Genomic DNA, 126,795 nt, shown 5'->3' on the forward strand with positions numbered 1-126,795 from the left:
TTTGCATAATACCCCTTTCCTCTACACACCACAAAGCAATTTTAAAAACATTTTTAAAAGCAGGAAAACAAAGTAGTAAAACAAAAATCATATAAATTGTATTTGTCCACAGAATGACATGTCATTTTCATTGATCATCGTAAAAACGAAACCCTGACAAGAAAAGCAGAATTGCGTGACTCCCTTGCGGGAGTCCTGCTCCATGTGAGAGAGCGTTCGGCCTGGACTACAGCTTTATGTCAGTATGAAGGAGTGTGAAGGAGCCCTAAAGGCATTCCAAAATGTGTCATGCAAAAATACAACTAGTCTCACCTAAAACAAGCCCTCATACGGCTATATCAACAGTAAAATTTCACAAAAAATATGGCTTTTAAAAGCGGAGAAGAAAAAAAAAAAATCACTGTAGCATTAAGTACTAAAGTAGGCTGCATCGTCTTTAAGGTATACAAAGAAAGAAACACAGAAAGTTGGATTATACACTTTATTACATACAATATTTTTTGAACAAGAACAAATTTGGTCAGGGAGTCCTGGAAACCTTTACCATAGTTGCAACAATGTTGCAGTTTCCTACCAAACATTTAAAAAAAAGTTGAGCATAGAAAACAGATTTTAAAGGGACACAATTATTTGAATCTCACAGTGTAAGGGTCCATTCACACGTCCGTAGAATGGGTCTGGATACGTTCCACAACCCGGACCCATTTATTCTCTATTGGGCCAGAAGAGATGCGTACAGCACACAGTGTGCTGTCCGCATCCGCATTTCCGGAGCGCGTCCCCGATCTTCCGGTCCACGGCTCCCGAAAAAAATATAACAGTTCTATGGGGGTGCCGGCCCGGGTGTATTGCGGATCCACAATACACCATGGACGTGTGAATGGACGCTAAATGTGTATGCAGGAAAATTGGTGGCAAAATTCTCACTGGCACTTCCAGCTATAAGTGTATGGCTTGCTAGTAATGTCTCTTTCATCACTAGGTCTCTCCTGCTCTCTCTGCAGGTGACACAGTCCCCATCACGCCATTATTTGTCATATACTTAGAATCACAGAATATTGTATCCTGAGAGAAAGCACATTATACATTAAAGGGACTCTGTAACTGGAATCATCTATTCACTGCGATGGGACTGTATGTGCATAAGTGTCTGACTGTAGACTCAAAGACCTCTAAGCAAAGCTGCCCCTTCATTCTAAGCACGTGTGGAGGTTATAGGGCACAGATGCCCAGCAATGAATATGCACACATCTGATTCTTCCACTTAAAGACTCATAGTAGCAAAATATAATAGAATGTTTGTCTCATTAAAAGACACATTTATAAGAGTTGGCTTGGACAGTTTTCTTTTGCTGTAAATGGGTTTATAGAAACAGTGCATGCACTTTAAAATACGTGGTTAAAATTTTCTGGATTTTTGGAGGCAGAATCTGGTCTCTGTAGGTCATACCACCGTGCCATGCTTTCAGATATTATTTAGAAAGATGTTTGGCTAGGAAAGCTGTCTGTACTCATTATGCTGGACAAACCCATATGATTTTGGCAACACCCGATGACCATGCGTATGGGAGCCTCCTTAACCCCCCCCCCAACTTCCCCTTCCCATCACAACGGCATAAGTTGGGCATTTAGAATTTCAACGGGTGCCTCATCCTATTGTTTTTGGTGAGATAAGTGCTCTATAACCTGTGCCCATTCAGGACACATGCATGCTCAGTTCAGGCAAGCTTGAATGTGTTCTGAAAGGGGACATGTTGTAAAGTCTTATCTCCGTAAGAACCAAAAGGATCAGGCAGTTGAAATCCAAGATGCGCAACATCTGGAGGAGTCAGGAGAAATAGAGATTGGCTGAATAAGTGTTCGGCTGACAGCTATGTGTATGATCAGCATAAGACCAGTCATTTATTGAAGGCTTGGTAGTAAAGTCTGACTTCTGCAACAGGGCAAATACACTGTGAAATTGGCAAACAGGACAAACTGCTTCACATTGTTGCTGAATAACTGGCAGCAAAAAGACCAATTTTATAAAATTGTTGTATGTAGATTAGCTCTCTTTCCAAAACAAAAAAAAGAAAAGAAAGTTATGCCTCTGATGGAAAGGTAAGTCAATGTTCAACCTTGTAAATTGGCCTAACATAATTTAGGATTATAGCCAAACCAGTAGCTTATCTTCAGATGATCTGCAGCTGTTTTGGGGCGATTGCCATCCACCAGTGCAGAGCACAAAGAATTGACTTAGCTGGGTGACAGGAGTTTGTTGGGTAGTAGGCACTCTTATGCTCTTCTGGCAGAATATTATCATTCTGTCAAAAAAATGTAGAAAGCTGGGCCTCTGAAGCCACCAGTTTGAAGGTTTTTGTGGAGGACTTCCTCAGAAAGACAGATAGAAATAATCATATTGTAACCAGTTTTGATCATAGATATTGTCCCCAGGGTCTCTCATTTATATAAGCGGCCATATGGTTTGGTCCCGTTTCCAAACTTCACAACCATCTTGACAAAGAGCAAGACTGCCCGAAACGTCAGTGCTATTTTCTTGGGTGATGTTAGAACTTTAATACAATTTGGCACAAATATTTTATATCACCTGAACTATGTATTGTACCATTTCTTGAAGACACCAAGGGAACGTGCACCTCCACACAATTTCTATCTTACTAATGAAGGTGCTGCATGTAGTCAAGTAATGATCAAGAAATATTTTTTTCCTTTTCATTGTCTGCTCATTCACCCGTATTTACATGCAGCAATCATCTCCTCTGTATGGGAACTATGTTAGGGACCTTTAAGGCTACTTTCACACTAGCGTTGTTTGAATCCGGCGTTCAATTCCGACACCGGAACTGCCCGCCGGATCCGGAAAAACGTGTGAAAACGGATTACATTTGAATCCTGATCAGGATTTTGATCACAATAAAAAAATGCATTGGAAAAAACGGATCCGCCATTTATGGACTTTAACTTTTTTTTCACATTTTTCGGGTTTAACATGCAAAAGCCGGATCCGGTTTGACGGAACACACGGCGCCGGATCCGGCGTTAATGCAAGTCAATGGGAAAAAGGCCGGATCCGGCGTTCAGTCAAAGTGTTCAGGATTTTTGGCCGGAGGTAAAAATACAGCATGCTACGGTTTTCTGAAAAGCCTGATCAGTCAAAAAGACTGAAGTGAAGACATCCTGATGCATCCTGAACGGATTACTCTCCATTCAGAATGCATTAGGATAAAACTGATCAGTTCTTTTCCGGATTTGAGCCCCTAGGACGGAACTCAGCGCCGGAAAAGAAAAACGCTAGTGTGAAAGTACCCTAAGGAGTGCTGACACCAATTTTTTTTTGTGAAAGAAATCGACTTAATCAGCATTTCTTTTTATTTTTTTTAGGTGTTTTTGTAGATATATAGATAAGAATGTACCCTTTGCCCCATGTAATGTCACTTTCTCTGTAGATAAGCATAGGAAAAATACATTGGTACAAAAACACCATTAAAAAGCATTACGCGCTGGCAAAAACAGTAGATAACTATGGGATAAAAGTGGCAAGCAATGAGGGGAAAAAATGCCCCACTCCAAAAACACCTCAAGGGTGAAACAATGTCACCACAAAAAAAAGTTCATTTGTCCTGTATTTTATATTTCCCCATGATTTCCATGCAACATCTGGAGATAGTACTTTTTTTTTACTAAACATCAGCCAAAAAACACGCCAAAAAATGGTCATTCATTGGGTGGTCACATTTTTTCATGCAGCAACTGAAACCATTGTTTGTCAGCAGCAAATTCACTTGTGTAAATAGGGATGTACAGCTTTAAATGATTCTGTATGTCAGGGATCAGCAACCTTCCGCACTCCAGCTGCTGCATGCAAACACGCTCAGCTGTTCTTCTAACTCCCATGGAAGTGAATGGAGCATTCTGAGAGTTGTAGCTGGAATGCCGAGGGTTGCTGATCCCTGCTAGATGGGGACGAACATTAGCAGTAGCGATCATTCATGCCCATACAGAGGGAATGATTGCTTAGTTCTACTGCAGCTAAACAATTGGCAATAAATAGGAACGAACGGCTCGTTCCCGATCATAGTCCTGTGCATTGGCCCATGTAAATGAACCCTTATGGCCCTTTTATATACAGGATGGCGAATTATTGAGAACGAACATCTGTACGAACCCATGTTTCTTATAACCGTCCAGTGGAAAGGTGCTGCAAGACACCCGACAAATGAGCGGCACACTGACCTGTGTAAACATGGAAATGCTGCTCACAAGCAATCTGTATGGAGATGAATGATCGCAGTAGTGATCGTTAAAACCCATAGAGGGAATGATTGGTACAGCTAAATGCAGTTCTACTGCAGCAGCACTGATTTGAAGGGTGTTTATGAGGAGTTCTAAGTAATGACCTATGGTCTAAAGCAGGGTCTAAAATTCTTGAGATGAGGGATTGAGATTGGGATTATATATATATATATATATATATATATATATATATATATATATATATATTCTGGTAGTAATGGCAATATATAAAGCACAATTCGCCCTAAATAAATAAAGTAAAATGAAGTCCCCTCTGAGTCAAGCACTTGGTTATATCAGTTTCTAAAAAAGCATGGTGGCAGGTAATAAAGCAGGCCCCATGCCAAGAGTACAAAAAGAGAAGTCTACTTCAAAAGATCAGCCTCTGCCTTAATGTCACCTCTTAGGGTATATTCATTTGTTACAGAGATTTCTGTAACTGCTCAAGTCACCTTATCAGGGCTTGAAGAAACTCATGTGCTTACAGCCAAAACAACTTCATTTAAATGAAGGGAATTCATTTTCAGTTGCAGAAATAAATCTGCTGTATATGAAGATACCCTTTAAGGACACCTAAACCTTTGCTAAAACCATAAAGGTCCAGCAGTGCTGCTCAGAGCGCTCTGCACCTTTGGGTTTCATCAGTTCTGCTCAGCTTTTCTAGCATGCGGAATACAGATCCCTAATACATATCCATACAAAGCTGAGCAGAGGGAATGAAACTGAAGGTTCAGAGCACTCTAAGAAGCACCTCTGCACCTTCCTGATTTTAGCAAAGGCTTAGGTCTCCTTTAAAATTTAATTCAAGGGGGAAAACAGCTTTTGGCTGGACTTGCATCTGTTCTGAAAAAGCCTCTGGTCATTGACTAGACCGCAGCTACACCCCTGAGCTGGCCAGTACAATGGAGCAATGGTGTCACTTGGGAGTCATCATGGGAAATGCTAAGACACACAAACGACAGAGGACTGAGCTGTGCAATTTTTCATTCAAGATCCTAAGAAATTGGGCCACCATTTTGCTCAACCAGCTTTCTTAAAAAAAAAAAAAAAACTTATAAAAATATCTAAGCAGAATATTTTACAATCTGATACAAGTGGAGAAATTACTTCTATTAATATTTTTTTAGGTGGGGGGAGTGCTAAACACGCTCCAGAGAATTATCAGAATATCTACAGTCTTGTGAAAAAATTAGGACACCCTTTGAAAGCATGTGGTTTTTTGTAACATTTTTAATAAATGGTTATTTCATCTCCGTTTCAACAATACAGAGAGATTAAAGTAATCCGACTAAACAAAGAAAACTGAAGAAAAGTCTTTTCAAGATCTTCTGTAAATGTCATTCTACAAAAATGCCTATTCTAACTGAGGAAAAAGATAGGACACCCTTGCCCCTAATAGCGAGTGTTACCTCCTTTGGCTGAAATAACTGCAGTGAGACGGTTCTTGTAGCCATCTACCACATCGGTCTGAGGAAATTTTACCCCACTCCTCAATGCAGAACTTTTTCAGCTGTGAGATGTTTGAGGGGTTTCTTGCACGTACAGCCCTTTTCAAGTCACCCCACAGCATCTCAATGGGATTCAAATCTGGACTTTGACTTGGCCATTCCAGGACTCTCCATTTCTTCTTTTTCAGCCAATCTTTGGTTGATTTACTAGTATGTTTTGGGTCATTGTCATGTTGCATGGTCCAGTTCCGCTTCAGCTTTAATTTTCTAACTGATGGTCTCACATGTTCTTCAAGCACCTTCTGATACACAGTAGAATTCATCGTGGATTCTATGATGGTGAGCTGACCAGGTCCTGCTGCAGCAAAGCAGCCCCAAACCATGACACTTCCACCTCCATGCTTCACAGTTGGTATGAGGTTCTTTTCTTGGAATGCTGTGTTTGGTTTACGCCAAACATGTCCTCTGCTGTTGTGTCCAAATAATTCAATTTTGGACTCATCTGTCCAAAGAACATTATTCCAGAAGTCCTGGTCTTTGTCAACTTTATCGCTGGCAAATGTCAGTCTGGCCTCGATGTTTCTCTTGGAAAGCAAAGGTTTCCTCCTTGCACACCTCCCATGCAAGTTAAACTTGTACAGTCTCTTTCTGATTGTAGAGGCATGTACTTCTACATCAACAGTAGCCAGAGCCTGCTGTAGTTCTCGAGATGACACTTTAGGGTTTTTGGATACCTCTTTTAGCATCTTGCGGTCTGCTCTTGGGGTGAACTTGCTGGGGCGACCAGTCCTGGGCATGTTGGCAGTTGTTTTGAAAGCCCTCCACTTGTAGACTATCTTCCGGACAGTGGAATGGCTGATTTCAAAATCTTTTGAGATCTTTTTAAATCCCTTCCCAGACTCATAGGCTGCTACAATCTTTTTTCTGAAGTCCTCTGACAGCTCTTTTGCTCTCACCATGGTGCTCACTCTCACTTCAACAGTCAGGAGCACACCAAACTAAATGTCTGAGGTTTAAATAGGGCAAGCCTCATTCAACATGCAGAGTAACGATCTACTAATTATGTGCACCTGGTGTGATATACCTGTGTGAGATCTGAGCCAATTTAAGAGGGAATACATGTGAGGGTGTCCTATCTTTTTCCTCAGTTAGAATAGGCATTTTTGTAGAATGACATTTACAGAAGATCTTGAAAAGACTTTTCTTCAGTTTTCTTTGTTTAGTTGGATTACTTTAATCTCTCTGTATTGTTGAAACGGAGATGAAATAACCATTTATTAAAAATGTTACAAAAAACCACATGCTTTCAAAGGGTGTCCTAATTTTTTCACATGACTGTACTTACGCTCAATATAACTTTTGAGAGGTAAAAAAGTAAAACTGCTGAAAACAAGACATATAGAAATATATCTTACAGTTGATCGTTTCAGTCATCATCCTTTTATTTGTATAGTGCTAACACATTCCTTAGACCTGGACAGAGAATTAACTTACATCAGTCCCTGCCACAGTAGAGCTTGCAATCTAATTTTCTCTAGGAAAAGCACAAAAGAAACACAAAAACAATGAAACACATTGGGAACAATTAAATGGGACATCCCACTGTATGTATTCATTTATTACTGTGATACTGACTTATCGTGGTTATTTTCCACACCTTCATCACATTCTGTCCGAGTCCAAAATTTACCAGCAAAATCACGCACTGTGGATAGAGTCATTTTTGTGCATTTAACCAACGTATTATTCTACTTTGAACCAGTGACATCACCGTGCTCCTGCGTAGTCACTAAGTCTCGATGCCCCATTCTGGCTCCGTGGCTTTCATCTGTCTTCCAGTGTCCACCTGACAATATCTGCATGGACAGGGGCACATATTCCACTGCAGCCAATTAATAGCCTCAGTAGTAACGTATCCTCAAGTGATACATCGCTACTGGGTCATTGGCTGCAGCGGCACATGTGACCCCATCCGTGTAGAAGTTGACAGGTTGGGACTGGAAGTCCAGTGAAGACAGCCCAGGTGTCAATGAGCCAGACTGGAGCAGCAGCGAGCAGGTAAGTCTAGATCTCTCTACCTGTCCCATTGAAAGGGGGAGAAATATGTGCAAAAAGATACAGGAGAAACAGGAGTGCTATTTTACCACCAGTTGCCTAGAAGCGAATGACCAATATCTCTTTAAAGGAAGAAATATAATAACCAAACGTGGGCAGCTTTTTCATTTCTGAATACCAATATGTGGACATTTCTATACTTCTGGAGTAAATCCTGTTTAAATCTGCACTTCAGTCTTTTCTTGTATTTCTCCACAAATCGATTTTTCTTCATCATTATCTCCTAAAGCATCATTAAGGTTAGAAACACATACAAAATAGCTTCAGATAATGTTCTTTTTCCAGCATCTCTTTATAGAGCTTGCCTTATCACATCCTGGTCTGATTTTTCATGCTAGTCAATGATAATGACAATATACAATGCATTCAGATAGTCTTGAGACCCTTTCACTTTCTTCACATTTTGTTTTTTTTTGCAGCCTTCTGCTAAAAATAAAACAAAAATTTACATTTTCCCCCATCATTCTGCACTCAGTACCCAGTCATGAGAAAGTGAGAACAAAGTGTTTGAAATCTTTGATAATTTATTGAAAAGGAAAAACTAAAATACTGCATTGACCCATTATTCAGTACTTCGTTGAAACACCTTTGGCAGTGATTACAGCCTCCAGTCTTCTTGGGTATGATGCTACAAGGTTTGCACACCTGGATTTGTGGATTTTCTGCCATTCTTCTCTGCAGATCCTCTAAACCTCTGTCAGGTTGTATGGGGACCGTTGGTAAACAGACATTTTTAGGTCTCTCCAGAGATATTTCATTGGGTTCAAGTCAAGACTCTGGCTGTGCCACTCAAGGACATTCACAGACATGTCCCTAAGTCACTCCTGTGTTGTCTTGCTGTGAGCTTAGGGTTGTCAACCTTTGACCCAGTCTGAGGTCCAGAGCACACTAGATCAGGTTTTCATTAAGAATATCTCTGTACTTTGCTCCATTCAGCTTTTACTCAACCCTGACCTGTGTCCCTGTCCCAGCCGCTGAGAAACACCCTCATTGCATGATGCTGCCACCACCATGCTTCACTATAGAGATGGTATTGGGTAGGTGATTAGCAGAGCTTGGTTTCCAACAGACATGATGCTTAGAACTGAGACCAAAAAGTTTAATCTTTGTTTCACCAGGCCAGAGATTCTTGTTTCTCACAGTCTGACTCCTTTTGGTGCTTTTTTCACTGAAGAGAGGCTTCTTTCTGGCCACTCTGTCATAAAGCACAGATTGGAGGAGTGCTGCAGTAATGGTTGACCTTCTGAAACTTTATCCCATCTGCACACAGGATCGTTGGAGCTCAGCCAGAATGGCCAATTACTTCTTAGGCTACTTTCACACTTGCGGCAGAGTGATCCGGCAAGCAGTTCCGTCTGCATGCAAACGGACCGCATTTGTAGACGGATCCGTCTTACAAATGCATTGCAAGAACAGATCCGTCTCTCCGGATGTCATCCGGAGAAAAGGATCCTTATATATTTATTTTTTTAAATTTTTACTGGTCTGCACATGCGCAGACCGGAAGGACGGATCCGGCATTGCGGTATTTTTAATGCTGGATACGGCACTAATACATTTCAATGATCAACTGATCCGGAATTTAGCATGCTGCGGTATTTCCTCCGTCCAATGACTGAACTGAAGACATCCTGATGCATCCTGAATGGATTTCTCTCCATTCAGAATGCATGGGGATGAAACTGATCAGTTCTTTTCCGGTATTGAGCCCCTAGGACGGAATTCTATGCCGGAAAAGAAAAACGCTAGTGTGAAAGTACCCTTAGTCAGCTTTCTCTCCAATTATTTAGTGTGCTGGGGTGGCCAGCTCTAGGAAGAGTCCTGGTTGTTACAAACTTTTTTCATTTAAGAATTATAAAGGCCACTGTGCTCTTGAGAACTTTCAGTGCAGCATACATTTTTTTGTACCCTTCTCCAGACACGTGTCTCCCCACAATCCTGTCTCCGAGTTCTACAGGTAAGTCTGTCTTGCTCATGGCTTGGCTTTTGCTCTGATATGCATTGTAAGGTACCTTATGAGACCTTATATAGATAGGGGTGTGTCTTTCCGTATCATGTCCAATCACGGTGTAAAAACATCTCAATGATCCAGAGAAATGGGAGGTCCCCAGAATTTCAAGTGTCATAGGAAAGAGACTGGATACTTATTTATATGCAAAATTTTAGTTTTTCCTTTTTAAAAAAAATTGCAAAAATGCCGTTTCGACTTTCTCATTATGGGTTATTGAGTGCAGATTGCTGGGAAAAAATATATATATTTTTTGTTTTTAGCACAAGATCTCAACATATCAAAATGTGAAAAAAGTGAAAGGGTCTGAAGATTTTCTGAATAAATTGTAAATGATAACAATGTTTGCCCATTTATCACACTTTGTGAGACTAACAATACCACCATGCTTGATGATTATTCTCTTTCATATTGAAGCCGATATTGGGGGCAACTGTTCTGATATATCACACAGCAAAACGAAACCATTTGCCCAGTGATAATAATGTGAGAACAGAGAGACGTAATTATTGACCAGCATGGTCAATCTGGTATGAAGATGACTTGGCCAGGAAGTGTAGGTCCAGCTTAAAGAGCATATATTGTCAGGAAAATGTTTTCCCATTGTTTAAATCAGGTTTTTATGTTCATGACCTTTAAAAAAAAAAACAACAACATTCCTAATACATTGACCTTTTCACACTGACCAGTTAGCCTCACGAAAGGCAGATAATTCCTGTTTACAGATATCACTTTTTGCATTCATCTCATTATCATAGGGCAGGATGACAGTGAAAGGGAAATCTGGCCATACACATTAGATAAATGTCAGCTACACTCACTAATTTTGGTGGGGTCGGTCACCCATCCAATATGCACAAAGGCCTTCTGACTTTCGACCCATGGCAGATGTCGAAGGGAGATAAGGACCTTGCATGAGTAAGGTGGCATGGAAAGGTTCAGAGAGCTCACCATTCAGCTTGAAAACTAACTAAAGTGCATGGCCGGGTTATAACATGGGATCACACCACTAACAATAGGGGATGAACACAGCTCACCTGCTTCCCCTTCCTGCAGGTCACAGAGCATGCCCACAACACAGGCAGGTTCTTACGTTTAGGTGACTGCTATACAAAAGATTTTTGAACTGCTCTTTATAGTTCACAGCATCAGCTCAGGTAAGATGGTTACACACATTACAATCAGAAAATAAAGATTACATTAGAAAAAAAATATCTTTCAGTATGTTTTAAATTACAATACAAATATAGGTGATATGTTCCCTCTATCATGTGGATCATTATTAAATATGTTGGCTTAAAAATATGACCACCATTAGACTTGAAGTTTCTGTTCTAATCCTTTGCCATAATAAACTGCTTACAAAGGAGCCCTTGGTCCACGGTGGTGTGGAATTACAGTATTTACTCTTACTGGTTGGATTATGTTGCTGCCTATTTTTGCATCAGACTGTAGGTTTTGTCTGTGAGGCTGACCATAGTATACCTAACTTTTAGAGACTGGGCTAGGCTAGCATAATGGATGTCACAGGCAATAACCCAGTTCACTGATGGCTTCTGGCAAGGGTCTACATTTGAAACCCATTGCCTACATGGAAGCAGGGAGAGGGATACTTGGCAACCATATATTTAGTGACTGGGCGTTTAATGGCTCAGGGTACGTTGACATGTGCAGCAGCGGATCCGGCAGGCTGTTCTAGCGGTGATTTATTTGCTGTCCAGCATAAATGCCAGGTTTCGGCCAGACAAAAACCACTGCATGCAACAGTTTTTGTCCGGCCGATAGCCGGCATTTAGGCCAATGCTGGACATGTGAACATAGTCTCAGTCTACCCCTGCCATAATGTATTTTATTCTTAGGCAAAAATCTGCTGACAGGTGTTCTTTATTAAACTGGCTGACCTGTTGCATGTACGCTTGGCAGCTGAAGGCATCTGTGTTGGTTCCATGTTCATATGTGCCCACAGTCACTTTTTCTGATCTAGAAATATATATATATATATATATGCATTTTTTCCTTTGTTTTCCATCGGTTTCCATGAAGCAAACTTAACACAGGCACATAGCAAATATTCTACAAATACTCCTGAAAAGGTAAAGAACCTGTATTAATAGAATCTACATTATGTTCCTTACATATGCCCCTTTATGTAGAACTGTTTATTTGAAATATATCCCCACAGGGGACCTAGAAATCTCGGTTTGAAGAATATTCTGAAACTCCATAAAAAGCAAAAAAAAAAAAAGCTCAAGCACCTATAAAATTTCTAGAGAAACGATACGGTTATTGTTGCTATATATACACACACACACACACACACACTAGTGTTAAAATGAATAGAAAAAAGAAAATTCTATTGAAACAGTATATTTTATAGCACATAGTACTAAAGAGTATTTGTAATGTTCTTAAATGCATACAGACATATCCTAGAGACAAACAGGACAGGACAGTACAAATTCTGGAGTTTCACCTCCTTTAAAAAGACTACCACTAAAAACGATGAACCTCAGCAACCTGACATTGTGTTGCTGCTGACATCCTATGCTGTAAGGTTTAGGAAAATCTGCCGACATTGCTGGACACCGCTATAAAATGCTGTTTGTTATCAAGCAGTAGTAACACAGAGTCTGCTGATCAGTAAACCCTCTCCCGATCAGCCATACTCATAGCAGGGAGATAACTTTTGTTTTCTATTGTAAAAGAAGGAAAAAACTGCATGCCCTCATGTTGGAAAACCTCCTTGTGTGTAAGGGCCCTTTAACATGGGTTTCATCAGAATGTGCTTTCCTGATCATTGCCCATTGTAAAACGGGCAACCATCAGCCAATAAACGAGTAAATGCTCATTTGGTGGCTGACAAATTCTGGCTGGTGGGCAGGACATCTCCCCTTGTACACAGGGAATCTTCTCCTGACAATGTAAAGTACAGTATATGAGGCAAGAACAATTGCAAAAATGATTATTCGTCTCCATACAGCTTCCATTGGCCAGTGTAAAGACTATTTAAACGAGCGCCGATCCACCTGCGATATCGACAATCCGTGCCCGTTATAGGTTGTTAAGGATCCTAATTTTGAGGTGATGAATGGCTGACCACACAATTGAATACTTGGCCCAAACATCACAGAGCTGTTGGTTAGGGATCCCCTGCCTAAGGTAACTTAGAGGTTTGGTTATTTTAGAAAATGTACTATAAAAAAAATAAGTTTATGTGGTTCATTTCTATTCCCAAATTCTTAATTACAATACAGTGTAACTAACAGTGATGACCACTTTACTACAGTAAGTGCACATGTGTACTTACACTCCACGTAAAACAAGACACAGTTTAACATTCACCTTATATGGCTTAGAGAAACACACTATAGACAGTACACCATCGGCATCAGGTTATAATAATGTTATAACATGTCATTTAAGGAGCCTTTTAGAGGCTGCATCCCACATAGCAGGCTTTAAAATACATTCACCATCATAGCAAAAATCAGCAGGTTTGAATAGTCCCATTGGCTTTAATAGGACCTAGGACATATCCTAAACAGGCAACGCTCTTAGAAAATGTATAGCTACAAGCAGCTGCTTAAGGTGCCCATACACCTTCAATAGCGGTCGGCTGAGCGAGTTGACCCCCATACATAAATATGCTTGTATGTGGGGCGAGAGGATAAAGCCACTGATCAATATCTCTAGTGGTGGCTCATCTGCCGGGAGAACAAAAGCATCAGACATTTAAATTCAATGCACCCATTCCTTCACTCCCCCAACATCATCTGTTGGAGGACAGTCAAGAGCTTCCTATACACATTAGATCGTTGGCAGGTTTGACAAAAATGGAGTCCATCCAACATTAGTTTAACGTGTATGGGGCTAGCTTTAGGCTTGCAATCATTTTTCATCTACCCTTCCAACCAAAGATTCACAGTTATATCCTTAGCGGTATAACTTAAGTTATTAAACCTAACAAATGAAAGCTGACAAGTCCAAGTTATAAAACACGCACATCCAAAATATAATGTATGTGGAGCGGGTCATTATCTGGTGCCTGCAATGTTCTTACCATGGTAGACACCCTATAATTGAGGGTCCTTTCCCGTGTTCTTTCCACTGATGTTAACGGAACAATAATACTGGAAGGACGACAATACTCCTCGGTGCTGCTACTTGCAGTTCATCATATGACAAAGAGCTGCACAGGCCACCATACCGGACCATCAGAGGCTGTGAGGAACTTGGCTGACTAAGGACAATGCCCCATACAAAAAAAGCTAATACCCTGTAGTTTAGACAAGTCGTCTATTTCACCGAAGCGTTTGGGAACAACTCTTCTTTAAGTGGTTAACTTCCTTGCTAAGAGGGATAGCCCCTTTAAAACAGTGGCATGGGACACAAAAATACATTTGACTGCCGTCAAAGTTTGGCTAAAACACTGATAAATGTGAGAAATGTAACAGATACATTATAGTAAATAAAAAGTACATGAAATAAATACGGCATTTATACCACGTTTGATAACATAACCTAGATTGTCTTTAGCTATGTACATAAAGTGAATATTAAGGTCTACATTTCCCTTTTTAAGATATGTCTTCCAATTCTATATATTTTTAAAATATTTTTAAACTGATAAAAGGCGTCAAACTAGTTTAAAGACGGACGCTTAGTCTGAACTATTTTTTGCTTCAGCGCCTTCATTTCATCCTCCTCTTCCTCATTTTCACTCTCACACACATGAACCACCACACTAGGAGTCGACTCTGTGCCTGCATGCAGTTCATACTTCTCCCCTGAAAAAAAAGAAGTTAAATCGGTGATAGGTAGAGAAGCACAAATAGAGGTATAAAAGTATCACTAGAATTTCGACAAAGGGGACAATACTACAAGATACCTAACCTATAACAAACTTTTACAAAACAATAGGTTACAGGTAAAAGATATAGGGGGGGGGGGGAATTTATCAAAACCGATGAAAAGGAAAACTGGCTTAGCTGCCCACAGCTACCAATCAGATTCCACCCTTCATTTTTCAGAGCTCCTTTGGAAAGGTGTAATCTGATTGGTTGCTAAGGACAGCTAAGCCAGTTTTCCTTTGCACCAGTTTTGATAGATCTCCCACACAGTGAAAAATATGGGAACAATGAAACACACATATCTAATGTTGAACATCGTTACTTTTCCTGATCTAACTCGGTCCAACATTCTGTGCTGATTAATTCCTTAATTAATTCCTCTCTTAATAGCCGTCAGAGCATTATTTTTCTGAAACAGAGCTCCAAATCCCCCGCATATCCATAAAGTTGAATGATAAAATTCTGACTATTTATGTCCACCACTAGAGGGAGCTCACACTTCTTTGGTGGCCATCACTAAAAGTCGCAACCAGTGATTGCAGCACATAGATTTACTAGGATGTGTGCGATGAAATATACATACAAATTTAAAAACTATCATTAACCTTCCTGATCCGGATTTCAGATCTGCACTATAACAGCACCACATATAAGTGTACTGCCCCATAAATAAGATTTAAAGGGAACCTGTCACCATGAAAACGCAGCAAAATCTGCAGGCTGCATGTTGTAGAGCAGGAGGAGCTGAGCAGACTGATCTACATGGTTGATAATCAGAACATTTCCTATAAAACTATATAAGTCCACCTTCTGGATATCAAAGCTCAAAATGAGAAGAAAATTCAATGAATAAATTAAAGTTTTGATGTATCATTTCCCATAAACTATAGTTAAATCTGCTCAGCTCTTCCTGCTCTATAACATGCTGCCCGCAGGTTTTGCTACATTTTCATGGGAACAAATCTGTTCCTTTAAAATCCAAAAAGAACATTTTTACATACGTCTGAAACTATTATGCAATGATATGTTATTTGCTATGTTATAATTGTTTTATTCCCATAGGTAAATATTCAGCTAGCTCTACTGGAGATGATGAACTTACCAGGCCCAAGCTTTGAAACCGCACATAGCAAATCATAGTTGAGCGTTGGTGTTGGGTCCCCGCTTTGTTTCCATCCTACAGGAGGAGATGCTGGTGGTGAAATCAGGAACTGTTTCGTTGGCTGAGGAGGTAACAGGAAGGATTTCTCTCCTTCTTCATTAGATACCTGGGCCTAGGGAATAAACAAAAGGGCAATCAATAGCATAGCAAAGCACTGGGCCACCCTAAAGTTGTAAAAAAAATCTAGAGTGTAGAGTAAGGGCTCATTCAGACGGCCGTATGCTATCCGCAAAAATGCGGATCCGTTTTTTTGCGGATTAGATGCTGACCCATTCACTTCTATAGGGGGCCCTTTTCTATTCCACGGTCCTGCAAAACAAATGAAACATGTCCTATACTTGTCCGTGAAAATCAGGACATGGCCCCATTGAAGTCTATGGGTCCGCAAAAGAACGGATAGCATTCAGTATTTTTGCAGACAGCATACGGCCGTCTGAATGAGCCCCAAATGTAATGGCGAAAGGTAGAGCTGTGCGAGAAAATTACCAGGAAATTTTTGTTGGAAAACTTCACATTGCTTTCTGTGAGGATTACCCTATTCACATGCAGTATCAATAACCTTCATATGGGAAGCAATGTATTACCTATGCAGGAGCAAATAGGGGCTCCAAATACTTTGGTGACATATTGTCATCTATGCTTTTAGCACCTATCTCCCAATATTATATTCACTTTGAATTTATCTCATTTAGCATGTTTTTTTTTCAAACCATCCCTTGTAACTTAATGTTACCATTTACACTTGTTTAAGGCTAGCCACTTACATTTCTTTGGTCAATCGCTATCTCTCATGACCCCTTCATAGACATGCAGGCTCTGCTGACCATGCATGTATCCTAAAAGGGAATAGTGGAGAAAGCCAAGCTCTTAAGATACATCTATCAGTGGCTTATCTCCCCAAGAACAAAAGTATTGCGCAGTTATAATTAAACACGCTAAATACTTCTCTCTCCCAACATTACCTGTCACAGGGGAGTCAGGAGGCCCCCACACAGATCTGATGGAAGGCCAGCCCTGCCAAATTTGAAGGGTTCAGCCCCAAATTATCTAATGTATGGCTCAATTAAAGCTAATCAAAATAGACAATGATCATTCATTGGATGAACTTTAACAACTAATTTTAGAGGACCAATGGCAGACCATTATCAACTGAAATCAGTGAAGTTTGAAATTTTGGGCAAACAGTTGGATGAAAGGGCTTTTGGGATGAAATATGTTTCCACAAAGATCATTTGTCCTTTGCCTATATGTGGAGCATGGTTTTCTGCTGCAAGTGGCTGCTGATACATGGGCCTGAACCCTAATCAATACCTTAACAAATAATAATAAAGGGGTTATCAGGGGTTAAAGGGAACCTGTCACCGGGATTTTGGGTATAGAGCTGAGGACATGGGTTGCTAGATGGCCGCTAGCACATCCGCAATACCCAGTCCCCATAGCTCTGTGTGCTTTTATTGTGTAAAAAAAAAAACGATTTGATACATATGCAAATTAACCTGAGATGAGTCCTGTATGTGAGATGAGTCAGGGACAGGACTCATCTCAGGTTAATTTGCATATCTATCAAATAGTTTTTTTTTTACACAATAAAAGCTCTATACACAAAATCCCGGTGACAGGTTCCCTTTAGGACTAAACTTCGCTCCATGGCTTCCTCTGCAGGTCTTGGGTCTCTGAGAATCAACATCCTGTTGACATGCATCATGTGACAGCTGCAGCCAATCTGGCCACAGAGGTGACCTGTCTCCCATGCGGAAAGTGACCCAGTGACGTACTGCATGAGTGACACGTCACGAATAAGGCCAATGATTGGCTGCAATGGTCATGTGACGAGCATCAACATGTTTTAATTCCTAGAGACCGGGGACTTCGAAGGTGTCCATGGAACGAGGCAGTCAGAATCCAGTGGCGGGGACCAGGTATCAAGTATAAACTCCACCATGGGGTAACCCCTTTAAAGGTATTTACATTTTTATATTACTCTATGTAGGAAAAAAGACAGTGTTCTGGAGCACTCACGTGTGAACCTGCATCATGCCAACAAGAAAAGACCTGAGAAAAAATTGGCACCACTCTTTAAACTGGGAAAAGTCATCACAGTAAGAAGTATTGTCTACAAAAGGAATAACCATTTTTCCATGACTGTATGCTATGAAGAATGTGTTCCACCATGCTATGGATGCATAGACTGGACCAGCAAAACATATTACTACTTGTGCAGTAGACTCTGCTGCCATTTAAAGGGAACCTGTCACCGGGATTTTGGGTATAGAGCTGAGGACATGGGTTGCTAGATGGCCGCTAGCACATTCGCAATACCCAGTCCCCATAGCTCTGTGTGCTTTTATTGTGTAAAAAAAAACAACAACCACGATTTGATACATATGCAAATCAACCTAATATGTGTCCTGTACGCAGAGCCGGCCTTAGGTGTCCAGGCGCCCTGTGCGAGCTAACCTTGTGGCGCCCCCCCCCCCCCCAAAAAAAAAAAAAAAAAAAACACTGCTTGTTGCTGGCATCATGGCATAGGCTGGCTGACTATCCAACCAAGTAGTTACCAGCCCACACACCCCAAAGGCCGGTGTAGTGTAATGCGCACTCTGCTGTGAAATTTCCCTAACCCATCGTTGTGCGCAGTGCGCCCCCCCCAATATAATAAACATTGGTGGCACAGTGCGCCCCCCCCAACACCCCAGTATAATAAACATTGGTGGCGCAGTGCGCCCCCCCAACACCCCAGTATAATAAACATTGGTGGCGCAGTGCGTCCTCCCCCAACACCCCAGTATAATAAACATTGGTGGCGCAGTGCGCCCCCCCCCCCAACACCCCAGTATAATAAACATTGGTGGCGCAGTGCGCCCCCCAACACCCCAGTATAATAAACATTGGTGGCGCAGTGCGCCCCCCCAACACCCCAGTATAATAAACATTGGTGCCGCAGTGCGCCCCCCCAACACCCCAGTATAATGAACATTGGCGCAGTGCGCCCCCCTCAATATAATAAACATTGGTGGCGCAGTGGGCAGTGCCAATGAGGGTTAAAAAATAAAAAAATAATTAACTCACCTCCTCCAATAGATCGTCTTCTGTTCTTTCTTTATGACCTGTCAAAGGACCTGTGGTGACATCACTGTGCTCATCACATGATACATCACCATGGTAATGGGTCATGTGATGAGCTCAGTGACCACAGGTCCTGAAGAAAGACCGGCAGCTACGCAATCAACTGGAGGAGGTGAGTTAATTTTTTTAAATTATTTTTTAACCCTCATTGGCACTTCCCACTGAGCCACCAACGTTTCTTATACTAGGGGGGGCGCACTGAGCCACCAATTATGTTTCTTATACTGGGGGGGGGCGCACTGAGCCACCAACGTTTCTTATAATAGGGGGGGCGCACTGAGCCACCAACGTTTCTTATACTAGGGGGGGCGCACTGAGCCACCAATTATGTTTCTTATACTGGGGTGTTTGGGGGGGGGGGCGCGCACTGTGCCACCAACGTTTCTTATACAAATACAGGAGGCGGGTGCTGGAATCAAATAGCCGGCACCCGACCTCTGTGACAGGGAGCTGCGATCAGCGGCAGTTAACCCTTCAGGTACCGCACCTGAAGGGTTAACTCAACTGCAGCGGATCGCAGCTCCCTGTCACAGAGGTCGGGTGCCGGCTATTTGATTCCAGCACCCGCCTCCTGTATTTGTATTACAGGTCAGTATTCTTCATTGGTGGCGCAGTGGCCACAGCCCCTCCCCTCCCCCTCCAGTCTCTTTTCTTATTGGCAGCGGCGGGGGCAGCAGGCAGGTCAGACAGGGGAGGGGGAGATGGAGGGGGCGCCCCGAGGGAGAACACAAGTACAGCCTCGCCTGCCGCAGATTACATTGCGAGCTGTCGGCCGCCCAGCGCCCCTGTTACTATGGCGCCCTGTGCGGCCGCACAGCCCGCACACCCCAAAGGCCGGCCCTGCCTGTACGTGAGAAGAGTCCAGCGTCAAGGAGCCCAGCACCGCCCCGCATCCTCAGAATCTCCTCTTTACTCCCCAATGTCAGAAAGCCAGAGCGCGGTAATCTCTCGATGAGCGATCTAGCGCATGCGCAGTTCCTTCCCTGAGGCTGATGCCAGCACAGGGAAGGAACACTATGATGACATTGCGCATGCGCTAGCTCGTGCATCGTGAGATTACGGCGCTCTGGCTTTCTAACGTCGGGGAGCAAGGAGGAGATTCTGAGGATTCGGGGCGGTGCTGGGCTCCTTCACGCTGGACTCATCTCACGTACAGGACACATCTCAGTTTCATTTGCATTTGTATCAAATCGTTTTTTTACACAATAAAAGCACACAGAGCTATGGGGACTGGGTATTGTGGATGTGCTAGCGGCCATCTAGCAACCCATGTCCTCCGCTCTATACATCAAATCCCAGTGACAGCTTCCCTTTAAAGATTCCCTATCATTTGGACCTCATGAACCTAGCTGTACTGGTACAAGTTCATAGTTATAGGAACACCTGCATGAACCTTTTATCATTATTAAATTTCAACAATAACAGAGGCTACTGGCAGGCTGAGGCTTGGAAGTGGTTTTGCTTTTCTTGAAATCCCAAGAAACTTCTTTTATTTAGTATTAAGTTGCACCATCCTTCAGTTTGCTGATGTCTTACATTGCCAAGAGCTTTCTAATCATGCTTGTTCTAGAGCATAGTCTCTCTGCAGTCATTAACACTCATGAATATTTCATAGTTTTCCTAATGATAGTTCATTAACATGTGTTTTTCTTAACATGGAAAAAATATATAAGTTTTGTTTTTGTGCTGATTTCCCTTAATTATGATTAAAATACAACAACATTTCATGCATGGAGCATTAGAAAGATGCAATAAAAACAGTACATTCAGGTCCCTTTATTTCTCCATATTTTATTGGGTTTCAGCCTTGTTCTAAAATTGATAACATTCATTTACTTCTCATCAACCTAAACACAATACCACATACCTACTGTAAATTCAGAGTTGTCAAATTTAGCCGAATTTACTGGAAAAAAAACCCTGAAATATGACCTATATATACACAATGCATTTGGAAAGTCTTCAGACCCTTTCACTTTTTTACATTTTGTTGTGTTGCGGCCTTGTGCAAAATAAAGTAAAGAAAAAAAATCAAGCTTCCCCCCATTAACCTCGCTTGATGAGAAAGTGAAAGCAGAATTATTTTTTTTTCCTAATTTATTAAAAAAAGAAAACTAACATTTCCCATTGACATAAGTAGGGATGAGCGAAACAACTTCGGATAAAATATCCGAAGTCGATTCGCATAATACTTTGTTTGAATACTGTACGGAGCGGTACCTTGGAACCAAACCTGAGTTCGGGAAATGTTTTTTTACAGTAGAAAATCGCAAGGTAATAACTTCGGCTCATAGGAGCCAATACATTCTAATACTGTTAGGAGCGCTCGCCCCGTACAGTATTCAAATGAAGTATTATGCGAATCGACTTCGGATGTTTCATCCGAAGTCGTTTCACTCATCCCTAGACATAAGTATTCAGACCCTTTGTTATGACACTTTAAATTTCTCTCTGGGGGCCACCCATTTCTCTTGATCATCATTGAGATGATTATATAATGTCTCACAGCTGACAATGCAGCAAAAACCAAGCCACGAGGAGGAAAGAACTGCCTGTAGAGCTCAGAGATAAGATTGTGTGGATGTACAGATCTAAAGAAGGGTATACAAAATTTCTGCTGCACTGAAAGTTCCCAAGAGCACAGTGGCTTCCATAATTCTTAAATGGAAGACGTTTAGAACAACCTCTTCCTAGAGCCGGCTGCTCACCAAACTAAGTAATCTGGGGAGAATGGGCTTGGTAAAAGAAGTGACCAAGAACCAATGGTCACTCTAGCTGAGCTCCAAAGATCCTTTGTGCAGATGGTAGAAACTTGCAGAAGGTCAACCATCACTGCAGCACTCCACCAATCTGAGCTTTATGGCAAAGAGGCCAGAAATAAACATAAAGATTGAACTTTTTGGCTTCAATTCTAAGTGTCATGTCTGGAGGAAACTAGGCACTGCTCATCACCTGCCCAATACCATCCCTACAGTGAAGTATGGTGGTGGCAACATCATGCTTTGGGGGTGTTTTTCAGCAGCTGGGATAGGGACACTGGTCAAGGTTGAAAGAAACCTGAGAGAGCAAAGTACAGAGATATTCTTAATAAAAACCTGATCCAGAGTGCTCTGGAACTCAGAATGGGCCAAAAGTTCACCTTCCAACACGACAGTTCTGTGGACAATTCTGTAATTGTCCTTGATTGGCCAGCCTGAGCCCCAACTTGGCCATGGTTGTGTGCATGAGCCCTAATGGTGGCACCAAATGGCTATGTGAACATGGCTGCCTTGGTGTTTTATGGGTACATATAGTACTAGGGCATATGTATATTGTATGATCAATATTGATGTTTCTGCCACAAAAATGACTACGCCAATGAAAGTACATTAAGTGCCACCATGTGTGTACTACAGCTATTACTACTACTGCTGGTAACTAGGAATTTCCTACCAACAAAATGGACACGCTCACTATGTAGATAAAAAGCATGTAGGTCCCTCCTCCTAAACTTCCTGGCTTAAAGGGAACCTGTCACCGGGATTTTGTGTATAGAGCTGAGGACATGGGCTGCTAGATGGCCGCTAGCACATCTGCAATCCCCATAGCTCTGTGTGCTTTTATTGTGTAAAAAAAACTGATTTGATACATATGCAAATTAACCTGAGATGAGTCCTGTACGTGAGAGGAGTCAGGGATCACAGCAGCATGTCCGGTGTGTCTGTTTATTGGAAGCCAAGAGGGCACACACAAAAGAGTATGACGTTTCGCAGTAGCCTTTATCCAGTATACAATTACTATACATGGGCCAACATATATACACCAAGGTGATCACTCCTATAACATCTCAGAGCCAATCAGCTGGAGGTTCAAACAAATCAGAGCATGTGTGACAATTAAAAGCGGCCTGAACTCCAATCAGGCTGTGAGTAATAATAAAGCCATATATACCTGATTCCACATTAGATAAGACCCGATTCCGTCCACCATACTTACACCTCAAGTCGGCGTCTCAATAAGCTTCTTGCGCATGTCTGTGACGTCACCATGTAGTAGTGTGGGCGTGCTGCCGTCCGAAGTCACAGGGATGCAACCGCACCCACTCCAGCAGCCACACCTAACGCAGCCAATGAGCGTTCGCATCCAGGACACAAGGTCACGTGCGTCACGCGTCACCCGCTCACGTGACCGTCACATGACAGGCGCAAGGTCCTACATCATCCACAAGAAAAACAAAACATAAAGGATATTATATATATACACCTCATGCATCTAGCCACGGATGTCCAGATGGGGACATAAAATATGTCTCACACACACCTGGTCACATCCATGAAAAAGCCAGATGAATTGCCAAAAAGACATCAGAAACAAGTATCCTGTACATCAATACATAACTGGTGGTGACTGATATATAATCAGATTATAGACATTGACTTAGAGGACAGAGAAGGAAAAAAACAGATGGGAAAATGAGAACCAGTATGTGTAGATGGAGTCAGTGACTTGAATATAAAACTGTACCCTGAGCGGGACAGATAATAAAGTGCAAAAAGGTGCAAAAATATACCTAGAAATACAGTATAAAAACATATATATACTGAATCGGACAGGAATGCATGAAAATATTCTTCCTATCTATGCTATTTACATTAAATTCAATGTTGAGTCCCTGGGGTTGTAAGGACTGCAATGTAAAGATCCATTTGAGCTCTTTCTTTCTTAACATACGTTCCCTGTCACCCCCTCTCCTGGGAATCTGAACCGAGTCGATGACCCAGAATCTCAATTGACTGACAGAGTGTCCACAATCATTGAAGTGTTTAGCCACTGGCTTGTCCAACATTTTTTTTTTTAAACTTTTTTCCCCTTGCAGTTTCTTGATGTCAGGGTATACATTGAGGGAGGAGAGTTAAAAACAGACCTGTACAAAAAGCCTACGGATAGGAACAACCTTTTAAGACATGACAGTAGTCACCCGCGCCGCATGCTTGACTCCTTGCTTTGGAGCCAGATGCTGCGTGTGAGGCGAGTGGTATCGGAGACATATTTTATGTCCCCATCTGGACATCCGTGGCTAGATGCATGAGGTATAGATATAATATCCTTTATGTCCTCTTTTCTTTGAGGATAATACAGGACCTTGCGCCTGTCATGTGAGGGTATAACACCCTGAAATGAACTGCATCTTAAAAATAAAAAAATCTATAATAATGATAAAAATGCCTCAGTATGTTCTCCTTAGTAAGCCTCATAGTAAAAAAGTAGTAGAGAACAGGAATACAGTGCTTACTGGTACTTTTCATATAATTTATATTTTTCCTATATGTACTAGAACCCAAACTTCCTCTAAAATAAAAGGCAATCATGCATTATACTGTACCTGGGCAAAATACAATTTCAGCTTCTTTCCATTAAAGTCAGACTCATGCAGTTCAATTCTTGCTCGAGCTGCTGCTTCTGGGTTACTAAAATTAATTCTCACTCTCCTGAAGCTTTTAAACAACTGGAAAGAAACCTGGTCATCATATATTGTAAAAAGAGCTTTGAATCTTTCCTGCAAGAAGGTGAAGAAAATCGGCACAAGTTAGCACGTTCAATAAAAAAAAAAATACACAGTATAAACATATATATTGACGAAAAGAATAACCCACCAAGAAGGAGTTGTTGGAATGGAATGAAGCTTTCTCTGTGTGAATGTACTGATGATATATGGAAGAGATTACAATATTAGAGCCAAAGGGTACGTTTATTGGGGAAAACTGTACAACTGAATGGAGGGTCTAGTAGCAGGGCGTGCTGCCTCTTGCCCGGATACAAGATGAGATACAGTTGGGCATGGAGACATACAGGTTCCAGATCCTATGGCACATTTACCCACAATTGTTGCAGCTGGACCCGTCTTGCATACTTTTAACAAGCTGGTCACATTGGCATGACTGGCAATAAATATGGTGACCGGGTGCCAAGAAAGTGTTGCAATCTGGCAGAAAACACCCCTGGGAAACCCTTCCTGCTGAAAAATGCCAGTTGGAAGCCCTGCCATGAGAAGAGGCAACACATGTGGCCGCAGCATGTCCTGCACGTATCGCTGAGCTATTAGTGTGCCTCATATAACTACTAGGGGTGACCGGCTGTCATATTGTTTTACATAGGACTGAAGTGTTCATCATCAGGCCTCCATACCCAAACTAGACTGTTGTATGATCCCACACAACCTGAATCTATTACTAAAGACACTATGGCTCCAGTCCTTAGCAGTCCAGGTTTCTAGTTCACAACACCACTGCAAACAAATGTGATGTTGGCTCACTGTCAATGGCAGGAAACTTCACAAGCGCCATGACCCCAAATGTTCTTGGACAATGTAGGAGCGGCTTGTGCTTGTTAGCAGATCAGACGATCCTCTCTACTAGTGGTTTGTCTGCCCCCGGAGCCTGTTCACCGTGTGTGTGCGCATGACCTCATGTAACCACTGCTCCCAACAGCCAGGTATGAACAGTCTAGATGGCTGCCAATTCATCGAAATGACCATCCTGCTCCTCTCAGTCCATTAATGTTTGTCACCTGGGAAAAATGTCTTCAAGTGCAACGTAGAGGCATGTCTAGCAGGTAGGGTTTTCCAAGACTTTTATAGCGATGACTTATCCCCTACATAGGTAATCAGTATCTGATCAGTGTGGGTCTGACACCCTGGACCCCCACCAATCAGCTGTTTTAGAAGGCACCAGCACTCGCATTAGCACCATGGCCTTCTCTCTGCTCACCAAGCACAGTGACTTACATTGTATGGCGGCTGTGCCTAATATCACAGCTCAGTTCCATTCACTTCTATGGGGCTGAGCAGCACCTAGGCCATGTGACAGATGAACGTAACGTCACATATCCTTGGCTAAGCTGCGAGAAGGCCATGGCACTACTGCAAGGAGCTGATCAGCTGGGATCCTGGGTGGCGGACCCCCACCGATCAGATACTGATGACCTAACCAGAGGATAGCTCATCAGTATACAGGGAGTGCAGAATTATTAGGCAAGTTGTATTTTTGAGGATTAATTTTATTATTGAACAACAACCATGTTCTCAATGAACCCAAAAAACTCATTAATATCAAAGCTGAATATTTTTGGAAGTAGTTTTTAGTTTTAGCTATTTTAGGGGGATATCTGTGTGTGCGCAGGTGACTATTACTGTGCATAATTATTAGGCAACTTAACAAAAAACAAATATATATCCATTTCAATTATTTATTTTTACCAGTGAAACCAATATAACATCTCAACATTCACAAATATACATTTCTGACATTCAAAAACAAAACAAAAACAAATCAGTGACCAATATAGCCACCTTTCTTTGCAAGGACACTCAAAAGCCTGCCATCCATGGATTCTGTCAGTGTTTTGATCTGTTCACCATCAACATTGCGTGCAGCAGCAACCACAGCCTCCCAGACACTGTTCAGAGAGGTATACTGTTTTCCCTCCTTGTAAATCTCACATTTGATGATGGACCACAGGTTCTCAATGGGGTTCAGATCAGGTGAACAAGGAGGCCATGTCATTAGATTTTCTTCTTTTATACCCTTTCTTGCCAGCCACGCTGTGGAGTACTTGGACGCGTGTGATGGAGCATTGTCCTGCATGAAAATCATGTTTTTCTTGAAGGATGCAGACTTCTTCCTGTACCACTGCTTGAAGAAGGTGTCTTCCAGAAACTGGCAGTAGGACTGGGAGTTGAGCTTCACTCCATCCTCAACCCGAAAAGGCCCCACAAGCTCATCTTTGATGATACCAGCCCAAACCAGTACTCCACCTCCACCTTGATGGCGTCTGAGTCGGACTGGAGCTCTCTGCCCTTTACCAATCCAGCCACGGGCCCATCCATCTGGCCCATCAAGACTCACTCTCATTTCATCAGTCCATAAAACCTTAGAAAAATCAGTCTTGAGATATTTCTTGGCCCAGTCTTGACGTTTCAGCTTGTGTGTCTTGTTCAGTGGTGGTCGTCTTTCAGCCTTTCTTACCTTGGCCATGTCTCTGAGTATTGCACACCTTGTGCTTTTGGGCACTCCAGTGATGTTGCAGCTCTGAAATATGGCCAAACTGGTGGCAAGTGGCATCTTGGCAGCTGCACGCTTGACTTTTCTCAGTTCATGGGCAGTTATTTTGCGCCTTGGTTTTTCCACACGCTTCTTGCGACCCTGTTGACTATTTTGAATGAAACGCTTGATTGTTCGATGATCACGCTTCAGAAGCTTTGCAATTTTAAGAGTGCTGCATCCCTCTGCAAGATATCTCACTATTTTTGACTTTTCTAAACCTGTCAAGTCCTTCTTTTGACCCATTTTGCCAAAGGAAAGGAAGTTGCCTAATAATTATGCACACCTAATATAGGGTGTTGATGTCATTAGACCACACCCCTTCTCATTACAGAGATGCACATCACCTAATATGCTTAATTGGTAGTAGGCTTTCGAGCCTATACAGCTTGGAGTAAGACAAATGCAAAGAGGATGATGTGGTCAAAATACTCATTTGCCTAATAATTCTGCACGCAGTGTAGAAATCTCAGAAAACCCCTTTATGGACCAGACAAATATTTCATTTTTTCATCTTGGCATTCCAGACTATAAACCCTATATTATAGGGTACCTAAACCTTTACGCAAAGCAAGGAAGGTGCAGCGACGCTTCTCAGAGTGCTCTGCACCTACCTCTCACATCGCCGCTGCTCTGCTTTAGCAGCATACGGAGTACGGATCCATAGAAAGTATAAATGGTCTGTACTCTGCATGCAGCAAAAGCAGAACAGATCTGATACAAACTGAAAGTTTAGATTGCTCTAAGAACTGTTGCTGCACCAACCGTGCTTTGGGTAAAGCTTTAGGTACCCTTTCATTTTTGCATCAACAGGAATCAATAAGTCTTTATTTTTTATGTTGGGTATTTTGTACTTCTTATTTTTAGGGTATACTTTCATTAGTATTTACATTTTATTAATGTGATTTTGGAGGTACAAGCCCAAAAATCCTCCATTTTTTTTCACCCTGTTCATTTGTTAGGGTATATATTTAAAAGGGAGTCTGTCAGCAGTTTTGATTATGCTAAACTGCAGACAGCACTTGGTAGGGAAGAGCAGTACAAACATCCCTTATGTGGACATTTTATTATCAGGGTAGTCCGAGTATGAACTTATATTCTTCCAGATTCTGCAAGTGCCCAGGAGGCAGTACTTCACTGTGAAGTGCTCCCTCACCCCTCAGCTATGAGTAACAGCTGTAGCGTCCAACAAGGAGACCAACTACAGCCATCACTCAGAGCACTAAGATGGCAACATCCCTTAAACTGGTCTTCAAACAGAGAGGAGAATAACTCCATAGGCATACATACCTTCTGATCCTCTAACTCAAAGACGGATTCATGTACATTACACGCAAACAGAGATGTTGGAAGGTCACTAAAATCCATCAATTCTTCAAGGTCATCGTCATTTTCACCAAAGATCATCTCTTCCTCCTCCTCCTCCTCTTCTTGGTCACTACTGTATATATCCGCGCTTTCATTCCAGGACTTCATGGTGTCTCTCAACATTGTTTAACTTAAAAACCTCACGGACTCCTGGTCAAGAAAACCTGTAGAAAACTTACAGTTAATGAATACTGGGGAATAGGGGGAAACAATTTAAGTTTTAGCCATACCTTCTCCCTTCATTCACATTGTCTTGAACATGATGGACATGTGTCTATTATCAGCTATACTATGTACATATAACACACTTAAAAGGGTCACTCAAGGCAAAAACTAAAACATCCGCCTTTGGCCATATATGCTTCCAAAGTTTCATCCACCTGAATGGTGTCATTACAGAGATCCCATGCTGTCCCCTACTAGGCCGCACCTGAAGCCTGTGCTGACCTGTGCCACCTCAGAGTCAGTATAAGAAGATAGTATTACATAATGCTACGATGATAACTATCCCTTGCAGGATACTAACAGGACACCAGGGATGATGGGGCTTGTATAATTGCCTCTGTCAGGGTCCATGACACACCAGTTTCACCACTGCCCGCTAACAGGAGAGGTAAAGAATATATGGCTGACTCAGTTAGTCTCCTGGAGAAAGGAAAGTCATGGAGACAGTAGCCACCTGGCGATACAATGTGAAAATAGGAACAAAGGGGGGAATTCATCAAGCCCTCTCTACCCGAGACATGGCACCATGATTTTTGAACAATATTTTGTGTAAAAAAATTGCAATTCTATGCATACGAAATGTCATTCTTGAGAAATCCACCAAAAGCCAATGTAAAAGTAAAGACCACATATTATAATGTTCTCGACTATACATTAGAAATATTACATGTAGCAGTACAATCAATAGGTCTGCAGAAATACCAGCGCCCATATAAAAGTACCATTCTACGCCCCTATATCAGCATTGCCCAAATCCTAGAGTCCCATGTCTTCTGATACAGAAGATCTACCCAAGTCCTAGGGTGTTTGGGACCGCTCAATCTTGACATAATATTCTGGCGGAGTATCCCATCTATCCTTATGAAAAATCAGACGTATGCTTTAGACGAGTAGCATGAAAACCCATTCCGTAAGCGTGGAAATTCAGAGCTTGCACAAGTGTCTGGCCAGTTTCCAAGGTAACAGGAATGCATGGCACAAGCCCCGCACTGGCAAACCCGTAAACAGGGTCACATCGACAGCTCTCTGAGCAAAACATGCCCCAGTATACCTCCATTCGATCACTTGTCACCTGCATCTGATCCCACAGGGGCCGTGTGCCCGATCTGAGGAATGCTGCTACGTCTGAAGAGATTTCTCATTCTGATACCAAGAAGCCACATAACTTTCTCACAGAGCGAGGGCAGCACTGAAAGATAGCATCTATTCCATATCACATGCACGCCTCTGTAGTGGGCTGCAAGCTTACAGTCGGCTTATATGCTTCGTTTGTGGGAAATCATGTCAGCGGTTTATGACAAAACCATCTGAAGGCCCCAATCCCCATACCAGAGCCATCGTGTGGTCAAAAGTGGAACTGCAAGTGATCATCAATTCTCAGAAACTTTCTCATCCATCAGATGCTTTTCTATACACATGATTCTGTTACCGGATTATCATAGTAATATAGGTATAGTAGTATAGCAGTATTAACATTTAAAGGGGTTTCCCCATTGTACAAAGGGATGGTATATTAGCGGATTTACAGCTGCAGTTTTTGCTGCATATCAGATCCCCACCAATCATAAAGTGATGGCATAAACTATTGATATGCCACCAGTTTCCTTAAATGGAATGAACAGGTTTTTTTTATCATCAAAGATTGTTGTTTGCCTAGTCAGTATTTAATACGAAGGGACCTGGAAAGCTATTTAAACTCTGACCTTAGAAAAGAACTAAATCAGGTATTTTTGGGGGCTACGTAAGGGTATATTCGCACCTGTGGCATGCCCGATCCGACAAAAATGCAGGCTGTTGGCCAGACAAAAATCGTTGCATGCAATGTTTGTTTTTCGACACATCTTGAGATATTTGTGTCCCATAAACTCAAAATCTACAGGTTGGCCCACAAAAAAGGTAGCCTGCCTCCAATATCTCCAAATCAAACTGCCTAATAGTAAATCTCTCTTAGTTGCCCATAGCAACCAGATCTGATTGGTTGCTATGGACAACTAAGGCAGATTTACTAAGCTCTGTACACTTTTGTTTTTTTTAAAAAAGGATAGGGGATAAGTCTAATTGGCAGGGGTCTAATGCAGGTCACCAAAAAGGGGGCCCACCGCCCACACCCTCCTGGGCAGACCTGCAAATGAGATCATACTTAGCCGGTCACTGGCCTCAGCTGCATGGCTATCAATATCTACTTTGACATCACTTCTGCCCATCGTGCCCCCCTTGCGCCATGTCAAATGGTCATGTGACACAAGGGAGGCAGGTTACTTCTGCAGCCAGTGATGGGCAGCAGCAGCAGCATCAAAGCGGATGACGACAGCGGGAGACCCAAGAGAGGCAGCCAGGGAGCGAAGGAGCTGGGACCCAGAGGCAGAGAGCAGGCAAGTGTGCTTCCATTTGCTGGTCTGCTCAGGAAGGATGGGGGTGCCAAAACCCCTTTAAGGAGTAGGAAAATCCTTTGAAAACTAGCGTGCAGCTTTGATTTCCATCCCTAGAGGACAAGTATAGCCTGGTGATTTCAAGGGGCACCACATAACCCTTTCCTGGCATCAGTGCCGGAGAATGAACGCTTGCTGCAAGACGCCACCACAGATTACCACGTACACTGGGGTCTCAGGTCACCCCTTTTTCTGGGACCTTGAGAGCGCATTTTTGGGGAGATTAAAGGACCTCTGTAACACAGGCCAATATGTAGGTGCACTTGGGTCCCTCCAGGGCAAGCCTTGGGATTGGGGTAAAAGAGGTGGTCCTCATCAGAACTCGGATCCCAACTCTGTCACACAATGCACATCATTTGCTTCTCAGATTCACTGAAACCTCCTGAAAGTTGGAAGCAGATGCAACATGATGGATTAGAAATCATCTGCCAGGAGAAGTCCATGCAGCCCCTGCCTCCTAATATCAGGAAGGAAGTACACAGCAGCCGGGAACTAATAATCCCTACCCCAGTAAACAGATCATGGAGAGCCACCTATACACCAGAGCCATCAGGAGGGAGAACCGGTGACATGATCCCCTGTACTGCCCCCTCCCCTCGTACTAAGTGGTACAGTCCGCAGCCGTGTGCGCCATCACTCAGCAGTGACCTTGTCCCCCGCCCAGGAGCACACTTACCTGATAACCCGACACCTGCGGCCCCGCCCCTCATCCCCGGCTGCGTCCTCTGCTATTTCCTAGTAGGCTAAAGGACCTCTGATGACATCATGCCCACGTGACCAGACTTCACTGGGCGGAGCCATGCCAGGCATCGTGTTGTTTTCCCTAGCTTCTTGACAGCTGGAAGCAGGAGGTGAGCCGCTGCACTGGGATGTGATGCTCTGCAGGGACTGTGGTTGCACTGGGATACAATGCTCTGCAGGGACTGTGGTTGCACTGTGATCCAATGCTCTAGGTGCACTGGGATGCAATGCTCTGCAGGGATTCTGGTTGCACTGTGATACAATGCTCTGCAGGGATTCTGGTTGCACTGTGATACAATGCTCTGGGATGCAATGCTCTGCACAGAGCTTGTATCTTTGGCTGCACTGGGATGCAATGCTCTTCAGAGACTGGGGATTCGGCGCACTGGGATGCAATGCTCTGCCCAGAGATTGGAACTTTGGCTGCACTGGGATGCAAGGGACTTGGGACTACTGAGATGCAATGCTCTGCAAGGGACTCGGGACTCTGGGTGCACTGGGATGCAACGCTCTGCAAGGGAATCTGGCAGTTAATACTCTGCAGAGACTGGAGACTTTGCAGAGAGATGCAATGCTCTGCAGGGAAGGGGGACTGTAGGTGCATTGGGGTGAAGTGCTCTGCCAGGACTGGGACTCTGGGATACAATGCTCTGCTAGGACTTTGCTTCCACTGAAAAGCTATGGGTTCAGACCTGAGCGTATTTGATATGCGCGTTTAACGTGCGTTTTTGTCGCGCGTTTTTATGTGCGTTTTTGCAATAGTAGACGCGCGTTTGTGTGATTGACTGCAGTGTCCTATGCAGTGCTTTAAGTGGGCCAAAAGAGGTGCCGGTACTCTATTAGGCGCCGGTGCTCCCCCCCCCCTGCACATCAGACCCCCCCATCACACACATATATATTAGTTCCTCTATGTACCAGTACAGTACCCCCCCCCCCCCACCACCGCACATTCGTTCCTCTCTGTACCAGTACCCCCCTGCACATCAGACCCCCCCCCCCACTCATCACACACACACACATTAATTCCTCTCTGTACCAGTACCCCCCTGCCAGGGGGGTACTGGTACAGAGAGGAATTAATGTGTGTGTGTGTGTGATGAGGGGGGGGTCTGATGTGCAGGGGGGTACTGGTTCAGAGAGGAACGAATGTGCGGGGGGGGGGGGGGGGGGGGGGACGGGTACATAGAGGAACTAATATATATGTGTGTGATGGGGGGTCTGATGTGCAGAGGGGTACTGGTACAGAGAGGCACTAATGTGTGGTGGTGGTGGGGGGGGGGTCCTGGTACATAGAGGAACTAATATATATGTGTGTGATGGGGGGGTCTGATGTGCAGGGGCCCCCTACACATCAGACCCACCCATCAGACACATATATATTAGTTCCTCTATGTACCAGTACCCCCCCCCCCACCACCGCACATTCGTTCCTCTCTGTACCAGTACCCCCCTGCACATCAGACCCCCCCCCCCCCCCCCCCCCATCACACACATTAATTCCTCTCTGTACCAGTACCCCCCTGCCAGGGGGGGGGGGGGTACTGGTACAGAGAGGAACTAATGTGTGTGGGGGGAGGGGGGGTGCCTGTCACTCACCAGTACTCTTCAGAAGTTGGATTCCAAAGCAAAGTCGATGTTCTTTGCTGCACCGTCCGACTCCTGACTCCAAGGAGGACCAGTCACTGGTCGCCGCACTGATCGCTCCTCAGTCACAGGCGCGCGGGAAGGAGTTGACGTCACCTAACGTGAGGTCAACTCCCTGCCTGCGCCAGCCTGAGCCGTACTCTGCAACGACCCGCCCCCCTCCACTAGCTGCCCAGCCAACGACATTAGGGAGGAGATACTGCCAGCTCTCCGCTGCGCTCCGGCAGGGCCGGCCTTAGGTGTCCAGGCGCCCTGTGCGAGCTAACCTTGTGGCTGACTATCCAACCAAGTAGTTACCAGCCCGCACACCCCAAAGGCCGGTGTAATGTTATACTTCCCTACTTCGTGAGATTTCCCTACCTTCGTCACTTCCGGTCGCACCGGACATGACGTGAGGAGGTGTGCAGCGCCGCGCAGGCGCACAATGACAGGTTAGGGAAGTTTCACAGCAGAGTGCGCATGCGCCAGGAGTCTCGCCGGCGGTTAGGGTAGGGAAAAACTATGGGCCAGTGCGCAGGCGCAGTGATCGGATGGATGTTCTCAGCTGGACACCGGCCGACACTGCGCATGCACCGGGAGCCTCACCAGCGGTTAGGGAAGGGAAAAATTATGTACGGGTCAGTGCTTTTTCCCTACCCTAACCGCTGGTGAGGCTCCCAGCGCATGCGCAGTGTCGGCCGGTGTCCTGCTGAGAACATCCATCCGATCACCGCACCTGTGCACTGGCCCATAATTTTTCCCTACCCTAACCGCCGGCGAGGCTCCCAGCGCATGCGCACTCTGCTGTGAAATTTCCCTAACCCGTCATTGTGCGCAGTGCGCCCCCCCAATATAATAAACATTGGTGGCGCAGTGCGCCCCTCCCAACACTCCAGTATAATAAACATTGGTGGCGCAGTGCGCCCCCCCAACACCCCAGTATAATAAACATTGGTGGCGCAGTGCGCCCCCCCAACACCCCAGTATAATAAACATTGGTGGCGCAGTGCGCCCCCCCAACACTCCAGTATAATAAACATTGGTGGCGCAGTGCGCCCCTCCCAACACTCCAGTATAATAAACATTGGTGGCGCAGTGCGCCCCCCCAACACCCCAGTATAATAAACATTGGTGGCGCAGTGCGCCCCCCCCAATATAATAAACATTGGCGCAGTGCGCCCCCCCAATATAATAAACATTGGTGGCGCAGTGCGCCCCCCGAACACCCCAGTATAATAAACATTGGTGGCGCAGTGCGCCCCCCCAACACCCCAGTATAATAAACATTGGTGGCGCAGTGCGCCCCCCCATCACCCCAGTATAATAAACATTGGTGGCGCAGTGCGCCCCCCCCCAATATAATAAACATTGGCGCAGTGCGCCCCCCCCCAATATAATAAACATTGGTGGCGCAGTGCGCCCCCCGAACACCCCAGTATAATAAACATTGGTGGCGCAGTGCGCCCCCCCATCACCCCAGTATAATAAACATTGGTGGCGCAGTGCGCCCCCCCAACACCCCAGTATAATAAACATTGGTGGCGCAGTGCGCCCCCCCATCACCCCAGTATAATAAACATTGGTGGCGCAGTGCGCCCCCCCTCAATATAATAAACATTGGTGGCGCAGTGGGCCCCCCCTCAATATAATAAACATTGGTGGCGCAGTGCGCCCCCCCCTCAATATAATAATCATTGGTGGCGCAGTGGGCCCCCCCTCAATATAATAATCATTGGTGGCGCAGTGGGCAGTGCCAATGAGGGTTAAAAAATAAAAATAATAATTAACTCACCTCCTCCAATTGATCGTCTTCTGTTCTTTCTTCATGACCTGTCAAAGGACCTGTGGTGACATCACTGTTAGCATCACATGATCCATCACCATGGTAATGGGTCATGTGATGAGCTCAGTGACGTCACCACAGGTCTTGAAGAAAACAGGAGAACGGCAGCTACGCGATCATCTGGAGGAGGTGAGTTAAAATTTTTTTATTATTTTTTAACCCTCACTGGCACTTCCCACTGAGCCACCAATGTTTCTTATACTGGGGTGTTTGGGGGGGAAAGCGCACTGCCTACCAACGTTTCTTATACTGGGGTGTTGGGGGGGGGGGGGGCCCACTGTGCCACAAACGTTTCTTATACTGAGGGGGGGGTGGGGGCGCACTGCCTACCAACGTTTCTTATACTGGGGTGTTGGGGCGCACTGTGCCACAAACGTTTCTTATACAAAAACAGGAGGCGGGTGCTGGAATCAAATAGCCGGCACCCGACCTCTGTGACAGGGAGCTGCGATCAGCTACAATTAACCCCTCCAGTACCGCACCTGAAGGGTTAACTCAACTGCAGCTGATCGCAGCTCCCTGTCACAGAGGTCGGGTGCCGGCTATTTGATTCCAGCACCCGCCTCCTGTTTTTGTATTCAGGTCAGTTATCTTCATTGGTGGCGCAGTGGCCACAGCCCCTCCCCTCCTCCTCCCGTCTCTCTTCTTATTGGCAGCGGCGGGGGCAGCAGGCAGGTCAGACAGGGGAGGAGGAACGAATCAGGTCAGACAGGGGAGGGCTAGATGGAGGGGGCGCCCCGAGGGAGAACACAAGTTCAGCCTCGCCTGCCGCATATTACATTGCGAGCTGTCGGCCGCCCAGCGCCCCTGTTACTATGGCGCCCTGTGCGGCCGCACAGCCCGCACACCCCAAAGGCCGGCCCTGCGCTCCGGTACCGGAAACCCACGTACTGGGCGCACGGAGAGGTGCTGGTACTCTCCAGGGCAATTTTTGGAAGTGGCGGTACTGAGTACCGCCGCGTTCCGGCCCACTTCAAGCACTGGTCCTATGGCCACAAACGCGCGTCAAAACGCCCCAAAGAAGCTCAAGAACTTGTTTGAGCGTAGGGCGTTTTTCAGCGCGTTCAAACGCGCTGTAAAACGCTCAAGTGAGAACCAGGGCCATAGGGAAGCATTGGTTTTCATGTGTTGAGCGTTTTAGGCTCAGTTCACACCTGAGCGTTTTACAGCGCGTTCCTACGCGCTGTAAAACGCTCAACAAGGAGAAACCAATGCTTCCCTATGGGAATGGTTCTCACCTGGGCGTTTTACAGCGCGTACGATCGCGCTGTAAAACGCCCGACGCTCACACAAGTACAGGAGCGTTTTTTTGGGCGCTTGTCGCGCGTTCCCGTACATAGACTTTCGGGAACGCGCGACACTGTGTGCACACTTGTCTCTGTATGCGCGCTTGTAAACGCCCGTAACAATCGCGCATACAGAGCGCTCCTTTCACAACGCTCAGGTGTGAACTGAGCCTTAGGCTCAGTTCAGACCTGAGCGTTCTGAAAGGAGCGCTCTGTATGCGCGATTGTACGGGCGTTTACAATCGCGCATACAGAGACAAGCGTACACACAGTGTCGCGCGTTCCCGAAAGTCTATGTACGGGAACGCGCGACAAGCGCCCAAAAAAACGCTCCTGTACTTGTTTGAGCGTCGGGCGTTTTACAGCGCGATCGTACGCGCTGTAAAACGCCCAGGTGAGAACCATTCCCATAGGGAAGCATTGGTTTCTCCTTGTTGAGCGTTTTACAGCGCGTAGGAACGCGCTGTAAAACGCTCAGGTCTGAACTGAGCCTTAAGGAAAGACAAACCTGCCCAGAAACTAGATGACAACCTCGCGCCATTGTGCAGCTGACCAACCATGGCCAATGGTGAGCACCTTCAGACTCTTTCACTTTTTTCACTTTTTGTTATGTTGCAGCCTTGTGCTAAAATAAAAAATGTTTCCCCCATCGACCTGCACTCATTATGAGAAAGTGAAAGCAAAATTTTTGACATTTTGAAAATTTACAAAAATGCTAAAAAAAACTTCACATGGACATAAATATTTAGACCCTTGAAAAGGGAACCTGTCACCGGGATTTTGGGTATAGAGCTGAGGACATGGGTTGCTAGATGACTAGTGTTGAGCGAACTTCTGTTTTAAGTTCGGCGTCTAAAGTTCGGCTTCCGGTTAGCGGAGAATCCCGATATGGATTCCGAATTCCGTTGTGGTCCGTGGTAGCGGAATCAATAATTGGCCATTATTGATTCCGCTACCACGGACCACAACGGAATTCGGAATCCATATCGGGATTCTCCGCTAACCGGAAGCCGAACTTTAGACGCCGAACTTAAAACAGAAGTTCGCTCAACACTATAGATGACCGCTAGCACATCCGCAATATCCAGTCCCCATAGCTCTGTGTGCTTTTATTGTGTAAAAAAAAACTATTTGATACATATGCAAATTAACATAAAAGAGTCATATCTTACTTGTGTGACCAGAGAAGAATATTTTCAAGCTCTGACTCATCTCGGGTTCATTTGCATATGTATCAAATCGGTTTTTATACACAATAAAAGCACACAGAGCTATGGGGACTGGGTATTGCGGATGTGCTAGCGGCCATCTAGCAACCTATGTCCTCAGCTCTATACCCAAAATCCTAGTGACAGGTTCCCTTTCACTCCAGGGACTTCCCATTTCTCTTGCTAATCCTTGAGATGTCTCCACACCTTGATTGTTTCTACACAGCCTGGTCTCGGGTCTTACAATACATCAGAGCAAAAACCAAGCCATGAATAGGAAAGAAATGCCTGTAGAGCTCAGATACAGGATTATGTGGAGGCACAGATCTGCACTTAAAGTTCCCAAGTGTAATCAGGGGAGAAGGGCCTTGGTAAGAGAGGTTGACCAAGAAAGGTCTCCAAAGATCCTGTGTGCAGATTAGAGACATTTTCAGAAGGTCAACCATCACTGCAGCACTCCACCAATCGAGGCTTTATGGCACAGAGGCCAAAAAGAAGACTCTATTGAGTAAAAGACACATGAAAGCCCACCTGGAGTTTGCAAAAAAATCACTTAATGGACTCTTAGGACTCATACACACGACCGTTGCCGTTTTTGCGATCCGCAAATTACGGATCCGCAAAACATGGAAACCGGCCCTGTGTGTTCCACATTTTGCAGAATGGAATGTGCTGCCCTGTATAGAACTGTCCCATCCTTCTCCGTAATATGGACAAGAATAGGACACGTTTAATTTTTTTGTGGAGCCGTGGAACTGACATATGGATGCGGACAGCACACGAATGGGCTGTCCGCACTTTTTGTAGCCCCATTGTAGTGAATAGGTCAACATCCGACCTGCAAAAAATGCGGACAAAAAACACATTGTGTGCATGAGCCCTTATTCTGTGCGAAACAAGATTCTCTGGTCTGATGAAGCCATAATTGAACTTTTTGGCCTCAAGTCTTAGGCCTCTTTCACACGGGCGTTGCTGAAAAATGCGCGGGTGCGTTGCGGGAACACCCGCGATTTTTCCGTGCGAGTGCAATACATTGTAATGCGTTTTGCACTCGCGTGAGAAAAATCGTGCGTGTTTGGTACCCAAACCCGAACTTCTTCACAGAAGTTCGGGCTTGGGATCGGTGTTCTGTGGATTGTATTATTTTCCCTTATAACATGGTTATAAGGGAAAATAATAGCATTCTGAATACAGAATGAAAAGTAAAATAGCACTGGAGGGGTTAAAAAAAATAAAAAATAATTTAACTCACCTTAATCCACTTGATAGCGCAGCCGGCATCTGGCTAAAGGACCTTCGATGACGTCACTCCGGTCATCACATGGTACGTCACATGATCTTTTACCATGGTGAATCACCATGGTAAAAGATCATGTGACGTACCATGTGATGACCGGAGTGACGTCATCCCAGGTCCTTAAACTATAGTTAATGCTCTCCACAGGTCCTATACAGTAAAAGAGTCAGACGGAGATGCCGGGCATCGCGAGCAAGTGGATTAAGGTGAGTTAAATGATTTTTTTTTTTTTTAACCCCTCCAGCCCTGTTTTATTTAGCATTCTGTATTCAGAATGCTATTATTTTCCCTTATAACCATGTTATAAGGGAAAATAATAAGGTTTGGGTCTCCATCCCGATCGTCTCCTAGCAACCGTGCGTGAAAATCGCACCGCATCCGCACTTGCTTGCGGATGCTTGCGATTTTCACGCAACCCCATTCATTTCTATGGGGCCTGCGTTACGTGAAAAACGCACAAAGAGGAGCATGCTGCGATTTTCACGCAACGCAAAAGTGATGCGTGAAAATCACCGCTCGTGTGCACAGCCCCATAGAAATGAATGGGTCGGTATTCAGTGCGGGTGCAATGCGTTCACCTCCCGCATCGCATCCGCGCGGAATACTCGCTCGTGTGAAAGGGGCCTAAGTGTCCTGTCTCCCTAATACCATCCCTACAGTGAAGCATAGTGGTGGCAGCTAGGGGCGTAGCTAAAGGCTCATGGGCCCTGGTGCAAGAGTTCAGCTTGGGCCCCCTCCCCCTTCACTCAGCGCTGGTGCACCTAGCTTTTCTGCTGCCCGAGGCAAAAATTGGTCATCAGTAGTAAAAAGAGGACAACCCCTTTAACAGTAGGACTGGAGGGAAGGGGTTAGGCCGAATGCACACGGCCGTGGTATCCCGGCCTGGCATCCTGCTGACAGCAGGAGTGCACAGCGTCATTGGTTGCTATGACGCCGTGCACTTCATGCCGCCGCTGCACTACAGTAATGCATTTGTATAGATCAACGAGTGTATTACTGTAGTGCAGTGGCGGCATGAAGCGCACGGCGTCATAGCAACCAATGACGCCGTGTGCTCCTGCTGTCAGCAGGATGCCAGGCTGGGATACCACGGACCGCTCACGTCCGTGTTCCACGGCCGTGTGCATTCGGCCTAACCCCTTCCCTCCAGTCCTACTGTTAAAGGGGTTGTCCTCTTTTTACTACTGATGACCTATCCTCAGGATAGGTCATCAATATCAGATCGGCAGGGTCCCCCAGCACCCCCGCCGATCAGCTGTTTGAAGAGAGGGCAGCGCTCGTATGAGAGCTGCTTTCTCTGCTCTGTTTATCTGCTCGCTGTAGCATTTGCAGTGATGAGCAGGTAAACCGAGCAGAGAAGGCAGCGCTCGTACGAAAATAAAAAAAAAGCAGACAACCCCTTTAAAGACATACTTGGAAAACATTACATACAGCGCCACATACCTCTTACATCCAGTGACTTCTCTTCTCTGATGTAGATATTCTCTTTTCTCTTCTTCTCCTCTTAGACCAGACCACCATGGTGACTTCTTTCAGCCGCGCCTCGGCTCTGCAGAGTTTAACAAACAGACATCTTACTTTCCTACTTTTCCATCATCCTCCTCACCTCCTCAACACCCCATCCTGCCACCCCCAATACTGTGTCCGTTGTGCCCCCAATGTTATCCTGCAGAAATAGTCCCCCTGAAAATACTGGTACCACACAGAGAGTCAGTACAAAAAATACCCCTTTCAGATCAGACCCCCATATAAAACCCTAAATGAGACCCTAAAACGATGTGCTGCCCGGATACGGAATTGCGGATCCGCACTTCTGGGTCCGCAATTCCGTTCCCGAAAAACATAGAACATGTCCTATTCTTGTCCGCAATTGCAGACAAGATTAGGCATTTTCTATTAGGTGCCGGTAATGTGCGGTCCGCAAAATGCAGAACACACATTGCCGGTGTCCGTGTTTTGCGGACGTGTGAATGGACCGTAACTCTTTACAGCCACCATTGCTTCCAAACCACTGTATTTCCCCTGACTGTATTTATCTGCCACCCTATCCAATGCAGTGATCTGGTGTTGCATTGCTTTTTATGCCTTCACCTCCCCTTCGCATTGGTTACCATGGTAACCAGACGCTTGGCTGGCTCAGGAGCTCTTGTTCTTTTGCCTGCCCAGCACTATGACTACTCTGCCAGGCTCAGCTGTGCATGGGGAGGGGGGTCAGTGACAGAATTGGGACACACCACATAAGAAATGCTTTCAGTTCACACAGACGAGCACCAGAGATGGGAGACGCTATCCACACAGACACACACAGGGGTAAGACACCAGTAATGCGGGCTCTTTGATATCCTAGGGCAGTGATGGCCAACCTTTTAGAGACCGAGTGCCCAAACTGCAACCCAAAACCACTTATTTATTGCAAAGTGCCAACATGGCAATTTAACCTGAATACTACAGTCCAATATAGTATATCTTCCATGTATTTTATTATTTATCTATAATAGCCTGCCTGCATTCAGTGCGCTGCCTGTGTCAGTCATAGTGCGCCCTGTGCTGATGAATGGCAGGAAAAGTCTAAGGCTGGGTTCACACCTGAGCGTTTTACAGCGCGTTCCTACACGCTGTAAAACGCTCAACCGGCAAAAACCAATGTTTCCCTATGGGCATGGTTCTCACCTGAGCGTTTTACAGTGCGTACGAACGTGCTGTAAAACGCCCTACGCCCCAAGAAGTACAGGAGCTTCTTTGAGGCGTATTGTGGCAGTTTTTCATTGGATTTATCACACAAACGCGCGTTTCCAAAATACAAAAACGCCCCAAAATACGCCTCAAAAACGCCTGATAAAAACGCCTGTAAAAAGCGCTTATCGAATACGCTCAGGTGTGAACCCAGCCTAAGGCATATTGGTATACCATCGATTTTTTCCAGGGTGCGGGTGCCATGGGTTCGCCACCACTGTCCTAGGGGGAAGTGCCACCACCTGACAAGCTGCTGTTTTAGACTGACACAATAGGATAAATGTAACGCCCTAGAGGTGCATTACCACCTTTTACACCTACCTACTATCTCCCACGGTTGATTCTGTGTCATCATGTGTATTTATTCTAGGTCCTGCAAAATGTGTACCTATATTTCTATGCAAATGTTATGTTGATATGTAATGTGCCTGGTTCACCAGCAGATGGCGGCAGTATTGGCAGAGCTAGTTTCCCTGGAATGGGACCTTCTTTCCATTCTAGCCCTCTCTAGAGAGGGAGGAGTTTTAGTTAGTAGTCAGTCTAGCTGTAAGGGAAAGGGTGTGCAGTAGGCCCTCGTCCCTCCTGGACGGGCCTTGCCAAGGCCAGTAGAGCACCTTCAGCTCTGCTGGAATAAGAGAGAAAAGTAAAGAACTTCAGAAGCCAGGAGGAAAGGTTCCCTGGAGAAAGATCAGAGATAAAGAGAAACATAGAGATCAAAATAAAGACAGAGTCAGACTACCAAGCCAAGTTCAGCAGAAAGGAAAAGTTTATATTTAATCTGACAGCACAGCAGAGCTAGAGAAAGTGACAGATGTAGCAATGTCGAATGTGTTTGCCTGCCAAAACTTAAGCTAAAGCCTGCTGGTAACCAAGATAAAGTTTGGAAGATTGTTCCTGTGATGCAAGTTTATTCAAGTAAAGCTGTTTCCAACGTTAATGCAAGTTAGGACTCCATTTCTTTCATAATTCCTTCATCAACTATTCACCTTAGTTTGCACTGCTTCGGACGACTACGCCTGGGGTTCCAGGATATCCAGGTTAGGAGCACCGTGACAAGTGCGCAGCCACAACACCTAAAGGAACATTGTAGGCAACCCTTACACCACTCTGGCATTCCTACACCTGGGTACCACCAATACCATCTACTTAGGGGGACTAAGTCCGTCGTTGCTGAAATGCAACTGACGTCACAACAAACTTTTAAAACTTTTAAACATCTTAAAGGGACCCCCTGGCTGACATCTTACCCGTGGTTGCTGCCTAAAGAAAAACTGGCCTAGTTGCCCATAACAACCAATCAGATTCCACCTTTCATTTTTCAGCGCTCCTTTGGAAAATGAAAGGTGGAATCTGATTGGTTGCTATGGGCAACTAATCCAGTTTTCCTTTACACCAGTTTGATAAATCTCCTCCAATGAGTTTGTCATTTAAAAAAGAAGCTGGCACATGGTGAGGGGTAGAAAGTTTCAGATGGGTGGAGGGTTGCGAAACTCATTCTTTGCCGCAGTGCAAGCAAAGTCTAGCTGTTGCGAATGCAGACCTGGACATGACCGGTATATAAAGATTGTGAATGCAGCTTTGGATACGACTAGGAATCGGGGCACTATTTACCTCAGCAGGCTCTGCAGTTTATCTCCTGGACCCAGGCCAATATATTATGTATGGTGTGAAGAGTAGCAGATCAGGGTGACATCCTATAGTAAGAGATGATGGGGAACTGCTCCCTACTCATCAGTGACTTCCATAAGCTCTCCTTTATCCAGGCAAACAAGGAATGAATTGTCTTCTGGACATGAAGAGTCATCATTATATCAGGATCACGGCAGCGTTAGGAGTCTCCAATTGTAGCTCTGTTCTTGCCCGAGAAAATACCTGAGCTCTGACTGCCCTATTAAAGTCAAAGGAGTCTATGAGAGTCAGTCTGGATTAGCTATTAACAACAGCCATGATGCTGGTGTGAGCAGAGCTCTTCTAGTATAATTATGTTTCATTGTGTCACCATTTTTAAAAAAATCTCTGCTTCCTGACAGCTTTCTAAAAACATTAAAGGGGTTCTACAGTTTGTTTTAACTGATAATCTATCCTCTGGATAGATCATCAGCATCTGACCGGCGGGGGTCCGACACCCGGGACCCCCGCCGATCAGCTGTTTGAGAAGGTAGCAGCGCTGCGGCCTTCTCACTGTTTACCGCAGGCCCAGTGACGTCACGACTAGTATCAACTGGCGGGGCGGCGCTAAGCTCCATTTAAGTGAACAGAGCTTAGCTCCGCCCAGGCCAGTTGATACTAGTCGTGACATCACTGGGCCTACTGTAAACAGTGAGAAGGCCGCGGCGCTGCCTTCTCAAACAGCTGATTGGCGGGGGTCCCGGGTGTCGGACCCCTGCCGGTCAGATGCTGATGATCTATCCAGAGGATAGATCATCAGTTAAAACAAACTGCATAACCCCTTTAATTGGTTTGTGTTTTGAGGCTTGTAATCCATCCTGACCTAGTCCTGCACAAACAGCTGATAGGCTTGTTATAATAACCTCTCAACACAAAATAATGTACATGTACGTCATTTGCGTTAAGGGTAATTAGGAAGCGAGCTCACTCCATATGCTATAGGTGGTTTCTGTATAATGCAGACACCCGTCTGCAATAAGTGGGATTGGAGATAAATCTGATCCCGGTAGATGCCATGGTCAATAGCTACCATAGCATTTGAGCGCTTAGAAAGAGGGAGGGGTTTTCCATTTTCCTCAGAGTGGAGCTCCGGTTTTTGCTATGACAGCCTGGGGCCTTTTGAAGTCTCTCAGCTAAGCTGCCTACAAAGCGGTTGATGTGGCACAGCCTGACAATCTGTAAAAATCCCATAGACCACAATAGTATTCTGTTGCAGACTATGTACAAGCAATTACAAGATTGCAAGTTCAAGGGGACAAAAAAGTACAGTAAAATGAAATTAAAAAGTAAAAAAAAAACACAAATATAAAAAATTGAAATCACCCTTCTTTCCCAATTTTACCTATAAAAATATAAACAATTAGGAAAAATAAACAAATATAGTATCACCACTTCCAAAAATGTCAGAACTAGAGATGAGCGAATTGACTGATGCTTCAAGCAGCAATGCAAACACAGAGGCTCTGCTGCTGCTGTCCAGATGCACACTCAGCATCTGCACTGCTCAGACAGCAGAGCGCCTGCGCTTGCACCGCCACTTGGAGCAACGGTGCAGGTGTGAGATTAACAGGGCCAGGTGAGATGTCTGGCCTACTCAATCTAGGCAGAAGGAGTCTCTTGCACAGCGGGGCCAGTCGAATTTAATTTGTATGAATCCATCCATTCATCTATAGTCAGAACAATTAAAATATATTTCCTGCACGGTGAATGCCATAACAGAAAAAATAAAAAATAAATGTGATATATCCCAAAATGGTACCAATGAAAACTATAGTTCGCCATGCAAATTTAATAAAGTTTCGGGTGTCAGAATATGGCGAATTATATTTACAAGATGTTGGAAACCTTGGGTAATTGGAGCAGACACTTTCTTAAAAATGATGATCACAGAGGCAGTAAGGGTCCATTCACACGTCCGTGAATGGGTGTGGACCATTCCGGAGCCGCGGAACTTCCGGTCCGCGGCTCCGGAAAAAAATAGAACATGTCCTATTTTTGTCCGCAATTGTGGACAAGAATAGGCATTTCTATGGAGGGTGCCTGCCGGGTGTATTGCGGTTCCGCAATACACTACGGACGTGTGAATGGACCCTAAGCAGCGTATGGGTAACAATTTATCCTCTGACTAGGAATGAATATATGGTGTAGAGTGCCCCCTCATTGGAGGGTTCTGTGTACTTGAATTTCACTTCTGGTCACACATATAACAGCAAAACCAGGACAGGAATAAAAATAAAAAAAACCCTATTGGATCTAGCGTCTCCTGGTGACACACCTGGTGTTATTACATAATTGTCATTGCATCTATTGAATGAATAGGATTTTAGGAACCCAAATAATTTTTGGGGACATGTGGCCATTTCTGAACCCCACAGCGGCACCAACCGTGTCCCCATTGATTTCAATAGAGTTAAGCACCGCTGTAATAAGAACTGCAAATACAATCTTATGGGAGGAATCTTTGTAGGTAGAACCGTTCTCAGTGTGGATAGGGGGGGGATCAAGTACAGAAACTTTACCAACAATGTGAGGGTTACCCCAAATTTGAGTTCTTCCCATTATCAGGAGGCAGTGATTTTAGAGTTCCCAATATTTCTTGTGTTGAAAGCGTTGTCCATCTTTGAAACACTTTTGGGCAGCTCGGCTCCCCTCCCTGCTCTACTTGTGGAAGGAAGTATACTTACCAGCTCCCCGTTGCTCGATTCTGGCTCCCGTGTTCCATCACTGTGGTCCGGTCCTTACTTATCAGCTTGCGGAATGCATGGGAGTCACTTATGCACCCAATGATTGGCCGCAGCAGTGACATGACCTATTGATGTGCCACTCGTAGGACGTCATTGGCTGCAGCATCACACGTGACCCCCATCCATTCCAGAATTTGACAAGTGTGGACCAGGGTGCAGTGGACCAAAGGAACTGGAATTGAGTGGTGGGGAGTAGGTAAGTTTGCTTCCCTCCACACGTCTGGTGGGGAGTGTCCAAAATTGTTTCAAAGCTGGACAACCCCCTTTAAGAGAAACCTCTATCCCCATGAAAAACAGGTTTTCCAAACATAAATCTATTAGACAAGGCAATTTACTTTTACCAATCCCCTATCATTCAACCTTCTATCAATGCAGTCATACTATATCACAACTGCGTTTTCAGATTATAGACCACGTAGCCCAGCCACGTAGAGGGAAAGGGGGGGGGGGGGGGGGGGGGGGGGGGGGGACAGGAATAAACTGTTGATGAAGCGGGAGGTCTTCTGGAAACAGACTCCAGACATTGGAGCCATGGGGCCTGAATCATGAATACGAGTTAAATAGTTTTTTTTAAATGATTTTATGTAATTAATTTAATGGCTTTACAATGAACTGATAAATATATTTCTCCACAGAAATCTTGAAATAGAAGTACAGGTACATACACATTTTTGCTTTATCAATCCGACTATGGACATTTGGTGACCATTATAGGCTTTATGTGAATTGTTTACACGTTTTCATGACACTGTGATGTCATCAAAGGGTGCCAGGCAGGCTGTTTCAATGGGGTGTTTGCACACGTTTGAAGAAGGCTCAGGTTAGAGCCGAAACACGTGACATGTACATTATAATGTGGCAATAAACCAAGAAGAATTGCAATTCTAAAGTGAGTGCCAGTCTTTCTTTCTTCTGTTATATGGGGACGCCTTCTCTAGATGTGAGCACCTTATGAGCATTACCGGAGTGCCGACTAATTTACTTACAAGCAGTAACTCAAAGACAAGCACATAAACCCCAGACCACAGCCATTTCCTGTAGAGGGTTATGCCCCAACCCCCCGATTTATATTCAACCGTGGGGAGGGAACAATGTATAAGAGCAAAAGCAGCGATTTTGGTGCCGCGTGAAAAGATGCAATCACCTGTTAAATGAACAGATGGCGGCATATTTGCTGACACGCATTCAGGTTTTTTTCATGCAGGAGTGAATTCAAAGAAAAGGAGAACTCATATCTGGCCTTAATACTTTCTCTCCTTTTATGCTCCACTTCTGTTTTTGTCTTTAAAAAGTGCATCAAACAACCTGAAGTATGGGAGTACCCTTAAGGGCTCTTTCACATGGGCGGATGCCGTGCGTGGAATCCGCTGCGTGAAAGACAGCCAAGCCCCGCTCCGGACAGCAGAGACACGGAGCAGTAACATGATTGATAATACTCAGTGCCTCTCTGTGATCTTTTTATTACAAAATCACAGTGACAACTTTATCTCACTATAATTTTGTAGTAAAAAGATCACAGAGAGGAACGGAGCATTATCAGTCATGTTACTGCTCCGTGTCTCTGCTGTCCAGGGCGGAGCTTGGCTGTCTTTCACGCAGCGGATTCCACGCACGGCATCCGCTCGTGTGAAAGAGCCCTTAGGGTACGGCCCACGTATAGGTTTTTAGATGCAGTTTTTAAAGCCAAAGCTGTTATGTAACGTAAAATTTGGCTAAAATTGTGACCTCTATCTCTAGAGGGGATTATGAATCACGGAGTTAGGCTACTTTCACACTAGCGTTTTTACTGGATCCGGCAGGGTTCAGCAAAAACGCTTCCGGTACTGATAATACAACCATCTGCATCCGTTATGAACGGATCCGGGTGTATTTTCTTTAACATAGCCAAGACAGATCTGTCATGAACTCTATTGCAAGTCAATGGGAGACGGATCCGTGTTCTATTGTGGCAAAGAAAATTGATCTGTTTTGCTCCGCATCCCAGGACGGAAAGCAAACATGTGTATGGGAACGCAACTAAACGGAACGGAATGCATTTTGTTCTGTTTAGTTCAGTTTTTTCCCCATTGACAATTATTAGGGACAAAACTGAAGCGTTTTTTCCCCTCGAAATTGAGCCCTTATGACGGATCTCAATACCGGAAAATATTAACGCTAGTGTGAAAGTAGTCTTAAGCAGACTGCAAGGGAGGAAGAATTCTGTAATAATAAGATCTTCTCTCACATAAGATCTTTGGTCACTGAGACCACTCACATGTTCTCAGCCACCAACTGGTACCAGAGTCTTGAGCTAAAAAAATCCAGACGGAGAAAATGAGATATGATGAGCCCCCCCAATAGTGACAAGTATCAGCAGCTACTCTTTGTCGATACTAGACTCATTCATTCTGGGGTTTTATTCCTCTTTGTCCCCAATATCAGTCACATAATATAAAATATCCAATTAGAGAAAAGCGTCAAGAATTCCAGGGCCAAAGTACAAAGGTTTATGACACTTGTGACCCTCATAATAAACCTCTACAAAGTGGTGTCCTGCCCCAATCTGATCTTCCTATAGGGCCCTCCTATAACATCAGTGTAATCACCCCAGAAAATCTCGCTGTGTCTCTAATAATTATAATCCTATTGTATCATATCCGAAGTTGAACCGAAGGAGACGGGAAAAGTCAAGTTGGTGGAATGTCTTGTGACATCTATGAATTCAGGAAGAGGTAAAGCAACGTCTGTCTCTAGCAATCTTCCTGTATCTGGGGTAGCAGAAAGATGTCCGATAACTGGGCATCCCTAATCCACGTCCCCTCTGTAGTGCATGGACAAAAAAATATGTTGCTTGTCTTGCGCCTCCTAGTGGCAGGTCTCTCTATAGCTGGGTGGATATTGGCCGCACTTCATATTCCTCTGCCTGTAAAAGTTGGTTGTCTCTGATGTGTCATTCATAGTGTTTCTATGTAATCACCCCCTTCAAGCTCTCTGCTTACATAATCATTAACTCCTCTTTTTTCTTTTTCTCCTTATTTTTTTTCACTATTTGAAGCATAATATAGAACATCTCAGACATAAATCTAGAAATAATGGCACAGATTTACTAATGTTGCTGCCCCAGAATTCTGGTGAGGGATGCACCAAAATGTGACGCAAGTTTGATTCTATTTGTTGTATTCTTTTTGACACAGGCAGTTTTCACACTTCAGTGTTTGGTCAGTGGTTTCCTTATATTTAATATCTATAAAACATACATAAGGAGTATACCAAACTATTGAAATATATAAGTATTTTTCGGACTATAAGACCCGTGGCAGTGCGTCTTATAGTCCGAATGCTAATGACCGCTTCCATTATGGATGTGGTCATTAGCATGTGGGAGGCACGGCAAGCTGAGGGCAGCGCTGGCTGTACTCACCTTCTCTGTTCTGACCAAGAAGAGATGGAGTTGTGTGTCCTGGATCTGCGGCTCTGTCTAAAGCAAGGTAAGTTTATTTTTATTTTTTTGTAATGTCTGAGTCCAATCTGAGGCTGATGGGGGGCTGGGGGGTGCAATCTGAGGCTGATGGGGGGCTGGGGGGTGCAATCTGAGGCTGAGTGGGGCTGGGAGTGCGATATGAGGCTGATGGGGCTGGGGGGGGTGTCCAATCTGGGTCTTAGTGGGTGCAATCTGAGGCTCATAGTCTGATTGGGGGTTTGATCTGATGCTGATGGGGGCTGATCTGAGGCTGATGGGTGCTGATCTGGGGCTGGGGGGTTCGATCTGAGGCTGATTCGGTCTGATCTAAGGCTGATTAGGGGTCTGATATGAGCCTGATTGGGGTCTGATCTGAGGCTGTGGGGAATGATCTGAGGCTGAGTAGGGCTGGGGGGGTCCAATCAGAGGCCATTGGGGGTCTGATCTGAGGATAATGGAGACTGGGGGGATATGATCTGCGGCTGGGGGTGCGATCTGAGGGTGACAGTCTGATTGGGGGTCTGATCTGATGCTTATCTGTGGCTGATTGGGGCTGTGTGGTACGATCTGAGTCTGATTGTGGCTGGGGGAGTCCGATCTGAGGCTGATTGGGGGGCTGACCTGAGGCTGAGTGGGGCTGCGATCTTAAGCTGATTGTCTGATTGGGGGTCTGATCTGAGGCTGATTGGCGGTTGGTGGGTACAATCTGAGGCTGATTGGGGCTGGGGGGTCTAATCTGAGGCTGATTGGGTCTGAGTCTGATGGGACGCTGTTCTGACGTTAATGGAGGCTGGGGGGTCTGATTTGTGGCTGATGAAGGCTGGGGGATCTGATCTGAGGCTGATAGAGCTTGAGAGTCAGATTTTGGGGGCTGATGAAAAATGGGGGTTGAGCTGAGGTCTGATGAATAACGGGGATCTGATTTGGAGGTCTGCTCTGAGGTCTGATGAAAAATATTTTCTTATTTTTCTCCTCCATATCCTAGATGTGTCTTATAATCATAAAAAATTTGGTATATTTTCCAAAAACGCCACTAGTGACTGTGTAGACTCTGTACCTGTATGGTAGATAGCTGTGACCGTGCCAAGAAGAGAAGTGTCCATTTTTAGCATGGTTGCAGCTATAACACGCCTGTTGCATGTTACAGGCTTAGTAGACAGTATTACACATGATAGACATGACAGACTTAGATACAGAGACTAATCAGATAGTATTACACATTATAGGCCTAGATACACAACACAGCCAACAGTATCAAATACAAGAAGATTTGGTGCAGGAGCAATAGACTGTATCGCACATGATAGACTTAGATACACAGGCAGGCAGTGTCATGAAAGATAGAATTAGATACACAGCTCAGCGGGCAGTATCACACATGGCTATGTTACAGGCTCAGCATACTGTACTGCAAATGATAGAATTAGATAAAGATGTTTTTTCATGTGCTTGCTGATTCAAGATGTTTAGTGCACTCTGGAGACAAGGCTAAAGTTGGTTTCTTATTCAGCCAGTTATCCTCGAATAAGAAACTGAATGGGAAACCAACCTAAACCTTGTACTCTGGAGACGGTAAGGGAAGTGCCTGTGTACTATCAGTGATGTCATCCAGCAGTGCAAGTAAGAAAGATAATAGCAAGATTCATGTTTGGATGTACTAACATGGCCAGAAGTGGTGTAGGGGGCATGACTACTGCAGACTGAACAGTGTGACAGCCGGGGCCAGCCCTGTGACACATTACACTGCAGACCAGGCTGGGTGTGGTTAGAAAAAAGGCAGGACACTGGTGAAAACAGGAAGTGCTCGATGTAAACAGTCCAAAGATGCTCTGATGCCCAGACAGGGTGAAGAAAGCAAAGACATGAAAAGCAGTTGTTGGGGGCATAAATATGCATTGTTAGGGGTGTTAAGAGCAGTGATGGTCTGTTCACAGTGTTCGCCAACGAACACATGCGGGCTGCCATCTTTAGTAAGGTAGACTCACCCGTCCGGCGATGCACAGGTAAGCCCTTACCTGTGCCTGTGTCGGGAGCCGGTCTGAAATCAAATGCAGTCACCGGGAGCAGGCAGTTCCGAGAACAGCCCTATGAAGGCCCCCGGCGGCTGTTCTCGGAACTGCCTGCTCCCGGTGACTGCATTTGATTTCAGACCGGCTCCCGACACAGGCACAGGTAAGGGCTTATCTGTGCATCGCCGGATGGGTGAGTCTACCTTACTAAAGATGGCAGCCCGCATGTGTTCACTGGCGAACACTGCGAACTGACCATCACTGGTTAAGAGCACATAAATAGAACTTTGATTTTGGGACCAGAGAATCTCTTTACGTTTCTGACACATTTACCAACAGAGTTTTTTTGTGAACAAAACTGGCGTTGTTTATACAGTCCTGATCAAAAGTTTAAGACCACTTGAAAAATGGCAAAAAATCATATTTAGCATGGCTGTATCTTAACAAGGTTCCAAGTAGAGCGTCAACATGCAACAAGAAGAAATGGGAGTGAGCCAAAACATTTTTTGAGCATTTAATTTAATGAAAACAACGAATAAACTGAAACAGGCTGTTTTTCAGCTGATCAAAAGTTTAGGACGACACCTCCAAAAAAAAACTAAACCCCCCCAAAACAGAAATCTAACTTCCAAACATGAACTCAGTAATGAGTAGCTCCGCCGTTATTGTTTATCACTTCCAAAATTCGTTTCGGCATGCTTGATGCAAGCGTTTCCATGAGGTGAGTGGGAACATTTCTCCAAGTGGTGAAGACGGCCGCACGAAGGCCATCTACTGTCTGGAACTGTTGTCCATTTTTGTAAACTTCCCTTGCCATCCATGCCCAAAGGTTCTCAATTGGATTTAGATCAGGGGAACACGCAGGATGGGCCAAAAGAGTGATGTTATTCTCCTGGAAGAAGTCCCTAGTCCTGCGGGCATTGTGTACTGTAGCGTTGTCCTGTTGAAAAACCCAGTCACACAGACGAGGGCCCTCAGTCATGAGGAATGCTCTCTGCAACATCTGGACATAGCCAGCCGGCCGTTTGACGCCCCTGCACTTCCTGAAGCTCCATTGTTCCACTGAAGAAAAAAGCACCCCAGACCATTATGGCGCCCCCTCCACTGTGGCGCGTAGAAAACATCTCAGGTGGGATCTGCTTGTCATGGCAGTAACGTTGGAAACCATCAGGACCATCAAGGTAAAAAAAATTCTCATCAGAGAATAAAACTTTCTTCCACCTTTGAATGTCCCATGTTTGGTGCTCTCTTGCAAAGTCCAAACGAGCAGTTCTGTGGCGTTCAAGGAGACGAGGTCTTTGAAGACGTTTTTTGTTTTTGAAGCCCTTCAGTCTCAGATGCCGTCTGATGGTTATGGGGCTGCAGTCAGCATGGACAGCCAATTGGATCCTCCGTCTCAGTGCTGATGAAATTTTTTTGGGTCTTCCACTTGACTTTTTTGTTCCATAACCCTCAGGATCATTTAAGAAATTCCAAATGACTGTCTTACTGCGTCCCACCTCAGCAGCGATGGCGCGCTGTGAGAGACCCTGCTTATGCAGTTCAACAACCCGACCACGTTCAAAAAGGGAGAGTTTTTTTGCCTTTGCCATCACAACGTGTGACTACCTGACAGAAAATGACAATGAATCCACATCTTTGCACAGATTTGGCCTTTTAAAGGCATGTGGTCCTAAAATTTTGATCAGCTAAAAAACAGCCTGTTTCAGTTTAATAGTTTTTTTCAATTAATTGAATGCTCAAAAAATGTTTTGTCTCACTCTCATTTCTTCTTGTTGCATGTTGAAGCTCTACTTGGAACCTTGTTAAGATCCAACAATGTAAAATATGATTTTTTTGCCATTTTTCAAGTGGTCTTAAACTTTTGATCAGGACTGTACCAACTTGATTTGGGTGTAAAAGGGACCCTGATACTATAATTGATTGTTTTAAATGTGTTTTTGTTCTTTGTATCCATTTGTCAGGAGAGTTGTTTTCCTCAACCAAATTTATTTTCATAATGTTATGTAAAAGTAAAAAAAAAAAATTTACTTACAGTTTTCAATAACAAACAAAAAATTAAAGGTGTTGCCTGAGTTGATTAATGATCTTTAATTCTACCACACCCTTTGGCTGTAGCTACTTGGCCACAGATCTCTGTGTGTCAGTGCAGCCACTGAACTGAATGGTATCACAGAACAACTCCCAAGTAAATGCACCCATGACTCCAGGATCGGCAGAATTTCATTTTTGATGGGTGTTGTGGGCAAGATCACTGTGTTGCCCCAGCTTTTTCAGCCCTGTATCTCTGGTCCACCTCCTACTGATTGTATGTACAGGTTTATGGCGCTTGACAACTGGCATCAGGAGCACATTCGACAACTCTGCACATGGGATACAACACCAACATCAGATCTTATTAAAGGGGTTGTCCACTTTTAACTATTGATTACCTTTCCTCAAGATAGGTCATGAATATTAGACCGGTGGGGGTCTGACTCCTGGCACCCCATGATCAGCTGTTTAACCACCTCAGCTCCTCTAACTTAAACCCCCTTAATGACCAGACCACTTTTTACAATTCTGCACTACACTACTTTCACGGTTTATTGCTCGGTCATACAACTTACCACCCAAATGAATTTTACCTCCTTTTCTTCTCACTAATAGAGCTTTCATTTGGTGGTATTTCATTGCTGCTAACATTTTTACTTTTTTTTGTTATTAATCGAAATTGACCAAAATTTTTGCAAAAAAATGAAATTTTTCACTTTCTGTTGTAAAATTTTTCAAATAAAACTACATTTCTATATAAATTTTTCTCTAAATTTATTGTTCTACATGTCTTTGATAAAAAAAAAATGCAATAAGTGTATATTTATTGGTTTGGGTAAAAGTTATAGCGTTTACAAACTGTGGTGCAAAATAATTAATTTACGCACTTTGACTTTCTGAGCACCTGTCATGTGTTCTGAGGTTCTACAATGCCCAGACAGTAGAAACACCCCACAAATGACCCCATTTCGGAAAGTAGACACCCTAAGGTATTCGCTGATGGGCATAGTGAGTTCATGGAAGTTTTTATTTTTTGTCACAAGTTAGCGGAAAAAGATTTATTATTATTATTTTTATTTTTTTCTTACAAAGTCTCATATTCCACTAACTTGTGACAAAAAATTAAATTTTACATGAACTCGCCATGCCCCTCATGAAATACCTTGGGGTCTTTTCTTTCCAAAATGCGGTCACTTGTGGGGTATTTATACTGCCCTGCCATTTTAGGGGACCTAAAGCGTGAGAAGTAGTTTGGAATCCAAATGCGTAAAAAATGCCCTGTGAAAACGTAAAAGATACTCATTGGAATTTGGGCCCCTTTGCGCACCTAGGCTGCAAAAAAGTGTCACACATGTGGTATCGCCGTACTCAGGAGAAGTAGGGCAATGTGTTTTGGGGTGTATTTTTACATATACCCATGCTGGGTGAGATAAATATCTCTGTAAAAGACAACTTTTCCCATTTTTTTTTATACAAAGTTGTCATTTTACAGAGATATTTCTCTCACCCAGCATGGGTATATGTAAAAATACACCCCAAAACACATTGCCCTACTTCTCCTGAGTACGGCGATACCACATGTGTGACACTTTTTTGCAGCCTAGGTGTGCAAAGGGGCCCAAATTCCAATGAGTACCTTTTAGGAGGGCATTTTTAGACATTTGGATTCCAGACTTCTTCTCACGCTTTAGGGCCCCTAAAATGCCAGGGCAGTATAAATACCCCACATGTGACCCCATTTTGGAAAGAAGACACCCCAAAGTATTCTGTGAGGGGCATGGCGAGTTCATAGAAGATTTTTTTTTTTTTGGCACAAGTTAGCCGACATTTTTTTTTTTTTCTCACAAAGTCTCCCTTTCCACTAACTTGGGACAAAAAGTTCAATCTTTCATGGACTCAATATGCCCCTCAGTGAATACCTTGGGGTGTCTTCTTTCCAAAATGGGGTCATTTTTAGGGTGTTTGTACTGCCCTGGCATTTGAGGGTCTCCACAATCATTACATTTCTGTCACTGCAGTGGGGCGGACTGAAAGCAAGTATGCGCACAAGATCAGGCCTGATCGGGCGAACACTGCGTTTTTTGTAGAGCCTAAGGTGACCCTAATGTACTGATATAGATCTGATTGCGATCAGTCTTGATCACATACAGATACTATATAGTACTAGTGCTGATTAGCGACAGCGATGACGCTAATCAGCGACTAATCAGTGACTGCGGTGCGCGCTAACTACCTAACAAGTGGCTAACTAACTGGCGGTAATAAGGGACCCTTAGGCCCCATTCACACGTCCGCAATTCTGTTCCACATTTTGCGGAACGGAATTGCGGACCCATTCATTTCTATGGGGACAGACGTTGTCCCGCTCGGATCCGGAATTGCGGATCTGCACTTCCGGGTCCGCACTTCCGTTCCGTAAAAATATAGAATATGTCCTATTCTTGTCCGCAATTGCGGACAAGAAAAGGCATTTTGTATATAGATCTGGCAATGTGCGGATCCGCAAAATGCGGAAAGCACATTGCCGGTGTCCGTGTTTTGCGGATCCGCATAATACATACGGATGTCTGAATGGAGCCTTATAGGGGGGTGATCAGGGAGTCTATATGGGGTGATCAGGGGTTAATAAGTGACGGGGGGGGTGTAGTGTAGTGTGGTGCTACTTACAGAGCTGCCTGTGTCCTCTGGTGGTCGATCCAAGCAAAAGGGACCACCAGAGGACCAGGTAGCAGGTATATCAGACGCTGTTAACAAAACAGCGTCTGATATACCTTTCTGGGGTTAAAAAAAAAAATCGCATCTACAGCCTGCCAGCGAATGATCGCCGCTGGCAGGCTGTAGATCAGCTTGTTTACTATGCGGTCCTGTGAACGCGCGTTCACAGGAAGTCTCGCAAGATGACGCGCTGATGCGTCAAGGAGGAATAAACCGGCCGCCCTCAGGACGCATCTCTGCGTTAGGCGGTCGGGAGCTGGTTAAAGAGAAAGCAGCCCTGCTGTCTCTGCTCTGTTTATCTGCTTGCCACAGCAATTGCAGTGGTGAGCAGGTGTAATTACAAGTATGGCGTCCCCACTTACTTCTATGGGACAGCTGTGTCTGTTCAAGTGAATACTACAGAGCCTTCCCATAGAAGTGAATGGGGACGCCATACTACACCAATTCACCGCTGCTATTGCTGTAGCGAGCAGGTAAACAGAGCAGAGAAGGCAGTGTTGCTTTCTCTTCAAACAGCTGATCGGCAGGGGTGCCGGGAGTCAGACCTCTGGCGATCTGATATTGATGACCTATCCTGAGGATAGTTCATCAATAGTAAAAAGCAGACATCTCCTTTAAATCTGTCTAAAACAAACATGTGGTTAAAAAGTTAGACTATGCAAAACAAGGCAAGCATCTGGGCCATTGTAGTCACCCATATGCCCTTTACCAGTGTGAATGACTCCTTCATAATTCGGGCTTCCCTGAGATGAGATTTGTGTCAAAAGTAGAACTATATTCTCTGTATTATAACTAGAAAAAGCTGAAAGCAATAAGAAAGACTATTTTGTGGCTTTTCAAAGCCAGAATTCTGGAGGATAGGGTTTGATCAATTCTCCCCCATTGAATTAAAGGGAGTCTGTCAGCAGGAAATTCAATGATAAACCAGGCCCACTGTCTTGTAGAACTAACGCAGCTTAATGTAATGATACCTGTCACTTCACAATCCTTTGCTTCATTTTGGTGAAAAATAACTTTTACTCTGCATGCAAAGTATTCCGTGCCCCCTAGCTCCTACTGGTTCCTCTGCCAGCCCCTACTTGAATGGCAGGGCTAGGTTCCTGAATAGTCAGGATTTTTAGACAAACAGAGCTCTGATCCCTATAAGAATTCAGGAGCTGTATAGATGAAATGAAATTATAGTTGTATCTTCTGTGTTTTCTCTGTCATGAGCACCAGGCACTTGAGTAGTAGAAAATGCAAAATTGCAAAATTTGCAGCATCTGTCAGTGTGAAAAAGAAGCGTTAGATACTACTGTTATCTTCTGTTATAAAAAAAAACACCCATTTTGGGCAAAATACAAAATTTGCGGCGTTTGCTGCATCTGTCATTGTTAAATACAAGCTTGAAATACAGCAATAATTTTCTGGGTTTTAAAAAAGCACCCTTTTTGGCAATACCCTCCATCTGGGGCCTATGCAGCATTAGTCAGTGTGAAATTTAAGCTTAAAATACTGCAATAATTTTCTGGATTTTAAAAAACACCCTTTTTGGTCAAAATACTAAATTTTACAACTCTTGCTGCATCTGTCAGTGTGAAATACAAGCGTTAGATACTACTGATATATTCTGTTAATCAAAAAACACCCATTTTGGGTGTTTCACCCAGAGAGAAATGTCAGTGACTCCACACAGAGCACTGAACGATAAGTCTGATGAAGACAACACCATTATTTACCTTATTTCTGAAGAAAACGTTAGTCTAGAGACCACAGGCCGAACTCTTAGGGCCCAGTGTAACAACATATAGTTACAATCAGCTGAACATTTGTGAACTTGCAGATAGGGATGAGTGAATCGACTTCAGATGCTTCATCCGCAGTCGATTCGCATAAAACTTTGTTGTAATACTGTACGGAGCAGGAGCTCCGTACAGTATTAGAATGTATTGGCTCAGATGAGCCGAAGTTATTACTTCGCGAGGTCTCGTAACTTTGTGAATTATTACTGTAAAAAACCTTGATACCAAACTCTGGTTCGGTTCCAAAGTACCACTTCGAACCGAACCCAAGTCCGGTATCAAGGTTTTTTTACAGTAATAATTAATTCACTCGTGAGACTTCGCAAAGTAATAAATCCGGCTCATCGGAGCCAATACATTCTCTACAAAATACATACAATTTGCTTTAATAACCTGGAGCACATAAATCACTAAAGTACTCCAAAGTGTAGAGTAAATAATGATAGGGCAAGATAAATAATTGCTCAGCATAAAAATTAATGTGGTGTAACCAGGCACAAGTTACATAAAAGAACAGGGCTAAATTACAAATAGTGAAGGGAGGGCAAGAGGAAAGAAAGATAGTTAATAAAAACTGTAAAGAAGAGATGAACGCAAAAAGAGCCCCAGAATGTACCAAACTTGGACTACTTAAGGCCCTATTACACGCACAGATTATTGTTAAGATGATAGCTAATGAACCGTTAACGATGATGGTAGTTTAATACTGCCGCCTATTACCCGATAAACAAGGGTAATCGAGATCTTTTAACATGTTAAAAAAATCCTGGTTTGCCACTTGTAATAGGCGCTCTGCTGCTGGCAAACAATGAGACAGTATAGGGACGAGTGATACATTAGCGATCTCTCGACCCTATACTGAGGAGCAGATCACTGCATGTAGTAGCAGCAGTCTCCTCCTCTAGCGAGCAGGCGATTAACGAAACACTTCCCTTCTGACAATCGTCTGCTCTATCTGCCCGTGTAATCGGGCCTTTACTTTCAATATGAACAATGAGTGAAATAAAAATAATGGCAGTAAGAGATGAATTACTGAATGAAACAACTGAAATGTAGTTGTTCATTGAGACCCTGAGGGGACACTGTTTTCAACCTAAAGATCCGTTGAGCCTCGTGCTGAAGGATAACTCGATCCCACTTACCAAGCGCTGTGAAGGGTGGACAATTTTAATACCCATAACCCTAATACAGCGTGCCCTCCCTTCACTTTGGCGCTATAGTTTTTTAGTTTTGTTCATGTTATGTTTTAATATATGCCCTTATTTTTGGATATTTTTGAGGTGCAGTGTGTTTTGTATTTGGGGAGTGTTTATACATTTTGGACTGATGGAGTCATGCACTACCTGTGATACAACTGGATTAGCTTAAGGACTCATGCACAACATATTTTTTTATTCTGTGTCCATTCCGGTTTTTTTTTGCGGTCCTTATGCAGAGCCATTCACTTTAATGGGGCTGCAAAAAAAAATATGGAAATGACTCCGTGTGCATTCCGTGTCTGTATGACCGCATGCCTGTTCTGCAAAAAAAAAAATAGAACGTCCCAAAATACAGAATGCACGCGGCCAGAATCCGTGTTTTCTGGATCGGCAATTTTGGGACCACAAAACATCCATGGTCGTGTGCATGAGCCCTTACTGTGTTTTGGGTGCAACCTATGTAAATTTGCAAGCATATGGCAGATTTCTCTGAAATATGGCGACTACATATACCTATAGTTTGTCCTCAGCTTAGTTCACAATGCTGCAAGTAAACTGTGCTCCAGCACAAGGCGACTTCTCCTCTGGGGATTGCGAGTTTGGCTCTTCTGTTTTTGGTGTTGTCCACTTATTTTATTCCAGGGGCCATAACTTTTTTACTTTTCTGTTCACATTGCCATATGGCGGCTGTTTTTTTTTGTATTTTTAATGGCATCATTTAATTCACTATATCTTTTATTGAAAAACGGGGGGAAAAAAATGTGAGGTAAAAGAAAAAACCCTCAAATTTAGCATTGTTTTTACATTGTTCACTCTTTGCTAAAAATGACGTGACTATTCTGCTGTTAGTATGTTGACAGCGATTCCAACTTTGTATAGTTTTTGTTTCAGTACTTTACAGACAGTTTGCTAGTGCAGGCTTGGTCCCTACACAAGGCCCCAGGCTGCCATAACAATCGATCAGATGACCATGATTTTGCTGTGAAGGACAATTGAACGACAGAGGAGCTCCCCCCTCTGTTTAACTACCCAGATGTCACAGTTGCTATTGGCTGTAGCATTTGATTTAATGACTCTCTCCAGTCCCAGTTATTGTGGGTATTAGCTATATTACACAGCTTCTTGTGCACCAACGACATGCAATTATGTTGTGGTGTACATAGGAGTTAAAGGGGTTGTCTGGCCTAGGAGAAAACTTAAAGAGGACCATTCACCGATTATGACATTGTGAACTAAGTATACATACATGGAGAGCGGCGCCCCGGGATTCTCACTGCACTTACTATTATCCCTGGGCACTGCTCCGCTCTCCTGCTATGTCCTCCGGTCACAAAGTTATGGTAGGCGGAGATTTCAGTCACTAAGTTATGGTAGGCGGAGTCTGCCCTTGTTCTGCTGTAGCGCTGGACAATCGCAGCGCAGAGCTCACAGCCTGGGAGAAACAGCAGGAGATGAGCGCTGCGCTTCCATGTGTCCCCTCCCTGTTCCTCTGATAGGCTGCCAGCACTAGGCCGGCAGCCTATCAGAGACCGGTGCAGGCGGTGCGATGACGTCATCGCGCCGCCTGAGCCAGCGAGGGACACAGGCCGGAAGAGGCCTGCATCGCATCCTGGAGGAGGTAAGTAAGTATAAGTTTATTATATGTAAAAATGTCAATACTGGCACATAAGGGGGGCTGCTGGGCTGGCACAGACATGAGGGGGGCTACTGGCACATGATAGGGGGGCTACTGGCACATGATAGGGGGGCACTCAGGCTACTGGCACATGATGGTGGGGGGATCTTATTACTGGCACATGATTGGGGGGCATCTATGGGGGCACATCTTACTGGCACATGATATGGGGGCACATCTTACTGGTACATGATTGGGGGGCATCTATGGGGGCACTTATTACTGGCACATGATATGGGGGCACATCTTACTGGTACATGATTGGGGGGCATCTATTGGGGCACTTATTACTGGCACATTATTGGGTGGCACTATAGGGACATCTACAGAGGCTAAAAATAAGGGGTATTTTATATGGGGGCTCTGTATAGGGGCATTTTATACTGGGAGGGAAGGAAGGGGCCAGCGAGGGACACAGGCCAGAAGAGGCCTGCATCGCATCCGGGAGGAGGTAAGTAAGTATAAGTTTATTATATGTAAAAATGACAATACTGGCACATAAGGGGGCTGCTGGGCTGGCACAGACATAAGGGGGGCTGCTGGCACATGATAGGGGGGCATCTATGGGGGCACATCTTACTGGCACATGATATGGGGGCATCTATTGGGGCACTTATTACTGGCACATTATTGGGTGGCACTATAGGGACATCTACAGAGGCTAAAAAGAAGGGGTATTTTATATGGGGGCTCTGTATAGGGGCATTTTATACTGGGAGGGAAGGAAGGGGCCAGGCCAGGCTGCGCTGCCCATGTGTGGACTAGGGCGGCGGCGGCACTGGCAGCCTGGCTGTCACTGGCAATTTTACTTGCATCCCTGTTCTCTAAAGGGGCGGTTTTAGGGGGCGGTCCTGGGGGGGGGTGGGGGGGGGGCAGGGGAGGGGGGGGGGGGTGAGTTCCACCACCTTTTCTCTGAGAAAAAAAGCCCTGGGTACATGTGCTTGAAAGGTACATCTCCAGCAGTGCCATTCCTTTTAAGCACATGTGATTGCTGAAGGCAATGACGAGGACCAACCAACTTCCGGTTCAGCAGAGACCCAAAGCTGCTGGGAAAGGAGCCGTGGCGCAGGAATAGCGGCAGTATGTTATTTGGGTACAAGTTACTAGAACAGGTGGGAGTTATGTCCCATGACAAATGTGCTGCTGGTATACATGTAGGCCATTTTGAAGGAACTACCTCTTGCTCATTAGTACCAGATGTGAAGAGGGGGTTAAGACCAGAACTGTTTAGGCTTTCATGATGCACTAAGCATTGGGGTACAGAGAGCTTTTTCATCACATATATTTTTTTTGTTTTTGGGAGGTGGGATGAGAAAAAAACTGAAATGTTATTGCTTTTTGTGTTAAAATATTGTAAAACTAGAAAACAAAAATGCTTGATTTGAATAAAGATTCATAATAACATGCAGCAGGACTCTTCACCAAATTACGCCGCGTACCAGACCTTGAGACCACACGGGACGCCGATGTGAGTCCAAACGGCGAAGTAAGGACGATTGCCTATTTCTACCCTGCACAAGAAGAGGGGTAATGTACTCTGCCCCACGGGGCTGCGTGTTTATCTATACATCAAAACCACATTGCGCATAGAAATGCAGCGCGGTCCAATTCACAGACCAACACTGTATCACACCCACCTGAGTGTCATTGCTGGACTCTGACTATCCATCTGGGACCAAGCCCATGTTCCGATCAGGAGCTAATGTCCGCACCCACACTTGCGGATACCATTGGTATTTTTTTTAATGGTTTGTTCATATGTCTATGTTTTTTTTAACTATTAGGTGTCACTATATGCATGCATAGTTTTATGTCAGTTTTACAATAAATGTGGTTATCCATAGCTCACATCAGTGTTCCCAGATAATTGAGTGCCCTCCAGTCGTATACACAATTATGTAACTTCACCTCCTCCCTTAGGCCTCTTTCACACTAGCGTGATGGATTGGCTCCGGATGCGTTCAGTGAAACTCGCACCATTTTGCAAACAAGTTCCGTCAGTTTTGTCTGCAATTGCGTTCAGTTTTTTCCATGCGGATTCAATGAGTTTTTCACGCGTGATATAAAAACAGAAGGTTTACAAACAACATCTCTTAGCAACCATCAGTGAAAAACGCATTGCATCCGCACTTGCTTGTGGATGCAATGCGTTTTTCACTGAAGCCCCATTCACTTCTATGGGGCCAGGGCTGCGTGAAAAACGCAGAATATAGAACATGCTGCGTTTTTCATGCAACGCAGAACTCTATGTCAAACCCCTATCAAACCTCAGATCAAACTTCCATGCCAGAACCCTATGAGAACTACATGTCAGACCCCCATCAGACCTCAGATCAGACTTCCATGCCAGACCCCATCAGGCCTCAGATTAGACCTCCGGCGCTGTCACCTGACTGCACGCAGTGTTGGGTCCTAGTGCGTGCACTGCATCCTGACACTGTACCTGGTCAGGACCAGCAGTGCAGCACGGCCCCAGAGAAGAAGACAAGGTAGGGCGAGTACCGGCACCGCTCATAGCGTTTCGCCCACTTCCAGCGCCTAATAGATACTAGTGAGAGCTTTCATAATGGAAACGCTCACTAGTATTCACTTTAAAAGACGCACTGCCATTTTTCCCCCATTTTCGGTCTAAAAATACAGTAATTATTTTTGTATAGAAATAATAACCTTCAGAACCTAAAACACATCTTTTACAGCATAAAATGTTCTTTAATATTACTTTCACTTAACACTTTTTAATTTTGTCCAAAAGATGAAAACAAAATATAAGTTAAAGGACTGCTAAAGTTTATACATAAATCTTAGGGTACTTTCACACTAGCGTTTTTCTTTTCCGGCATAGAGTTCCGTCCTAGGGGCTCAATACTGGAAAAGAACTGATCAAGCATATCCCCATGCATTCTGAATGGAGAGCAATCCGTTCAGAATGTCTTCAGTTCAGTCTTTTTGACTGTTCAGGACGGAGATAATATCGCAGCATGCTGTGGTTTTATCTCCGACCAAAAAAACTGAACACATGCCTGAATGCCGGATCTGGCATTTTTTTCCATAGGAATGTAGTCGTGCCGCAATGCCGGATCTGTCCTTCCGGTCTGCGCATCCACCGGTAAAAATGTGACATAAATAAATAACAGAGCAGTTTCTCAGGATGACAAACGGAGAGACGGATCCGTTCTTGCAATGCATTTGTAAGACGGATCCGCATCCGGATCTGTCTACAAATGCTTTCCGCTTGCATGCAGATTGACGGATCCGGCAGGCAGTTCCGGCGACGGAACTGCTTGCCGCATCACTCTGCCGCAAGTGTGAAAGTAGCCTAATCAAAGTAGGTAATACGATTTCATTGGAAACAATCCACGAGGTAGAGCTAAACAGAACTCACAACCTGCCACGTAGCGACGACTTCCAATGTGAGAAATAAAAATAAGCTGAGTATCTGACATGAGGGTTGACATTCTGTATATACACGGGGGACAAGAGAAAGGCCTCATTTATACAGTAGTACATTTTTGTCCAGTCTTTTAGGTAATGAAGCCTATTCACTCTTATTGTGTTCCAGGACCTTATAAGACTGTGCCGGTGATGCTTCTTCTGATACAACAGGAAGAGTGGCTGCCGTATAGAGTTCTGACAAACTGTCATTGCTTTGCAAGGCTCCATAGGAAAACGAGCTTCCAAAATCAGGTTGGATTGTGCTACCATCATCGTGCATGTTGTTCACCCCTACAATAAAGAATGATTCATTAGATATCATGGTGCATAAATCCTTTCCACAGCTGCATGCCTGCTCTTGTGCAGTAGGAACCTGACGACATTAGTATGCACAGGACAAATTGTCACTTTATGTTAAAAATAACAGATTTATGTACTACACAAGCCACATTTTTACAGAATCTGGGCCTGGATTTGGCAGCCAGTTCCAGAAAATCAAGAGCTGTTGTGTGCATATACTGTAAAAGCTTGATGGTAGCGCCCTTGGCTGACTGTCTAGGACTATTTCCATCGTCCCGTAGAAATGAATGGAGGGCAGCTGCGCATGCGAGTGCGCCCTCCATCACTTTCGAGGCTCCGCTCTCGGTGTAAGTGCGGGTCCCAGACCTATCAGACAATGGGGGCATATCCTAACGATATGCCCCCGTTGTCTCAGATGGGAATACCCCTTTAAGTCACGCCTATTTGTGAGTGACGCGTAAAAAGTGTTATTTAGTATAAATGTGGCAGCTTTTCATCAACAGATCTGCGCCAATGCTGTGGATTCATTTCTTGATCTGTTTTTCAGCTATCCAAGTCTATTTCTGATGCAGAATAAGATAATTCTAGCCGTCTGCTGCTGTGTCTAGGGGAAGTTCAGGAAAACTCTTCATAACGTGTTTCATGTATAAATAAAAGAGATGAATAGCATTCTGCCTGTTTTGGGCACTGAATTGTTCTCGCACACGCCACTATAGGGTGTGTCAGCAGTGCAGAGATCAACCCCGGGCTACACTGTCCAGAAGACAATGCACTTGAAATCCCGGGCTGCACAATCCCACTTCAGTCTGCTTATCCCCTCTCAGGATACCTTCTAGCAATGACATGCCACACATCCCGTACATGGACCACGTGATGTTAGTTGGATGACAGCGCATTCTTTGTTACCCACACATGCGCTGTTGAGAAAGAGAGCTAGAAGTAGCCCTTGTATGTGACATATACAGGTGAAACTCGAAAAATTTGAATATCGTGCAAAGTTCATTTATTTCAGTAATGCAACTTAAAAGGTGAAACTAACATATGAGATAGACTCATTACATGCAAAGCGAGATATTTCAAGCCTTTATTTGGTATAATTTGGATGATTATGGCTTATAGCTTATGAAACCCCAAAGTCACAATCTCAGGTCCCCTTTGCTCAGGGGGTATGGATTAATTAGCTGACTAGAGTGTGACACTTTGAGCCTAGAATATTGGACCTTTTCACAAAATTCAAATTTTAAGCTGAATTAATGCAATTCCTTTTAATTTGAATTACTGAAATAAATGGACTTTTGCACAATATTCAAATTTTTCAAGTTTCACCTGTATATTGGGCGGACACACAATCCACATATAAGGTCCCATGTTGCAGTCAAAATTGGAATGAAACTATGCTAAATTTATAGGTCAGATGTACCAACCACTGTGATAAATCTGGTGCCGTTTAAGTACGAGGTCCGACAGCTAGCCAGTATTAGCTTTCTAGTTCCCTGTTGTCTCCTCAATTAGTGGCAAGAATACCACAGTTCAAAATTTTCTCAGAGTTTCAGAAGCGCGGACAAATTTTTGGCTCAGAGAGAATTCTGGCATAAATATGGCACAGGATTTAACATATTCCAAATTTATAAAGGTCTATGCATCAGACTAGTAAATGTGTCTAACATTGTAACTGTGATTCATATTCTTAGACAGTGCAAAGTGCAACACTGTTAGTAAATCTGCCCCACTGTGTTATATGGCGTGTGATATACAGCGCAGTCATAAAACCACCTGGCAAAATGGTAAGTTTAAAGCCATTCTAATTAATCTTCTTATACATAAAATGTAAGCTTCCGAAAACCCATTTTCCGAATTTTTTCTAATCATGACCTATTCTCAGAATAGGTCATCAGTATCTCCGACAATCAGCTGCTTGAGAAGGCACCAGCTCTCCGGTGAGCGCCACAGCCTTCTCCGTGCTCACCAAGCACAGCGCTCTACATAGTATAGTGGCTGTGCTTGGTATTGCAGCTCAGCCCCATTCACTTCTATGGGGCTGAGCTGCACCTAGGCCACGTGACCGATGAACGTGTCATCATTTGGCCAAGGAAAGCTGCAAGAAGGCCATGGCGCTACCCCGAGCGCCGCTGCCTTCTTGAACAGCTGATCAGCGGTGGTCCCGGATGTTGGCCCCCCACTGATCAGACACTGATGACCTATCCGGAGAGTAGGTCATCAGTAGTGAAATCTTGGAAAACCCCTTTAAATCTTAGGCTTTGTAGGAAAACAGAGCTCTAATCTTAAATCAACACACTATTTAGGATTTATGTTATGAAAATATAGCGATGGTGTTCAACAGTGGACTTAACCACCTCAGCCCCTAGGGCTTAAACACCCCGAAAGACCAGGCCACTTTTTACACTTCTGACCTACACTACTTTCACCATTTATTGCTCGGTCATGCAACTTACCACCCAAATGAATTTTACCTCCTTTTCTTCTCACTAATAGAGCTTTCATTTGGTGGTATTTCATTGCTGCTGACATTTTTACTTTTTTTGTTATTAATCGAAATTTAACGATTTTTTTGCAAAAAAATGACATTTTTCACTTTCAGTTGTAAAATTTTGCAAAAAAAACGAGATCCATATATAAATTTTGCTCTAAATTTATTGTTCTACATGTCTTTGGTAAAAAAAAAATGGTTTGGGTAAAAGTTATAGCGTTTACAAACTATGGTACAAAAATGTGAATTTCCGCTTTTTGAAGCAGCTCTGACTTTCTGAGCACCTGTCATGTTTCCTGAGGTTCTACAATGCCCAGACAGTAGAAAAACCCCACAAATGACCCCATTTCGGAAAGTAGACACCCTAAGGTATTCGCTGATGGGCATAGTGAGTTCATAGAACTTTTTATTTTTTGTCACAAGTTAGCGGAACATGATGATTTTTTTTTTTTTTTTTCTTACAAAGTCTCATATTGCACTAACTTGTGACAAAAAATAAAAACTTCCATGAACTCACTATGCCCATCAGCGAATACCTTGGGATGTCTTCTTTCCAAAATGGGGTCATTTGTGGGGTAGTTATACTGCCCTGGCATTCTAGGGGCCCAAATGTGTGGTAAGGAGTTTGAAATCAAATTCTGTAATAAATGGCCGGTGAAATCCGAAAGGTGCTCTTTGGAATATGGGCCCCTTTGCCCACCTAGGCTGCAAAAAAGTGTCACACATCTGGTATCTCCGTACTCAGGAGAAGGTGGGGAATGTGTTTTGGGGTGTCTTTTTACATATACCCATGCTGGGTGAGATAATTATCTTGGTCAAATGCCAACTTTGTATAAAAAAATGGTAAAAGTTGTCTTTTGCCAAAATATTTCTCTCACCCAGCATGGGTATATGTAAAATGACACCCCAAAACACATTCCCCAACTTCTCCTGAATACGGAGATACCAGATGTGTGACACTTTTTTGCAGCCTAGGTGGGCAAAGGGGCCCATATTCCAAAGAGCACCTTTCGGATTTCACTGGTCATTTTTTACAGAATTTGATTTCAAACTCCTTACCACACATTTGGGCCCCTAGAATGCCAGGGCAGTATAACTACCCAAGTGACCCCATTTTGGAAAGAAGACACCCCAAGGTATTCGCTGATGGGCATAGTGAGTTCATGGAAGTTTTTATTTTTTGTCACAAGTTAGTGGAATATGAGACTTTGCAAGAAAAAAAAAAAAAAAAAGAAAAAAAAAAATCATCATTTTCCACTAACTTGTGACAAAAAATAAAAAATTCTAGGAACTCGCCATGCCCCTCACGGAATACCTTGGGGTGTCTTCTTTCCAAAATGGGGTCACTTGTGGGGTAGTTATACTGCCCTGGCATTTTCCAGGGGCCCTAATGTGTGGTAAGTAGGTAAATGACCTGTGAAATCCTAAAGGTGCTCTTTGGAATATGGGCCCCTTTGCCCACCTAGGCTGCAAAAAAGTGTCACACATGTGGTATCGCCGTATTCAGGAGAAGTTGGGGAATGTGTTTTGGGGTGTCATTTTACATATACCCATGCTGGGTGAGAGAAATATCTTGGCAAAAGACAACTTTTCCCATTTTTTTATACAAAGTTGGCATTTGACCAAGATATTTCTCTCACCCAGCATGGGTATATGTAAAATGAGACCCCAAAACACATTCCCCAACTTCTCCTGAGTACGGCGATACCAGATGTGTGACACTTTTTTGCAGCCTAGATGCGCAAAGGTGCCCAAATTCCTTTTAGGGGGGCATTTTTAGACATTTGGATACCAGACTTCTTCTCACGCTTTGGGGCCCCTAGAATGCCAGGGCAGTATAAATACCCCACGTGACCCCATTTTGGAAAGAAGACACCCCAAGGTATTCAATGAGGGGCATGGCGAGTTCATAGAATTTTTTTTTTTGGCACAAGTTAGCGGAAATTGATTTTATTTATTTTTTTCTCACAAAGTCTCCCTTTCCGCTAACTTGGGACAAAAATTTCAATCTTTCATGGACTCAATATGCCCCTCACGGAATACCTGGGGGTGTCTTCTTTCCGAAATGGGGTCACATGTGGGGTATTTATACTGCCCTGGCATTCTAGGGGCCCTAAAGCGTGAGAAGTAGTCTGGAATATAAATGTCTAAAAATTTTTACGCATTTGGATTCCGTGAGGGGTATGGTGAGTTCATGTGAGATTTAATTTTTTGACACAAGTTAGTGGAATATGAGACTTTGTAAGAAAAAAAAATAATAATTCCGCTAACTTGGGCCAAAAAAATGTCTGAATGGAGCCTTACAGAGGGGTGATCAATGACAGGGGGGTGATCAGAGAGTCTATATGGGGTGATCACCCCCCTGTCATTGATCACCCCCCTGTAAGGCTCCATTCAGATGTCCGTATGTGTTTTGCGGATCCGATCCATGTATCCGTGGATCCGTAAAAATCATACGGATATCTGAATGCAGCCTGACAGGGGGGTGATCAATGACAGGGGGGTGATCAGGGAGTCTATATGGGGTGATCACCCCCCTGTCATTGATCACCTCCCCTGGAAGGCTCCAGGGAGACGCCTGTATGTGTTTTGCGGATCCGATCCATCTATCAGTGGATCCGTAAAAATCATGTGGACATCTGAATGGAGCTTTACAGGGGGTTGATCAATGACAGGGGTGTAATCAATGACAGGGGGTGATCAGGGAGTCTATATGGGGTGATCACCACAGTCATTGATCACGCCCCTGTAAGGCTCCATTCAGACGTCCGTATGCGTTTTGAGGATCCGATCCATCTATCAGTGGATCTGTAAAAATCATGCGGACATCTGAATGGAGCTTTACAGGGGGTTGATCAATGACAGGGGGGTAATCAATGACAGGGGGGTGATCAGGGAGTCTATATGGGGTGATCAGGGGTGATCAAGGGTGAATAAGGGGTTAATAAGTGACAGGGGGGGGGGGGGTGTAGTGTAGTGGTGCTTGGTGCAACATATTACTGAGCTACCTGTGTCCTCTGGTGGTCGATCCAAACAAAGGGGACCATCAGAGGACCAGGTAGCAGGTATATTAGACGCTGTTATCAAAACAGCGTCTAATATACCTGTTAGGGGTTAAAAAAAAACACATCTCCAGCCTGCCAGCGAACGATCGCCGCTGGCAGGCTGGAGATCAACTCTCTTACCTTCTGTTCCTGTGAGCGTGCGCGCGTTCACAGGAAATCTCGCGTCTCGCGAGATGACGCGTATATGCGCAGCGCTGCCACCTCCGGAACGCGAATCTGCGTTAGGCGGTCCGGAGGTGGTTAAAGGGAACCTGTCACCACAAAATGCAGTACAATCTGCAGGCAGCAAGTTATAGAGCAGGAGGAGCTGAGCAGATTGATGCTTAGTTCTATGGGAAAAGATGCAAAACTTATACGTTATACATTTATCTCTCTATTGAGAGACGTGAACATCTCTCAGTACCCGGAGGTGTTATCAGTGATTGATAGCATTCTCTGTATAAGGTCTCATGCACATGACTGTGTTATTTTGTAGTCCGCAAACCTCGGATTCGCAAAATATGGATACCGTCCATGTGCATCTCACAATTTCCGCAGGCCCCACTGTAAAAATGTATATTCTTTTCCACAAAATGAACAGGAATAGGACATGTTCTATTTTTTACAGGACGGAAATGTGCTGTCCGTATTTTTTGAAACCCCAATGTAATGAATGTGTCCAATCTACAAAAAAATTAGTCCTACTGTATTACTGGAGCGCCTTTACCACTTCTGACATGTCCATGTGTGTTTTGCGGATCCACAAGACACGGACACCGGCAATGTGCGCTCCACATTTTGCGGACTGCACATTGCCGGCACTTAATAGAAAATGCCTAATCTTGTCCGCAATTGCGGACAAGAATAGAACATGTTCTATTTTTTGGGGGAACAAAATTGCAGACCCGGAAGTGCGGATCCGCAATTCCGGATTCGTGCAGCACATTATGTGGCCCCATAGAAATGAAGGGGTCCGCAATTCTGTTCCGCAAAATGCGGAACAGAATTGCGGACGTCTGAATGGACCCTAAGTAAGTGATTGAATACCACATGTAATGAGAATTTTGGAGCACCCATTCTTGTGACTCTTTGTTGTGCTATTCCTCTATTATTCCTGCTTGAAGAAATAATAGTAATAGTAGTAATATGTCAGAGAAACCAGACTTGTGTTTTCTCTTGAAGATGTTTCTCTAGTCATCTGACTGGATTTCTCAAATATAAAGACAGTCGGATGACTAGCAAAACGTCTTCAAGAGAAAATATAACAAACAAGTTAAAAGTTCAGTTACTCTGACTTATTACTACTGCTCTGACTTATACTACTGATGAATAACAACTTTCACATAGAAACATAGAATGTGTCGGCAGATAAGAACCATTTGGCCCATCTAGTCTGCCCAATATACTGAATACTATGAATAGCCCCTGGCCCTATCTTATATGAAGGATGGCCTTATGCCTATCCCATGCATGCTTAAACTCCTTCACTGTATTTGCAGCTACCACTTCTGCAGGAAGGCTATTCCATGCATCCACTACTCTCTCAGTAAAGTAATACTTCCTGATATTACTTTTAAACCTTTGCCCCTCTAATTTAAAACTATGTCCTCTTGTAGCAGTTATTCTTCTTTTAAATATTCTCTCCTCTTACCTTGTTGATTCCCTTTATGTATTTAAAAGTTTCTATCATATCCCCTCTGTCTCGTCTTTCTTCCAAGCTATACATGTTAAGGTCCTTTAATCTTTCCTGGTAAGTTTTATCCTGCAATCCATGTACTAGTTTAGTAGCTCTTCTCTGAACTCTCTCCAAAGTATCAATATCCTTCTGGAGATATGGTCTCCAGTACTGCGCACAATACTCCAAATGAGGTCTCACTAGTGCTCTGTAGAGCGGCATGAGCACCTCCCTCTTTCTACTGGTAATTCCTCTCCCTATACACCCAAGCATTCTGCTAGCATTTCCTGCTGCTCTGTGACATTGTCTGCCTACCTTTAAGTCTACTGAAATAATGATCCCTAAATCCCTTTCCTCAGATACTGAGGTTAGGACTGTATCACTGATTTTATATTCTGCTCTTGGGTTTTTACGCCCCAGGTGCATTATCTTGCACTTATCAACATAAAAGTTTAGTTGCCAGTTTTCCTAAATCCTTTTCCATTTGGTGTATCCCTCCAGGAACATCAACCCTGTTACAAATCTTTGTGTCATCAGCAAAAAGACACACCGTACCATCGAGGCCTTCTGCAATTTCGCTGATAAAGATATTAAACAATATGGGTCCCAGAACAGATCCCTGAGGTACCCCACTGGTAACAAGACCTTGGTCTGAATATACTCCATTGACTACAACCCTCTGTTGCCTGTCCCTCAGCCACTGCCTAATCCATTCAACAATATGGGAGTCCACGCACAAAGACTGCAATTTATTGATAAGCCTTACTAAAGTCTAGATAAGCGATGTCTACTGCACCTCCTCCATCTATTATTTTAGTCACCCAATCAAAAAAATCAATAAGATTAGTTTGACATGATCTCCCTGAAGTAAACCTATGCTGTTTTTCATCTTTCAATCCATGGGATTTTAGATGGTCCACAATCCTCTCCTTAAGTATGGTTTCCATTAATTTCCCCACTATTGATGTCAGGCTTACTGGCCTATAGTTGCCCGATTCACAGACAGGAACAAATGTACTATTGGGTGTTTGTCCCTACACCAGAGATCAGCAACCTCCGGCACTCCAGCTGTTGTGAAACTACAACTCCCAGCATGCTCCATTCACTTATTTTGGAGTTCTGAGGACAGCCAAGCAAGTGTGCATGCTGGGAGTTGTAGTTTCACAACAGCTGGAGTGCCGGAGGTTGCTGACCCCTGCCCTACACCTTCTGACACTGTCCAATCAGTGCTGTCAATATCAGTCTTTGCAGGAACCCCCCCCAACTGGTAACAATTGTACCTTTGTTCATAAACATCTAGCAGGAATAATAGAGGAATGGCACAACATACAGTTCTAACAATAGATGCTCCAGAATTGTTATTGCATGGGGAATCAAGTACCATATTTTTCACCCTATAAGGGTCCATTCACACGTCTGCAATTTCATTCCGCATTTTGCGGAACGGAATTGCGGACCCCTTCATTTCTGTGGGGCTGCACGATGTGCTGCCCTGTCCGCAATTCCGTTCCCGAAAAAAAAATAGAACATGTCCTATTCTTGTCCGCAATTGCAGACAAGAATAGGCCTTTTCTATATAGTGCCGGCGATGTGCGGTCTGCAAAATGCGGAACGCACATTGCTGATGTCCGTGTTTTGCAGATACATGGATCCGCAAAACACACACAGACGTGTGAATGGACCCTAAGAAGCATTCCCCCCCCCCCCCCCCCCCAACGTGGAGGGAAAATGTCAGTGCATCTTATAGGGCAAATACTAATGAGCGCTTCCATTATAGAAACCCTCATTAGTACAGGAGAATCGGGAAGCGGTGAATACAGTGCTCCTTGTGCTGGCTCTCTCCTGGTCTCCTCCTGCAGGTGCTGCACACTGTGCGCTCAGCGTAAGGACATAGGCGAGCTCAACGTCGGGTCACTGCACAGCACGGCAAGAAGAGAGCTGGATCTCAGGAACAGCCGTGACGTCCAGAACAGGAGAGGAGAGTTGATTTTTATTTATTTTTTGTCTGATCGGAGGTCTGATTGGGGGTCTGAGCTGTAGTCTACTTAGCATTGGGGGTCTTATATGATGTCTGTTTGAGGTGACTGATTAACATTGGAGGTCTGATCTAAGGTCTGTTTAACACTGGAGGTCTGATCTGAGATCTGTTTAGGGGTATGATTAACATTGAGGGTCTGAGCTGAAGTCTGATTAACATTGGGGGTCCAAGCTGAGGTTGGTTTGGGGTTCAGAGCTGAATTCTGATTAGTATTGGGAGTCTAATGAAAAAAAAATTTGTTTTTCTTATTTTCCTCCTCAAAAACATAGGTGTGTCTTATGGGCAGGCGTGTCTTATAGGGCGAAAAATATGGTAGTTACTAAAACAAACATGTCATGAGAGGTCCTCTTCAAATCTCATTCTCCTGTATGAGCATACGAGATCTGAGGTTTGAGCCTAACTTTTGGTTCTAAAAGTTGATATACAATGACCTGCACTTGTGGCAATTTTACCTGGCATAGAACTAATGGCAACATAAGGTTCAAATGCTTTTGTCTTCTTTCTGCTCCTTGTGATAAGAAAGACTCCCAAAAACGCAATAAGGCACCTTTGGGAAAAAAAAAGAATCCATTACATTTACAAATAACTGAAATCTGTACTGTGAACAAGGAACACTTATGAAAAACCCACACCAACCAATATACATTTTCATTGGGAAATGCAGGACCAGAAACATATGTCTACATGGATGATGGACAAACATAGTTTTACTGGACTGATAATTCAGTCACAAAACTAGACCGAATATTAGGCATAAAATAGCACAGCATCGAGCCCTACCCTAAAGCAAACATGCAGAGATGCAGCGCATCTTCGTTCCGGAAGTCAACGTAGAATACTGCTCCTGTAGAAACAGTGATGTAAACACATTTAATTATATACCAATCTGGTTACTAGTCAAAATTGCCAATAATAAAAAACGTAACATGCAGGGGTATAACTACCATAGTGGCAGACCATGCGACTGCTATGGGGCCCAGGGTAAGAGGGATCATCCCCTCCTCTACTGGAGGTGAAAACTTGGTCAGGACTCTACCTTCTAAAAAGGAACAACTTTTAGCTAATGAGGCAGTAGAAAAAATGGCCCAAGGGTCACTGAAAGGGGTTTAGGCTGAAACCCTTCCGTCCTGTGTGGGATCAAACCAGGCCGGTTTGATCCTTGCTATGGGGCCCTTACTTCTCTATGTATGCCACTCCTTACATGTGCTCACAACTGTTCCTCAAACGGGTTGTGCTAGATTAGGAGCACAAGAGATGAATAAAATAACAAAATAAGCATTGCTTACCTTCATTGCTGTCGTTCCGATTCTCCCCACTGGCCCTGGTTTACAGGGCTGCAGCTCTGATATCACATTGATGGCACACAACCACTCCAGCCTAACTGGCGTCAGCGGTGTATGTTTCAGCCAAGTCATTCCAAAGGTAAGTAATGCTTATTCTGCTGTTTTACATCATTCTTCATAATCTCTGACAAATCCTCTAATCTGCACAGTATTTCACTTGGTAGAGCAAGTCTAACTATTGTCCCCAAATCTGGAGGTCATAAGAAAATGGCATCTGGTCACATTGTCACCTCTACATGTTTTCTTGGATATTTTACTATCAGTGTGTGCTGGATCTGGCGGGAGGGCGTGCTCTTTGTGGAGAGCTAGAGACAAGAATTAGCTCTCCTCCAGAGAATAGAATTGGCGCTCGTCCCACCTATAGGTGCCTACCCTAATCCTAGTTAGGGCTCCCTAATGGGTCCGAAATTAACTCACAGGGTAGCTAGCTACCAATAGGTGGCATTGGAGAGACCATTTTTGTCCTTTTGGATGAGAACTAAATTGCGTAGAGTATTTGCCTTACTGCACAAAATGCACTAGCTCTACACAGGGATCGGATCTACTACAGAAGACGCTTCTCCTGGATTATCCTGGATATTGTGCCAATGTCTCATTGCTTCAGTGTCTTTGGAGACTTATCTGTTTATCACAACAGAAAAATAAATGCATGTATGCTTTTGTGGCAACCGCCATCAAGCAACTATTGGAAAATGTACTAACTTTACCTGCAGATATAGCAAGACTTGTAGACACAATGTAATTAACACTTGCAATCAGGGCAGAATCATATAACTCGGATGCTTCAGAAAGAAATCTGCATTAAAACAGAGATATTTTACATCAGTGGATTCAGAATAATGAGTATAATATATCTAAAAAAAAAAAACTAAAAAAAAACTAAAAAAAAAAAAAAAAAAAGCACCGCAAAACACAAGACGTTACCTAAGAAAAAATACCATACATACGTATTACTGTTTCTTCAGTTTCTTTTTTTTTTTATAGTGTTCTTATTTTGCATTGCATTCAAGTCATTAATAAAAGTGAAGTTTGGCCTCCAGGCCACACAAATATGATCAACATGGATACATTGCACTAACTATAGTTAAAAAGCGAATCATCATTAAAAGGGTTTCCCGGGAGTATTGATGGCCTATTTTCAGGATGGGTCATCAATAGCGGATCAGTGGGGGTCTGAATCCCAGCACCCTTGCCGATCAGATGTTTGAAGAGGCTGCTGCACTAAGGTAAGCACTGCTGCCTCCTCTCAGCTAATCAAGCACAGCGCCGTCCATTGCATAGTGGCTGTGCTGGTTATTGCAGGCCCATTCACTTGAACGGGATGATTGAGCTACAAATGGGGAGCTGATGTCATAGGTCTAGGAAGAGGCCGTAGCCTCTTCAAACATCTGATCAACGGGTGGTGCTAGTCTTACCCCAATTATCAGATAGCTCACAATACTATAATAATCGACTTTACTATAGTAATGGTAAGCTGTGCACTTACGATGCTTGTGCAATAGAAGTAGCAACCATAGTCACAAACATGATGTAAAAAATGGGATATCCGAGCTGCATGGTGTCTTGTATGGAGACAATGATCATCCCAGCGAGCGCTTTCACTGTGATAACGGTTGCAGACCCTACAAAAAAAAAAAAAAATTATCTGTTACATACCGTATTTTATGGTGCATGGTAAAGTGGTACATAATACACTCATTGCCAAAAAAATAATAATAATGCACCCAGATAAAAATGTCGAATTGCAGTAAAACTCGGCATGCAGTTATGTAACCGATTACAGGTGTGGTCTATAGAAAGGCTCTCTGAGGCTACTTTTGGGTAATGTACCTCTGGGTGGGATATTGTTGACTGCTAGACATGCCTCTATGACACACTCGAAGATATTTTACTCAGTTGGCAGACTTTTAGAGGTGGTGTCTCCATGGTCGTTTCGACAAACTGCCCACCATCTAGGCAGTTCTGACCTAGCTGTTAGGTGCTGTTGGGAGTGGTGGTTACGTGAAAGCACGCACGCACAGACCACAAGCAACACTTTCTTGGCCTGCCCAGTCACCAGATGTTTCGCCAATTGAGCGTTGATGGTACCAGTTGGGATACCAGCTTCAGCAACCTACAAATGTGCAGGATCTACAAGATCAGCTGCAACATCTGTGGGCAACTGTGCTACAGCATACCATACAGAACCTGTATGTCCTCCATGTCCAACCATCTCTCATCTTGTATCCAGGCTAGAAGTGGGTACTAGAGCCTCCTTTCAGTTGTACAGTTTTCCCCAATAAACGTATCCTTTCGCTCTAATATTGTAATCTCTTCCATATATCATCAGTACATTCACACAGAGAAAGTTTTACTTCAACAATTCCTTCTTGGTGCTTTCTTTTTTGTCAATGACAGTACTTGTATAAACATAAAAGTGTTCCAATTACTGTATAATATCTCAGAAAATTGGGAGGTTGTAAACAGGGAGCCCTGCCAATACCTAGAATGAGTAGAGCCTTCTACTTTTTCATATTGGAAAGGACTTATAGAAATATGCAATTATATAAATCAGCAACTATAAACTATTTGTGCTGGCATTATTGTATTGCCAACAGCAAAGTATTTTCTTACAGAAGGTCTCAGACGGATCACCAGCTGTCAAAAAACTCTGCTGCAGGCCCCTGCGTGGTAGGTGGCCAGGGCACTGCTGTGGAGGGGGTGCTGCACTGGAATGGGCACAGTGCCCCCTTTGTACTCATGATTATTGGGGTCCCAGAGATTAGACCGCCACGATCCAAAAGTTATAATGGTAAAATCACTTTTTCAGTTTTCCCCCAGGAGAGTTATCTTATCTGATAACGAGGGTCTGACCTGAATGTGTACAAAAATGTTAACTTATAGGTCCACATCACCCATTGCATGACTGTATTACAGCTGGAGGTACCGGTCAAATAATGTGGTTGTAGATTTGCCCAAAAAACAAACAAACATACAAATACTAAAAGTAACAGCAAGATGCAATTACCCAACAATGCAACCAGGGTTAATATGATGAGCAAATAGTTAGCATTCTTCTGTTTGTAGTAATAGAGCAGGAAACAGAAAGCAAGGATCGTCACCAGCTACAAAGCAAAACACAAAAGACACAGTTAATGTATTCTGAAGAAACCACACAACGCTTAGGACACTTCATATCTGCAGATTAACAATAACCAGTGTGTGTGTGTGTGTGTCCGCAAATGGGTCCGCATCCGTTCCGCAATTTTGCGGAACGGGTGCGGACCCATTCATTTTCTATGGGGATGGAATGGATGCAGACAACACACAGTGTGCTGTCAGCATCCGCATTTGCGGAGCGCGGCCACGATCTTCAGGTCCGCAGCTCTGGAAAAGATAGAACACGTCCTCTTCTTGTCCGCAGCTTGCGGACAAGAATAGGCATTTCTATAGGGGTGCCGGGCGGGTGTGTTGCGGATCCGCAACACACCACGGACGTGTGAATGGAGCCTTATACTGTACAGAGCTATAGAAAATAACCATCCCTGCCAAAAAATGTACTATTCTTCTGAAACACTTTCAAAACCCCTTTACCCATTATGCCATTGTCACACCCTCTTGTACTGCTTTGTTGCCCAGGACAGGCAGGTGCAGTCTTCCTACTACCACTGTTCCTGTACTCTCAGCCTGCTCCAGCGCATGCGCAGTTACTGTGTGCTCCCTGTACACTGGAGACCAGAGCAAAGGAAGTACAAGGAGTTATAGCAGAGGCCAGCAACCTCCGCCACTCCAGCTGTCACAACTCCCAGCATGCTCCATTTTTACTTCTATGGGAGTTCTGAGAACAGTCAAGCAAGTGTGCATGCTGGGAGTCGTAGTTTTACTAAATGTGGATTGCCGAAGGTTGCTGATCCCTGAGCTATAGGGAAAAGTAATCTTAGGACAAAATTCTCACCACACATTTTCCCAAGAATTCTCAGCATAATCAGCAATGAATACACAGCAAAAACAGCATGTGGTATTCAGTAGAATGTGTCAAGCCCTGAATAAATTTTCCTTTGCAGACTGTGAATGCAAATTGCTAAGATCTCATCTTTTCTGCTGCAGTAATATGCAGAGGATTTTCAGCCTGTGTACCCACCATCTGTGGACATATACTTACAGGGGAAAACTGGCAGTAACATGGAGGTTGTTCTGTTTTCCATGCTGAACACTGCAAGGTGCAGAAAGCCACTGGGGACCAAAAGGTCATGGACAGATTTGATAGTTAAAGGGGTCAAGCCATGAAAAATATTCTACATTTTTCAAACCAGCACCTGAATTGCATATATTAAAAATTTTGTATAGCCACTGAGTTATTCAATAAAATGTATCTGTATAGCGCCATCTGCTCTTTGTTCTTTTCCTTATTTCTCCGTCCACCTCAATGAAGTGGTCGCATGTACACAGTTTAAATTCTTCAACTGCCACCAGCCCTATTTTCTGTTAGAAGCAGAGGCCGTTAAAGGGAAAGAGCTACAGCAGAAAAGACACACCCCTGAGAAAGGACACGCCCCCTGAGCCGCTAGCCTGAAATAAATTTAGCAGAACAATCAGAGTAATGAATGGGGAGATCTGTGGATCCATGTGAGGTACAAGACTGGTCCTAGCTTTGTTTAAAGAGATTGTCATGTACTATATAGTTATCTGATTTTCATGTTTAACATCAATCATGGGTGATGGAGTTTTGAAAAAGTGTCCCACGCAGAGACCATGCCCTTCTCCAGATCTCATGTGGATGCAGAACTTACCAAGTATAGCAAGAACGGCCAGCCTACTAAGTGTCTAACGATGTTATCTCCAGTCATCTTCTCATGGCCGTTAGGTCCAAATGTAATCAGCAGATACGTGCCAATGACCGCTAAGCCACAACCTATAAAGGACAAGACATAACGTCCTTTTGGAGGATGGAAGAAGAAGACACATATAGAAATCAGAGGCCCAGTTAGTGAACATGCAATTGAAAATGTGGAAGTTACATGATCACAAAATCAGTGAAGTAGAGAACGTGATATTGTGCAGAAAGAAAGGTGAGGGAGGATTTGTATCCAAATGGGTGTAAGGGACCCAAAGCGACCAGATTGCAATTCAACATTTCTCAGATGGCCTTTGAAAAAACATGAAAGTAATTGGCAACTGCTCTACTTTTTTCCTTGCATTAGTTTTAATAAATTTCCCACATGGAGTTTTAAAGGGACAGTATATGTGAAGTCTGCATGGCTCCTGAAACAAACAATCCCATAGACATCTCTGGCCTTTTCGTGGGGACGGTTTGAAGACACGGGGGCAGGTAGTCTAGACCTGCACCTGATTTACCACAGGCTGGATGATAAATGTGGTGCAGGGATAGACACTTTTCTCTGACTCTGTACCAACTATTGGTTGGCTTACTTTGGGACAGAATTTTACACCAGACTTGTTGTGCAATTTTGACACATCTTAGGCTCTACCCCCTTTCCCATGAAGTCCTGCTCCCTTCCTGCTAAGCCCCATCTCCTATTCAAGTGACTTTGGAAAAAAATTGGACAAACTGTAGTTGGCCCTTAATTTGCCACTTTTCAGAGAGATTCTAGGTGCAGACACATTCGTAAATCTGGGCCTCGGGATTCAGCTAAAGCGTGCAGCCTTCTTGGCATTGAGCTGATAAACGTCAGGGGGGGGGGGGGGATCTGTAACAGCTGTTCCCACTGATGGTGGGCACATTATTTCAATGGCCACCACTAAATGTAAATTCCCCTCCAGCGGCCGGCTACCTCAGTGATAACAGCTGGTGCTCACTTAATTTTTAAAAGAGGTTCTCTGCTTGAAACAACTACATTGAGTTTTTTTTTGAAGAAGCATGCTTGAAAACTTCCCCAAAATTATTGTTTCACATGCCCTAGTACTGGAAAGGGAAGAAGCACGCGTCACTTACGGATTAAGAAATATTACATAACAGGTTTATGAAGGGTGAGGACTGCATTGTATTATCAGGAAGATTTAGTTTTTTTTGTGTCTAGCAAAATCGGCCACAATTAATTTTATTTTACCTTTTTCTAAATGAAATGGGAAGGTCTGAGAAAGGCTAACACTGGGTTCAGACCTGAGCGTATTTGATATGCGCGTTTAACGTGCGTTTTTGTCCATAGTCAACGCGCGTATTACGCGCGTTTGTGTGATTGACAGCAGTGTCCTATGGCCGCAAACGCGCGACAAAACGCCCCAAAGAAGCTCAAGAACTTGTTTATGCGTCGGGCGTTTTTCAGCGCGTTCGAACGCGCTGTAAAACGCGAAAATGTGAACCAGTCCCATAGGGAAGCATTGGTTTGCATCGGTTATGCGTTTTACAGCGCGTTCGAACGCGCAAGTGTGAACTTAGGGTGAACATAAAGGACAGGAGTCTTGTAACCTATGTGACTACAGTGAGTACAGGACAGGTAGTGGAGCAAAATTCCTTTAATCTGGGATCAATGAGACCTGTTAGATGCTGGATTATCAGACAATCAGAGAAAAGTTAAAAAATAAAATAAAATACACATAACCATCGACCATAATATTGCTTTTTCATCAAAGTTGGTTCACTCTGTTCAGGTCCACAGTATATAGTGGCTGCGCCAGAACAAGTGCTGAATTACTAGACTTTCTGGAGATTAAAATGCCAGATTAAAGGGATTTCAATATACTTGTTAACTTTAGTGAAGGTTCTTTATTATAAAAAGAGAACAAAGAGAAAGGAATTATTACTAAGAAAATCAATGTTTATGCCATGCCAAAGTCCATGTCCTGTAGCCCTTCAACTACCCCTTACACAATCAGTTGTGTCCAATACTGATCTGTGTACACAGCTCAATACTTCTCAATATAAAAACCACATAAACTGGTGGATAATGACTCAGTCAAGCCAAAAGTCATAAAATGTGTCCTCGAGCCGTTATTATACGAAATCTCCAAAAGGCATGTAAAGCAGCACAAACAACAATCAGGTGGACAAAATCAAATACACAGGTCAAGGGCTGGACTCATGGCGTGTACATGTAAAGTGTTAGCAAAGCAAAAAGCATATCATCTTTGAGATTATTAGTTGTTTAGTAAGAGGTTAAAGGGACTGACCCGTCTCACACATAGGATATGCTACCAATGTCAGATATGTCTGCCTCTAGAAAGGGCCCCCCAAAGTGAAGGAGGGTGCACAGAGCATGCATGGCACGTTCTACATATACTTCTATGGAAGTCCAGGAAATAGCCAAGCCAGTGCTCAGCTATTTTTGGCACTCGCATAGAAGCGATGTGCTTGCACCCTCACCCGTTCTAGAGATATGTGCAGGTCCCACCCATCTGATATTGGTGGGCATATCCCTATGTGAAATGGGCCAGCCCCTTTAACAATAATGCAGTTATGTGAACAGATGCCATAAAATATATATCTACTTCTACACAATGCAAATACCAAAAATGATATGAATGACTAAACTTGAGACACAAAGAAAGCCAGCATTTATGCCAGAAATTGGCCAGATACCACTCTAGCCCATGGGAATCCGGCGTGCACCTCACCATAAATTAGGCACATCCTCCGACAGCACAAGGGCTTATCCTTACCGGCATAGCGCATACCAGTCTTGATAAATCTCCTCAGCGGTCCTACTGATCAGGGGAAGCGGACTGCTAGAACTGCTGTCTATAGCTAGTCTATAGATATATTACAATTTTATCATGCACAAAGTAGTGTACCACAGTCTTCTAGACCCATTACTGTGATATCGTAGAGGGGTCGGGTGATCTTCCTTGGCTACCTATATTCTATTTTACATACAGCTCGCCTCCTTACTGTTCCCCGATGGTGAGTTTGCAAGTCCATCCAGTGGGAAGGACCATCTAACTGATGCCCCAAGAGATCTGCCTGGTGATGTCTAACGATGAGCAGTAATGGTTTATTTTAGTAAGTAGACTTGCGTATATTTCTTATGACACATTCATTAAAATTGTTAAGGTGCGCTGTCAATAAGCACATTGAATGACCCCCATGAAATCAGTACTCACTTAGAAATTCCTTTGGTTTCCATTTTTCTTTAATAAAAATAATGCCTATAATTGAGCTTGCTGAAAAAGAAGACATGATGATACATAAAATATCTCTTTACATAGGATTAGTGCTGTCAGAAAGCACCTAATTGGCATACATTGTAGCTTCAGACTTGCACATATTTAATACGGACACAGACGCACAATATGACTTTTTTTTTACAATTTGTTTCCTTTTTATGTTCCATATGCTGTTATCGATTGGCATTTGTTCCAATTTTTGTCTGTATCTTATTAGTTTTTAATGATATGGTGTTCTTTCATCTGTATTCGTTCTTTTTCTTTTTTGTTCATATGGATCTATAATATGCAAGTGTGAATGAGCCCTGACAGTAACTGCAGAGATCTATTCCCCTGCTTTTCGTCACATAGCCATAAGCTCAGATGATAACATTTTCTGGAGTTTCACAACTTTCTGCTGCACTTTAATGTCTGACTGGCTAAAAGCGTGCAAAGAAGTGACATTCTGCAGTATACAGGTGAAACTCTAAAAATGTGAATATCGTGCAAAAAGTCCATTTATTTCAGTAATGCAAATTAACCACCTCAGCCCCCCTAGCTTAAACACCCTTAAAGACCAGGCCACTTTTTACACTTCTGACCTACACTACTTTCACCGTTTATTGCTCGGTCATGCAACTTACCACCCAAATGAATTTTACCTCCTTTTCTTCTCACTAATAGAGCTTTCATTTGGTGGTATTTCATTGCTGCTGGCATTTTTACTTTTTTTTGTTATTAATCGAAATTTAACGATTTTTTTGCAAAAAAATGACTTTTCACTTTCAGTTGTAATATTTTGCAAAGAAAACGACATCCATATATAAATTTTGCTCTAAATTTATTGTTCTACATGTCTTTGATAAAAAAAAAATGTTTGGGTAAAAAAAAAAAATGGTTTGGGTAAAAGTTATAGCCTTTACAAACTATGGTACAAAAATGTGAATTTCCGCTTTTTGAAGCAGCTCTGACTTTCTGAGCACCTGTCATGTTTCCTGAGGTCCTACAATGCCCAGACAGTACAAACACCCCACAAATGACCCCATTTCGGAAAGTAGACACCCTAAGGTATTCGCTGATGGGCATAGTGAGTTCATAGAACTTTTTATTTTTTGTCACAAGTTAGTGGAAAATGATGATTTGTGACAAAAAATAAAAACTTCTATGAACTCACTATGCCCATCAGCGAATACCTTGGGGTGTCTTCTTTCCAAAATGGGGTCACTTGTGGGGTAGTTATACTGCCCTGGCATTCTAGGGGCCCAAATGTGTGGTAAGTAGTTTGAAAACAAAATGTGCAAAAAATGACCGGTGAAATCCGAAAGGTGCTCTTTGGAATGTGAGATAAATATCTTGGTCAAATGCCAACTTTGTATAAAAAAATGGGAAAAGTTGTCTTTTGCCAAGATATTTCTCTCACCCAGCATGGGTATATGTAAAATGACACCCCAAAACACATTCCCCAACTTCTCCTGAGTACGGAGATACCACATGTGTGACACTTTTTTGCAGCCTAGGTGGGCAAAGGGGCCCATATACCAAAGAGCACCTTTCGGATTTCACCGGTCATTTTTTACACATTTTGATTTCAAACTCCTTACCACACATTTGGGCCCCTAGAATGCCAGGGCAGTATAACTACCCCACAAGTGACCCCATTTTGGAAAGAAGACACCCCCAGGTATTTCGTGATGGGCATAGTGAGTTCATGGAAGTTTTTATTTTTTGTCACAAGTTAGTGGAATATGAGACTTTGTAAGGGAAAAAAAAATAAAAAATAATAATAATTTTCCGCTAACTTGTGACAAAAAATATTAAATTCTAGGAACTCGCCATGCCCCTCACGGAATACCTTGGGGTGTCTTCTTTCCAAAATGGGGTCACTTGTGGGGTAGTTATACTGCCCTGGCATTTTCCAGGGGCCCTAATGTGTGGTAAGTAGGTAAATGACCTGTGAAATCCTAAAGGTGCTCTTTGGAATGTGGGCCCCTTTGCCCACCTAGGCTGCAAAAAAGTGTCACACATGTGGTATCGCCGTATTCAGGAGAAGTTGGGCAATGTGTTTTGGGGTGTCTTTTTACATATACTCATGCTGGGTGAGAGAAATATCTCGGCAAAAGACAACTTTTCCCATTTTTTTTATACAAAGTTGGCATTTGACCAAGATATTTATCTCACCCAGCATGGGTATATGTAAAATGACACCCCAAAACACATTGCCCAACTTCTCCTGAATACGGCGATACCAGATGTGTGACACTTTTTTGCAGCCTAGATGCGCAAAGGGGCCCACATTCCTTTTATGAGGGCATTTTTAGACATTTGGATCCCAGACTTCGCCTCACGCTTTAGGGCCCTTAAAATGCCAGGGCAGTATAAATACCCCACGTGACCCCATTTTGGAAAGAAGACACCCCAAGGTATTCAATGAGGGGCATGGCGAGTTCATAGAATTTTATTTTTTTTGGCACAAGTTAGCGGAAATTGATTTTATTTATTTTTTTCTCACAAAGTCTCCCTTTCCGCTAACTTGGGACAAAAATTTCAATCTTTCATGGACTCAATATGCCCCTCACGGAATACCTGGGGGTGTCTTCTTTCCGAAATGGGGTCACATGTGGGGTATTTATACTGCCCTGGCATTCTAGGGGCCCTAAAGTGTGAGAAGAAGTCTGGAATATAAATGTCTAAAATGTTTTACGCATTTGGATTCCGTGAGGGTATGGTGAGTTTATGTGAGATTTAATTTTTTGACACAAGTTAGTGGAATATGAGACTTTGTAAGAAAAAAAAAATAAATTCCGTTAACTTGGGCCAAAAAAATGTCTGAATGGAGCCTTACAGGGGGGTGATCAATGACAGGGGGGTGATCAATGACAGGGGGGTGATCAGGGAGTCTATATGGGGTGATCACCCCCCTGTCATTGATCACCCCCCTATAAGGCTCCATTCAGATGTCCATATGTGATTTGCGGATCCGATCCATGTATCCGTGGATCCGTAAAAATCATACGGACATCTGAATGCAGCCTGACAGGGGGGGTGATCAATGACAGGGGGGTGATCAATGACAGGGGGGTGATCAGGGAGTCTATATGGGGTGATCACCACAGTCATTGATCATGCCCCTGTAAGGCTCCATTCAGACGTCCGTATGCGTTTTGCGGATCCGATCCATCTATCAGTGGATCCGTAAAAATCATGCGGACGTCTGAATGGAGCTTTACAGGGGGGTGATCAATGACAGGGGGGTGATCAGGGAGTCTATATGGGGTGATCAGGGGCTAATAAGGGGTTAATAAGTGACAGGGCGGGGGGGGGTGTAGTGTAGTGTGGTGCTACATATTGCTGAGCTATCTGTGTCCTCTGGTGGTCGATCCAAACAAAAGGGACCACCAGAGGACCAGGTAGCAGGTATATTAGACGCTGTTATCAATCGCCGCTGGCAGGCTGGAGATCCACTCGCTTACCTTCGATCCTGTGAACGCGCATGCCTGTGTGCGCGCGTTCACAGGAAATCTTGCGTCTCGCGAGAGGACGCACCGGCGCGTCCACCCAGAAGAGCAGAGCCGACGCAATCCTGCATACGGCGGTCCTGGGAGGTTAAAAGGAATTGCATTAATGCAGCTTAAAATTATAATTTTGTGAAAAGGTTCAATATTCTAGGCTCAAAGTGTCACACTCTAGTCAGCTAACTAATCCATACCCCCTGAGCAAAGGGTACCTGAGATTGTGACTTTGGGGTTTCATAAGCTGTAAGCCATAATCATCCAAATTATAACAAATAAAGGCTTGAAATATCTCACTTTGCATGTAAGGAGTCTATTTCATATGTTAGTTTCACCTTTTAAGTTGCATTACTGAAATGAATGAAATTTCCAAAATATTCTGATTTTTCGAGTTTCACCTGTATGTATGAGGAAGTCTAACAAAATGGAAATTGGCCAATTAATCCAACAAAATATTTGCCTGCATAATTTAGAGACTCTTCCAAGCATTAGCCTGATGGTTAAACAAGAGGAGCAGGAACTAATGTGAGGATGAGGATGCATACGGAGGCCCACAAACGTTTAGAAGTCTCTTTCCTACGGTACTCACCTATGAGAGAGACAGCACTGAGGGGCACAATAAGAGACAAAGGAGCAAAGGCATATGATGAAAATACCGCTATCTCGCCCAATATTATCAGGAAAAGACCAAGCCACCATATCTTCGTCTTGAAGTATGACCGAGAGTCTTTGGATCCTGCCAGTCGCACATGGCTGTATTTCTGAATAGGAGACAAAGTGGCTCAGTCTGGCTTTTATTCTGATAAACATGTGTCATAGTCAGAGATTAAAGTTAAAAGGACTTCTCCATTTTGGACAATCCCAACTTGTTATAAGAGTCCCTTGATAATAAGCAGATCACAAAGCTTTACCATACTGGGACCCCCAGGGATATCCTATGATCTGTGTGGAAACCTCGGACCAAGAGATCAATTTCCCCCAACACAAGCAACGGGGCCGATCCAGCATCTCAGCTCTGTTCTCTCAGCTGGGCGGCTGCTATGACGTCCCCTAGACCCTTATAGCCAATTACAGCCTCAGGGGTACATGAACATACCCCCTGAGATGAACAGCCCCTTTAGTATTAAATTATTAATTCAATTAATAGAAAACTCTGCAAATACCATTATCTTATCTGAAAGGCAAACCCATGCAACTTGGAAGATTTGTCATGCTACGTATTTACAGTATACAGTAGCAGAGCCAGCACAAAGGTACAGGATGACCGTGGCAGGTCAGTCTAAAGTCCTATGGCTCCTATCCATGACGTCTTAAAGGGGTATTCCGGTTAGAAAGTCATCTCCTATCCACAGGTTAGGGCATAACTATTAGATTGGTGGAGATCCCAGCAGTAGCACCCCCACCAATCACGAGAACAGGGGGCATGTACCCCCTGCAGCCTCTCTGAAATGAACTGAGTGGCCAGTCGCACATCCACGTGGCCGATCCATTCATTTCTATGGGAGTACAGCGTCGGCTATCTCTGGAATTCCCATAGAAATGAATGGAGTGGGGGGCTGCAGGGGGGTTCGGGGGTCCCAGTGGCAGGGTATAACTCAATCTAAATGGAATACCCCTTTAAATACTGTCCGCTCTGCTGCATATACAATACACCAGTCTCATGACACACTTTGTGTTGGTGTATGCTCTAAGGCCACAGACACACGTAATGTAATGTGGGGCAATACACTACCACAAAAAGCAGAAGAGATTAAGGCTACTTTCACACTTGCGGCAGAGGATTCCGGCAGGCAGGCAGTTCCAGCGACGGATCCGGCAATCCGATGGCATGTCAGACGGATCCGTCTGACAAATGCATTGAAATACCGGATCAGTCTCTCCGGTGTCAGCTGGAAAAACGGATCAGGTATTAATTTTTTTCACAGATTTAAAGGTCTGCTAATGCGCGGACCAGAAGAACGGATCTGTCAATATCGGCAATTTTAATGCTGGATACATTTAATGCCAATACATTTTAATGGAAATGAATGCCGGATCATTCCGGCAAGTGTTCATGATATTTGGCCGGAGAGAAAAATACAGCATGCTGCGGTATTTTCTCCGGCCAAAAAACGTAAGAGGGACTGAACGGAATGCTCTCCCTTCAGAATGCATTAGGATAAAACTGATCAGTTTTTTTCCGGTATTGAGCCCCTAGGACGGAACTCAATACCGGAAAAGAAAAACGCTAATGTGAAAGTACCCCAAATCTCCTCTATGCTCTGCGGAAATTTGGCATGTGCATATTGACATGTGGTGCAGATTTTCAAATCTGCAGCATGACCATTTATTTTGCGGATTTTCACTGCCATTCTCATTCCTTTCAATGTGTGGGGAAAAATCCACCACAAAATCTGCATCAAATAGTGGACACCAAATTTACGGCAGAAAGAAAATCTACCTGTGACTGTATCAACAAACAATTCAAGCCTGTTAAGGCTAATGTCCTCTCTTATCCCAGATAATAAAACTTAATAAAAGTTAAGTCTACTAAGATTCCTGAGTGAAATAAATGTGAGCACTACTAAGTTAAAACTTACTGGCTTCATCAGGGGTAACGGACAGAATTTCCGTTACCCCTGATGAAGCCAGATTAGCTGGCGAAACATGTTGGGGGACAGTCTCATGTTTTAAGTTCTGAGATCTTTGTCAGTGTCAGCTTTCAGTAAGATTGCTATAGCAAGTCTTCAACACATTTAGTGTCTGCATGTGGAATCTTCCATGGCGAGATAGAAAGTACGATATTACATGTGTCTGTGAATACAGCAATATAGTGTGTGAATGAATGGGATGTGCACCTCAGGTTCACATGCTAGTTAGGACATTACTGCTGAAATACTGGCAGGACATCAGAAAGTTTTAACTTAGTAGTGCTCACATTTATTTCACTCAGGAATCTTAGTAGACTTAATAAAAGTTACGTTTTATTATCTGGGATAATAAGAGAGGTCATCATTGAATTGTTTGTTTACAGTAAACCCTTCCCAGATAGGGTCTTGGTATTGTTTAGTTGTGACTGTATCACACACCATTGCGTCATTTGCACTATATTGTGGGCAGTGTGGATCGCTGGATTTATATATGCTGAAACTATAAAGTACGGCAGAGTTCACCAGATACTGCTGATCACCGCCAGACCCGACTAACTATAATAGATACCAGCGGACATCCGTCTGGTTTCCGTCATGCACTGTTTTTTGTCCGGATTAACCAGCCGAAGGCCATTATAGTCAATGGGGCCACATGGTGCGTGGACCTATCCTGCTACGCCAGATACCGTGAACTCCGGTGTGTATGTGAAAGTAGCTTTAGAAGGTACTATGCGTGGCTGGTGTAATATGGCACTAAGACAATCTGTTGTGTAGACTATATTATGGGATCTAACTATATGGCCATTATCTTTATTGTAGCGGTTTGGTGCAATAACTATGGAAAAGATTATTTTCTTCTACTTCTTTAGTGAACAACATGACCTCCTAGGACTAGACACTAAGTGCTACCGGCATGTTTATGGGGTAGTCACTGGGACTGTTTTTAGAATCATTTGCAGACAAAGTTAATGGATACCCATCAGTTTGCAGCATCTGTGCATTTTTGTTTTCAGAAAGAGATGTTAAGAAAATAAATGTTGGGGCGAGACCAGATGACATGGCTGGCAAGCCACCAAAGACACCAACAATGGATGGATGGAAGTATCTATTCATAGGACCATGATAAGCCTTACGCTCTAGAGAGTGGGGCTTTATGGAAGTATGCCCACAAAAAAAAAAAAAAAAGGGACTACTTTAAAAAAAGAAAAAAAAAGAAAACAAGTTTGTAGTCCTCCAAACAGCATGTGGCAGACTCCCCAAACACATAGAAGAGAGGTCACTGGTCAGATGAGACCATCATGGAAAAGGCTGTGTGGCACAAACCCAACGCTTCCCATCACCCAACCAAAACCATTCCCACAGTGAAGCATAGTGGTGGCAGCATCATATTGTGGGGATGCTTTTCATTGGCATGAACTAGTCAGGATTGAAGGAAAGATGGATAGCAGTAGATAATGGGCTGTTCTTGAGGAAAGTCTGTTTCAGTCTGCCAGAGATTTGAGACTGGGAGGGAGGTTCACCTTCCAGCCAGACATTGACCATAAATATTCTGGAGAGATTGAAGAGAGAAAATATACATGTCTTGGAATGGCCTAGTCAAAACCCTTACCTCAATCCAATGGAGAAGCGTTGACACGACTTAAACACTGTTGTACACCAATACAACAGATTAACAGATACATTTTAGGTCACATACATTTTTCCATTTGTCATTTCCAGTTGAACTTAATCCAACAAAACAATATTTTATGGTTACGCAGATATTATCACTGCGATCAGTCATTTTCTGTTGGATCCCCGTGTGTAAACTCAGTTTCCAGGACCTACGTGGCTTATTAAAACTGAAACATGATATGAACAGTTTACAATAAACTCTAGTTAAACACAGCTCAACATTAACAAGGCCACAGATCAGTGGGAAAGAGAATACAGTGCCGGATATTAATGTATGAGCCAACAGACTGTTTACCTGGAAAATAAATTATTAAAATTAAGGTCAGAAAGTCAAAAAATGATCATAACTCACGGATCCTCCATCATTGATACCGTCTACTTCCTGATCTCGGAGAAACACACAGGACGTAGTTTGAAATGTCAGCTCAGCCAATCACGGGCTGAGGTGGGCCACATAGTAGCCAGTGATTGGCTGAGTGAGTATTTCAGGACATTTCCCGTTTGTACAGCCAGAACCAGGAAGTGGAGCAGAGCAGCAGCAGGGGATTGGTGATTTTTAGCTTGTTAAAACCTTTCTGGCCCTTTTTAATATAATTGTGTCTCCTTGGAAAACCTCTAGTCCACTGAAAAGTCAGGACTGACTACAGTAAAGCGCAATCTCCCATCCACTCAGATTGTACTTGCTAATGGTGGAGGAAGGTGAGAGCTAAGGCTGCAATAAACGATTATTTTAGTAATAGAGTATGCTACCGATTATTCGCGTACTCTAAGAAAAAATGAATTAAATAGACTTTTTTCCTTTATAAAAACTCATCAGACCCCCTGCCATCAGTCCCCATCACTCTTTGTTCCCCCCTGTGCGATCAGCCCAAGTGCATCAGTTCCCCCCAGTGCCATCAGCTCCACTATCCCCCAGTGCCTTCAGCACTCCCCCACCTTAGTGCCATCAGCTCTTCAGACTTCTGCTGACTTGTCTCAGATGGAGTAACCCCCACTGGGAATTCATTCAGCATTGTGACTTCCTCATCTTCCTGCTCCTTGATGGCTTGATCAATGACACGATGCAATGCACGTTCCAGAAAGAAGGCGTAAGTTACGATGTCACTGATGGCGCCCTGGCTGCGACTGACCAGTTTAGTGATCTCATCAAATGGCCACAGAAGTCTGCATGCGTCGCGCATGAGCAGCTACTGGCGCGGTGAAAAAAAAATAAAAAAAACAAGCTCCCCAGAACCTGTCCTGCCACAGAGTTCGTACAGGTAGGTCGTAAACGGCACGTTTCTGCTGGAGCAGCCTATCAAGCATATACAAGGCGGAGTTCCAGCGCCTCGGGCAGTCACAAATCAGACGTCTGACGGGCAAGGCGTCAGCAAGGCGAGCCATGGCCGTGTAAGATCTTCTAAAATGGCCAGAGATGTTCCTGGCCTGCCGCAAGACGTTCTGGACCCTGGGGTATTTGGCAACGAATCGATGCACGACTAAGTTCAGGACGTGTGCCATGCACGTCACGCGTTTCATTTTGCCCTGTTTTAGCGCGCTCAGCAGATTGGCACAGTTGTGGCACACAACTTTACCAACTGTCAAATTGAACGGGGTTAGCCACTGATCGGCCTGTGACCGCAGAGCTGAAAGGAGTGCAGGACCGGTGTGGCTCTTGGCTTCCAGGCACAACAGCCGCAGCACAGCAATGTCTCTTCTGGCACGTCGAATAGGTTCTGGGGAGCTGGGGAAGGGGGGGGGGGGGGGGGGGGGTGCAGCGGAAGAGGCGGTAGCAGTGGAAAGAGGAGTTAGCCGAGTAGAAGACGGAGCATGGAGTAGGAGGAGAGGCAGGCCTGCATGCAATCTGTGGTGGTAACACCAAATCCACACGGGTGCCACGGGTTGCATGCTTGACAACCGTCAGAAGGCTTATCCAGTGGGCAGTAAAAGTTATGTACCTTCCCTGCCTGTGTTTGCTAGACCACGTGTCTGGGGTCAGATGTATCTTGGCACAGACACTGTGCCAGAGATATCTTGGCACAGACACTGTGCCAGAGATACATTCACTTGCCGCTGAACGTGGCCATATAGCTCTGGGATTCCCTTCAGGGAGAAATATTTCCTTACGGGGACCTTCCATTGTGGTGTGGCAATGGCCACAGATTTTCTAAAGGCCTCCGAGTCCACCAGTTTATATGGCAGTAGTTGGCGGGCTAGCAGTTCCGACAAGCCGGCGGTCAGCCGTTGGGCAAGAGGGTTATTCAGCGTCATCAACTTTTTACGTTCGAACATTTGGGCCACGGAAGCCTGCCTTTTTCCAGGTGAAAAAAACGACGACGGCACGGTGGAAGGTGGAGTGGAGGACAAATGGGAGGAGAAGGACAAGAGGCAGGACGTGGAGCGCCAGGAGTGTGGCTTTGTGGGTTCTGATGGTGTTGCTCCCACTGGGCTCGGTGATGGGAGGCCAGGTGCTTCTTAAGGCGGTCGTCCCTAGGGGAGTGTTGGGCTTACTGCGACACAGGCTGCAGATGGCAACACTATTGTCAGCAGCTGACGCATAAAAAAAAAAGCCCACACTGCGGAGCCATGGGACCGTGCGTGGTAGATGGCTCGCTCCAGATACATTTGCAGTGTGCTTTTTGCCTCCTGTGCACTGCGAGTTCTGCCCGCTTCTCCTCCCTATTTGCTACTCCGTCTCTCTCTCTGAACTCCCCTCCTCTTCCTCTCTTGTGGGCACCCACGTGACGTCCGTGGACACGTCATCGTCACCTTCACCACCACTGACATTAGAGATCTCGGATCAGGCAGCAACAATGGAGACCACCCTCCGTGGGCTGATCTGGGTACTGTCGTCAGACCGCTGGGTGGCGGCCGTTGCTACCTCCCCTTCCTCATCCGATGCCAAGAATGGCTGCGCATCGTTAAGGTCTGGAAATGGATGGGAAAATAATTTCTCTGACTCAAGTGGAGGGGCTATGGTGGTGGTGGTGTCTTTGGGGGTGCACACAGCAGAGAGTGAGGAGGGTGCTGATACAGAGGATGAGGAGGGTGCAGAAGCAGAAGGCTGAGTGAGCCACCCAACCAACTCTGGTGCGTCCTTTGATGTAATCGCACACACCTTCTCCATCTTCCCACTTAGGCTCCGTCCTGGTGCACCTGCCGGCCCCTACCACCCCTGTGGAATGGCCTGCTTCTTCCTCTGCCTGTCATTTTCAAAATGACCCCGTGACAAAGTCCCTATTGAAGAGCAGTATTTGTGGCAGCCGGTGTATCGCAGGCCTCAATCAATATTTGGTGGAAGCAGTTATATCAATACCCTGCATCAGTATTTTGTGGAAATAGGTATATAGAACCCAATAACGAGTATTTGCTGGAAGAGTGTATATTAAACTCCATAATCAATATTTGGTGGAAGCTGGTGTATCACACCCCTCAATCAATATTTTGTGGAAGCAGGTATATCACACCTCTAAATCAGTATTTTGGCGGCAACAGGTATATCACACCAGTTGCAATTAGTTATTCCAATAGCATTTGTCCCTCTATATAGCTGCGGTATCTCAGCAGAACCGCTCACAACTGATGCACAATACAAATGCACTAGAATATAGTTTCTGTGTTGGAAGGTATATTATAAGTATATCACACCCCTCTGAATGTCACACCTATCGATAGCGCACCTACAATTGCAAGAAAAAGTATGTGAACCCTTTGGAATGATATGGATTTCTGCACAAATTGGTCATAAAATGTGATCTGATCTTCATCTAAGTCACAACAATAGACAATCACAGCATGAAAAGGGTTACAGCCAGCTCACCTCAGCGTCCTGCACATCGGTGCACGGAGCGGACTCAAGCCAGTCCCAGTTGCAAATGAAGAAAATAGAAGAAATGCTCCAGCACCACGATAAATGATGTAAAAAATCCCGGTCTTTATTAGCACCAAAAATTCAGGTGGATACAGCAGTCAAAGAATAACACTGGTGCCCCCCCGGTTACCCGGATCTACGCGTTTCGAACAGGTGTGTTCTTAGTCATGATCCAATAGACAATCACAGTCTGCTTAAACTAATAACACACAAAGAATGAAATGTTACCATGTTTTTATTGAACACACCATGTAAACATTCACAGTGCAGGTGGAAAAAGTATGTGAACCCTTGGATTTAATAACTGGTTGAACCTCCTTTGGCAGCAATAACTTCAACCAAACGTTTCCTGTAGTTGCAGATCAGACGTGCACAACGGTCAGGAGTAATTCTTGACCATTCCTCTTTACAGAACTGTTTCAGTTCAGCAATATTCTTGGGATGTCTGGTGTGAATGGCTTTCTTGGAGGTCATGCCACAGCATCTCAATCGGGTTGAGGTCAGGACTCTGACTGGGCCACTCCAGAAGGCGTATTTTCTTCTGTTTAAGCCATTCTGTTGTTGATTTACTTCTATGCTCTGGGTCGTTGTCCTGTTGCAACACCCATCTTCTGTTGAGCTTCAGCTGGTGGACAGATGGCCTTAAGTTCTCCTGCAAAATGTCTTGATAAACTTGGGAATTCATTTTTCCTTCGATGATAGCAATCCGTCCAGGCCCTGACGCAGCAAAGCAGCCCCAAACCATGATGCCCCCACCACCATACTTCACAGTTGGGATGAGGCTTTGATGTTGGTGTGCTGTGCCTCTTTTTCTCCACACATAGTGTTGTGTGTTTCTTCCAAACAACTCAACTTTGGTTTCATCTGTCCACAGAATATTTTGCCAGTACTGCTGTGGAACATCCAGGTGCTCTTGTGCAAACTGAAAACTTGCAACAATGTTTTTTTTGGACAGCAGTGGCTTCCTCTGTGGTATCCTCCGATGAAATCCATTCTTGTTTAGTGTTTTTTACGTATCGTAGATTCGCTAGCAGGGATGTTAGGATATGCCAGAGACTTTTGTAAGTCTTTAGCTGACACTGTAGGATTCTTCTTCACCTCATTGAGCAGTCTGCGCTGTGCTCTTGCAGTCATCTTTACAGGACAGCCACTCCTAGGGAGAGTAGCAGCAGTGCTGAACTTTCTCCATTTATAGACAATTTGTCTTACCGTGGATTGATGAACAGCAAGGCTTTTGGAGATACTTTTCTAACCCTTTCCAGCTTTATGCAAGTCAACAACTCTTAGGGCTGTTTCACACGAGCGGATGCCGTGCGTGGCATCCACTCCGTGAAAGAGTGCCAAGACCCGATGCAGACTGCAGAGGCACGGAGCATTAACATGACTGATAATGCTCCGTGCCTCTCTGTGACCTCTTTACTACAAAATCACAGTTGTCACTAGGGGTGGGCGATATGGCCTAAAATTTATATTGCGATATAATTTTAAGCATGTGCGATATGCGATATATATTGCGATATATTGTTTTCTATATTGGGGGGGGGGGGGTGTTTAAACTTTTTTTTTTTTTTTACTTTTTATTTAATAACTATTAGCCTCCTTAAGGGCTAGAACCCTTGTCATATTCACCCTAATAGAGCTCTATTAGGGTGAATAGGACTTTACACTCTCCCTGCTGCCCTGTGCTTTGTGCACACAACAGCAGGGAGCTGACCATGGCAGCCAGCCTCATGTGCCCCTCCAGCCTCTGATCTGCTCCCCCCCCCCCCCAGCCTCTGATCTGCTCCCCCCCCCAGCCTCTGATCTGCTCCCCCCCAGCCTCTGATCTGCTCCCCCCCCAGCCTCTGATCTGCTCCCCCCCCAGCCTCTGATCTGCCCCCCCCCCAGCCTCTGATCTGCCCCCCTATGGTAACTCAAACCCACCCCCCTCCCTCCCCAGTATTAATCATTGGTGGCAGTGGCCACAGGGTCCCCCTCCTCCCCCCCCTAGTTCATTGATGGCAGTGGGCAGTTCCGATCGGAGTCCCAGCAGTGTAATGCTGGGGCTCCGATCGGTTACCATAGCAGCCAGGACGCTACTGAAGTCCTGGCTGCGATGATATGTTAGTGAGCAGCATTATACTCACGTGCGCCGTGGCCGCCGGGCGCTTCTTCTTCTCATAGGTCTGTGCGGCGCATTGCTAATGCTATAAGCATTAGCAATGCGCCGCACAGACAGAAGAAGGAGCGACCGGCGGCCACGGCGCACGTGAGTATAATGCTGCTCACTAACATACCATGGCAGCCAGGACTTCAGTAGCGTCCTGGCTGCTATGGTAACCGATCGGAGCCCCAGCATTACACTGCTGGGACTCCGATCGGAACTGCCCACTGCCATCAATGAACTAGGGGGGGAGGAGGGGGACCCTGTGGGATATGGCCGGCCACAGTCCCTCCCCTCCTCCTCCTACTCTGTCCTCTCCTCATTGGTGTTCAGCGGCAGCCGCGCACAGTGGGGAGGGAGGGACTCCCTCCGACTCCCTCCACTGTGCCGGCTGGCGGGCTCAGGAGTAAATGGTGCGCGCAGAGAGCGCAATCATATCGCGGTCCAGCGATATGGCGAAAATCCATATCGTGGCCCAAATTTATATCGCATATCGCCTATACCGCCCACCCCTAGTTGTCACTGTGATTTGGTAGTAAAGAGATCACAGAGAGGCACGGAGCATTATCAGTCATGTTAATGCTCTGTGCCTCTGCAGTCTGCATCGGGTCTTGGCACTCTTTCACGGAGCGGATGCCACGCACGGCATCCGCTCGTGTGAAACAGCCCTTAATCGTAGGTCTTCTGAGAGCTCTTTTGTGCGAGACATCATTCACATCAGGCAATGCTTCTTGTGAAAAGCAAACCCAGAACTGGTGTGTGTTTTTTATAGGGCAGGGCAGCTGTAACCAACACCTCCAATCTCATCTCATTGATTGGACTCCAGTTGGCTGACACCTCACTAATTAGCTCTTGGAGAGGTCATTAGTCTAGGGGTTCGCATACTTTTTCCACCTGCACTGTGAATGTTTACATGGTATGTTCAATAGAAACATGGTAACATTTAATTCTTTGTGTGTTATTAGTTTAAGCAGACTGTGATTGTCTATTGTTGTGACTTAGATGAAGATCAGATCACATTTTATGACCAATTTGTGCAGAAATCCATATCATTTCAAAGGGTTCACATACTTTTTCTTGCAACTGTATACCAGTCCTTAAAAGGACTTTTGTGGCCCTATTAGCTAGCGTTTGGTGTCCCTAACAGTCTGCCCCTGCTCCACACAGCAACCTCTCACTACACTGGCAAAAAACAGAATGTAAAATGGCGGCCAGATCAGGTTTATTTATAAGGTAGGGGGTATGTCCATGTGCTGAAACGCTTGCAGCAATATTCTGTCTGCGACGGGAGCGCAACCAAACGGAACGGAATGCATTTTGGTGCGAGATCTTCAATCAAGATGGCGGTGGCTGGCTGGATGAGGCAAGTATGATTTTTTTCCATTTTTTTACTGCCATTCAGGGAAAAATCGATTCACTATCACGAAGCACGAGGAAATTCGGCTTTGTGGCAAATCGAATTTTGCCCGATATTCAGATTAAAGTCCACAGACAATTCTCATATAACCTTTCATGGATCATACAGCTATACCCCTGCAGTCACCAGATATTCAAACTTTTACTAAATGCTTTTAAAACACCCAACAAAGTGCAACAAAGTACATAGTAAATATCAAAATATACAATAAAAGTCAGTCCAGTACACCCATAGTTTGTTTCAGTCAGGTTTCTCTTGTGCAGGTCAGGTCCTGTGCCGTTCCATATTCCACTCTAGGTAATTAGCACACATACGTGGTTAAGGCCTCATGCACACGACAATATTATTTTTCAATGGGGCCCACGGAAATTGTGCAATGCACACTGTCGGTTTCTGTATTTTGCGGATCTTTGGTTTGTGGACTGCAAAATAAATATGGTCGTGTGCATGAGTCCTAAGAATGTCCTTATTAGACTCTGCATTCTCCCTGCCTGACAAGTAAGGCAATAACCATGAAAAGGGCACCTCACCCTATGTTGACCTGATATACCCTATCAAAGGGATCTGTAAGGGCTGTCATGCTTGCCTATAGTGTAGTAGAATATGGACCCGACCTGCACAAGAGAAACCGGACTGCAATAAATCCCACCACTGTGTGTGACCACTGCTGGATATATTGAATTTTATTTTACATCTTTTTTGGGTGTTAGGCCAGGATAGGCCATCAAAGTCAGATGGGCAGAGGGTCTGACAACCTCCGCCTCCAACCAGCTGTCCATTGTGTAGTGACTGAGCCGGTTAGCTCCTTCCACTAAACAGAGGACAAAGCTGTGTTGTTCCAGTGATGACTTCTGCAGAACAACCGATTGGTGAGGGTGTCAGGTATCAGACCCCATGCCCATATCCTGAGGAGAGGCCCTCAAATATAAAAAGTACCCGAAAACCCATTTAGAATCCGGCTACACGGCGAGTTTTCATGTAATGTATTTCAACGGTGTCGCTATGCGACTGCAACACGACTGTCCCAAAAAAAAAAAAAAAATCAATACAAGATTTGTCTGCGGCTGTCGCGTCACAGTTGTAACATGTAGCATGTCGCATAGCGACACCACTAAAATGCATTGTATCAAGCATCCCGCAACACGTGTTGCCACGTAGCCATACCCCTTTGTGTGTCACGTGACACACAGTGCCGTGTAGCCAGACTCTTAAAGGGGTTGTTCTGGGGTTTTCCTCAGGATAGGTCATCAATATCTGATCGGCGGGGGTCCGACACCCCTGCCTATCAGCTGTTTGTATAGGAAGCGGCGCTCCATGCAGTCGCTGCTCCCTCTTCATTACACTACGCGTCGTCTCCCTTGTAGTGTAATTACAGTGAATGGAGCAAATACTTGACAGGCAGTGTAATGAAGAGGAAGGAGCGCTGATCAAACAGCTGATCAGCCTGGGGTGTCGTGTGTCGGACCACCGCCGATCGGATATTGATAACCTATCCTAAGGATAGGTCATCGATATAAAACCCCCGCACAACCCCTTTAAGCTTTAATATCAGAATGTTAGTTGCTTGCAGTGATACACATACAAATTAGGGCCAATGTATTGATCTCTGGACTTCACCTCCACAATCATGTTCCCTACCACAAAGTATAGGGTCTTTAGAATATTTGCAGTCATTAACCTCCTAAATTCTTTCCAGAAAACTGCTGCTACTAAAGATCCATCCCTTCTTTTGTTATTCTGTGTATGTCTTACCTGCAAGTTGAGTCCAATACTAATAATAAGATGTCCGAATATAGCCAGTAGAGATCCAATAAGATTATCCTAAAAAACAGAATAGAGTCAAGTAGTTTGCGGTCCCCCCATTATACCTTCCATACAGCAGTCCACAGGCACCACATTACAGATGAGTAAAGCTGCAGTGTACATGAGGCGTCCTAGTGTACACCGCTCTATTGCCGTTTTATAAGTGCACAATTAATCTCGAATCAGCAAAGAGGAGGAATGGTGATCTACAACCGCTACTGGCAAGACGCCATTCCCAATATGAGCTAGGTTCTATTCGCCCACTGGCCTTCGGCTACTGTTAGCGAACGCCAGCCCCTCTTCATGCACACACATAAGGGGTAACTGGCATCCGGTTGCCCTTTTGGTTAAGTCTATTTAATCTTGGTATCTCCTATTCACCTAAAGAGTCCCGTTATTGGGGACAGAAATGTGTCATGTTGGGTACCGAGTGAGGGATATTTTAGGGCTATTCTGCCCATACTAGGGTCATCAGGGTCCAAATGGAGACTCCTTTATCAGGACGAGAGCTTTGTGGTAAGACAGGAAGGGCTTAACAGGTTCCAATACCCATATCATAGGGTTTGTTATGGGCAGTGCCTGATCTGCTGACCATCCTAACTGAAGGAGGATGGACTCCGACTCTGTCCTGGAACCATACACTACCATTCAGGTGGACTGATACCCATCCCATCAGAGAACCACAAGGCCACCGGTAAGAGCCGTTTTAATTTCAACGCTACTGCATATTAGCTGTTGACCTGCCATTTAAAGGGGTTGTCTCACTCCAGCAAATTGGATTTATCCTGTAGATAAAGTTAATACAAAGCACTTACTAATGTATTGTGATTCTCCATATTGCTTCCTTTGCTGACTAGATTCATTTTTCCATCACATTATAAACTGCTCCAGAGGTTACGACCACCCTGTAATCCAGCAGCGGTGGCTGTGCTTGCACACTATAGGAAAAAGAGCACTCCTGCAGCCTGGCAACCAGAGAAGCTGGCATCTTTTCCTATAGTGTGCAATCACGGCCACCGCTGATGGATTACAGGGTGGTTGTTACCCCTGGATACGAGCAGTGTATAATGTGATGGAAAATGATGATTACACTTACCGGTAATCGGATTTTCCTGACCCCACGACAGCACCACTGAGAGAGATGGCTCCGCCTCCAAGGACAGGAAACCTGTAGCATAAAAAAGGTGGAGCCACTCTCCCACCTCAGTGGGTTTACAGAGTATGAGAGGGACTCCCCTTTTGGTTAATACAATATCTAAATACTTTTTTTTTTTTTTTTTGCATATCACCACGTGAAATCTTAACACCAACCACCACCTTAGGGAGGGAATTATATGGGTGCTGTCGTGGGGTCAGGAAAATCCGATTACCGGTAAGTGTAATCATCATTTTTCCCCTCCCCCACGACAGCACCACTGAGAGAGATTTCATAGAAACTAAGGGTGGGTACCAACTTCTAACACCTTTGTACCGAAAAGGAGGTCAGATATAGAATCAAGTTGTAATCTATAGTGCCTATAAAAGGTAGATGGAGAAGCCCAGGTGGCAGCTCTACAAATCTGATCAACTGACACACTGGACCTTTCTGCCCAGGAGGTAGACACCGCTCTGGTAGAGTGAGCCTTCAAGGATAGTGGAGGAGAAACCCCAGAACAAGAGTATGCTAGAGAAATCAGCTCTCGAATCCATCTAGCGATGGTACTCTTAGAGGCAGCATTACCTCTCCTAACCCCTGCATGTAGGATCAACAAAGATGAGGACTTTCTCCAGTCCCTGGATCTTTCTAGGTACTGGATCAGGCACCTTCTTACATCTAGGAGATGCCATTTCTTTTCATCCTCATTCTTTGGATCTGGAAAAAAAACTGGGAGAACTATCTCCTGTAATCTGTTGGTCTTAGAAGGGACTTTAGGAACGAATTTTGGGTCTGGTCTTAACACTACCCTATCCTCTCGTATAGTCATAAACGGTGGATTAATGGACAGGGCCTGGATCTCACTAACTCTTCGTGCTGAAGTGAGGGCTATCAGAATCACCAGTTTTAGAGTTAGATTTTTTATGGAGCTATCCCCGATAGGCTCAAATGGATGACAAGTTAAGGCTTTCAGAACTAAATTCAGATCCCAGGGAGGAAACCTAGGCCCCCTCACTGGAACAATCCTATCTACTGCCCTGAAAAATCTGACTATCCAGGGATCCATGGCCAGACTTCTACCACTTAATCCCGAGAGGGCTGAAACTTGAACATTTAGGGTGCTTTTCGCTAAACCTAAGGTTAATCCCTGTTGTAAAAATTCCAACACCTGTCTAGTGGAAATCCTTTCTGGCCAAACATTAATGTCGAGGCCTGCAAAGGATAAGAATTTTTTCCAAATTCTAGCATAAATCGTGTTGGTCACTTTTTTCCTGCTTTTCAGAATTGTGGAAACGAGAGCCTCTGAAAAACCTTCCTTGATTAAGTGTGCCCTTTCAATCTCCAAGCAGTGAGATGCAGGGACTCTACCTCCGGATGCATTACTGGGCCCTGCCTTAGGAGATTCGAGATCTCGTGGAGAACCCAAGGTTCCACTACTGACATGGACCTGAGGAGGGAGAACCATGCCCTCTTTGGCCAAAAGGGGGCGACCACTATCATGTCCGACCTCTCCTCTCTGATTTTCCTGAGCACCCTGGGAAGGAGCTGAAGAGGGGGAAAGGCATACCCTAGATGAAACTTCCATTCCAAAAGGAAGGCATCCACCCCAACCGGAGATTCGTAAGGGTTGAGAGAGCAAAATTTCTCCACCTGCCTGTTCTCTCTGGTGGCAAAGAGGTCTATTTCTGGGACCCCCCATAATCTTACAATTTTTGCAAATATCAAGGAATCTAGAGACCATTCTCCCTGTCTTAGTCGGTGGCGACTCAGAAAGTCGGCCTGGACATTCTCCCTTCCTCTTATATGAAGAGCGGATATGTGTGTCACCTGACTTCTTATCTCCCAAAATAACAACTCTGTCTCCCTCATTAAAGATCGGGATCTCGTACCTCCCTGCCGGTTCAGGTATGCCACTACCGTCCTGTTGTCTGACATGATCCTGACATGCTGGTGATGAATCTCTGGAAGGGCTGCTCTTAGGGCCAATAACACTGCTCTCAACTCCTTTCTGTTTGAAGAGAATAGTCTCTGTAACGGGGACCACCTTCCCTGCCTTAACTGATCTTGGAAGTGTGCCCCCCACCCCCATGGGCTGGCATCTGTCTTAATGACTACCGGATCTGGGTAATTCCATGGGATACCCTGATCTAAATTCTTTACCTCCAACCACCAGCTGAGGGAGATAAGAGTCCTCCTGCACAGAATCATCTGGGAGTCCAAGGTAATCTCCTTCCGTCCAGTTACCTCCAAAATATTCTCCTGCAACTGTCTTGAATGGAACTGTGCCCACTGGACCGCTGGTATACAAGCTGTCATCAAGCCTAGTAGAGACATGGCTTTCCGGACCGACATTCCCGGATTTTTCTGAGCTTTCCGGGCCTCGTTCCGAATCTTCTCTATTTTCTCTACTGGAAGAAAGGTCCTCTGTCGCAGGGAATCTAGCTGCAATCCCAAAAAGGTCTGTACCGTGCTGGGTTCTAATCTGGATTTTTTCATATTGATCATCCACCCCAGATGCTCTAGAATCCGAATCACTCTCCGGACAGATTTCTGACACTTCTCTCGTGATTCTGCTATTATTAAAAAGTCGTCTAGATACGGCAGGAAAAGAATATCCTCCTTGCGGATAAATGAGGCCACTTCTGCCATTACCTTGGTGAAGGTTCTTGGTGCGCTTGATAGTCCGAAAGGCATAGCCTGGAACTGTAGATGTCTGGTCTTGCCGTTCCTGACTACCGCCACCCTCAGGAATTTCTGAAAGAAAGGATGCACCGGAATATGCAGATATGCATCTTTTAGGTCTAACACTGCCATGAAACACCCTTGGAAGACTAAATGAATTGCCGATTTTATGGTCTCCATTTAGAATTTTTTTATGACTAGGGATTTGTTTAATTGTCTTAAATTTATTATAGTCCGAAATGAACCGTCCGGTTTTTTCACCAAAAACAGAGTCGAGTAAAAACCTCTCCCCCACTCCATTTCTGGTACTGGTATCAACACCTTTTTGACTATTAATTGATCTACCTCTTCTGTCAATCTTTTGGATTCCCTGGTGACCACAAATCTTTGTGGGTAATGTCTCTTGAATTGCAGTCTTAAACCTTCCTTCATAATATTTGTGACCCAAATACCTGCTATATCCTTCCAGGCAGGAAGGAAGAATCTTAATCTCCCCCCTACCTGTAGTCTGGCGTCATTTTTTGGACATCTTATCCTTCTGGGAGGAGGAGTTCCCGAACATAAAGCCCCTACCTCCTGACCCCCTGGGTCTGGTGAACTGATCCCTGTCTCCTGACTGTCTTCTTCCCTGAAATTTTGATGCATTCCGAAAGGGACGCCTGTAGGGTCTAAACTGTGAAAAAGAGGATTCCTGTGGCATCCTCTTTTTCCTATCCGCTGCTTTCTCTAGGAGAGCATCCAGCTCTGGGCCAAACAGGAATTGACCCTGACAGGGAATACTACATAAGCGCTGCTTAGAAGCCATGTCTCCTCCCCTCCAGTTCTTCAGCCATAAAGCTCTACGGCCTGAATTAGAGATGGAAGCAGACCTGGCTGATAAACGAACCGCCTCAACCGAGGCGTCGGATAAAAAATCCGCCGCCTTCTGTAAGGTGGGTAAAGAAGCTAGAATTTGTTCCCTAGGACACTTGTCCCTTAGCTGTCCTTCTAGTCTTTCAAGCCAGATGGCTAATGACCTAGCTGTGACCGTTGCGGCTATGTTGGGCCTGAAGGAAGCCGTAGATGCCTCCCATGTATTTTTAAGGCAAGAGTCTATTTTTTTATCTAATGGATCCTTCAAAAACCCCATATCTTCGAATGGTAGGGAAGATCTTCTAGACACCTTGGATATTGCCACATCTAATTTGGGCGCCTTGTCCCAGGACGTAGTGGCCTCTTCCTCAAAAGGGTATTTTCTTTTAAAATTTTTACTTATGAACGCCTTTCTGTCAGGTTTTTTCCATTCCTTATCTATTAGGGCTGATATGCTTTTATGTAAGGGAAAACATCTCTTTTTCTTTTCCCGTAGTCCCTCAAAAACTGTATCGGCCATGGATATGTCCTCTCTGACGTCTTCCAATTCCAAAGTAGCTCTAATGGTCTTCAGAAGTTTTTCTGTATCCGTTACTGGAAACAGAAATTTTTTCTCTTTCTCGTCTTCTGATAAGGATGAATCTTCAGACTCTTCATCCTTATCCTCCTCACTATCATCTACTGACTCCACCTCTGAATCTACTCTTTCCGCTGCTTTTTTAGGTTTTTTTGATGTTTTAAGGGACTCCTTAACCTCCGATCTAATGAGTGCTCTAATACCCTTCATAAAATTCGGGGACTCTTCTGCCAGTGTTCTGTCAATACATTCCTGGCATAATTTTTTAGAATAAGATGAGGACAAGGGGCATCTACATAGTGCGCATTCCTTATTCTTTCTCTTTGATGCGACCTTTTTAGGTGGTACCTAAGAAATGACAGCAGATACAAAGAACACCATCAGTATTTATATCAACCGTTGCCTCTTACCCCCTCAGAAGATCCTATACCGGCATCTGCTTTTCCGCGTCCACTTCTTCTGACCTCTTGTCCTCCTCCATAATATACCTAGAGGCATAGAGGTTTTTAGGAAAAATATGAAGCAGGGAACAGCACCTCTCCTTGGAGAGTTCCACATGTTCCCTGGGAGCTTTCTTGTGCCAGAAGTCACCAACCTGGTCCGGATGCAGAGTGCTTTCTGAAAGGAAAAATGACTAGCAGCCCAGCGTTAGGAGAAATCTCTGCAGGTTCAATAGTGCCTGCCAACACTGAGAACGCTGCACCGCCTGGTCTCCCCTTTTATTTCCGGTCACCTGACCGGAACTTGTATCTGGAACGCACGTCTCACCTCTGTGACGTCATTCCGCGACTTCCGGTTCCTGCTCCGGTGCGTTCCACTGCTCCTGCGTCGGCAGTCTGCAGCACACACGTGCGCACCCGGAACTATCGCCCTCTGGCGTGTTCCATGCGAGCCGCTCGTGCGGCCCCACGCGGTCTCACTCCTTTGAGGGACCGGTGTCCTCAGCCTCGGGAATGAAGAATCGGCCCCGGACCGACCTCCATCGTCCCTAAACAGACCCGGCACCCGGTCTCAGGCTGGTAAGACCCATGACTCTCTAGGCTTTCCTAGGACTTCCAAGCCATGGGCCTCCTAGAAATAAAAACTACAAGTCTCCTGCTCCAGGGACAGGAAACCTCACTGAGGTGGGAGAGTGGCTCCACCTTTTTTATGCTACAGGTTTCCTGTCCTTGGAGGCGGAGCCATCTCTCTCAGTGGTGCTGTCGTGGGGGAGGGGAAAAAATGAATCAAGCCGGCAAAGGAGGCAATATGGACAATCACATCCCATTAGTAAGTGCCTTGTATTACCTTTCTCTACATGATAAATTAGTTTGCTGAAGTGACACAACCCCTTTAATTACTGGTATGCAGCATAATTGCTCTGTACTCAACTTGGGAGTATTTCCAGTTTTTTGGGTTTTCTTTTTTTGTGCTGCTGGTGTATGATAAAGGTGTGGGGTGGTGACTATGCCTCAGTATTAATGATACTAGTAAAGGTTCTGTTTTATATGACCGTTCCTCCTCTTTGGCGATTTAGTCTTGTGTGGTGTGGGGGCAATGAGAACACGATCTGGTGTTACTGGGGTTCCCTATTTGTGTAAAACAATTCATCCTGAGTTGCCATCCCCATATATACGTACCTAGAAGTGGTTATCCAGGAGGTGACTACTGAGGACCTATCATCAGGATAAGGCATCAATATCTGATCGGCGGGGGTTCGACACAATGCCAATCAGCTGTTTCAGGGTGGGTCTGCCGCTGACTTCAGTGGGAGCAGCGCTGCAGTAACCAGCTCCGTCCACTACACGATGGACGGAGCTGTGTAGTTCTGGTGGTGGACTGCCGAGGGTGAGGGACCGCCACCGATCAGATATTGATGGTCTATCCTGTGATAGGCCATCATTAAAAAAATCCTGGAAATACCTTTAAGGAGAAGCAAATGGATTCAAAATGATTGTGCGCATGGCAGGTGCAGCAGGGATCCATGCAAACAGTCATTTAGTTGCTGGAGGCGTATGATGATGACAACATATTTAACCTGAAGCACAGGCTGGATTTGTTTACAAGATAATTCACGAGGAGAAGCGATAGATATGGGGATGTTTGGATCACATATCATCCCAAAACTGTTTGATCTTCTTAGTAATGCTGCCGGATCGAGTGATGTGAATAGGACATGAACTATCCAGCTCACACGTTGCATTTTGATGCAGGTTTCTAGAACTAGGAATAAATCCAAAATTAGAGACTCAAAACCTGCAAGTATACATACCCCCCTCCCCAATTAAGCTCCACTTCTGTTTTTGGCTAAAAGACTGCATCAAAACTGCAAAGTGTGAATCAGACCTAACAGCAATGACAAACACAAATCCAGCCAAATCAATACAAGAGGGGAAAGTAAAGGGGTTTTCCAAGATTCTGATATGGGTCCTCAATATCACACTGGTGGGGGTCCGACACCTGTTTGAAGGGGCCGTGGCGCTCACCATCCAGAGATGTCATGTTCCTTGGTCACATGCCCTAGGCCAGTGGTGGCGAACCTATGGCACAGGTGCCAGAGGCGGCACCCAGAGCCCTCTCTGTGGGCACCCACTCCCTGGAAAAAGTCTGAGGTGTGCCAATATCCCTTAGGCTTTCCCTGCAATTCATCAGCGCAGGGCGCACTATGAACGGCACAGGCAGCGCACTGAATGCAGGCAGGCTATTATAGCTAAGTGATAACGTACATGGAAGATCTACTTTACTGGTATTTAGGTTACATTGCCGTGTTGGCCCTTTGGGATAAATAAGTGGCATTGGGTTGCAGTTTGGGCACTCGGTCTCCAAACGGTTCACCATCACTGCTCTAGGCGCAGCTCAGTCCCATTGAAGTGAATAGGAATGAGCTGCAATACCAATGAACACCGCTGTGCTTAGTAAGCTATGAAAAGGCTGTGGTGCTCCGCAGAGCGCTGAAGCCCCCTCAAACAGCTGATTGGAGGAGGTCAGAACCCCGCTGACGTGAAGGATAGGTCATCAATGTCAGAATCTCAAAACATCCCTTTAAAGAGATGAACCCAGAAATAAGCCCTTCTTCATCCATTTAGCCGAGTGGAGCATTGGAGCGTTTCATGCTCCGGCACTCCCCCTTGCCCTGTGCTCTATGGGGCAGATCCGGTGACGTACCTCGCTTTTAATGGGCATGCTAGGCGGAGGTTTCCACCTAGCAGTGAGGCCAGTGACGTTCCTTTAAGAAAAACTGTATGAAGGCACATAGGCCGAGTTCACATCAGCAAAAAAATACAGTAAATCCACATGTCCTACTACATGCAGCTTTGGTGATTGATTTCTGGTGAAAAGAATAATAAAAAGGTTACCAGAACCGTGACATTTAAAGGGGTTCTGTCATCAGATTTGTCACAATAAAACAGTCTTCCTTCTCCCTAGGTGCCCACATTCTTGAGAAAATTGAGGTTTGGTAATATGCAAATGAGCCCTTAGGAGCAAAGATGGCAGTGCTGTTCGTTGCACCTCATTGCTCTCAGAGGCTATGCTCCCTGCCATTTATGCCGCACCCAACACTGACTGACAACGACTGGGCAATGAGGTACGACAGCACCGCCCTTGTAACCCTAGGGGCTCATTGGCATATTATACAAAAACATACATTTTCTCAAGAATGCGGGTACCTAGGAAGACGGGACCAAGACTATGATGTTCAACTGTCAAGCGCATGTCTCAGGTGAGACGGTTTTATGGCGACAAGTCTAATGACAGAACCCCCTTTTAAGATCATGTGATTAAGGTCAGATTTTTTTCCAATAAAACATACAAAAGCCATGCTAGGATGTACCCAGACTGGTGCAGAATTGTATGTAACCTAACATACATGCCCTGTGTGAACCAGGCCTACGTGAAACAGTCATGAAGGTAGGAAGGCCACAGACCTAGGAGCTTTCACTACAATAGACAGAGGAGGGGTTTAAATTGGGGACCGGAGTTTGATCAGATTAGGATTATTTATTTTATTTCGTAATCGGATGCATCGTTTTTGAAGAGGACAGAAGATGGCATAAGGTGGAGGCAGACAAACTGGGGGTCATTTATCAAGGGACTTACGACCATCTTTGTCACAAAAAAAGTTACAAGTCCCTTGTTTACTCGGCCTTGTGACCATATTTAGTCGCGTGGCTGGTTTTTACACGGTGTTCGACAGACGGGGACATGCCGGGGCCGAATCTTATGGCAGATTAAGGGTGAATCTAAGTCCGGCGTAAATAGCTGTTTTTGGTAAATGACCCCCAATGATCCCAGTGCTTACACACATTAGTTGCATCATCCCGTGAGCCAGGAGCCCTTGGCACTCATGAGCTGTGGGCTTATCCTCTCCACCCCACCGATTGATGGCTTCCTCCCTACTACCTTGCATGGGGAGGAAGCTGTCCATCCGTGGTGAAAAGGCAGGGTGGGGCCCCCGGATGCACATGCTTACAATCAGGGGTCTGTCACTACTTTGTGCTGAGGGTAACAGACCCCCCTTAATATGCATGCATTATAAATACTATGCCACTTACCTTGTATGAGAAGTGATATCCAGTAGGTGTTCCCGCAGTGGTCGATGGTAGTTTCTCCAGCTGAATGGAGGGGACAGTAGCTTTCTCCATTTTCTTCTTTAGTTTCTTCCTTGTCTATTGCATCTTCAGATCCTGTCTTAGAATATAGATTCCAGCCCTCAAGCACAAGGACCTCTGCAGCCTTTTCATCATATGTTCTCCTTCATTTATAGAAATATAACGTGGCCTAAAAGGTGAACAGATTCATAGTATATTATCCATTTCCCTTACTTTCAGAAATCTCCATGAAACTGCTTCCATGTAATACAGCTGTACCACCGTATGCCTCCGATTTAGGGTCCATTCACATGATCGGAAGTGTTTTGCGGTCCGCAAATTGTGGATGCGCAAAACACGGGTACCGGCCGTGTGTGTTCCACATTTTGTGAAACGCACATGGCCGGCCCTATGATAGAAATGCCTATTCTTGTCTGCGATTGCGGACAAGAATAGGCATTTCTATCTGTTTTTGTGGGGCTGCGGAACGGAACTACGGATGTGGACAGCACACGGTGAAATGAATGGGTATGCACCCGTTCTGCGATGGGGACCCAGAGATACGTGAATGGACCCTAATACCCAGGAACACATCCAGAGGCTGTACATTCTGCCATGTTCCATCGCGTGGTGTATTAGTTATTCTGCCTTCGAAGCATTGTTCTGAGGGAGAATACACCACCTCACAAAGCCACATATGGGTCTCTAATACAGATCTGTAGCGACCCCCAGAATTTGCAAGTCCCTGGGTTATCTTCTTAAAACCTCATGCACACGGCTGTATCCGTTTTGTGGATCCGCAAAATACGGATACGGTCTGTGTGCATCCCGCAATTTCTGCAGGAACCACTGTAAAAAAAAAAAAAAAGCCTATTTTTGTCCACAAAATGGACAAGAATAGATTCTATAATTTGCGGCTCAGCCGCACGGATGACTAATTTTTTTGCGGACCCATAGAAATGTATGGATCCATGCGCAATCAGACAAGGATACAAAATGACTGCGTCCATGTGCAATCAGACAAGGATACAAAATACGAAATGACTGCGTCCATGTGCAATTGGACACGGATTCAAAATATGAAATGAACGGGTCCACGCGCAGGACACAGATTAAAAATACGAAATGAACAGGTCCATGCGCAGGACACAGATTAAAAATACGAAATGAACGGGTCCATGTGCAATCAGACACAGATACAAAATATGAAATGAACGGGTCCATGTGCAATCAGACACAGATACAAAATATGAAATGAACGGGTCCATGTGCAATCAGACACAGATACAAAATATGAAATGAACGGGTCCATGTGCAGGACACAGATACAAAATACGGTAGTGTGTAGGAGGACCTGTTGATATTCTTGGCCATTTTGTAGACAAGGATTTGCTTTATTTACATTGGGTCCCGAGGAAAATGTGAGATGCACATGGACTGAATCCATATTTGGCGGATCCCTGCAGGAGGCCCAAAGAAAAGGGACTGCCCAGTGACCCTGCCTGTATACCTTAGAAGTGCCACAGCCCGATCATGAGATTATAAATCCATAGGATGCTGTGAGTTCAGGTCAGATAATCCGACCGCCATCATACATCCCATGGATACCATGACCGGCACACGGGGCATGTGGCTCTGGCCTTAGGCCCGGTGCAGAGCTGTCAATCACCCCGCCGTTCTTCCAGAATTCAGCTGCTCATATTGCAAACATCAGCAGAATAATAAACCAGAAGGACGTCATATAAAGGATTTAGGAAAAGCAAATATCGGCCATGTTACAGTAATGAGTACAGTACTGATTCACATTGGGGGATTGGAGCCATTAATGGATATGTGGCCTATAGTTAGTTGCGGGCCGGCGCGGGCCCCTAAGGACTCTATGGAAGCGCTGGCCCTGCTTACTAGAGCGGCGGCGCAGCATGAGGGGCGCCGCCAGCCACTTAACCAGTTTTTTTTTTATTTTTTAAACCGCACGGTTCCGGCGCCCCCTGCTAAATTGCGCCCTAGGCGGCTGCCTAGGTCGCCTTACAGGTGGCGCCGGTCCTGTAGTTATGGCCCTTCACCCCCGACCATATGAATATCTAATGACACTGAGTAGATCTTCATCTGAAGCGCCTGTCCTTACTATATGGTTGTCAATATGTTAAGTATTAATAATGGGAGTAATAGGGGAACACCACCCTGCGTATGTTAGTGCACTGCCATAGTATGGCTTCCCCCTGCATACTGTTTTGGTGTCCCATTTCCCCACTGACCTCCTGCCATACCTGGCCAATGTACCGCATATCACGCAAGTTTCACCGGTTTTCGTCATTCAGGACAGCGCCCACCCTTACTGCAGCCCCTTACACCCCTCACCGGCTCCACAGATATTGTAGTCAGCGCATATAGTTATCACACTCCATACGTGCCGCTCACCTGTTCCCTTCCTGCGGCTGGTACGGTATTCTCCAGCACACTCCTATGGCTTTCTTCCGATTGGATATTGGGATTGTCACTCATTTTTGCTAGTGGAATGCTATTGGTTAGTGAGCGGGCAGAGGCCGCGCTATTGGTGCAGAATAGTCAATGGGCGGGGAGGAGTTCCAGGAAGTAGCAGCAGGGAGTGGAGCGGGCGATTTTCTGGCCAAACTAGTCACGCCGTGACGTCATCAGTGTAATAAATGGAAACATTACTGTGTAGGCTAATGAGCGCGAAGCTGCGGGGGTCACGTGGTCAGGTGACGGGAGAACAACCCGCGTTATATTATGGGATGACGAGTGTGTTGTGTTCTGCGGGTGTGTCGGTGGATGGGGCGGGGTGGGAGTGAACTGGTTAAGTGGTAGCTAAGCAACCGCTGTATACAGTTCTGCCGCCATGTGGCTACTGAGATTGGGCAGCACGGAGAGCAAGGCAAGTATCCTGCCGCAGAAGTATGGGGTCGTCTGGAACTATGGGGTGGTGGGTGGGCTGCATTATATATTTCTATTAGTAATCAGTGATCTCACTGGTGTGCAACGGAAGCTCACCTCCCAATGGTCCCTCTTTTGGAACCAAGTCCCTCTTTGATCCTTAAATGTCCCTCTTTTTGACCTAAGGCAGGGTGGATTTGATTTAAATCACTAGTCAGTAAGGCTTGATTTAAATCATAGTTTTCTACATAAAGACTAATTCTTGCTGGTATAACTTATAATATGCAAGTAGATGAAGATTTTTAGAATAACAACTTTTCATATTAGTTTGATTAGGTTGATTTTGCATTCATAGGTTTGTAGAAGTTCGGATTAAGGTATTTTTCTCAACGCTGTTCATGTTATAACATTTTTGCTGTGAAGAGGCATGTGATCTCTGCTGAGTCAAATTCAGTTTTGAGAACTGCAAAAGTAAACCAAGCATCTGTGATAATATCTTGTAGGCAGAGAACTGCCCAATAATCTTACAAAAACCTCTGTTAAAAGCATGACATTGTGAATGGACAAAGGGGGAAACTAACTCTTCTTAGGGAGAGAGCACCTTTATCAGTGTGAGCCGGAGACTTATAGGCCATAAATGCTCCTCTGGAATTCTGGGAGGAAAGAAAGGGATGCAAATGAGCTCTTAAGCTCTGCCTCTAATGCCACCAGATGTAAGGCAGCTATCCTATAAGTCAATATTCAGCTCTTAAAATAAGCCTTGAGACATGACTTGGATATTAAATAAGCCAGCACCTCATCTGCAGACAGCTGTTTTAGGCTGATTGACCCTCATCCGTGCAGAGCAGAGAGTACTGGCTTAACTGGGTAGGAGGACTGTGTCCGAAACAGCTGTCTGAAGATGGCTTATTTAAAGGGACTCTGTCACCACTTTCTAACCCCCCCTTTTAAAAGTATTGTTCTCTCCATGGCGCCCTTGTGATTACAAAGGTGTTGTTATAACATAAATTCGCCGTCTCGTTTTGATAAAAATACCTTTTATCTAACCTGTCAATCTTGTGGATAAGGTGCCCAGGGCGTTTCTGAAGGTCTGAAGCTGCCGCCGCCGCCGCCGTTGGTGCCCAGCTCCTCCCCTGATCCTTTCAGCGCCGCCTGAATGTAAAGAAATCCGCCTCCGGCTCTCGCTCAGTGCCCCCTCCTCCTTTTCAAAGATCCCGCGCGTGCGCACAGGCCTGTGCCTGATGCGCCCGTGTGGACATTTAGAATCAGCCTCATTGAGCGAAGTGCGCATGCGCGCACTTCGCTCAACCTCCTCATAAGAAGAGCACTTCAGCCAGCCACTCAGAGCCTGCCAAGCGCTGTATGGAGCCGCAGGCTCTGAGTGGCTGGCTACAGTGCTCGTCTTATGAGGCTGATTCTAAATGTCCGCACGGGCGCATCAGGCACAGGCCTGTGCGCACGCGCGGGATCTTTGAAAAGGAGGAGGGGGCACTGAGCGAGAGCCGGAGGCGGATTTCTTTACATTCAGGCGGCGCTGAAAGGATCAGGGGAGGAGCTGGGCACCAGCGGCGGCGGCGGCGGGCGGCAGCTTCAGAAACGCCCTGGGCACCTTATCCACAAGATTGACAGGTTAGATAAAAGGTATTTTTATCAAAACGAGACGGTGAATTTATGTTATAACAACACCTTTGTAATCACAAGGGCGCCATGGAGAGAACAATACTTTTAAAAGGGGGGGTTAGAAAGTGGTGACAGAGTCCCTTTAATATCCAAGTCATGTCTCAAGGCTTATTTTAAGAGCTGAACATTGACTTATAGGATAGATGCCTTACATCTGGTGGCATTAGAGGCAGAGCTTGTTAGAAGCTCATTTGCATTTCTTCCCTCCCATTGTGAATGGATTAATGGAATTTATTTACCCAAAAAATTAAACATATACAGCCTTAGGCCTATTTCACACGACCGTATGGCTTTTTCAGTGTTTTGCGGTCCGTTTTTCATGGATCCGTTGTTCCGTTTTTTGTTTCCGTTGTGTTTCTGTTCTGTTTTTCCGTTCCGTTTTTCCGTATTTTATATTTTATATTTTCCGTATTTTCCGTATTTTATATTTTATATTTTTATATTTTCCTACTTAAAAAAAATAAAAGCTTTGAAAAAATATACATTTTCAATTCATCACCATTTTCTGACAGCCATAACTTTTTTTATATATCCATCTACAGAGCTATGTAGAGATATGTACGACTTTTTGATCATGGAGAATCATGTATTTTTTTTTTTTTTCTGTTACTTGCGTTCACTGTGGCGGAAAAATATTTTTATATTTTGATAGTCTGGACATTTTGGGACGCAGAGATACCTGTTATGTTTATTTTTTTATTATTATTATTATTTTTTTATATGTAAACTAGGGAAAAGGTGGTGATTTGAATTTTTTTGTTATATTTTTGAAAACTTTTTTTACCTTTTTTTTTACCTTTTTTTTTTTTTTTAAAGTCCCCCTAAGGGGGCTTGAACATTCGGTCATCTGATCCCTACTCCCATAGACTGCTATGATTTACTCGGTAGCCTCTAGCAGGTTTGAGGCTACTACAGCAACTGAAGGATCTCAACGTGAGGTTGCCGTTTAGACCCTAAGAGCTCAGCGCTCCCAAAGAAAGCTGCCTCCGAAGCCATGGTCACAATTGACCTTGGAATCCAAGGGGTTAAATAATCGGGATCTGCATCATTGCCTATCTCAGTCATGGGACCCCTAACGATCTGATTTTGTTAGTCTCTCTTGAAGATAGACCATCAGTGTCAAAATTCTGGACAATCCATTTAAGGTACTGAAGGTACAAGGGGTCGTCATTGATGGTAGGTATGTGTCACCGAGGTTCCTGGCCTCTGTGAAGTAAGAGCCGGTATTTTCATGTGTCAGCGGCAGCTAATGCTCATTGACACTTTTGCTATTTAGTATGGCTGTAAATAGCTGATCCGGGACGGCTATTATTGGGAGTAGTCAAAGTACTGGGTGGGTGACTACTCCCCTTGTTCCAGGCTGAGTTTTGACAGCACCTGACTATCCTTAAAAAGGCAGCTGGGCTCAGTAGCCCTGTGTGTTGTGATCTGAGCCCTGTGCTGGGCTGAAAAGCTGAGACCTGTGTGTTGGGAGAGCAGGCCACCTAAAGCCTGTATTTAGCTAAACTGCTGGAGACAGAACTGCCGACAAGGTGACTTTTTTTTGCTATGCATGAACTTTCTACTCAGTGTGAAAAAACACCAACCTTGCAAAGAGTGTTTTTTGTTTGACCTTATGTGTGAATAAACACAGACATTTGAATTACGAACTTGTACTTTGCCTCTGTACTGCACCCGCTTATCCCAACTACCAGAGCGAATCCCCACAATTGGAGGAGGATGTGGGCAAGTGCAGTGAGGCTGGCGTGAAAGCCGAAATATTTTAGTTTTTCTGGGCACGGTTGTATTTCTTACATCAAACCAGCGAGATTACAACCCGTGTCCCTCGACAAAATGGAAACTGTCGTGAAAGCCCTCGTGGAGGCTAACTTTCAACAGCGGGAGGCTAATAAGCAGCAGCAGAAAACAAAACAGCTGCTGTTACAACATGTGATGGCTTTAAAAGCGACAGGAGCATTCCAGAGCGTCCACAATGCCCGAAAAGCGGCCCATGGAGCAATCCCTAAGATGACTCCCTCGGACAACGTTGAGACCTATCTGGCGGTGTTCAAAAAGGTGGCCGTGAGGGAGACACTACCCTGATATCAGTGGGCTGAGGTCGTCGCTCCGTTATTGGCATCCGGACCCCAGCATGTGTTTTTCGACTTACCAGATGATCAAGCGGCTGATTAAACAACAGTAAAGGGTGAGATTCTGGCAAGACTGGGGGTGAATGTATTAGTCCGGGCCCAGTGGGTGTATCAGTGGGAGTTTAACCCTGCTGAACCCTTGAGACCTCAGTATTATATTCTGTTACACCGGTTGCAAAAATGGCTGCAGCCTGATGTGCTGAGTTCCACTGCTATGCTGGACCATCTGTTAGCTGATGTATTCTGGAGGGCTTTGCCGAACCCTCTCCAGCACTGGATCGGCCAGGTGTCTCCTGGTAATGCCCTTTAGATGGTCAACCTGGTGGAGCACTACCGGGACTCTACAGGGGGGTTCTTTTGGGAGGGGGGCAGTCAAACCCGGGAAATCTCCACCCCAGACCCGGCGACTGGTGCCTAGGGTTGGGCGATATCAAAAATATTCAGACGATAACGATTTTAAGAAATTTATCGCGATAACGATATATATCGCGATAAATACCTGTATAAAAGAAAAAAACACAAGGAGACGTTACACTGTATGGGGGCAGCCACAAGGAGACGTTATACTGTATGGGGGCAGCCACAAGGAGACGTTATACTGTATGGGGGCAGCCACACGGAGACGTTATACTGTATGGGGGCAGCCACAAGGGGACGTTATACTGTATGGGGGCAGCCACAAGGTGACTTTATACTGTATGGGGGCAGCCACAAGGGGACGTTATACTGTATGGGGGCAGCCACAAGGGGACGTTATACTTTATGGGGGCAGCCACAAGGGGACGTTATACTTTATGGGGGCAGTCACAAGGGGACGTTATACTTTATGGGGGCAGCCACAAGGGGACGTTATACTTTATGGGGGCAGCCACAAGGGGACGTTATACTTTATGGGGGCAGCCACAAGGGGACGTTATACTTTATGGGGGCAGCCACAAAGGGACGTTTTTGAATCGGTCAGCGCACATGACCGCTTCGATGACGTCACAAAATACAGCGGTAATTAGGAAACAGCGATATCGCCATATCGCCGCTTTTTAATACCGCGGTATATCGTGAACACTGGTATATCGCCCAACCCTACTGGTGCCAGCAAAACCCGCCTGGGATATATCCCCTACAGACCTAGCTCCGATAGTCTGCTGGCGGTGTCAGGAGCCTGGCCACATAACGGCTGACTGTCCCCATCAGTGGGAACCCATGGATACTAACTATGGCTACTAGGGTTGTTGCGATACCATAAAAAAGTATTGCGATACTCGATACCACACGAAAAAAAAAAAATGCCACGTGCATTCAGCATTTTTAAAAAAAGCGAATCGTGCAGATTTTTTAAAATTTTAATAGTTTGGACTTTTCGGACGTGGCGATGTTTGTTTATTTATTTATTGTTTACCATATATACTCGAGTATAAGACGAGTTTTTTGGCACATATTTTTGTGCTCAAAAAGCCTCCTCGTCTTATACTCGAGTCTAGTCTAGCTCCGGTAATACAGGCAGTGCGGGGGGCGGCGCTCACTCACTGACGTCACGCGCATGCGCCGCCTAGTGGGAGAAGGCGCGTGACGTCAGTGAGTGAGCGCCGCTCCCCGCACTGCCTGTATTACCGGAGCAAAGACAAAGTAAGAATACTGCTGTGAGCGTCGGGGAGGGGGATCTGTGGATGGCACTGTAGGGGGATCTGTGTATGGCACTGTAGGGGGATCTGTGTATGGCACTGTAGGGGGATCTGTGTATGGCACTGTAGGGGGATCTGTGGATGGCACTGTAGGGAGATCTGTGGATGGCACTGTAGGGGGATCTGTGGATGGCACTGTAGGGGGATCTGTGGATGGCACTGTAGGGGGATCTGTGGATGGCACTGTAGGGGGATCTGTGGATGGCACTGTAGGGGGATCTGTGGATGGCACTGTAGGGGGATCTGTGGATGGCACTGTAGGGGGATCTGTGGATGGCACTGTAGGGGGATCTGTGGATGGCACTGTAGGGGGATCTGTGGATGGCACTGTAGGGGGATCTGTGGATGGCACTGTAGGGAGATCTGTGGATGGCACTGTAGGGAGATCTGTGGATGGCACTGTAGGGAGATCTGTGGATGGCACTGTAGGGGGATCTGTGGATGGCACTGTAGGGGGATCTGTGGATGGCACTGTAGGGGGATCTGTGGATGGCACTGTAGGGGGATCTGTGGATGGCACTGTAGGGGGATCTGTGGATGGCACTGTAGGGGGATCTGTGGATGGCACTGTAGGGGGATCTGTGGATGGCACTGTAGGGGGATCTGTGGATGGCACTGTAGGGGGATCTGTGGATGGCACTGTAGGGGGATCTGTGGATGGCACTGTAGGGGGATCTGTGGATGGCACTGTAGGGAGATCTGTGGATGGCACTGTAGGGGGATCTGTGGATGGCACTGTTTAGGGGGGAGATCTGTGGATGGCTCCCTGTATTTAATGCAGAGTGTGTGTGTATATAATGCACACACTCTGCATTAAATACAGGGAGTCACCCTCTTGCAGATGTGTGTATATAATGTAGAGTGTGTGCATTATATACACATACACTCTGCATTATAGCTGCATTTCCCACCCTAGTCTTATACTCGAGTCAATAATTTTTCCCATTTTTTTGGGGTAAAATTAGGGGCTCGGCTTATACTCGGGTCGGCTTATACTCGAGTATATACGGTATATATTTTATATGTAAAATTGAGAAAGGGGGCAGTGCTCCAGACTAAAAAAAAATACCTAGTAGCCATTGGCTCCTAAACTGAAAAATTTAGGAGCCAAATAAAATTTTTAGTCGCCAAATCGAAACCGAATCAAAATTTTGGTATCGTGACAACGCTACGCCGATCAGATTGGCCTAGGGTTGTTTCGATACCAAAATTTTGATTTGCTTTCGTCACCATAAAAAAGTATTGCGATACTTAATACCACACGGAAAAAAAAAAAACAACTAAAAAAGACGCGTGCATTTCGCATTTTATGAAACGTTCGGCCCATAATAGAACAGTCCTATCCTATTTTTTGGGGTGATAAGGTGACTAAAAAATGGCGAATCGCATGGTTTTTATTTATTTATTTCTGTTACAGCACTCACCGCATAGGAGATATTTTAAAATAATTTTATAGTTTGGACTTTTCGGACGCAGCGCTATGTAATATGTTTATTTATTTATTGTTTATATATTTTATATGTAAAATTGGAAAGGGGGGATTTAAACCTAATATTTTAGGGTACTTTCACACTAGCGTTTTTCTTTTTCGGCATAGAGTTCCGTCACAGGGGCTCTATACCGGAAAAGAACTGATCAGGCATATCCCCATGCATTCTGAATGGAGAGCAATCCGTTCAGGATTAGAGTTGTTGCGATACCAAATTTTTGATTCGGTTTCGATACCATGAAAAAGTATTGCGATACTCGATACCATTCGATACCACGCGAAAAAAATAAACAAAAAAAGCCACGTGCATTCCTCATTTTTAAAAATGGCGAATCGCGCAGTTTTTATTTTATTTTTTCTGTTCCGGCATTCACCACCTAGATTTTTTTTTTATATTTTAATAGTTTGGACTTTTCTGACGTGGCGATGTAATATGTTTATTTATATATTTTATATGTGAAATTGGGAAAAGGGGGGTGATTTATACTTCATATTTTAGTGTTTTTTTTTTTTCACTTTTTATTTAATAACTATTTCCCCCCTTAGGGGCTAGAACCTGGGATCTTTCATCCCTTTTCCTATTCACCCTGATAGATCTCTATCAGGGTGAATAGGACTCCACACTGTCCCTGCTGCTCTGTGCTTTGTGCACACAGCATCAGGGATGTTACCATGGCAACCAGGGCTTCTGTAGCGTCCTGGCTGCCATGGTAACCGATCGGAGCCCCAGGCTTACACAGCTGGGGCTCCGATCAGAAGCTGCCACTGCACCACCAATGAGGGGGAGTGGAGAGGTCCCTGTGGCCACTGCCACCAATGATTTTAATACTGGAGGGTTGAGAGGGGCCGGCGCACTGTGCCACCAATGATTTTAATGGGATGGGGGGATTGAGGGGGGGGGGGCACACTGCACCACCAATGATTTTACCCCTTTATACAGGAGGCGGGTACTAGCAGATCAGCGGCAGTTAACTGCCGCTGATCGCAGCTCCCTGTCAGGGGCAGGGTGCCGGCAATGCGATTCTGCTGCCGGCACCCGCCTCCTGTATGTGTTAAAGACTGACTACTGTATATGAGTCCAGACTTTCACTATTAGGCCACACAGAGCGGCGCCCAGCGATGTCTCAGCACTCACCATTTAGTCCTGGGCGCCGCTCCGTTCGCCCGCAGTGCCCCATTACTGTCTCCTCTCCTGCTCCACATGCTGCTGATTACTATCGGAGCGATGGGAGGAGACATCAGCTTCACTAGTGGGCGTTCCTTCTCCCTGGCTGTAGCGCTGTCCAATCGCAGCGCAGGGAAAAGGAACGCCCACTAGTGAAGCTGATGTCTCCTCCCATCGCTCCGATAGTAATCCTATCATTGGTGGCGCAGTGCGCCCGCCCCTCCTCCGCCCCTCTCTTCTCATTGCCGCCCCTCCTCCACCCCCTCTCTTCTCATTGCCGCCCCTCCTCCGCCCCTCTCTTCTCATTGGTGGCAGCGGCAGCAGCACAGGGGGGAGGGAGGACAGCTTCCTTCTCCCCGTGCTGCTGAGAGAGAACATGAGCGCACCGATAGCAGCGCGCTCATGTTCAGAGATACTAGACTGCGCAGAAGCGCAGCCCAGTATCGAAAAAACGGAAATCCCGGTATCGTATCGATACCGGGACAAAAGTATCGATTGGGTATCGAAATTTCGATACCCGCAACAACCCTATTCAGGATGCATCAGGACGTCTTCAGTTCAGTCTTTTTGACTGATCAGGCAAAAGATGAAACCGCAGCATGCTACGGTCTTATTTCCGGCAAAAAAAACTGAAGACTTGCCTGAATGCCGGATCCGGCATTTTTCCCCATAGGAATGTATTAGTTTCGGATCCGGCATTCAAAATACCGGAATGCCGGATCTGTCTGTCCGCATGACAAGCGGAGAGACGGATCTGTTCTTGCAATGCATTTGTGAGATGGATCCGCATCCGGAGGCGTCTCACAAATGCTTTCAGTCACGTCCAGATCGGTGGATCTGGCGGGCAGTTCCGACGATGGAACTGCTTGCCGGATCACATTGCCGCAAGTGTGAAAATAGCCTTAGGCCTCTTTCACACGGGCGTCACGTTTTGGCTCCGGATGCGTCCCGGTGCATTGTGGCAAACCCGCGCGGGTAGGTACGCAATTGCAGTCAGTTTTGACTGCAATTGCGTTCCGTTGTTTAGTTTTTATTGTGCGGGTGCAATGTATTTTGCACGCGCGTGATAAAAAACTGACTGTGGTACCCAGACCCGAACTTCTTCACTGAAGTTCAGGTTTAGGTTCAAGGTTGTGTAGATGTAATTATTTTCTCTTATAACATGGTTATAAGGTAAAATAATAGCATTCTTAAAACAGAATGCTAAGTAAAATAGGGCTGGAGGGGTTAAAAAAATAAATAAAAAATAATTTAACTCACCTTAATCCACTTGTTCGCGCAGCCGGCATCTCTTCTGTCTTCATCTGTGAGGAAAAGGACCTGTGGTGACGTCACTGCGCTCATCATATGGTCCATCACATGATCCATCACCATGGTAATGGACCATGTGAAGAGCTCAGTGACATCACCACAGAGCCTTTGACAGGTCCTGAAGAAAGAACAGGAGACCGGCAGCTACGCGATCAATTGGAGGAGGTGAGTTAATTTTTTTTTATTTTTCTAACCCTCATTGGCACTGCGCCACCAATGTTTATTATACTGGGGTGTTGGGGGGGGGGCGCACTGTGCCTCCAATGTTTATTATACTGGGGTGTTGGGTGGGCACACTGCGCCACCAATGTTTATTATACTGGGGTGTTTGGGGGGGGGGGGCGCACTGCGCCACCAATTTAGATAACTGACCTATTAATACAAATACAGGCGGCGGGTGCCGGAATCAAATAGCCGGAACCCGACCTCTATGACAGGGAGCTGCGATCCACTGCAGTTAACACCTCAGGTGCCGCACCTGAGGGGTTAACTGCCGATGATCACAGCTCCCTGTCCGAGGCAGGATGCTGACTATGCGATTCTTCTGCCGGCACCCGCCTCCTGTATTAAAAGTTAATGACAACCTTATATGGGTTCGGACTTTGTTAAGCAGCAGGCTACAAATCGGAGCAATGGGGAGGAGACAGCAGCTTCTGTAGTGGGCGTTCCTTCTCCCTGCGCTGCGATTGGACAGCTCTACAGCCAGGGGAGAAGGAACGCCCACTAGAGAAGCTGCTGTCTCCTCCCCATTGCTCCGATAGTAATTAGCATATGGAGCAGGACTGCAGGAGACTGTAATGGGGCACAGGCGTACAGCGGGCGAACGGAGCGGCGCCCAGGAATAATAGTAAGTGCTGGGACATCCCTGGGCACCGCTCTATGTAGCCTGCTGCTTAACAAAGTCCGAACCCATGAAAAGTACTATCATTGGTGGCGCAGTGCGCCCGCCCCTCTCTCCCCATTGGTGGCAGCGGCACAGGGGGAGGGAGAGACTGCTTCCTTCTCCCCTGTGCTGCTGAGGGAACATGAGCGTGCTTACAGCAGCGCGCTCATGTTAAGAGATACTAGACTGCGCAGAAGTGCAGGCCAGTATCGAAAAAAATGGAAATCCCGGTATCGTATCGATACCGGGACAAAAGTATCGATTGGGTATCGAAATTTCGATACCCGCAACAACCCTAATGGCTACCGACACTCTTTGTATGCCAGGAAGCTGTGTGCAACAGGTACCCCAGAGACTATAGACAATAGCCACCTGTGCCAGGTGGAAGTGGGAGACACTGGCGGTAGCTCTGCTGGACTCAGGGAGTCTGGTGTCCCTGGTAAGAGCTTCACTGGTGCAGCCCCTCCGAGTATACTGGCCGAAAAGTCGGGGTCGTGTGCATCCATGGAGACTTAAAGGACTATCCCACCGCCCTGGTGTCTCTGTCCACGGTGGCCGGCAGGTGGACCCATGAGGTGGCCGTCGCCACCAATTTACATTATCCTCGCGGTCTGTTGGAAATAGCCAAAGAGGCATGGGTACAACAACCCACACCATATAAAACTGTAATTGAATATGTCACCCAGATGCAAGAGTGGATAGAGACAGTGTTGCCGCTTGTTAGGGAACATATGGAGGCAGCCCAGAGTAGGGTCTATAATCGGTAGGCTCGGGTCCGGATCTTTAACCCGGGAGATCGGTTTTTGGTTCTGGTACCGACGGTCGACAGGAAGTTCCTGGCTAGGTGGCAGGGACCCTCTGAAGTACTCAAAAGTTGGTGAGGTAAACTACAAGGTACACGAGTCAGGGCGGCGAAAGCCGGAGCAGGTGTACCATGTGAATTTACTCAAACCTTGGAAAGATAGGGAGACCAGTACAGACGACAGCCCCCGGCCGGGTTTTCTAGGGGAAAAGGTTCCAGCCCCACGGTCTGATACAAGGGAAGCAGTTGCCACAGTGAAGATTGCTGACAGTCTTTCCTCTAAACAGACTCAGGAGGCCTGGGAGTTTGTCAGCAGGAACACGGACGTGTTCTTGGACCTCCCTTGGCGCACTTCTATCATCCAACATGACATTGTCACTGAGCCTCAGGCCAGAGTCTGGTTGAAACCACACCGGGTACCCGAGGCTTGGCGACAATCCATCTCGGACAAAATTGCAGCTAATGCTACAACTAGATGTGGTTGAGGAGTCCAAAAGTGAATGGGCCAGTCCAATAGTCTTGATTCCCAAGCCAGATGGGACGTTACAGTTCTGTAACGATTTCCGAAAACTAAATGAGATTTCCAAATTTGATGTGTATCCCATGCCTCGGGTGGATGAGCTTATTGAGAGATTAGGCCAAGCCCAGTATTTTTCTGTTTTGGACCTCACCAAAGGGTACTGGCAGGTGCCTTTAACGGAGGCTGCCAAAGAGATAACTGCCTTCATCACACCAGAGGGGCAGTATCAGTATAAGGTGTTACCCTTTGGTCTGCACGGCGCCCCCGCCACCTTTCAACTGCTCATGGACATTGTGCTACATCCACACCGTCGGTACGCCTCTGCTTACCTGGAAGATATTGTCATCCACAGTACAAACTGGGATAGTCACCTACCCAAGCTACAGGCTGTAGTGGACTCCCTTTGAAAGGCTGAACTAACAGCTAACCCCAAAAAAGTGCGATAGGGTTAGAGGAGACAAAATACCTGGGGTATGTCATTGGGCGCGAAGTCATCAAACCCCAAGTGAACAAAAAAGAGGCGATACGCAATTGGCCCTGACCTGTCACTGCTAGGCAAGTAAAGTCGTTCCTGGGAATGGTGGGATATTATGAGGTTTGTCCCCCACTTTGCTACGGTGGCCGCACCCTTGACAGGGCTCTTGAAGGGATGCAAGTCAGTGATGGTTCACTGGGATGATCAGGCGGAAAAGGCTTTCTCCGCTTTGAAGTCGGCCCTGTGTGGGTCCCCTGTTTTGGTGACACCTGACCTCAAAAGGCAGTTTATTGTACAGATCGATGCCTCCGAAGTAGGCCTTGGTGCTGTACTGTCTCAGGAAGTCAACGGGGAGGAGCATCCCGTTGTCTTCCTCAGCCGTAAGCTCACCCCAGCCGAGACCCGGTATAGTGGAGAGAGAGTGCCTGGCTATCCAGTGGGCACTAGAATCTCTCCGCTATTATTTATTGGGGAGAAAATCCCACCTGGTGACTGACCACTCCCTTCTCAAGTGGATGAGCCAGGCCAAAGAGAGAAATGCCCGGGTCACCAGGTGGTTCTTATCCTTACAAAACTTTAAGTTCTAGGTAGAACACAGAGCAGGCCGGTTGCAGGGAAACACGGAAGCCCTGTCCCGGGTGTACAGTCTAGTGTGTGTGTTCACCCCCTCAGGGTTGAACAAACGGGGGAGGTATGTAGGAAGGTATAAGGGGTCGTCATTGATGGTAGGTATGTGTCACCGAAGTTCCTGGCCTCGGTGAAGTAAGAGCCAGTATTTTCATATGTCAGCGGCAGCTAATGCTGATTGACACTTTTGCTATTTAGTATGGCTGTAAATAGCTGATCCGGGACGGCTCTTATTGGAGTAGTCAAAGTGCTGGGTGGGTGACTACTCCCCACGTTCCAGGCCAGGTTTTGACAGCACCAGCTATCCTTAAAAAGGCAGCTGGGCTCAGGAGCAGGGAACGTCCTGTGTGTTGTGATCTGAACCCTGTGCTGGGCTGCAAAGCTGAGACCTGTGTGTTGGGAGAGCAGGCCACCTAAAGCTTGCATTTAGACTGCTGGAGGCAGAACCGTCGACAAGGTGACGTTTTTTTGTTTTGCATGGACTTTCTACTCGGTGTGAATAAACACCAACCCTGCAAAGAGTGTTTTTTGTTTGACCTTATGTGTGAATAAACACGGATATTTGAATTACGAGCTTGTACTTTGCCTCTGTACTGCACCCGCTTATCCCAACTACCAGAGCGAATCCCCAAAGTCCCCATACATATTAGTCGAACGTTGACCAAAAATGGACGACTTCAACCAAAATGATTGTTCAGTGGGTGAAATTTAACAGGTGGTAATTTTAGTCTGCTGATAGACCATCATCGTGTGATAAGAAATCTCGTCTGATCATCAATTTTTCAGTCTTCACCCAGTGTCATTGAA

The 126,795-nt window shown here is 44.9% G+C and overlaps 2 protein-coding genes across 6 annotated transcripts; both read right to left on the reverse strand.

Moving 5' to 3' along the window:
* Window positions 1–13,913: 13,913 nt before the first annotated feature.
* On the reverse strand, window positions 13,914–31,861 carry RCAN3 (RCAN family member 3). Of its 2 annotated transcripts, none has more exons than XM_040424488.1 (5): window positions 31,779–31,861; window positions 28,371–28,612; window positions 24,365–24,538; window positions 15,817–15,988; window positions 13,914–14,651 (listed from the first exon to the last, which is right to left on the reverse strand). In XM_040424488.1, exons 2-5 carry the CDS (start codon window positions 28,569–28,571, stop codon window positions 14,506–14,508), a joined length of 693 nt encoding a protein of 230 aa, XP_040280422.1. In that variant the 5' UTR covers window positions 28,572–28,612; window positions 31,779–31,861; the 3' UTR covers window positions 13,914–14,505. The 2 variants fall into 2 exon arrangements, with proteins under 2 accessions (XP_040280422.1, XP_040280423.1); XM_040424489.1 differs by lacking the exon at window positions 31,779–31,861 and adding an exon at window positions 31,609–31,700.
* Window positions 31,862–64,145: 32,284 nt separating this feature from the next.
* On the reverse strand, window positions 64,146–112,814 carry NIPAL3 (NIPA like domain containing 3). Of its 4 annotated transcripts, none has more exons than XM_040424494.1 (12): window positions 112,755–112,814; window positions 110,301–110,526; window positions 100,472–100,540; window positions 87,595–87,766; window positions 83,455–83,514; window positions 80,187–80,308; window positions 78,425–78,521; window positions 76,904–77,039; window positions 76,125–76,213; window positions 74,855–74,918; window positions 74,527–74,621; window positions 64,146–64,820 (listed from the first exon to the last, which is right to left on the reverse strand). In XM_040424494.1, the coding sequence occupies exons 2-12, from the start codon at window positions 110,388–110,390 to the stop codon at window positions 64,633–64,635; spliced, it is 1,182 nt and encodes a 393-aa protein (XP_040280428.1). In that variant the 5' UTR covers window positions 110,391–110,526; window positions 112,755–112,814; the 3' UTR covers window positions 64,146–64,632. The 4 variants fall into 4 exon arrangements, with proteins under 4 accessions (XP_040280428.1, XP_040280426.1, XP_040280424.1 ...); XM_040424492.1 differs by having other exon boundaries at window positions 64,147–64,820; window positions 80,187–80,332; XM_040424490.1 differs by lacking the exon at window positions 112,755–112,814 and adding an exon at window positions 112,604–112,748 and having other exon boundaries at window positions 64,633–64,820; window positions 80,187–80,332.
* Between the last annotated feature and the right edge of the window lie 13,981 nt (window positions 112,815–126,795).

The sequence above is a fragment of the Bufo bufo genome, chromosome 3 (genome assembly GCF_905171765.1).
Source record: "Bufo bufo chromosome 3, aBufBuf1.1, whole genome shotgun sequence".
NCBI lineage: Eukaryota > Metazoa > Chordata > Amphibia > Anura > Bufonidae > Bufo > Bufo bufo.

Coding starts and splice junctions, on each gene's coding strand:
- RCAN3 (XM_040424488.1), bottom strand. CDS start 28,571: ATGTTGAGAGACACCATGAAGTCCTGGAATGAAAGCGCGGATATATAC. Junction 24,539..28,370: donor TTGAGTTAGAGGATCAGAAG/GTATGTATGCCT, acceptor ACCTTCTTGCAG/GAAAGATTCAAAGCTCTTTT. Junction 15,989..24,364: donor TGAAATTGTATTTTGCCCAG/GTACAGTATAAT, acceptor TTTATTCCCTAG/GCCCAGGTATCTAATGAAGA.
- NIPAL3 (XM_040424492.1), bottom strand. CDS start 110,390: ATGGAGAAAGCTACTGTCCCCTCCATTCAGCTGGAGAAACTACCATCG. Junction 77,040..78,424: donor AACCCTGGTTGCATTGTTGG/GTAATTGCATCT, acceptor TTTTTTTTGTAG/GGTCTGCAACCGTTATCACA. Junction 74,622..74,854: donor CTCTGCATGTTTGCTTTAGG/GTAGGGCTCGAT, acceptor TTTTTCCCAAAG/GTGCCTTATTGCGTTTTTGG.